The sequence below is a fragment of the Balaenoptera acutorostrata genome, chromosome 17, assembly GCF_949987535.1.
Source record: "Balaenoptera acutorostrata chromosome 17, mBalAcu1.1, whole genome shotgun sequence".
Lineage (NCBI taxonomy): Eukaryota > Metazoa > Chordata > Mammalia > Artiodactyla > Balaenopteridae > Balaenoptera > Balaenoptera acutorostrata.
In genome coordinates, this window is record NC_080080.1 from 16432957 (window position 1) to 16566048 (window position 133092).

Below are 133092 nucleotides of genomic sequence, written 5' to 3' on the forward strand. Positions count from 1 at the left end.
TGTGACCCAGTGTTGGTAGATTGGCTTAACTGCATGCAGGTGAGTGGACCCAAGTTTGGTTCAGTAACAGTGACTCAAGTCAGGTTTGGGGCCACCAGATCTTAAGATTTCCTGTTACATATATCAAGCAACATTTTAGTAGGCTGCCTACCTATTTCTTTCTTAGGGAAAACATAATCAATTACTGATAGCCAAGAATCCCTTAATACTTCTTCTCTGCTGCCCGCAGCTGTAAATGGTTGTCTTTGGTAGTTAAACCACTAACAGTTGGCCTCTGCTGCATGAAATCCCATCATCCCCACTGAAATCAGGAAGCATATTGACGGGCGTCTCTCGCCACAGAGTTTTTCAAATTTGCAGATACTCCCTTCACTCAATGCCTTAAGAAGGGAGTGTCTTTGGGGCTGAGCATGTAGCTGGGAAGAAAGTGAGAAGTTCATACATGATAAATCCACTCCTGCGTTCATACCTTCCCAAGCCTTCCTATGCCTTCATCTACATCACACCTGCGTCTACATCACATCAGGGATATCCTGGCATCTCTGTGTAATTAAACAGGCCAACATTGAGTCCACGTTTCTGCCAACCAACCAAGTAAACTGTTAGAGCCACTTTCAATTGCACAAGAGTGCCTGTGATCAATTTATGGCCCCTGAGCTCCAAATTCACTCTTCAGTGCCTGCTCTGCAAAAACAGGTGAGACCCTTCAAGCCTTTCTCCTTATGGTGTGCACGGTGTTAGGCTGTCAGTAGAGGGCGCAGGAGGACACTGCAGGAGGAATGGGGCTTCTCTTTCTAGCTCAGATGTGCTGTTTTCTTTATTCTATTGATAGTTCCTGCTTCGTGGTCCCTCAGTGGTCGGAGTGTGTGGGGACACCCAGTGGTGCTCTGTGCCAGCCGTGTGCCCAGAGCACACAACCTCTTAGTGACTTCACAGCCCAGCCTGAGGACCACTTCACTGTGGTCCTCCCAACATGGGCATGGCATGTTCACTTCTAATGCCAGCAGCAGCCCCGACACGCTCTGAGCGCCTGGCTTCTGGCCTTGGTTTGCCTGTGCCCCAGGGGGTGGTTCCGCGTTGTTACCGACCAGGGTTCTTGGCCTTCCTTAATAGAAATTGATAAGAGGCCAGACAAAAAATTCAGGCAAGCCTTTATTGGGGCCCCTGCTGCAGCAGGTGGGAGTGAAAACAAGTAACACGTTCCCTTGCTCACTCCCCAAGCTGGGGGAGGGAGCTCGTTCCTTATCTGGGTGAAGGTAGGGGTGGGTCCCGGGGCCAGACCAGAGGGGTGGCTTAGGTGTCTGCCCACCTCTCTGGTCGTGTTGAGTGCAGGGGACGTGCTCAGTATGCTGCTTTTTGCTCCTGACACCCTGCTTTTGCTTCTGGCTCTTTAGAAGTGGAAGTTGGGTGTTTTGGTCCTTTTGTATCTTGTCCATAATTTGCCCCAACTGCCCATGCACACAGTTATTTTTAGTCCCTTATAGTTTCTTTGTATTTTGTCGATCAAGGAGACATTTGCCTAGGTGCAAGCACTGCAGCGAAGGGTCCCAGGTCCCAGCCTGTCTCACCGTGACCCTCCCCTTCCCAACATGGCCCAACCGGGCCACACATGGCTATGGTAACACTCGGGGGCCTGACTTCCTAACGAGCTTTCACTTGGCAGCCTTGGATTGCCTGCACCCTGGCCACTTCCTTCCTGCTGCCTGTGCAGGTGGGCCAGCTCTGGCCTAGGCAGCCCACCAACCCCTCTGCTGGCCAGTGCGGTCTGAACCTGAGCCTTGAGGAGGGAGGGACCTCCTTCCGAGTTTGTCCTTCCTTGGGTACTCTCCCTCAGCCCTAGGCACCCTTTAGCATTTTTATAGTTACTGCCCTATCATAGTTTACTCTTTACATTAAACTTCTCTTGTTCAAATTACGTGGTTTATCTCCTGTTTGGACCCAGACTGATCTGAGATTAAACATAAAGAATCTGTGTTAAGTGCACCCACATTAATAGACGAACACTTTGGCAGTCCTTGTAGTCATCATTACTGCTGTAATGGTCGAGTGGAGTCACAGTGGGAAGGCCTTGAGCAAATATTCAAATCTTGCTTGACATCAGAGAATTCATACCAGAGAAAAACCTTGTGAATGTGTGAGAAGGCCTTTAACCAAGTCAGTAACTTATTCAACACCATTGAATTCATACTGGAGACTCTTTAAGTGGAGTCAATGTGGAGAGGGATTTAGCTGAAGCCCCACATTTATCCAACCAGAAAGAAACCTTATGAATGTGATAAATATGAAAAGGCATTTAGGAACTGCTCTTCTCCAACTAACTCAAGGGAGTACTGGAGAAAAGCTGTGTGAATGTAGTCACGGTGGGAAGAATTTTAGCCAAGCTCAACCTTCATTCAATTCCCAGAGGATTTATATTATAAAGAAATTGGGGGACTTCCTTGGTGGTCCAGTGGCTAAGACTCTGCGCTCCCAATGCAGGGGGCCCGGGTTTGATCCCTGGTTAGGAAACTAGATCCCACATGCCACAACTAAGACCCAGTGCAGCCAAATGAACAAATATTAAACAAAAAACAAACAAACAAAAAAAAGAAATTGGGGTCAGGTTGAGGATATACTGTCAAGAAGCAGGAAGAGATGATCAGAAATGTATTTCGCAGATTTCATTAAATGTGATAACCTCTGAAATGCCAAGCAATCCCACGTGACTTATGACACTCAGCCAACTGCCTCTCTGCTAAGCCAGTGACTTTATCAAGATTACTGCTGGGAGACTTGCAGGCTCAGGGAAAACTGGAGGGAAGAATGTAATAAAAAAGAACATGTGATTGAAAGTATGCATAACCCACTTTCACTGGATGGATGGAAACTTTTTTTTTTTTGGAAACTTTTTTAAAAAGTTTAAAATATTATACTACTATAAAAGAGAGTGTGTGTGTGTGCACACGTGCGTGCAGTTTGCAAAACCAATCTGAATGGATGTAAATTCTAGTAAAAGAGGACCTGAAGTAGAGGTCAAAAACGGGCAATATATAGCTGATTCTGGCTGGCAGAATCACAATATTTTAGAATTCAAATTTTTTTTTTTCATTTATTTATTTAGGCTGCACGGGATCTTCGTTGCAGCAGACGGGATCCTTTGTTGCAGCACATGGGATCTTTAGTTCTGGCACGTGGGCTTCTTAGTTGTGGCATGTGTGTGGGATCTAGTTCTCTGACCAGGGATTGAGCCTGGGCCCCGAGCATTGGGAGGGCAGTGTCTTACCCACTGGACCACAAGGGGAGTCCCTAGAATTCAAATACTTTAGGTGAGCAATTTCTAGCTCATCGAAGTGGCCATCACACGGGAAATATTTTATATCCTGTGACTTTCTGTTGCCACATACACACACCAGCCTGGCCCATGAAGGTATGCTTCTAACAAACTGACAAAGAAAATGAGGCTGATGAAAGTGCTCTTGGGAAACCAATGCCTTGCATAATGATGGGGTATTTTTTTTGTTTGTTTTTCCTGATGTAATCTGAGGTGTTTTTTTTTTTTTTTGGCTGCGTTGGGTCTTTGTAGCTGTGCGCGGGCTTTCTCTAGTTGTGGTGCGTGGGCTTCCCATGGCAGTGGCTTCTCTTGTTGCGGAGCACAGGCTCTAAGCACGCGGGCTCTAGAGCGCAGGCTCAGTAGCTGTGGTGCACGGGCTTAGCTGCTCCGCAGCATGTGGGATATTCCCGGACCAGGGATCGAACCCGTGTCCCCTGCATTGGCAGGCGGATTCTTAACCACTGCGCCACCAGGGAAGTCCTATAATGGGGTATTCTTTTAGGACTTTGGACAAAAGAGAGCATTTGGCTTACCATAAGGTTATGCTTTGTGCCAAAAAAAACAAAAAACAAAAAACTACAAAACACTCGTACGTACTCTGTGCTGTGTGTTAAGCACCATACCAGGAACTTTATATACATGATCTTATTTAATCTTTACATCAAAGACCATGTGCTGTTTCTACTCTCCCTTTAGAAATGGGTTCAGGGAAGTAATTTGGCAAGATGAGGAAGCTGGGAGCAGCCCTGTTGTGGAGCTGAGCCAGTGCCGTCAGGAGAAGAGGAGACAGTGGCCCGGGTGCTGTTGTTGGTACGGCGGATCGCTGACGAGGGGAGGACCAGCTGCTGGGGGCAGAGGGGCTGTCAGGTGGGCCTCTCCTCACTGCTTGTGCTCCGGCGCTGCCGCTGAGTTCAGGCTCAGTCCTGGCTGCACAGCTGTTGAGGTGGTGTCGTGTTATTTCTCCGTTCATCTTTAAAATAAAACCTCACCAACTAAAGTTCCTGAGGTTTATGCTGGTCCTTGCAACCTGATAGGGCCTAATACAAAGCTTTAAAAGCTTCAAATTTTTTTTTGTTGTGAAAAGTACAATAAGCCATTTACAAGTCACAAAGCACCAAAATTAAGGAGAACACATAATTTTTATACGCACATAATTTTCATACAAAAGGTTGATCTTTATAGGAATTTAAAATAAATAATCTGAAAATCAGTGTCACTGATTGCAAAATAGGCATCTCGCTCTTTGACCCTCTCAAGGTGACCAGCCTCCTAAGTAGCCAAAAGATGAGGCGTCTGACATCTGTTCCGAGCCTGGGTGGCGAGTCTCTGGCGGAGATTTCTCACTCTCTCCATAAGATCCCATTCCATGGTGTCCCAACGTGTTTTTCTTTGGTTTAATGAAACTTGAAAACAAAATTTTAAATTAACAACAGTTAATTTTAGCAATGGTATAGTGTTTAAAGGTAAATACGTTGCAAAAAATCAATAATGAAATGAATATTCTAAAAACCAAACTTCTTAAACAAAAAGCCTAACATATTACCTGCCCACGTGGTTCCATTGTACAAGTCAAATATTTATTCGTTGAATTGAACGAATGCTATCAGAGAACTTATCTGCTTTTGGTTAGCTTTTTTTTTTTGATTTGGGAATACAGATGACCTTTTAAATTAGGAAGAAAGCTTGTTTAAGGGAGAATTTGAGTTCTTTGCAATAGTAAGTTTCTTCACCACGGTGCTTATTGTAATGAGAAAATTCCAAGGTGCCAAAATTAATATTGTGAAATGTACACCATGACCACTTCTCCTAAAGCTTAAATAAATAAATCAAGTGCTTTTTATAGTGGCCAACACAGGGAGAGTCCAGAATCAAGATGAGAGCATTACGATGTGTCCAAGTGTAACAGTCATTTCACATTGATTTAGAGGGGCTAGTAAATACTGGAATTCAAAAAAGAAGCATCTTAAAAATATACTTCTCTGAAACTTAGTTACATATTCAAATAGCTTCAATTTCTGAAAACTGTTTTTCCCCCAAGGAATAAAACATTTATGCTTTTCTTATTTTGCTGCCAAATAAGAAACCTGCCAAATGTCCTCAACTGGATTTTGAAATTTAGAACTATCTAGTTAAAAAGTTCTGACGTGTCAGAATAGAGAACAGTTGAGAATCTCCTGTCCTTTCATTTGACTTACACATGACTTTTGGTTTAATTCACATCCTGAAACAGAATTTAGAGATGCACATAAGAGTATGAGTTAGCAAGGATATTTTATACAACACTGGAACTCATGACTTGTTATCAGGGATATTTCTTATAAAGCTGGTCTTTTGGGGACATTATATACAAATCTGTTCTTCTAAAAGAACTCAAAACACATTGTTAAATTCTGCTTCATTTATATGACAGTTTCACTGAAAAAGTTGGTTGAAATACAGTCTAACAGAGTTTCCAGTCCCCTCCCCTCCTTTTAAAAACAAATCAAGTACTTTACTGGGGAAACTGTTAGCTCCTTTATGGGCTTAATGCTGTGACTGCATTTCTGTAAGATGTTTCCATCCCATCTCTTCCAGAAATAAACAAAAACCTCCAGTTAATTAAGTCAAGGGATCAAAAGGCAACTAATCAACATGCAGCCACTTGCCCTCAGCAGTTCTGAGCGAGCTGGCCCCGCAGTCCGTCTCAGGGCCCAGAGCAGACACATGTTTCCAATGGTTGTTGGAGGGAACTCGGCCCAGAATAAGAGTTGAGAAAATTCAAATATGTAATAGCTTTGAAAACTAATCCTGAGATTTTCTTTTCACGAGGATGTAAAAAAATAGTCATGAATATCATTAATTTAGTGAGTGACGGACTTCTATTGGAGCCTCCAACTCTGTTTTGGGCAGCAGTGCTGGTGCTAGAGAAATAGTCGCACTAATGATATTTGGCAAGCTTTCTTTACTTGGGGTTCGAACTGACCCAGTTTTTCTCCCCAGCTGGAAACTTGAGAATCTTGCTGACTCCACTTTAGGATTTCCATGATCAATGCCCTGGGAAAATGGTCTCAACATGCTACAAATATAACTTAAGCCACAATCTTGCTTAAATATTGCTAAATCGAACATGACAGAAGACATCTTTCTTGTTTGTTGACTTACTCTGTGTCAAGGACTCCATTTCAGAAATGTCTTTTAACTGTGAGGTTCTGGGCAAACAGCTTGAGGCGACCCATTCATCTTGGCACCTGGGCACTATGTTATAAAAGTGAAAAAATAGAATGTTTGGGAGTGGATAGAAAGCCATTATTAATTCCAGACGGTCCCTAGTGAATTAGAATTGCCAAGGATAAAAAGTCCCTTACTTTTCTCTTCTGGGAAGAATGCTGTCACCAGTCAATAGGCAAGGGAAGTACAGTTAGAATTAAGAGCTGAGCTGAAGGTTTGGTGAAGTACTTTAAAAACACCTTTAGCTACAACAAAAAGCCAACAAACAACTGAAAAATACAGGTGTTAGTATAGAGATCCCAAACATCTGTTGGGAGAGACTATGAAATGTGATTAGCAAACCTTCCTTGAGAACAACTGTGAGCTGATCACTACCAGCTTTAACCAGGCAAGGCCTGATCACAATATACAGCGGACCAGAAGCAGCGATAGGCAAGTTCTGTTTTTTTAAAAAATATTTTTATTTTCATTATTTATTTTGGCTGGGCTGGGTCTTAGCTGCGCCACATGGCATCTTTAGTTGCAGCATGCGGGATCTTTAGTTGCGGCATGCAGAGTCTTAGTTGCAGCATGCGGGATCTAGTTCCTGACCAGGGATGAAACCCTGCATTGGGAGCATGGAGTCTCACCCACTGGACTACCAGGGACGTCCCAAGCGATAGGCGAGTTTTACCTGGACTTACTAGAGTAGGAAGCATGGCAGTGTTCCACACCTAACCGGTGCCGCCTCCTATTTTTTTTAACATCACTCCCCTCACTTCAAAATTTATACTCACCCCTCAGCTGTGATTGTACTGTTTCCTAACTCCTACAGCTTTACATCCAATAAGACATCAGAGTCTTTCTGATTTTTTCATCCTAATGTCACTTAGGATGTCCCTTCCTTTCTACTCCCATCACCAGGATCCAAGCCTCCATGAGTCAGGTCCAGACTGCTCGGGTCACACTGACTCATGAAGATGATGCCTGCCTTTCACCTGGGCTCAAGAGCTTCAGCTAATGGTTTTTGTTTTGTGTGTGTTTTGTTTGTGTTTTTTAAAATTAATTAATTTATTTTTTAACATCTTTATTGGAGTATAATTGCTTTACAATGCTGTTAGTTCCTGCTTTATAACAAAATGAATCAGCTATACATATACATATATTCCCCTATCTCCTCCCTCTTGCGTCTCCCTCCCTCCCACCCTCCCTATCCCACCCCTCTAGGTGGTCACAAAGCACCGAGCTGATCTTCCTGTGCTATGTGGTTGCTTCCCACTAGCTATCTATTTTACGTTTGGTAGTGTATATATGTCCATGCCACTCTCTCACTTCATCCCAGCTTACCCTTCCCCCTCCCTGTGTCCTCAAGTCCATTCTCTACATCTGCATCTTTATTCCTATCCTGCCCCTAGGTTTTTCAGAACCATTTTTTTTTTTTTTAGATTCCATACATATGTGTTCAGCTAATGGTTTTAACTCATCGTTTTAGCTCAATGAGTCATTAAGATAATGTGACTAATTACCAAATGATTAATTTGAACTGGTGTCAGGGAATGGAATATAAGAGTCATCTTAAAACATTTGAAGGGCTATCATGGTAGTAAGCGTAATCTGCATTGCTCCAGAGAATAGTTTTTTTTTAAAATTGTAGTTGATTTACAATGTTGTGTTAGTTTCAGGTGTATGGCAAAGTGATTCACTTATGTATTCTTTTTCAGATTCTTCTGTATTCTAGCTTATTACAAGATACTGAATATAGTTCTCTGTGCTATACAGTAAGTCCCTGTTGTTTATCTATTTTATATATAGTAGCGTGTATCTGTTAATCCCATACTCCTAATTTATCCCTCTCCCCCCTTTTCCCCTTTGGTAACCACAAGTTTGTTTTCTATGTCTGTGAGTCTGTTTGTTTCATAAATAAGTTAACTTGTATCATTTTTTAAGATTCTACATATAAGTGATATCATATGATTTATCTTTCTCTGTCTGGCTTACTTCACTTAGTATGATAATCTCTAGGTCCATCCATGTTGGAAATGGCATTATTATTTCATTCTTTTTTAAGGCTGAGTAGTATTCCATTGTATATATGTATTACATCTTCTTTATCCATTCATTAGTTGATGAACATTTAGGTTGTTTCCATGTCTTGGCTATTGTGAATAGTGCTGTAATGAACATTAGGGTGCACGTATTTTTTCGAATTAGAGTTTTCGTCTTTTCTGGATATATGCCCAGGAATGGAATTGCTGGGCCATATGGTAATTCTCTTTTTAGTTTTTTAAGGAACCTCCATACTGTTCTCCATAGTGGCTGCACCAATCTACATTCCCACCAACAGTGTAGGAAGGTTCCCTTTTCTCTACACCTCCAGCATTTATTTGTAGACTTTTTTGATGGCCATTCTGACCAGAGAACAGTTTTTAATGAGAGGGTTTACAAAAAGAAAAGCAGGTTCAGCTTTACATAAGGAAGAAGCAACTTTTAAATAAAATACTGGCAGAAAATGGAATGAGGTAACGAGCTCACCAGCTCTATTAGTGTTCTGGCATAGGCTGGATAAGCACTATTGCAATGTTGCAGAGATGACTCACATATCAAATCCTTCCAAATCTGAGATCTCACAGTTCCTTGTCTCTCATCTGTCCTCTTAAATCCATCCTGCCCACGGCTGTTAGGGAGGATGAATTAAATGCCGTCTTGTAAATATCAGACAGCCAATGGTTCCCCCCCCTTTGCTTATAGCAACGTTTCAAACACTGCTGAGCAGATTCACCTGTGAAACTTTAAAACAAAAATCTAGCTTTCCGGTTGTTTTTTTAAATTATTTATTTACTTTTGGCTGCATTGGGTCTTCGTTGCTGCACGTGGGCTTTCTCTAGTTGCGGCGAGCGGGGGCCACTCTTGGTTGCGGTGTGCGGGCTCCTCATTGCGGTGGCTTCTCTTGTTGTGGAGCACGGGCTCTGGAGCGCAGGCTCAGTAGTTGTGGCACATGGGCTTAGTTGTTCTGTGGCATGTGGGATCTTCCTGGACCAGGGCTCGAACCCATGTCCCCTGCATTGGCAGGCGGATTCTTAACCACTGCACCACCAGGGAAGCCCTTTCCCTTTGTTTTAAATCTACGGAATTAAATGTGAGGTCCTGACTATGCATTTTTTTTTAAATTTGTAATGTATCAAAAAATTGCCAGTCACTGGCTAACTGTAACAAATTTGAACATATAAATAGTACAGTAAAAAGTGAAAGTTCTTTTTTCTATACTTTTTTGCACTGCAACTTGCTTTTTTCCTTCATTTAATGTATTTATTTTAAAGCCCCAAAAGTGATTCTTATTATTTAAAATTAGTATTTATTTACTGAAGTGGTATTACCTGGACCTCACAAAATTCAAAAGGAACAAAAAGGTACAAACTAAATTTCCTTCCTTTCCCTAACCACGTTCGTTGCCCAGGAGGCACGCCGGGCACTCCGTCTTCTGCAGGCCATTCTGCTCTGCAGCCAGGCTCGTGAACAGGATGAAGCCACTGCTCAGCCTGGCACTGAAGGGCCCCATCACCTACCTCCTTCAGTGGTATCTTTAACCATCCTTGTACAGAAGCTCTCTGCTCCAGCCGGCCCAACCTGAATCACCACGACAGGCAAGTCTCTGCCACTGATTAATTACTTTTAACAAGTTCTGTCTCATGCAAGGAGTTCATGGAGGCGTTTGGTTGGGGAATCCACAAAAATGATTATGGGAAAGTGCTGTGTGTGTGTGTACGTGTATGTGCATGTTTCTGGGAGAGATCCTCAGAGAGACCCACAGACTGTAAGTGGTTAGAAAATGGTGTAATATAACGTTAGAACTGTAACAAAATTTAAAATCGCCTAGTCTATAATCTTCTCATTTTACAAATGAGGAAATTGAAGACCAGTAAACATTTCTTAATAGGCACAAATGAAACACAAGTGGGTAAATAAACTAACCAGAGGTACACAGCTTACCGACTCTGGCTAAGATTATTTAAACTCTGTCTTCGTTTACCCTGAGGCTGGGACTAGAACCCGGTGTTCCTGACGTCCAGCCCGGGCTCCTGCGCCGTGAAATCCTCCCTCCCTGAAATGTCCTCCAGTTGCTCTAAGCTCTTCCCTTTCTTCAAGGCCCAGTCACTTTAAAACCTGGTCCAGTGGCCCTACCTGGCAACCAGCATTTACGAATGTCATTAAAAAAATAAGTTTCACTGAGATAATTCACATACCACAAAATTCACCCCTTTAAAGGGTACAGTTCAGTGTTTTTAGTATACTTAGAGTTGTATCATCATCACCACTAATTCTAGAACATTTTCATCATCCCCCAAATAAACGTCTTACCCACCAGTGGCCCACTCCCCTACCCCTCCCACCCACAAACCACTAACCCCCTTCTGCCTCTACAGGTTTGCCTATTCTGGACATTTCATGAATAGAATCATATAACATGTGGCCTTTTGGTCTAGCTTCTTTAACTTAGCATAAGGTTTTCAAGGTTCATCCATTGTGTAGCATGAATCAGTAGTTAATTCCTTTTTATCGCTAAAATTCCATTGTATGGATATACCATATTTTGTTTATCCATTCCTCATTTGATGGATATTTGGGTTGTTTCTACTTTTTGGCTATTATGAATAATGATGCTGTGAGCATTCAATGTACAAGTTTTTGTAGGGATATGTTTTCAGTTCTCTTGGGTATATACCTAGGAGTGGAACTGCTGGGTCATACAGTCTCTCTACATTTAACCTTTTGAGGAACTGCCAGACTGTTTCCCAAAGTGGCTGCACCATGTCACATTCCCACCAGCACTGTTCCAATTCCTCTGATTCTCGCCCACACTTGTTAGTGGATTACATCCATGCTACTGATCGTGAAGTTGTCTCTCACTGTATATATATTTTTAATTTTAATGTTTTCCCATGTGGTTTTGATTTGTCTTTCCCTAATGATTAATTTAAGCTGAACATCTTTTCATATGTGTATTGGTCATGGTATATCTTCTTTGGAAGAACTGTCTGTTCAAATCCTTTGCCCATTAAAAATGTGGACTAATATAAGACATCACTCACTATTCAGCTTCAGTTTAAGTTTATGGGCCTGGGATTTTAGGGGCAGCGAGGGTCATTCAGATTGTCCAGAAGGTTCTATTTTCTGGGAAACAATAAGAATTCCTCCCCATTGTTAATAAAGATTGACATTAGGCACAAATTTAAATAAACGATCTGTCATTGGCACACTCATCTGTTTCCTACTTCCTGGTGCCTCGCTTCTAGGCTCTGAGTGACAAACCAATGCTGAGCACTTCCAATCAATATGCCATTTTCCTAATTATAGCTGATTATCCTCCAGTTTTAGGATTAAATGACATGGATTTAATTTATACACCCTGATTAAGGCAATGATCAAATCCTTACACATTTGCCTTTTGAAAAATGAATGATTATTAACCAAACTATCTCTCATTGGTGAAATTTAGGAACGTTGAAAAAACGTAGATGGCATGGGAGGAAGACACCATGGAGGCGGAAGGGCCAACATGTAGGAAGACTACGGATGCGGGGAGCTTTTTGCAGTTTCTTTCCTTTTTCAATTTCTAAATTTGTAGGTTCTCCAAAAGTCTCAAATTTCTTTTCTTTCTAATGTTGGGGTAAGTGTGACAGGGTAGGGAGAAGTGGCAGCTCCAGTGGTTTGTGTCTTCTGTAAGCAGGTTTTAAACGTTTAATTTGTGACATTCTGCTCCCCACTTCCCCCAAGGGCTCCGGGCGCTATTTGGGACCTAAACCCAAAAGCGTGAGAGGTAATGAGGGGTTTCAAAAGCAGCCTAATTAAATGATGATAGCACCTAACCTCTATTTTTGCTTTTCAATTTGTGCACTACAAAAGTAATTACAAAGGTAATGCACAGAGCATTAGTCATAAAAGCCCAAAAGCGGACACAACCCAAATGTCTATCAATTGATGAACGGATAAATAAAATGTGGAATACTCATACAATGGAATATTATCCTGCATTAAAAAGGAGTGAAGTACTGATATATGCTACAACATGGTTGAACCTCAAAACATTATGCTAGTGAAAGAAGTCAGACACAAAGGACCATGTAGCATATGATTCCATTTATATGAAATTTCCTGAATAGGCAAATCTACAGAAACAGGGGTAGATTAGTGGTCGCCAAGGTCTGGGGGGAGTGACAGGAAATGAGGAATGACTGCAAATGGACATGGGGTTTATTTGGGGGTGTGAAAATGTTCTAAAATCGATCGTGGTGATGGCTGCACAACTCTGAATACATTTTAAAATATATGGTAATATAATACTATTGAATTGTATATTTTTAATAGGTGAACGGTATGGCATGTGAATTACATATTAGTAAGGCTGTTATTTTAAAAAGTAATACATACATTTTATAAAAGACTGAAACAATACAAGATATAGTAAAACAGAAGTTCCCTGTATCTGTACTCTATTTTAGAATTTTAAATTATTATTATTATTTTGGCTGTGCCATGGGGCTTGTGGGATCTTAGTTCCCCAACCAGGGATTGAACCCGGGCCACGGCAGTGAAAGCACTGAGTCCTAACCACTGGACTGCCAGGGAATTCCCAAGAATTTTAAATTAAAATTTTGATTTTTCATTGAATGCCACTGTAAGCCTTGCACCAAAACCTAATGTTTGATTAGATCCTATAATAAGTTTCCTTGTGTTACTTTAATAAACTGTTGTTCTGAGGACCAGCTATTGGCAAAGCACACATTTTTACTAAAATTAACTAGAAATAGCACTTTGGGAACAAATCATAGTCTAGTACATTAAGGGGATGCCAAGGACCATGGAATAAAACAATTCTACAGGATGGTTGAGAAATTTTTCTTGGAGTTTTTTTTTTTTTAAACAGCCCCACCTCCTCATCCCACTCTTCCTGACCAAAAAGTGGTAACTAGTGATTACCTTTTAGCTGAGCAATAATTTGGCTAAAAGTGCCAAAATACATCTCAAGGATTTATCCATGCTAAGAGACCACAGTTAATGAATCAATGTGTAACACCATGAAGGGAGAGAGAAGCATTCACGATGCTCACCTTTATGGTACGGATGTTGAGCATTTTCTAAAGCATCATGTGTCTCATTCTCTAGCAACCACCTTCTAGATGCATCTGAAAGAGCAGCAGCTTTCTTTTCTGATTTCAAATGAAAGTCTTCTTCTTCAGCTTCCTCCCACTAAATTCAAATAAATGAAAAAAAAATCACATAAAAATTGTGCTAATGCAAGTTCCTATAGTGAAGTAGCCCCTTTTGTTTCCTCTACTTTATATTTCCAAGGCACGTAGGATTTATTTGGTATTAGGGAATTTGGGTGCCTGTCTTGGCTCAAGGCTGTTGAAGAACCTTGAAAGCAGAGGCACTTCTGATGTCCCTACCACTCAATTCCTCAGAGTGCCATACAGGTCCCAACTGTCACTGAAATGACAATTCATTTCAATACATTTCAGATCTCAAATCTTATGGGATTGAGTTTTTAAAATTAATGGATGGTAAGATATCCTTGAGAATGAAAGACATACTCCAGGAAATAGTGCAGAAAGGTTGAAGGGGGCAGTTTTTCTGATGACCTTGGAGCCAGGATACCAACCGTGGACTGCCCATCTCCAGACTTTTCACGTGAAAAAGAAAAATACTTCTATCTTGCTTATAGTTACTGTTATTTTGGTTTTTGTTACTAGTAGCTACATATAATTCCTAACTGTTCAGTCTTTTACGTTGCTAGTATAAAAAATTAGGTAAATTAAAGTAGTAATACTATACAATCAGCTAGAACAAATCCACGAGGTTGGGAAGTTGAGACACTAATGTAACTGAGAAAGACACTTAGTCATTCTTAGGTGGCATCAACATTGGACTTCTCTGAGCACTACCTATTAAAATTAGATCATCTTTAAGATCTTTTCAAACACAAATTATGTGGTTTGATGCTATTGCCATTTGATTATGTACTATTTCAAGATTTAAATGATTAATAACAAGAAGTTTGTAACACCATTCTTACCTTTTTAGCTTCCCCCTCCATCACTGCATTTAATACTTCCATTTCTTTCTTTCTGTTTTTCCGAAGCAGTTTGGCTACTTCCTGGTAACATTCATTTCGGTGTAGATCATCGCATCTTTGTTTATGTAAAGCTTGAATTCGCCAGTCAGTATTTAGACATGCTTGTTCAGCTTTTGCCAAATTTTCTTCAATTAACTAAGAAAAATTCGTAAATTTCAGAAACAAGATTAGACTACATAAAATATGGTATGTCCATTCAATGTATCCAAGTGTCCAGGACAGATGTTCACAACCCTGGTTGCATATTAGAATCACCTCAGTGTTTAAAACAAACTGATGTCCAGGCTCCACCACAAACCAACTAAATCAATCTCTTTATCAGCTGGATATTGGTACTTCTAGAAAGCTCTTCAAGTGGTTCTAATGTATAGCCAAGGTTGAGAACTTCTAGGCTAAGGGATGGGTGGAATTAAACAATTCCCATGTTTCAGTCCTTTGAAAAGGAGTCAGAAGAACCTATTCTTACAGACTGGACAAAAGCCTATAAGGAAAAAAAAGGGGGGAGGGGATATTCTGAGGGGGGAAGCCAAGGGACAGAACAGAAGGTAGGGAAATCTTACACTATTCCTGGCTTTTGGAACTGGGCCAGGCCCTGCCACAGACCCATTTAACATTTCGTTAAAGGGATAATAGACAAAGTTCTGTCCTGAAGCCCCCAAATTCTATTTCCATTCATTTAAACCAGCATTTCTGAAAGGATACTCCACAAGAAATTCTATAAAATAAGTTTAAGAAAATTTCTTAAAGATTCACAATGTGCCACATCCTCAAATCTGGCATGGAAAAAACCTAACTTTAAGACAGCATTTTCAATACTTGTCATCCCCATTTTACTTAATACTAGTTATTGATATTCTACAGAATACACTTTGGAAATGCTGGCTTTTATACCAGGCAGAGACATGATGTTTTGCAACTAATCCACTCAGGGATAATTTCGGAGACTTAACAATGTAGGGCACTAAAATTTATAAAGTTATTTCCTTTGTATTTTCTTCCAAGTCTTGAAATTCTCAGAGTATAAAAGACACATGTATATGGCTGTCAGTGAAGTAAGTAACCTCTAAATAAAATAATGTGAGTTTCTAGGAACTGTGATAACTGAAGCAAAGAAACAAATTAACTTTACAGAGTTCAATATTAAATTCCTCCTTTTAAAAGAATGGCAGATGGTAATTCCTCCTTCTGTAGATACACTAAATTTATCATATTTTTACCTTCTGAGTTTTTTGGTTCTGAGTTTGATCTGTTCCTATCGGTCTATGAAACATGTGTTCTTCAAGATCCACTTTTCGTTTATAGGCATCTGCATCTTCTCTCATTTCTTTTGCAATAGCTTCTTGATTTCTAGAGAGATTCTGTTAAAGAAATCATTTGTAAAAAAAAAAAAAAAAAAAAAATCACCAATCCATATAATAATGATGCTGGAACACAAAAACGTCTTTGCTCTTTTTCAGGATACCAAAACTGTAATCATCTAATTTTCAAAGTAAAAAGCAAACAGTGGTGACATCAATGGAAATAAGAGTAAGGACCTCTGAAAATTCATCTATAAAAGCACTGAGATCACTGGCAAAACAAACTTCTTCAGAACTCTGGAAATTAACTGAAGGCTTACAGCAATCTGGGGAGCATTTATTCATGAAAATGGCTGAATCTTAGTAAGAAAGACGAACTTTATGGCATTTTAAACTTGCATTATTCCTATTCCATGCCACCCCTAAGCTCTGCCATTAGCTTTGAAAATCATTAGCCTGGCAGCTGATAGAGGGGACAAAATGGAGTTGAGGTCCTTCTAACTCCCATTCCCAGAGAACTGTCATCATCTGACTTGGAAGACCCCACTTTCAAGGCTGTTTTCATTTGACCTGACTCATAACTCACCTATAGCCTTCTCCCTGGGGATGTCTGCTGGAAACAATCAGGGGAAACTGTTGAACATTGTGACTGTCCAAGGCAGTGGATCACAGAGCAAACAACGGGCCAATCAAAAAGCTTTGTAGGAAAAGCTGGGGAATCAGATACCTATAGGGGGCTTTGAAATGCTCCAACAGATTCCTGGGACTTTAGAAGGCCGTGTGCATGTGTAAAAATGTGCACGTGCCAAGGGCTGTGTGAATGCTCAGACCTGAGGAGGTCCTAAGCGCTCAGCTCTGGTGAACTGAGGTTTTGCAAAATTAGGAAGTGAAATCTAAGAGAGTTGTAAACTATCTAACTGAGCTTTGAAAGTGTGCCCGAACATGATGCACACGGTGCCTCTCGGCAAAGACTAGAGGTTTTTACTGGTTCAAGGGATCTAAGGAAATCTCTGTCTAGTCACCAGGCTACCTGAGTAGAGACTTCAGTGGCTATGCATGACAAAGAATACTTTACAGAATAATTCAGATAAGTCACTAAGCAAAGAAACAACAAGAAACCCTGGGGAGAGAAGAGAATGTGGTTTCCAGAAATGTCCTATTACTTAAAATAGCTAGTTTTCAACAAAAAATTACACGATATAACAAAAAACAAGAAAGTATGGCCCTACATGCTTTAAACAGACATTAACCACATGATCTCCAAAGAAGATATAAAAATGGACAATGAACATATGAAAAGATGCTTGATATTAGTCATCAGGTAAACAACAAATGCTAATTGAGGAACATTCTACAATATATCTGGCCTATACACTTCAAAAGTATAAATGTCATAAAATATAAAGACAAGACTCAGGAATGGTTCCAACTTAAAGGAGAATGAGGAGACATGACAACTAAAACAAATGGATTAGCTTAGATTTTCTTTTGCTATAAAACACATTTTTAGGAGAACTGATAAAATGTGAATACGGTTCATACAACAGAGAATAATATATTAATTTGCTGATTTTGATAATTGTACTGTGATTATGTAATAAGGATTCCTTGTAGAAAATATACAATGAAGTATTCAGGGGTAAAAGAGCATCATGTCTGCAACTTACTCGAACAGCTCAGGAAAAAAATGTGTGTGTGTATAGACAGAAAGAGAAGGATAATGCAAATTTAGCAAAATGTTAGTATTTGAGAATCTGAGAGAAAAACACTTTGAAATTTTTAGTATTTTTCTTGCCAATTTTCTGTTAATTCTGAAATCATGCCCCCAGGGCCACCACTCCACCTCCCCCGCAGAAAAGATAGTAAAAAATAACCTCAAGCTTAGTTCAAATGAATGAATTCTAATTCAAAATCATAGGAGACTTAGTGTAAATTCCTGGGGCTCAGATTTAGAAAAAGTTCAGTGTAGAAACTTAAAGTGTTGTAGTTATGAATGGATGCTATGTTTTAAATCTTATTTAATGTGAGCAACAAACAATCATATGCATGTTACCTGTTACATATTTGTAATTATCACTAATTTCAAACTCAGTCTGACTTTAAGAGGGCTGAAGGAAGTGAAAACATGGTTTCAACATTAAATAAATGAGTAACATAATGCTTTTCCCCAACAAAAGATATCTACAGCAGTAACAAAGTTTCCTTTTCCAGTGTCTTGGAAACTGAATTATACATGCTAAAGTAGGTACTTACTGATTTGATTCCAGAAGATTTAAATTTAGAGTGCTATACAGTTCTTATCTGACTTAACCTTGTAGGATCTTTGTGAAGTACTGGGTTAATTTTGCAGTCACTATTACACAGATACAAGAAAACTTAGTAAGTTAGTAAAAGATCCTGAGGCAAAATCTGGGGCTTACATCTGGTGCTTCAGACACTAGACTAAGTTGTTAAGAGAAACATGAATTAAAGAATTACAACAAACTGTGCATTCAGACATTCTGGCTACCTTACAATCCTGGATAACACTATACTCTTCTTGAAAAAAAACAAATAAAATGAACATTAAAAAACCTTGAATAAATTGTCTAAAAAGAGTTCGTACAAACTCTGCTTTTCTTATATTGGCAATTGTTGATTTATACCTTCTCATAAAGTCTTTTTTGTGGTTCGAGTTCCAGACGTCTCATTTCTAGGTCTTTGGCTGTGGCAGCAATTTCTCGATCTCTCATATGTACCTACGGCCAAATAACAAACTATGAATACCAAAAATAATTTACAAAAATATTTTTTGTTTAATAGATTTAGTAATCTTGTAATATGAACAACCCGCTAAATGCATTTAAAATAATAGGTATTGGGTTTTTGAAACCAGAGTAATTGCCAATCTATTAACATTCACTGTGGAATCTAGAAATAATGTCTGAGTTAAAGTTAAGCATAATTTTCTAAAAAAGAAAACACAATTACCATATGCTCATCTGCCCAGACTGGGAGAACAGATGGCAGTTCTTTCCATATTACATTAGCCATATTATGAGTTAGAAAAACTTGAGCAATTTAAATTCACAGTGGATAAAAATATAAAATGTTTTATCTTATTCGACATAACATTTATTTAATGTTCTTTTTGATTAAACTTCTATACTTTTCTAAATTCGGTTTGGCAACTAGTAATTTCAAGTTAAAATTTACTGTGGACTGTTCAACCTGTATGTGCCCTGCTTGGATTTAGCCAATTTAAAGTTCACCTTTCTCAAAATTTGATTACTTGGGAGCTTTTCACTCCTATACACTAGAGGATTTGGATCAGGAACTCTTTAGATAGAGACTCCGGGGAACTGTCTTAAATACTTGGCTGCCTAAAATGCTCATTCTTTAGGAGTGAGAATAACATGATATGTGTTTCAGAACAAAACAAAACAAACTATAACCCATGAGGCATCTAACCTAATCATTTCATCCAACCAGTAAACGGTTAATGATTGCATTACTACTTACATGCCTAAGGCAAAATGTTAGATATTGTAGACAAACTATCAAATACATATAATCAGAGAAACAAACAGTAAAAATGAGAATATAGTGGAATGTGCAAGGACATGCATCCAAGGAGTAAAAAAACCACGGACTGAAAACCAGTTCAACTTAAAGAGGTTCCTGAGAAAGCAGTTAGCTCAAAGGTGGGGACACTTGAGTTGATGAAGCAAGAGTAGTTATAATGCTAAGAGGTGAAGGAGACGTTTGGCATAGCAAATAATGCTTTTTAGGAATTTCAATTACAGAAGCTCTTTTGCTCATGAATTTTCAGAGATACAAACAGCTATGTACCAGAGCAAAACAGATCAACTTTGCTTGCTACTAACAGATGTCTGTGTCACTTGTACATGTCACTTTGGACTCAAGCAGTCTTTCCTGCTGGGGCCTGAACGGTGAGTAGAGAAGCTTCTGCTATTTAGCAGGGTCAGAGCTCATGATCAGACCAGGGAGATGGAAGGGCAGGAGGCTGGAAGGGGAGGCAGAGGCCAGATCGTGCCACTGAAAGGACTTGGCAGGATTCTTTCACCAAAAAACTACCTTCCACTATCTCAGAGGGGTTTGGAATAAAGAGATAGAGTTCTGGGCTTCCTTGGTGGTGCAGTGGTTGAGAATCTGCCTGCTAATGCAGGGGACACGGGTTCAAGCCCTGGTCTGGGAAGATCCCACATGCCACGGAGCAACTAGGCCCGTGAGCCACAACTACTGAGCCTGCGCGTCTGGAGCCTGTGCTCCGCAACAAGAGAGGCCGTGATAGTGAGAGGTCCGCGCACCGCGATGAAGAGTGGCCCCCGCTTGCCGCAACTCGAGAAAGCCCTAGCACAGAAACGAAGACCCAACATAGCAATCAATCAGCTAATCAATAAATAAATCTTAAAAAAAAAAAAAAAAAGAGTTCTAAGCCTGAATTACTTTTGGAGAAGAACATAGATTTTCTAGAATAATGAATTATCAACCTCATTTACTAGATGAGATAGTTAAAAGAAATCATGGATTTAAAAAATCAATTTAAAATTAATTGGCTTTAAACAAAACAAAGTATTATCTCATGCTATAAAAGAGATAATAGATTATTAATATAGATGAATGAAAATCTTAAGAAAAATTTAAATATTTACTACTTTATCAAAAGCAAGTTTGAAACTCCTTAATTAGTTTACAAATTCAATGCAATCCTAAAAAAAATTCCAACAGGATGGGGGGATTCAGAGAGAGAGAGGGAGAGAGAAAATTTTCAGTCTATTTGAAATGATAAACATTTGAGAATACTGAAGAAAACTCTTTAAAAGGCACACTAATTGTGGTAATTAGGCCTACTAATTAGTAAAACATTACACAGGTGTTATTCAAACAGTGTGGTACTGGCTTAGGAATAGACAGCAAAGGAGATCAAGTTTATAAGGGAACTGAACATTTAATAACCATCAGCTGGCAAAATGACTGCTAATATTCAACAAATGCTGCTGGGAAAATTGACTTGCCTTTGGAAAGAAGTAAGCTTGGTTCCTAACTCATTCCTTACATTCAATTTTCAGACACATCAGGGGCTGGCAAACTTTTCCTGTAAAGGGTCTCAGAGTTAAATACTTTAGGCTTTGTGGGACGTAGTTTGTGTCAGCTATTCACCTCTGCCATTGTAGTGTGAAAGCAGCCAAAGAAATATGTAAACAAATAAGTGTGACCGTTTTCCAATAAAACTGTATTTATGGTCACTGAAATTTGAATTTCATATGTTTTAAAAAATTTAATTTTCATGTCATGTATTATTATTCTTTGATTCCGATTTTTTTTTAACCACTGAAAACGTTAAAACCATTGTAACTCACGAGCCTTACAAAACAGGTGGTGGGTCAGATTTGCTGGCACACAACAATCTGCTGACCCTTAGGGACTTCCCTGTGGCACAGTGGTTAAGAATCCGCCTGCCAATGCAGGGGACACGGGTTCGAGCCCTGGTCCGGGAAGATCCCACATGCCGTGGAGCAACTAAGCCTGTGTGCCGCAACTACTGAGCCCAAGCTCTAGAGCCCGCGAGCCACAACTACTGAGCTCGCATGCCACAACTACTGAAGCCTGCGCGCCTAGAGCCCATGCTCCACAACAAGAGAAGCCACCGCAATGAGAAGCCTGCGCACCGCAATGAAGAGTAGCCCCCGCTCGCCACAACTAGAGAAAGCCCGTGCGCAGGAACGAAGACCCAACGCAGCCATAAATAAATAAATAATTAAAAAGATAAAGATTAAAAAAACAACAGAAAACTACAGAACTAGAAGAAAATAGGCATAAGTGGTAATATAACCTTAAATGGGAAGGTTAATAAATATGACAGAAAACCTAGAAGTCATAAAAAACTAATGAAGCTGGTTATCCAAAAATTAAAATATTTTACATGATGAAAAAAAGACACTGCAAACATTCTTAGAGTCAAACACAGACTGAGCAAAACATTCTCAACAGACAAAAGGATTAATGCCCTGACCCTATGCTGTGAGGCAACCACTATAGCCACATATAACTGTTGGGTCACTTAAAATGTGATTAGTCCTAATTGAGGTGTGCTACAAGTACAAACTGATTACTAGATTTCAAAGACTTAGTACAAACAAAAGGTAAAACATCTCAATGACAATGTATACTAATTACATACTGCAAAGATAATTTCAAATATACTGAGTTAAATATTATTAATTTCACCTGTTTCTTCTTACTTTTTAACGTGGCATTAGAAAACTTAAAATTACCCATGTGGCTCACATCATATTTCTATTGGACACTGCTGCCCCAAATGATAAAAGAGCCTGTGTAAATTGGTAAGAAAAAGAGTAACTTGGTAGAAAAATGGAGAAACGATTTAGATATGCAATTTTTAGTTCTACAAATGAAGATAAATAAATGAAGAGACAGTTAACATCACTAGCAAAAAAACAAAAAAAAACCAGAAAACAAAACCATTTTTCACCTATCACCTATCAGACTGGCAAATATTAAGACTGATGCACTCCAAATTGACTAGGGTATCGGTACTCTTATATTCTTTTTTTTTTTTTAAAGGTTTTTAATTTTTATTTATTTATTTATGGCTGTGTTGGGTCTTCGTTTCTGTGCGAGGGCTTTCTCTAGTTGTGGCAAGTGGGGGCCACTCTTCATCGCGGTGCGCGGGCCTCTCGCTATCGCGGCCTCTCTTGTTGCGGAGCACAGGCTCCAGACGCGCAGGCTCAGTAGTTGTGGCTCACGGGCCCAGTTGCTCCGCGGCATGTGGGATCCTCCCAGACCAGGGCTCGAACCCGTGTCGCCTGCACTGGCAGGCAGATTCTCAACCACTGCGCCACCAGGGAAGCCCGGTACTCTTTTTTTTTTTTTTTAAAGGATTTTCTTATTTATTTATTTATTTATTTATTTATTTATTTTTGGCTATGTTGGGTCTTCAGTTCGTGCGAGGGCTTTCTCCAGTTGCGGCAAGCGGGGGCCACTCTTCATCGCGGTGCGGGGACCGCTCTTCATCGCGGTGCGCGGGCCTTTCTCTATCATGGCCCCTCCCGTCGCGGGGCACAGGCTCCAGACGCGCAGGCTCAGCAATTGTGGCTCACGGGCCCAGCTGCTCCGTGGCATGTGGGATCTTCCCAGACCAGGGCTCGAACCCGTGTCCCCTGCATTAGCAGGCAGATTCTCAACCACTGCGCCACCAGGGAAGCCCCAAGCCCGGTACTCTTATATTCTTAAAATACCTAAGTGGATTCATTTTTGGAGGACAATCTGGCATACCTTGGAATTTATTCAACAAAAATATGTGTGCAACTACTCAAAGATTTGTACCGAGAATGTACAATCTAGCAGTGTTTCGTACAGCAGAATACTGCAAACAACCTAAATGTCCAACAGCAAAGGATTAGTTAAGTAAACTATGACATGTCCATATAATGGAATATTATGCAACCATAAAAAAAGAGAAAGATATATAACCATTTTAAAATAATTTATCTCTGGGGATGAAATGAGAGAAGAGTGGAGAAGGTCCATTTTAACTCCATATATTTTATAATGGAAATCTTTTTAGACTGGCGATGTGTAAATTTTTATATTAAAAAGGAGCATTTCCCTTCACAATTAACTTCATGGTCAATTGATACTTCTCTAAAAGAAAGTCATCAAGGACACTCGTCAACTTTACTCATTTTCCTGGCATTTCTAAAATATTTAACCATTAATGAAATATAAAAGAGAATAAGAATAGCTGGGGGTGGTGGTGGGGGGGAATTACATGACACTAAAGGGACTATTTAGTATCCCTTGTGAACTCTAGGAATAATATTTAACTTGAAGGTGTTCGTTACATTTAAATGAGAGTTAATGGAGATAATGTATGAGAACTAAGAATAATAAACCTTTCTCTCAATTTCATCATCCAGTCTTCTTAGCTCCATTTCACGCTGATCTTGCTGAGACTGCAGAAGACGCCTTCTTGCAGCATCTTGTAAGTGCACTTCCTTTACTTTCAACTCTCTTTTCACAGCAGCTAGTCTTAAACACAAAATACATCAAGAAGAATAAATAAAATCATTTCCCAATATATATTTAAATGGAAAAATACTATGTTTCACAACAATGAAAGGCCTGCCCCCGATTTTGGTCCGCTTTCCCAATTCAGCTGGTGACATCATAACATGGGTTTTTATAATATAGAAATGAAAATGCTCAACTACAAAACAAGCCTGCATTCATGAAAAGGACAAGTCCACACGCAACTGGCTATTTCTTCATACTCAGAAATTCTCTTTAACAGGTCTACTACTCAGATCACCTCAGTACAATTAATATCCTTTATCTGAGAAAAGAAGGCCCCAAAATACTCCGATGTTACCAAAGATTATGTATGCTTATTCTTCTCGAATTTTAGAAGGCTAATGGCTCAGTTCAGTAATTTTTTTTTAACTCACACCAGAAATCTGTTTCATAAAGTCCTATCCAAAAATATGAATCAACAAACACTTACAGAAGTGATTTTCCCAACAATCAGCCTTAGTCTCAATGCTTATCCCATAATCTTAACTAATTTAAACATTTTGCCTTATTAACGTATTATTCAATAAGCATTTAATACTTCTTTCCCTGTCCTCCAAAGTATGAAATGCGCAATGAGAATCATTTTATGTTTCATTTTCAGGTCACACAGATACGTTTAAAACACAATTTAAAAAATTATACTCCACTAAAGACAATTTACCCAGCACTGTGTTGCAAGGCACTTCTGCCCACTGTAAAAGGTACCTTAGATCTTGTATTACTTCTGAATAATCAGAGCACGTTATATTATACTCAGTATAGCTTTAGAATTACATTTTACTATATGCCAATTTTTTAAAAAATGTATTATAATTTCTTTTTATTAGCTTAAACATTTGCGTAATGGAAATAGCAGAGCTGGGTAATACTATATAAAGTGCAACTATATAATTATATATAATTTCACAATAATGAAAGAAATAAAAATTATTAAAATAACTCAGATGTCCAGCTTTTTTCAAAGTGTTAAACATACTTCTGTCTTTGCTGTATCATCTTCTCCTCCTCTTGTAAGAGCATTTCTCTCCTTGTTTCTTCAGCTTTACGAAGCAGTTCCTGTGTTTGGTACCAACCTTCATCTTCAACTCTTTGCTGGTCTACTTCAGCTTGCATGTCTTCAACTACCTGCCTAGAGTACATAATATTTATTATTATAACAAAACGCAAATGAGAAAACTGAGTACTTTAAGTCCAAGAACAACCAAAACTCAAAATGTATATACCTGATTAACATGTAATTGTTTTACTTCCATATGCAAGAATATCTTTAAAGATATTTCCATCCTTCAAACTCTAATTTTATACAACTTAATAATTTACATGTCTTTTTCATAAAAATTTTGTTTATATTTATAATAGATTTTGTTTTTATCAAAGAACAACCATTCCATGATTACCTCTCTCTTAAGGAATCCAATTGATCATTCCTTATTCTTTCTCGTTCCTGTGTCTGATAGTCCGCAATAAACTTTGGATATTGATTAAATACTGGGTATTGCCCTTTTGTCAGTGCCACAAAAACATCAAGCATGCTGTCTGGATGAATATCAGCGGGCGTGGTATCCATGAGACGATAAACTTCTCTAATTACAGCACTTATATCCAGGTTATTCCGATGGTGAAAAAAAAACTGTAAGAAAACTTCGTGTTTAAATTGAGATTTACCTAGTAAAGCAATTAAGGCAGAACTAAAACGAGTTTAAACATGTAAATGTGAATTTATCTTTAAGAGGATTTTTTTTTTGCCAATTCACTGAAGCGTTTCGTAACCCAAGTTTTAAAATGAAGATCCAGTTTCATATTTTAAAAAATAAATTTATACAACCATATTATGAAATTTTGAAAGAAAACTTTTAAAATTTTAACTCAAAATGAAGGCTTCCTTTATAATAGAAGACTGCTTCGACAATGAAATAAATTCTTCTACTGGAATTTTTTTTCTTCAAAATCCAAAATAAGTAAATTCAAAACTAAATTAGTGGGCTTCCCTGGTGGCGCAGTGGTTGAGAATCTGCCTGATAATGCGGGGGACACGGGTTCGAGCCCTGGTCTGGGAAGATCCCACGTGCCGTGGAGCAGCTGGGCCCGTGAGCCACAGTTGCTGAGCTTGTGCGTCTGAAGCCTGTGCTCCGCAACGAGGGAGGCCGCGATGGTGAGAGGCCCCCACTTGCCGCAACTAGAGAAAGCCCTCGCACAGAAACGAAGACCCACAGCCATAAATAAATAAATAAATAAATAAATAAATAAATAAAGGAGGCGACTGTTGTAATGACTTAAAAATTCTAAAAAAAAAACAAAAAAAACTAAATTAGCCTTTGAAAATAACCTTGGTTTTTAAAAAATATCTGACATGTTTCCACATTATCTTGTTCTGCTGGCAGATCCAAATTCTAATATATATACACACATACATACGTATATGTACGCATCTTGTGATCATGAAGTAAAAATGAAGTTTAATTTGATAGGAACCACAGAATAAGTAACAAACAAACAAAATCAACTTAATTCATCCTGTTACCAAAAGAACCTCTCCCTTTAAAAACTACCTCTAGGGGCTTCCCTGGTGGCGCAGTTGTTGAGAATCTGCCTGCCAATGCAGGGGACATGGGTTCGAGCCCTGGTCTGGGAAGATCCCACATGCCGTGGAGCAACTGGGCCCGTGAGCCACAATTACTGAGCCTGCGCGTCTGGAGCCTGTGCTCCGCAACGGGAGAGGCCACGATGGTGAGAGGCCCGCGCACCGCGATGAAGAGTGGCCCCCACTTGCCGCAACTAGAGAAAGCCCTCGCACAGAAACGAAGACCCAACACAGCCAAAAATGAATAAATAAATAAAATTAAAAAAAAAAAACGACCTCTAATGCTTTCTTTCAGTCACTGTCCTCAAAATTCTCATAGCTACCATTCTGCATGTGTAATAAGCATCCAGATTATCACAGACCAGTTGGGTCACTGATAAGATCATGCACAGAATAAACAACTACCCAATTGTTAAACATCCTTTAAATAGGCAAAAAGCACACAACTCCAATATTATGATTCTTCTCTGAAGCTATGATTTTAGGACTACCAGTCAAGCTATAACTGACTACAGCTACGTGAGGGCCAGGACGCAGTGGTATAACTTATTCTCTGCTATATTCTTACCACCTGGCACCAGTACCTGACATATAGTAGGTACTCAATAAATAAATGGATTCTTAATGGAAATAAATGAAATTTGAGAACCACTACTTAAGAACAAGGATATGTACCTCAAAATCATCTTTAAGATTACAGTTGAGCAAAGGAGCTCTAGAACATATGTTGTAGGCCACAACAGTCATCAGGAGGAACGAAGGATGGTTGGAAAAGACATTATCGAATAATTTTAGCCACTCCTCTCTTGTCAGTACTTCCGAGAACACAGTTTCAAGAAGAGGCCATGCATACAGCTAAAATAAATAGGAAAAAATGTATTAGTTCTTGAGGGAAAAGTCATAACAGCCATTGCTAATATGCTCGTTTGGTTTAGATACTAAAATTATTATATTAAGAACATAATTATGAAAAGAACTACCCTAATTTGGGCTCTTCTTTACAGACTTTCAGGAAAGCAGTTTAATGAAGAAAAAAAATGGAATACTATTAAAAGTATAACAGTAGTATGTTTATTATATTCTTTCAAGAAAATACTGTCTTATTTATACCAGAACCAACGTTAGCTTCCAAAATAAGTTGTTATTCTAAAAACCTTACATTTCTTACCTGGGAAGTTATATCATGATTTATGAAGTGTTGCAGGAGTTCCTTGTCATGAAATGCCAAAACATTTTCTATCATACTAAGAATATTGATAGGAGGATTAGGAAAATATTCAAACCAGTGTTGACACCAATTGACTATGAAGAAAAAAATTGAAAATTTACCTTTACCTTTCTATATCATCAAAGAGCTTTGCAGTTCTTAAATGTATCCACTCTTTATATCCTCAACATGCCCATTAATAAAGAAAACATAACTCTTTAAATTCTAGAACAATAGATTTTAAAACTCCATCATGTTACCGTAGTATTTTAGGTTTACAGAAATATCCCCGTTTCTTCAGAGCAGTCAATGAGAAAGTATCAACTAAAACAAACAAACCTTCCCAAAGTATTCCTGATGGTAGCTATAAGGCTCTGGTTCCTGCTGGCTTGTGTGCTGCATGTATTTAGATTTCTCCTGGTTAACAAAATGACCCTCCTAAAAAAGGTCCCTATTTAAGTCTTTGATAAAATGTGATCAATGTTAAATGGCAATCTCCTCAAATCTACTAGAATTCATACCTAATTAAAGAGTCCCATTTCTAGGAAAAGAGTGTTCTATAGCCATGGTAACAGGCAGTCACCAGGACTGGTTTTAAATCTAACTGATGAATGACAACTTGTTTCAGTAAACTTGACTTTGAAAACCAACCAATCAGTGACAGCCGCAGCAGTGTCCTCTGAAAGTCAGCCAATAGAAAGCAGAATCCAGTCCACTGAAGAGGCTTCTAAGGCTGACTTTAACTCACTCTCCCTTAGTAACCAGCACAACCCCCAAAACATTCTTTTCCAAAAACCCTAGTAAAAGATGATCAGTTTCATTGCTCAGTGAACCTATGTCTAACCACCACAACTTTCCGTAATTATTAAATTCAGATTTTTTATTTTAAATACTGAGCTGGGGTTTCATGTTTTGACGATAAGCTCTTTCTCAAATTAGCAAATGGTCTGATCAGAATATTGGATTACATATGGTTTATTCCATTATTTCATTTATTAGTTAAGTATTTAGATTTGAGTTAATAATTAAGTCATAAATAAAATCTTGCAAAGACTAAGCTTTAAAGAAACATTTCAGCTTCTTTAACTGCAGCTCTTACTAAGTTAACTTTAACAGAAAAATCCAACCTCTCCTAAGTAAGTACCTATGATGTCCCAGACACTGCTAGTTTTGGGAATTTTAAAACACCACACACATACACAAAGCCCTCTTATATTTAATCTTCATCAGTAGAACAACTGTCTTCAATTAAGCAAGAGGGAAACCCTGTTTTATACAGTAAATGTCTCCTCTTGTATTCTGCTAGGTGCCACCACACAGAAGTATGGGTAGAGGACCTAGAGACAGAATTGACTGAGAGCAGAATAAAGAGAAATGATCATCGTGTGGAGGTCCTTCACTAAACCTGAAGAATTTCCTCCTGGTTATAAGAGGAACTCTAAAGAGTGCTTAAAAATGACTTTTATAAACGTATTCCAAATTATACATAGAAGTAACTATATTCCTTCACAATTTCTTCTTGGCCCTAACTAGACTGTAACCTGAAAGCCAAAACAATGGCTTATCCCAAAGCAGGGCTAACACTTAGTTGAAGCTCAGTTTACTGAATAAAACTAGTTTGAGACCCTTGATGAAAATGCATAGCTACTCATGCTGACTGTCATGGATCTTTTAGATTTAGATCTCAGTTTTAGAAGAGAAAAATCAATTTCCTTAGTATATAACCATACGTAGCTATGTAACAAGATTTTACTGGAAGTAAAAGATATAGTTGTGCATGCCTACTCTAAATTAGATATAATCTGCTTTTTTTTCTTTCTTGTGGTAAAATATAATTTGCCATTTTAACCATTTTTAAGTGTACCATTCAGTGACATTAATTCTATTCACAATGTTGTGCAACCATCACTATTTCCAAAATCCTTTCCCAAACAGAAACTCTGCACCTATTCAGCATTAACTTCCCATTTCTACTTCCCCAGCCCTGGTAACCTCTAATCTACTTTCTGTGCCTATTTGAGAAATTTCACATAAATCTGTCCTTCTGTGTCTAGCTTATTTCACTGAACATGTTTCCAAGGTTCATCCATGTTGTAGCAGGCGTCAGAATGTCATTGCTTTTTATGGCTGAATAATATTCCACTGTATATATATACAGATATGGTTTCTCCATTCATCTGTTAATGGATATTTGAGTTGTTTCCATCTTTTGCCTATTGGGAATAATGCTCCACAAACATATTTGTATACAAGTATCTATTTGAGTCTCTGTTTTCAATTTTTGGGGGGATATCCCTAGGAGTACAACTGTGGGGTTATATGGTAATTCTATGTTTAAGTTTTTGAGGAACCACCAAATTGTTTTCCACAGTGACTGCACCATTTTACATTTCTCTCAGCAATGTACAAAGGTTACAATTTTTCCACATCCTTGCCAACACTTATTTTCTTTTAAATTATAGCCATCCTAGTAGGTATGAAGTGGTGTCTCGCTGTGGTTTTGATCTGCGTTTCCCTAATGACTAACGATCCTGAACATCTTTTCATGGGCTCAGTAGCTCATTTGTACATCTTCTTTGGAGAAACATCCATTCAAGCCCTTGCCCATTTTTAAATTGGATTGTTCATCTTTTGTTCTTGTTTCTTTTCCTTTTAAAACTCTTAGTGTTATTGACAGGGTAAACTGGTACAACCCTTTAGTGGAATCAATTAGAATATTCATATTTTATGACCTAATGATACCAATTCTGGGACTCTAACCAAAAGAAATTACTAGAAATTTATGAATGTGAAGCTAGTCACAACATTGTTACTTTTAATACATAAAAATTAGGAACAACCTTATACTCTGGTTTCTCTTCAAAACGCATAAATCTTTCGCCTTTTACTAAAAAATTAGGAACAACCTAAATGTCCAACAATAAAACATTAAACTAGACCACGTACATTATAGATTACAATAAATAAAATGTTTACAAAGTGTATACAAATAAGATAAATGTATATATCATATGAAGTAAAAGTAGTATAATTATAAAAATAAAAAACCCTAGAAGTCTAACAGTTGGGGGATACATTATGGTATAACTATAAGATGAAATTTATATAGGCAATAAATTATATTTTTTAAGATATTTAATGATTTAGGGAAATGCTCTTATAAGAAATTCATTAATATATTATCAAAATTGTTTCTGAGGAAGAGGAGTATTCATGAATTTTCTTTTCTTTTGTATATTTTCCTATATTTTCTCCAATGATTGGTAAAAACGTATTAAAGCAAATACAGCATAATAAAATGAACAAAAATCTGTAAAGAGAAGTAAACTAAAATATTCACAATATGTATGCTGGGATCTTTTTATTTCTGCTTTTCAGAATTTTATTGTTATAGTTAAGTGCTTATCTCCTTTGTACAAGAAAAATACATACAAAAATGGTTATTTTTGTTAAACCAGTGTTGGTTTAATTTGGATCCAGTTTATTAACCATTTAGCTGATTTTACTAATATAAAAAAAAATGACTCACTTTTTAGTGTAGATGATAATGATGAAGCAGTAACACAATGGGTTCTGTGTTATAGGTTCTATAGGGAGTACAGCTATAGGTTCTGAGTGCCTGGGTTCAAATCCTTATTCTGTCATTAACCTAATCATGGAACTTAAGCTCTCTGTGCCTCAGTTTCCTCAACTATAAAAAGGGAATAATAATATATAACACCTAACTCACAGGATTGCTGTAAGGTTAAATGAGTTAATAAAGGCAAAACACTTAGGATGGTACCTGGTACACAGGAAGTTCTCATTAAATGTTAGCTATGGGTGATGAGAATGGGGGTAACCGCCAACACCTGCCACATTAGGCATCGTGTGCTAAATGCTTTACATACATACTGCAGTCTTATGAATAATAACTGACTTTCAATAAGTGAAACATCTGCTTCCTTCTTACTAACAAAATGTAGCCTGTAACAGTACCTTCTAAAATGCAACCATCCAAACTTCATTGTAAGTAAAAAGTTTTATTTATGTATAAATGTCCAAACTCTCCATTTTATGTTCTATGTCTGACTGTCTCACACTAGAATTGTTAAATGTTGCAAAGGTATCAGGAAACTGTATAAGTATCTACTCTTGGTTTCATTATTTACTTATTTACTTACTTAAAAGAGTAGCAACAACTTCAAAACAGATGAGCTGGTTGTTCTGGAATAATTTTACAAATGGAAATGCCAGAAGTGGAAGATACGGTGTGTCACTAAAGATGGCGGACCAGTGAGCTAATGCGGAGAGGGTTCTGTGAATAAAATAAGGAAAGACCAGAAAAGCTTGTTAAAATTTATTTGAATAAATACATTCACATGATGAAAAATGATACAGAAGGTAAATTTGGTGAAATTTGGGTGTGTCTATTTTCCCATGATTAGACTGAGGTTGTAAGTTTTTGGCAAGAATACCACAAAAGTGATGTGCAACACACTGATAGGATTTATTACTGGTGATTTTAAATTTGATTACTTGGTTAAGGAGGTGTCTGCTAAGTTTCTCTACTATGAAATCACTATTTTCCCATTTGTAATTAATAAATATCTTGGGGGAGATACACATTGCTGCAAAATACTGAACATACATACCTCTGTAATACTCTGAGTAGTTTCCTACTTTTGATGGGGTATTTCTTCTGAAGGTTGAGAAATGCCACATGAATACCTTTATCTATAAGGTTACTAAATGCAGTATGATTTTCAGGCAGCTGTAGCAGAGAGCGCCAAATGAACATTCTGAAATTAAAACATAATTTTAACCAAGAAAAATTGGGGGAATAAGATTGATTTAACATGCAAGAATTTAAATTTTACCTGTATTTTGTTGGATATTCACCATAGCCTTTTAATAGGATTTGTAAACGCTTTTTGTTTAATCCATCTGAAAACTCATTCTGTAAAGAAAAAAAATAGTATCAATAAGTGACATAATCTTAAAACTGAAAAGGTGGGGCTTCCCTCGTGGCGCAGTGGTTAAGAATCTGCCTGCTAATGCAGGGGACGCGGGTTCGGGCCCTGGTCTGGGAAGATCCCACATGCTGCAGAGCAACTAGGCCCATGAGCCACAACTACTGAGCCTGCGCGTCTGGAGCCTGTGCTCCGCAACAAGAGAGGCCACGATTGCGCACTGCGATGAGGAGTGGCCCCTGCTTGCCGCAACTAGAGAAAGCCCTAGCACAGAAACGAAGACCCAACATAGCAATCAATCAATCAATCAATCAATAAATCTTAAAAAAAAAAAAAAAAAAAACTGAAAAGGTAATCTAGTCCACAGTGGCTTTCCAACTTCGGAACACAATACACAGTAAAAAATATTTTATATCATGGGACTCTCCACACACACACACACACACTCAATATCTTTCTCTCTCTTGAGTATGCATATACACAGCAGATAAAGTTTATGACATATTTTTTTACCCTGTAATAGGGTTTGACAAACTTTTGCTGTCAAAGGTCAGAGAGTAAATATTTTAGGCTTTGTGGGTCAAGAGGCAGAATCAAGCATATTATGCAGGTACTTATATAACCATTTAAAATGCAATCATTTAAAAATATAAAAATCATCCTTAGCTTGAGTAGCCAGATTGGGCCCATGGGCTGTCATTTGTCAATCCCTGTAGCAAGAGCAATGCATTTGGATATTTTCTTCCTCTCTTGCTCCTTCCATCTCTTTTTTTTTTTTTTGCACTTTTAACTTTTAAGTCAATTTTTATCTTAATGGAAAAACATTTTATAGATTTTAGGATCATAAAGCCATTTTCATAGATTATCTCGTTTAAGCCTAACAACTGTATGAAACAGATGAGACGTTTTGTCTTCCTTTGAGAAAATGGGAAGGTCAGAGAAGTTCAGCAACTTGCTCAAGATCACAAATCTGTTGAGTCTTTGCTCAAGACTCAAAGCCACATTTTCTGACTTAGTTCAGTGCTCTTTTCACCACATAAGAAACAGGTAATCAAAGTGTAAGAGGGAGGTGAGGGACAGCCCAAGATGATGGTGAATGAAGATCCCTGTTTGAGAGCCAAATACCAGACATCAAGGGCAACTAGCCCAGACTGGAGCAATGCGATCCATAAAAGAGACACGTTCACTGCTGTCGTCACCAAGACACCCGCTGCCATTGAAGCCTCTTTAAACAAAGGTCAGAATGCCCAGGCGGATTGGCCTGAGTTTCATCTGCTTTTGTCTTCACCATGAGCTGATGAAGTTCCTACTTCCCTTTCCATGTCCTGATGCCGCGATTAGCTGAGGACAGGCATTTCACCCACACAAGTGCTCTACTTTGACCTACTCCTTAGAACTGGCTACGGGTTTTTAGAAGCCGCCCACTCCCGGACATATTTCTGTAGGGCTTCCAACTTTGATCCAGACCAAGGGCTGCCAGATGCCCTGACCGTGGTGTCACTTTTATTTCCCAGAAGTCAATCATCACCATGCCCACTAGTTTTCCCAGAAAAGGCTCCTGTGAACTCTCAGGAAAGCTGAAGCCAGACCATGTCTCAGAAACAGATTCAACTAATAGGGTCAATACCGCCCAATCTTTACACAGCTAGGTTTGTGCCTGCTACTTAGTTTTTTAAAACTAAACAGTATTTTGTTTAGGGTTACATTGTAGAGGTGATAAAACTATAAGGAAAGCCAAGGACATAATGCAAAAGTGAGGACAATGGTTACATCTATGGGACAGGGAGAGAAATGCGATTGGGGACAAGCACACAGGGGACTTCAGAGCTACTGGTAATACTCTGTTTCTTCATGTGGATATGAACATGTCCAGAAAAGAGTTAACATGGCAGGTCTGCGACTGCTACCCTTAGAAAGGCCCACTAGAAGGCTGGCCCTTGTCCGGTGTCCAGATATCTGGATTTCGAGGAAGTTCCCACCATCTCCAGAACCAACAGGAGAGGCTCACTGTGCCTAAACTGTACACTGTGGTTTATGCTAAGCACCTGCTTTCCTTGTGGAGTCTGGAATTTTGAAAGGGTGCCTATAACCAGCCTCCAGTAAAAACCCTAGGCACTGAGTTTCTAATGAACTTCCCTGGTAGACAACACTTTCACATTCTTTTGAGGGAAGTTTCACATTTTAAAATTGCTTATAGAAGAAAAGAGGTTGTTAAAATTAATGTGAAAAATACCAACAGTTGGTAAGAATATGAAGCAACTAGAACCCTCAAATACCTCTTGGTGGGAATATGGATTGTTTAAATCAACCACCTGGGAAACTATTTGACAGTATTTACTAAAGCTGAACATATGCATAGCCCGTATGCCAGTAATTCCATTCCTAGGTTTATACCCAACAGAAACATGTCCTTATGTTCATCAAAGATGCCTTAGAATGTTCAGAGCAGCACCGTTTCTAATAGCAAAAAAACTAGAAAACTACCCAAATGCCTACCAATAGCAGAATGGATAAAGCATGGTTTATTCACACACGGAATTCTATACAGCTGTGAGTGAATGGTTTACGACCACATGGATCTCTCCAACACACTGTTAAATGAAAGAAGCCAGAAACAAATGAGTACCAACTGAATGATCCAATGAACATAAGTACAAAAAAGGCAGAACTAATCTACGGTGTTAAAAGGGAGGAGAGTAGTTATCCTTGGGGTAAGGGGGAAAGTGTCTGGAAGGGAGCAGCAGAGGGGCTTCTAGGGTGCTGGGAATGGTCCATTTTTTGATCTGGGTGCTGATAACACAGGTGTATTCAGTCTGTAAAAATTTACTGAGCTGTGCATTTTTATGCATGTGATTAACTGTCAATAAAAAGTTTTGAAAGTCCTTGAAAGTGTTAGCAGGTTGTCTATTAATGTTGATATTTTCTTTCAATTCCAAAGCAATATATGCTCTTTGCAGAAAATTAATACAAAAAATACATATAAAGAAGAGAATAAAACTGACTGAAATAGGTAATTCTACTATCAAAATTTTTATGCACATGCTCTGACTTAAAAATTCTACTTCTACAGATACGTTTGTTCAAATGTTCTAGGAATATCCACTGCATCACAGATTGTATTAACAGAAGCCTGACGATACAACCTAAATGCCAGTCAGCAGAGTCCTAGTGAGATAAATTAAGGTATATCCATAAATGCAATACTATGCAAATATTTTTAAACTGTTGTAGCACTACATGCACTAATATAAACAGATATTCAATCTGTTAAGTGATAAGAGCAAGTTATAAAACAGTGCTATAGTATGATTCCATTTATGTAAAAAAATTTTAAAACGGTAACAGACGCAGATATACATATGTTTATACACAGAAAACTTCTGAAAGGATATCAACAATTATCTTTTCTTTATATTTTATTTTATTGTTTTATTTTTGGCTGCGTTGGGTCTTTGTTGCTGTGCGTGGGCTTTCTCTAGTTGCGGCGAACGGGGGCTACTCTTTGTTGCGGTGCGCGGGCTTCTTGTTGTGGTGGCTTTTCTTATCATGGAGCACAGGCTTTAGGTGCACGGGCTTCAGTAGTTGTGGCACGTGGGCTCAGTAGTTGTGGTGCACGGGCTTAGTTGCTCCGCAGCATGTGGGATATTCCCAGACCAGGGCTCGAACCCGTGTCCCCTGCATTGGCAGGCAGACTCTCAACCACTGCGCCACCAGGGAAGTCCCATCAACAACTATTAACAATGGTCACCTCTGGGGAGTGAAATGAAGAGTGGGCTAGGGCACAGGGAGGAAGAAAAGTATGCTTTTGTTCTTTTCCCTTTACAACCTTCTATACTAGCATTGTCTAACAGATAAGCAAGAGACAAATGTAATTTAAGTTTTCTTAAAAAATATAATTTAAGTTTCATGTTAAAAAAAGTCAAAAGCAGCAGGTAAAAATCAAATTTAATACATTTATTTAACCCAAGGTAATAAAAATATTATCATTTCACCATATAATTAGCATAAAATTATTAATTAATATGATATTGTACATTCTTTAGGGGTAGGAGATTAAGGGGTACAAACTACTATGTATAAAATAAAGAAGCTATAGGGATATATGGCACTGGGAATATAGCCAATATTTTATAATAACTTTAAGTGGAGTATCATCTATAAAAATACTGAATCACTATTTTGTACTAATATAATACTGTAAATCAACTACACTTCAATATTAAAAAAGATATTTTACATTCTTTTGTTCATAATAAAATCTCAATATCTGATGTGTATTTCACACATATACCACATCTCAAATCAGATTAGCCACATGTGACTAGTGGCTAGCATGTTGGACAGTGCAATTCTATACTGTTTTGACTTTTAAAAAAAACCCATAAACATGTATTAATTTTATATTAAAAAGTTTTAAAAGCATGTTATAATTTCAGTTGCAACTTACTTCTTTTCTATAATTTTCCTTTAATTCCTAAGAGAAGGAAGAATGATGATGGTTTAGAAATCATAAGACTTGTCTACAGCAGAGCCATGACAAACAAAAGTTTAATATAGTCTTACCTCTTTATTTTCAAAATTACCAGTCAGGTCTTGTTTTAATATTCTAGCTTGTATTTTGTTTTCCCTTGATTTTGCTGGCCGCTGTACTCTTCCTGATGTTACTTTCATCTTAAGATCACCAGAATTCACTTTCCTCTTAGGCAAATCTTCAATCACTTTCACTAAAGGGGGAGGTGGCTAAAAGGGGGGGGAAATCCAGTGGTTATCCTTGGAAAATAGACCTGTTAACATATAATTTACGAAATGTATTTTGCTCAATTTAGTAATATGCCTTAATAGATATAATTATCCTTCAGGCAAAAAGTGTAAATAAAATGTCCAAGAATGTTTCCTTGTTGACTAATGAATCAAAGCAAATTTCTGCCAAATTCCTTTGAGGAACGTAATAAAGATCATGATTAACAACAATAAACAGAATTAGTTATTCCTTGAAAGCTGGCCTTAATCATACAGTATCAATCCATTTTCTACGCCTGTATGATAAAGTGAGTAGTAAGGTGGTAATCTGCTGCAGAGAAGGCCCAGTTACACACAGGGCCCTCTAGAATGCTGAAAGAAGCACCCTAATATTCTTTGGGCTCAAGTGAAATTTCTTTGAGGGAAACTGTCACATGACTTTCCTCTGCAAGCACGGGACCCCTGCCTTGTCCTTGGTTACATTTTCTAATCTACGTGGAGATGGCTGTCAGTCTCTGACTGCATCAGCAGCTTCAGAGGCAGGGCAGAAAGCGCGACTTAGGTGCCAAACCCTCATTTTTGTGGGGCTCATCAAACAGGAAAATAAGCCCCCAACAACTTCAATTTACTTAAGGTAAAATGATTCACTAAGACATTTTCTCTGTGAATAACACTCTCTTTGAAATAAAAAGATCTTCCTGGGCTTCCCTGGTGGCACAGTGGTTGGGAATCCGCCTGCCAGTGCAGGGGACATGGGTTCAAGCCCTGGTCCGGGAAGATCCCACATGCCACGGAGCGGCTAAGCCCGTGAGCCACAGCTGCTGAGCCTGCACTCTGGAGCCCGCGAGCCACAACTACTGAGGCCCGCACGCCTAGAGCCCGTGCTCTGCAACAAGAGAAGCCACTGCAATGAGAAGCCCACGCACCACAGCGAAGAGTAGCCCTCATTCGCTGCAACTAGAGAAAGCCAGCACGCAGCAATGAAGACCCAACACAGCCAAAGATAAATAAAAAAAAAAAAAAAAAAAAAAAAAAGATCTTCCTTGTTCAAAGAAAATAAGCAGATAAAATAGCTCAGGCTTTCTGAGTTCTAAATATGGTTCAAGTACAATGACTTTCACAGGGCGTTTTAAATGTTTGAGACCATTATTGCTGAATGTTCCCTTAGTAATTAGACCAGATCCAGATCAAAGACAAGGTGGATTTGTGATTTTTAAATAATTTTTCTTGAAGCCAAAGTGCCAATTCCTTGCATATGAAAACAAGAACACAATATACCCCAAATGTCCAAATGAACATTAGATTTCAGAAAAACAAATATTACACACATCACCCTGAATTCAAGCTGTCATGAAAGCCAGAACAGTGTGCTTCCATGATGATGTACAATGGAAATGAATCACCACTCTTCGGGAAAGCTCTTTGAAGCAGAAACCAAACTTTTCTGACCTCCTCCCCCTTCGTCCCCAAAAGAAATAAACAGAACAAAGCAAACATCTTGACTCTTTTTAAATAACAGACTATAAAAAGACTACTTTGAGGTTTCAAACAGAGATTTTTCTCACGTTGCCTTCAAAAGTTCAGGACTTCTGCTTTTGAAACCTGAAGCCTATTATAGTAGACCAAGAAAATATTCCCTATTGTCAACTGCAGTATGTATGACACATAACACTGTAAAATGTAAACAGCAGGTAATATACATGGCATTGATATTGCATTTTTATTTGTTTTAAAATTATTTTGAAAAGTATTTGAAGTTTTAACTGCATCTATAAGGGTTTTTTAATAGTGTTTTTCTAGGATACATTGGTATTTATTCACATCTAGAAAGAGTACAGGAAAATACAAAATATAATAACAATAACTCTGACAAAGAAAAGTACAATGACCACTTACTCTATGATTTAATTCTTTACCTATGAAATGTAATTAATAGTGGTCTGATTTCTGAATATTGCCCATCTTTAATATCCCTGAACTATCTTCTAACCTCAGTCCATTCTTCTATATCTTTATTATAATATTTATTCTAGTGTCACATTTTTCATGGTTCTTCCATGAAGGAATCTCCCAGAAGTTGGAGCCTGAGATATGACCTGAATTGCCACACCTTAGGAGTGTTAAAACTTCAACACAGAAATAGGAATTAGCTTACTTATTATTAGCACAATACCAGAAATTCTCCAATGGCAAGAAAATAGGACTTGAAGGAATGAGACACGGGTAGTAAGTTTTGCATAAACCTGGGCATTTTGTAGGCCTGGAATAGCACTGGTGGTGCTGGTAATCTGTCCAAAAAAAAAAAAATTTATCCTTCTTCTGTTATAAGCTAGATTTTCTGGTCAATATGACCTCAATTTGCTTAACAAATAACAGAGAGGAAGCCAATGACTCATGCTTACCTTGGTTTTTCTCAGATGTTTGTTTCTATTAATAACATTTATCTAGCTCTTATAAAATTCAGCTAGGCTAACAACTCTCATTAAGAATGAATAATGTGGGGCTTCCCTGGTGGCGCAGTGGTTGAGAATCTGCCTGCTAATGCAGGGGACACGGGTTCGAGCCCTGGTCTGGGAGGATCCCACATGCCGCGGAGCAGCTGGGCCCGTGAGCCACAACTACTGAGCCTGCGCGTCTGGAGCCTGTGCCCCGCAACGGGAGGGGCTGCGATAGTGAAAGGCCCGCGCACCGCGATGAAGAGCGGTCCCTGCACCGCGATGAAGAGTGGCCCCCACTTGCCGTAACTAGAGAAAGCCCTCGCACGAACCGAAGACCCAACACAGCCAAAAATAAATAAATAAATAAATAAAGTAGCTATAAAAACGTTGTCACCCCTTTAAAAAAAAAAAAAAAAAAAAAAAAAGAATGAATAATGTGGGCTTCCCTGGTGGCACAGTGGTTAAGAATCCACCTGCCAATGCAGGGGACACAGGTTCGAGCGCTGGTCGGGGAAGATCCCACATGCCGCAGAGCAACTAAGCCCGTGCACCGCAACTACTGAGCCTGTGCTCTAGAGGCCGCAAGCCACAACTACTGAAGCCCGTGCGCCTAGAGCCCGTGCTCCACAACAAGAGAAGCCAATGCACTGCAATGAAGAGTAGCCCCCGCTCACCGCAACTAGAGAAAGCCCACATGCAGCAACAAAGACCCAATGCCGCCAAAAATAAATAAATAAAAATAAATTTAAAAAGTAAAAATAAAGACGCTCATTGACTGTACAGTGTTGATTCATTAGCATTGAACTCATGCCAACAGCACTGTAGCTCATTCCTGAATGAAGCTTATCTAACACACGTATGTTCTCCCTGAGACACCTCCCAGCCCTCTTGTGCTTAGGACACCAGACAGCACGTCAGCACTGTGCTTAGGGGACATTTTAAACAGCAAAATCACCAACAAAGGACTTCCCTGGTGGTGCAGTGGTTAAGAATCAGCCTGCCAATGCAGGGGACACGGGTTCAAGCCCTGGTCCGGGAAGATCCCACATGCCGTGGAGCAACTAAGCCCGTGCGCCACAACTAATGAGCCTGTGCTCTAGAACCCATGAGCGTAGAGGCCGTGCTCCACAACAAGAGAAGCCACCGCAGTGAGAAGCCCGTGCACTGCAACAAAGAGTAGCCCCCGCTCGCCGCAACTAGAGAAAGCCTGGGTAGCAACAAAGACCCAACGCAGTCAAAAAATAAATAATAAAAATAAAATAAATAATTAAAAAAAAAATTGCCAACAAAAATCACAAGAATGTGAAAAATGTGGCACTAAGTAGACCATGAGAAGGACACTTGTTCCCATGGAGAGCTGAAATAAGAAGGCCGAGTGCTGCCTTGTCTGACCTCAGGGGGAACCTGCATGAAGGCAACTCCAATTTCTTGCTGCTCTGCGCATGCAAATGTCTGTGAATGTACGGTGAGGACTGATTTTAGAGTTGCAGATAAATTTTCATCAACAGACAAACTCACAATTATAGAATCCGTGAATCATGTAGACGGACTGTATACATTTACACACACAGAACAAAAGACTGAGTAGGCATACATTTCAAAATCATCTAAGAATGGTGAGACTCACTGATCTATTTGCTTATCTGTATCTTGATTTTTCTCTGTAATAAGAACTTCTTATCTGTCTAATTGGAAAAAAAAGGTAAAAAGGAGCAGGCACATAGCAACAAGATTATCGTATTACGAATAGAACACTTGGGCCTGCTAAGGACTAGCTGTGTGATTAGGTTGGGGCATGAGCTGCTCCCCACTGTAAAACGAAATGGTTAGACTAGGTGATCACCGAAGTCCCTCTCAGGGCTACTGTGATACAATTCCAGACCTGGAAAGGCTCCCACAGAACAAATGGACTCGACAACGAGCTGGGGGAGTTTTAGATAACCATAAGAGAAGTGGGAAGTATATTTTAGATGAGGTGAGTAGTGTAATAACAGATGTAGAAATGAGCATGGTGTCTACGGGGGACAATGAGGGAAGCTGAAAGTATGGGGAAACACATTAGGGAGAGAAGACAAGATTAGAGAGGACTTTGAGAGCCAGGCAGAAGAGTCTGGGCTCAATGCAACAGGCAAAAGGAAGAAAGCCACTAAAATAGCATTATTTTAGAAACGATGATGAAAGTATTATTTTAGAAAACTGTTATATTGGGACTTCCCTGGTGGTGCAGCGGTTAAGAGTCCGCCTGCCAATGCAGGGGACATGGGTTCGAGCCCTGGTCTGGGAAGATCCCACACGCCAAGGAACAACTAAGCCAATGCGCCACAACTACTGAGCCTGCGCTCTAGAGCCTGTGAGCCACAACTACTGAACCCGTGTGCCACAACTATTGAAGCCCGCACACCTAGAGCCCGTGCTCCATGACAAGAGAAGCCACCTAAAGGAGAAGTCCGCACACTGCAAGGAAGAGTAGCCTCAGCTACTACTAGCTCTAGCCACAACTAGAGAAAGCCCGTGCACAGCAACAAAGACCCAATGCAGCCAAAAATAAACAAATAAAATTAATTAATTAATTAAAAAAGAAAAATGTTATATAAAAATGATTGAGAAAAACAAAAGAATAAAAAAAAAGAAAAAAAGAATTAAAAAAAAACATAATAGATGATTGATGGGCAGGAGCAGGCACTGAGGGCTCTGAGTTTTGGTATATTTGTTTAAATTACTGTCATTCGAGAGCAGCAAATGAGCACCGGTACCAGGATGGCCAATATGGAGACAGAACAGGCGGCACATACATAGACATCTCAGATTCAAGGACTACATGACTTAGTATTGACTAGATTTGGGAAATACAGGAATAGGAACAGTCATAGTGCTCCAAGGTGTCTAGCCTACAACCATGGGAAGAAAGAGACAGAAATGACGAGACTGGAACTGAAGACCTCTTTTGGGAAGCAGATCAGAGGGGCACCTTGAATGGGACAAGGACTCCAAACAGATGCCTTTTGTGAAGACAGCAATTTAGGGATGGAGCATGGGTGAGAAAAATCTGGAGATGTGGCGCTGGAGCTAAGAGCAGAAACCATATCCAGAAAAATGGATAAGGTGCAAGGAGGTTAGAAACTTGTAACACAGAGTTTTTATTTTTGATGATACAGCATTTAAATCTTAAAAAAGATATTGTTTACTTGATAACATACCTTATTTATTTCTTTTGTTAAAGTCTGAACTGAATATATGTTCAGACTTCCATTTTCCAAAATAGATGCAATGTACCGTCCATGGGGGCTAATTGCTGATGAACTAATTCCTTCGTCAAGGCTCCCAATTTCAAAGAGAAGTTTACAAGTCTGTATATTAACAAATCTCATAATGCCATCCTGACTGAGCACTCCAAGAACCTAAGAGTAGAGAGAAACAACATATGAGTTCCTAAAACACATTTAAGAGTCAAGTCTCAGATGTTAACCAGACTTATTACGCTGATCATTTCGCAAGGTATACAAATACTGAATGATGTTGTACACCTGAAACTAATATAATGTTCTATGTCAATTATACCTCAATTAAAAAAAGTCAAATGTCTGCAAGTCAAACTACAGACATACACACGTGTATATTTACCTATGTTTTCTTTTCTTTGGTGGGGGAGGGAGGACAGTCAGAGGAGATTACACTCGCAGAGAGCCGTCATGTATTTTAAAATCCCTAATTATGGCTCACGTAGATTTGCCCTGTTCAGGTCCAGATAAGCCTGGCTCTACACAGAACCAGTCAGGAGCCCATCCTGGGAGACTAGAGAAACGTCACCTAAGAATCAGCCCTCCCCACAGGCAGGCACGTCTCCACCAACCCCTCCAGAGGGAGTATAGATGATGGCAGTCCTTCACCTTGACTCCACACTGGCCGTCAGAAGCAAGGAAGGTGGAGGGCTTGTTTCTCTTCTCCATCCCCAGCTTGACCAGAGCTAACACCTGTCCTGCTGCCCCACACAAACCTGTGACTCCCGCGGTTGTAACTAGCATTTGGGTTGTGGAGAGAGAAGGTCCGTGAGCTGCAAGGGCAGTCGGGGTGCGGGTCGGAGGGAAGCTAGTCTTTCAAGGGGAAAAAAAATTAGCTGTAACTCATACAACTTAGAAATTAAAAACACGTACTAAAAAAGCTGCAACACATGAAACAATAAACCCCTCTGCTGCCTTGTCCACATACAGGTTCTTTCTCCCAGGGCCACCACGTGATCTCGTGAAACGCCGATGTCCCCTGTTACATGAAAGACTATAGTCTGGAGGTGGTTGGAGGCAGTTTGAATGTGACAACCTAGAAAGCATGTTCTGGGGCTTCCCTGGTGGCGCAGTGGTTAGAATCTGCCTGCCAATGCAGGGGACACGGGTTCGAGCCCTGGTCTGGGAAGATCCCACATGCCGCGGAGCAACTAGGTCCATGCGCCACAACTACTGAGTCTGAGCTCTAGAGCCCGCCGAGCCACAACTACTGAGCCTGTGTGCCACAACTACTGAAGCCCACGTACCTAGATCCCGTGCTCCACAACAAGAGAAGCCACCGCAATGAGAAGCGTGTGCACCACAACAAAGAGTAGCCCCCGTTCACTACAACTAGAGAAAGCCCACGCACAGCAACGAAGATCCAACGCAGCCAAAAATAAATTTATTAAGAAAAATAAAAAATAAATAAATAAACAGCATGTTCTTCTCTGGGTCAGATGGTAGGAAACCCTCTTATTCACAGTTGACGCAACCTCTCTGGAAGGCAATTTGGCAAGATCTATCAAAATTACAGATGCATCTAACCCTGGTACCACTATTTTAACTCTGGGATTTTAACCTACAGACAGGATGTGTAAAATGACATGTGCAAAAGTTATGTATATTGGGAGATTAACCAAGATGGCGGAGTAGAAGGACGTGCTCTCACTCCCTCTTGCGAGAGCACCAGAATCACAACTGGCTGCTGGACAATCATTGACAGGAAGACCCTGGACTTCACCAAGGAGGATACCCCACGTCCAAGAACAGAGGAGAAGCCACAGTGAGACGGTAGGAGGGGCGCAATCAGAGTAAAATCAAATCCCATAACTGCTGGGTGGGTGACTCACAGACTGGCGAACACTTATACCACAGAAGTCCACCCACTGGAGTGAAGTTTCTGAGCCCCACGTCAGGCTTCCCAACCTGGGGGTCCGGCAAAGGGAGGAGGAATTCCTAGAGAATCAGACTTTGAAGTCTAGTGGGAATTGATTGCAGGACTGTGACAGGACTGGGGGAAACAGAGACCCCACTCTTGGAGGGCACACACAAAGTAATGTGTGCATCGGGACCCAGGGGAAGGAGCAGTGACCCTGGGGGAGACTGAACCAGACGTACCTGCTGGTGTTGGGGGGTCTCCTGCAGAGGCAAGTGGTGGCTCTGTTTCACCGTGGGGATAAGGACACTGGCAGCAGAGGTCCTGGGAAGTTCTCCTTGGCGTGAGCCCTCCCAGAGTCTGCCATTAACCCCACCAAAGAGCACGGGTAGGCTCCAGCGTTGGGTTGCCTCAGGCAAAACATCCAACAGAGAGGGAACCCAGCCCCACCCATCAACAGTCAAGTGGATTAAGGTTTTACTGAGCTCTGACGCCACAGCAACAGGGAGGGAACCCAGCCCCACCCATCAAGTCAAGTGGATTAAGGTTTTACTGAGCTCTGACCGCCACAGCAACAGTCAGCTCTACCCACCACCAGAGCCTCCCATCAAGCCTCTTAGATAGCCTCAACCACCAGAGGGCAGACAACAGAAGCAAGAAAAACTACAATCCTGCAGCCTGTGGACCAAAAACCATAGTTACAGAAAGACAGAGAAGATGAAAAGGCAGAGGGCTATGTACCAGATGAAGGAACAAGAAAAAACCCCAGAAAAACAACTAAATGAAGTGGAGATAGGCAACCTTCCAGAAAAAGAATTCAGAATAATGATAGTGAAGATGATCCAGGACCTCGGAATAAGAATGGAGGCAAAGATTGAGAAGATGCAAGAAATGATTAACAAAGACCTAGAAGAATTAAAGAACAAACAAACAGAGATGACCAATACAATAACTGAAATGAAAACTACACTAGAAGGAATCAATAGCAGAATAACTGAGGCAGAAGAACGGATAAGTGACCTGGAAGACAGAATGGTGGAATTCACTGCTGCGGAACAGACTAAAGAAAAAAGAATGAAAAGAAATGAAGACAGCCTAAGAGACCTCTGGGACAACATTAAACGCAACAACATTCGCATTATAGGGGTCCCAGAAGGAGAAGAGAGAGAGAAAGGACCAGAGAAAATATTTGAAGAGATTATAGTCGAAAACTTCCCTAACATGGGAAAGGAAATAGCCACCCAAGTCCAGGAAGCGCAGAGAGTCCCATACAGAATAAACCCAAGGAGAAACACGCCGAGACACATAGTAATCAAAGTGGCAAAAATTAAAGACAAAGAAAAATTACTGAAAGCAGCAAGGGAAAAACGACAAATAACATACAAGGGAACTCCCATAAGGTTAACAGCTGATTTCTCAGCAGAAACTCTGCAAGCCAGAAGGGAGTGGCATGATATACTTAAAGTGATGAAAGGGAAGAACCTACAACCAAGATTACTCTACCCAGCAAGGATCTCATTTAGATTTGATGGAGAAATCAAAAGCTTTACAGACAAGCAAAAGCTAAGAGAATTCAGCACCACCAAACCAGCTCTACAACAAATGCTAAAGGAACTTCTCTAAGTGGGAAACACAAGAGAAGAAAAGGACCTACAAAAACAAACCCAAAACAATTAAGAAAATGGTCATAGGAACATACATATCGATAATTACCTTAAACGTGAATGGATTAAATGCCCCAACCAAAAGACATAGACTGGCTGAATGGATACAAAAACAAGACCCATATATATGCTGTCTACAAGAGACCCACTTCAGACCTAGGGACACATACAGACTGAAAGTGAGGGGATGGAAAAAGATATTCCATGCAAATGGAAATCAAAAGAAAGCTGGAGTAGCTATACTCATATCAGATAAAATAGACTTTAAAATAAAGAATGTTACAAGAGATAAGGAAGGACACTACATAATGATCCAGGGATCAATCCAAGAAGAAGATATAACAATTATAAATATATATGCACCCAACATAGGAGCACCTCAATACATAAGGCAACTGCTAACAGCTATAAAAGAGGAAATCGACAGTAACACAATAATAGTGGGGGACTTTAACACCTCACTTACACCAATGGACAGATCATCCAAAATGAAAATAAATAAGGAAACAGAAGCTTTAAATGACACAATAGACCAGATAGATTTAATTGATATATATAGGACATTCCATCCAAAAGTTATGTATATTAAAAAAAAGGGACGTCCCTGCCGGTCTAGTGGTTAAGGCTCTGTGCTTCCAGTGCTTCCACTGCAGGGGGCGTGGGTTCGATCCCGGGTCGGGGAACTAAGAACCCACATGCTGCATGGCTCGGCCAAAAAATAAATTAAAAAAACAAAAAACCAGGGCTTCCCTGGTGGCACAGTGGTTGAGAGTCTGCCTGCAGATGCAGGGGACATGGGTTCGAACCCTGGTCCGGGAAGATCCCACATGCCGCGGAGCAACTGGGCCCGTGAGCCACAGCTACTGAGCCTGCGCGTCTGGAGCCTGTGCTCCGCAACGAGAGGCCGTGACAGTGAGAGGCCCGCGCACCGCGATGAAGAGTGGCCCCCGCTCGCCGCAACTGGAGAAAGCCCTCGCACAGAAACGAAGACCCAACACAGCCAAAAATAAATAAATAAATAAATAAATTTATAAAAAAAAAAACAAAAACAAACAAACAAACAAACAAAACCAACAAGCAAACAAAAATGTTATTCAGTGCAGCATCATTTGTAACAGAAAAGGACTGAAAACAGGTTAAGTGCCCAATAATAAAGGACTGGTTATAAAAACCTATACATCTGTAAAAAAGAATGAAGTTCTGTACTGATATAGGAAAATCGTCAAGGTAAACTAAGTTAAGAAAAAACAAGGTAAAAAAAAATGGGAAAAACATAAGATTATATAACAGCAGTGGGTTAAGGAGAGTGAATAACTGGGCAAATGGGAGAAAAGAGTAAGACTTCACTTTATGCCTTTTTATATTTTTTTATGTTTTCAACCATGTGAAAGCATTATCTACTCAAAAAACTTAAAATAGATATGATACACACATATATTATACATAAATACACAAAACACACAACACACACACACACACACACACAATTTGTTAATGTGCAAGACCCAGGATAATTTAAGATAAGAAAGTTAAGGTTCAACTACTTGACTATTAAAGAGAAAGAAGGCGTGTGGCGGGGGGAGCACTTTGTAAACGAAGGCAAGATAGAAAAGACGTCTCATAGGATTGAGGCAGCCAGCTATAGAACACAGTGTAGCAAAGTGAGAACAGTTCAGTGCTAGTCCTACCTTTAATCCTTATACTTAAAGGAGTGTTGACAAGTCACTTTGTGTTTCTAAGCTTCAGCGTCACAATCTGTATAATGGTGAGAATACCTTCCCTGCCTACACTCAATGAATTCTTTAAGGATCAAATAAAAAACAGCATGCTTAATCACCCTGTAAACCATAAAGTATGACATAAAGTATACTGATTTTAGAAAAAGGGCAAATTATCAGTAATATACAGAACCTAAGATTTTTCCAGTTTTTCAGTTTAGACTCTTTACAAGTTATCAGCAATTTCAAAACCTTGTAACAATCAGGCTACAAGTTAAATAAGAGAACTAACAGTGTGTGAAAATTGATAACGATCTTTCCAAAAAAGTACAATGTTACTAACATTTATGTTACTAACCTGATTAGAACCAGCATCAAAACTATCAGGAAGAAATTCTAGATGGCGAATGGCTCGAACTTTGGTGGGCATCTGGATAATTCTAAATAGCTGTTTGGCTTCCAAGCACCACAAATGAAGATGATTCGATTTGCCCCCAGCAGCCAGGATTCGGCCATCTCTATATTTTAAAAAGGTGAGAAAGTAAGACGAGATGAATTATTTATAGCAGCACTGTCCAATCTGATCCAATATGATGATAGAATTGTTCTGTATCTATGCCGTCCAATGTAGTCACTGCTAGCCACATGTGATTACTGAGAACTAAAATATGGCTAGCGCTTCTGAGGAAATTAATTCTTGATTTTATTTTTTATTAATCTAAATAGTCCCAGGTATCCAGTGGCTACCATATAGGAAAACTCAGGTTTATAGTAGTTGTTTTTTTTTTTTTTTAACCTATTGTGCTAAGATACCAGCTTAACAAATATCTGTTTGATGACCTGACTGGGAGTTTCTGAGTAACATTTATATTTTATAGCATAATCTCAAAGTCACTTACTACTAACCAACTTTCTGTATTTTACATACGACTGTACTGAATTGATAATAGCATTGCTATATGAAAAACCAGAAAGCCCAAACTATTTTCCTGCCGAAGAAAGCTACTTTATGTTTAAAAGGTACAAAAAGAATAAGCTGTACTGATTTGCAAGGCTGTTGCTCCTTCATTCACAAAGGATTATAAAGTGTCTACTATAAGCTAGGTTTCACTCCAGGTGCCAGGGACACAGTGGTGAACAAAAAGACAGGTAAGATCCCTGCTCTCAGGGGATTTTCAGTCTAGAGGAAGGTAAAGAAACAAATAAATGAACTTGATATCAGCTGTCAAGTTCTTTAAAGAACTCTAAAACGAGGTAATGTTACAGAGCTGGGAAAGGAGGAAGATCTACTACATGAATGATGTGAATGGGCCAGTCATAGGGTGACTTGGAGAAAGAATTCCATGCTGGTCAGTATTCCTGACTGGCCAGAACAAAAATGTTGAGATAGATGTAAATAACAAAGAGAAGCCACACTCAAGTGTGGCTGGAACACAGTAAGGGGAAATAAGATGAGAAAAGAGAGGGAGGCCTAGACCAGAGGACAAAAGATCTCAGGGACATGGCAGGGAGGTGGATTTTCTAAGAGCAGCGGAAAGCCTTTTACGGGAGTTCAATAGGGAAATGACATGATCTGACTTAATGATTTGAGAAGACCACTCTATCTGCTTTGTAGACACTGACTTTAGGAAATGAGACTGAAAACAGGTAGACCAAATAAGGGAGCTATTACCGTAGCCTGAAAAAGAGTACGAAAGCTTGGACTGGGGTAATAGCTGTAGCAATGGACAAAAGAAACTAGACCAATTCAAGATACAGTTTGGTAGAGTTGATGGGATTTACTGATAACTCAGAAGAAGAGGGTGAGAGAAAGAGAGGAAATAACATCCATTAATATCTGGAAACAATGACCAACCCAGCCACAGTGAGAACCTAGCATCCAGATTAAGTGTCAATATATCATTTCCCACAAAAATAAACCCACACCCTTTAGAGAAATGGCTGATTCCAGGTTTGGGACAGGAAATACACAAGATAAGACTGGAACATCCTGTTGGACCAGAAAGAATGAGAAATATCACAGACAACTGGGGTTGTATCAAAAGGGTTCGTTCAAAGCCGACCTGAAGAGGATCCCACCGGTCAAAGATGAGAGTACTGGAGCATTACTAAGAATAATAACTTTAATGGGTCAAATCATGTCAACTGTGTTTAAGTCCATGAGCTTACAAAGATTAAAGACAAAAAACTTCATCGGCCACCTTTGAAGATGCCAATAAACCAATCCATTATTTTGGTGAAAAAAATTTTTTTTTAAAAATAGGAAGAAATCCAGCATTTATCCTGCCTTTCCTTTACAAACTGTACAGTAAAGTAACCAAAGAGTTGAGAGGCAGTTTCTTCCTTTTTTTTTTTTTTTTTAATTTTTATTGGAGTATAGTTGATGAGAGGAAGCTTCTTTCTATAGAAGGTTTTGGTTAATAAGGGAGAAGGAAAGACAGAATTAGAATAGCACCATTTGCTAACCTCCAATGAAACACACGATATCTAGGTAATGATCATCAATGGCCACTAATATCATAAGAGAAAGAGTTCTGTGCTCCTCTTGATGAAGGTACACAAACCGCCTACAATGTCTTCTTGCCCCCAAATCAAACCAGATCAAGATCAAGCCTCCAATTTATAGGAAATATAGGTGTAACCAGTTTATAGTAAATATAGATGAGAGAAGATCATATTAAACAGCGTAACAGGGATGCAAAGAGCAAAATCCAGAATATAGAAAACTACAGGACAAATGACCAGTTCTTTAACAAATAAACTGCAAGGAAAATATAAAAAGAGAGATATACCAACTGAGGCAATGTGTGAACCTTATTTTGTTCCTGACTTGAACAAACCAACCATAAAAAACAATTATTAGACAAATCAGGGAAATATGAATAACTAGATATATGATAATATTAAATTATGAATTTTTTAAAGTCTGATGATACTACCATGGTTATGTTTCAAAAAGGGTCCTATCCTTTAGAGATACACGCTGAAATATTTATGCATGAAATGATACACTTGGGCTTTGCTTTATGACGGTGCAGTAGAGAAATGGTAGGTAGAGTAATAGACAAAATAGGACTGGCTATTAGTTAATGCTTATTATGGCTAATGAGAGTACTAGCCTTGAGATTTCATGTACTTTTATATTTTTGTGTACATTTTCCACAATAAGTAAAAAACGTATTACCATATCTTAGATCATATCTAAGTTTGAAGGAAACTTTTGCTCATAGGACAATAAAATACTGAATGAAAATTTATAAAATTTCCCTGGAAGTTAAATTTCATAAAAATCCTCAGTGTCTTAAAGAGGACATTACCTGGTCACAGCAAACACTTTGTATAATATACTAGAGCTTTCAGGTGGAGCTGGCAATTGATATTTGCAAGCAAGAGTATCACATTCCCAGGCGAAGATGGAATTATCTTTAAAACAGCTGAGGATGGTATTACTTAATGGTAGAAAGAAAACCTAAAGAGGGAGAAAAAAAGTTATTGTTCATATAAGGATCATATAGTCCTCTTTAAATTTAAAATTTACAAGTAGTTAATTTTTCTGTCTTAAAATTATTTTTTCTTAAACTGGAGAAAAATACATTTACAACATATGACAGGGGAGAAAACTGATATTTTTACATACTATTATAAACTAAAAAGAAAAGGTAAACTCCTTTAAACAAAAAACAGGTGACTATAATGCCTAGGCTATTCATAAAACACTAGGAAACAATTTATTTAACCTTATAAAAGATTCAAATGAAAAGAAGATACCATTTTATGTGTATCAAATTTATTTTAAAAGAATGCACACACATATACATATACACAAACTATACATATACTAACATATGTATTATATTTATAAGCTATATACTAATATAAATACTATATTGAGTACTAACTACAGATAAGTGTTAAAAAATATTAAATGTTGGTGAAAGTACAGATAAAGGCACTGTCATACACTGCTGCTGGTAGTAAAACTGGTTAAAGATATTGTCTAACAGCTCAACAACCTTAAAAATCTCTCTCTTCTGAACTAGTCAATCTGCTAAGAGTTAATCCTTTGGGGAAAAAATCAGCAAAATGCTTTAAGATAAGTGTGTATAAACGTTTGCTAAGCATTATTTGTAAAAGTAAAAAGTTGAAAACAAATACATGATATTTTATTCGATTCAATTTATTTAATGGATAGATGAGACTAAATTGGTAGTGAAGTTGAAAATACCATTTTATTCTCCTACTTTCTATTTTTCTGTTACATAAGCAGTAAGCAATGCTTACTTTTGATAATATAAAATTTTTATTAAAGTTGACCAATATTTTCTCATAAGAGTTTCAATGGCCTCAAATATAATTTTGTGTGTCATCTGTGTAAAACACACAAAGTGAGGTAGGAAAGGAAGCAAAGAAGGAAAGAAAATGAAAAAAATTCAGTGTCCTAAGGACAAATATTCCTTCCTATCCTCTCAAAATACTGGGTTGGCCAAAAAGTTGGTTCAGTTTTAAGTAAAAATAAAAGACACATTTTTCATTTTCATCAAGAACTTTATTGAACAACATATTCATTAACCAAACGAACTTTCTGGCCAACCCAATAAAACCCCAGAAAGAGCTTTGAGACATTTCACACGGTTTGATCATTAGTTACAGCTCTAGCTATTTATTCTTTTTTTCCCTTATTTTTTCCTCGATATAGCTTTGGTCTTATACTTCACTCCTCTTTTGAATTACAGAATAATTATAATTTCTTTATACATATGCCTGCCCAAAGGAAATCGACCCAGAGACTCTATGCATGGGACCCCAAACACTGTGGACAAAACTAAACAAGAGATGTGTCATCCTTCACAGCTGCCTTGGGATGAAGACCCTTGGTTGGTTTCTGAGAGGGCAGAGGTCTTGTCTATCTTGTTTATTTTTGTGTAGTCAGTGCTGAGCACAATGACAAGAATGTAGTAAAGGTGCTCAACAGTATTTGTTGAATAAATGAATGAATGAACCTTTTTCTGAGTTGTACAGTATATGTATGTCCATCTTTAACAGTTAATGCTGAGTTCCAGGTATTTATTCTTTCCCATCCAGACCAGCCTTCTTAACTGCATTATACCTTATTGCAACACTTTACATTTGAACGTATCTTGTTGTTTCTACTGGTGTGTCTTTACAAGCTTTATTATTTTTAAAATATGTGATTTTCTGTGTTGGCGAGAGAGAGGGGCAGGGACTCACAAGGAGGCAGGGCACCTTTAAGGATTTGTTACCTCTTATTCCGACCCCTGATCTATCACACACCTTCACAATTTTACTGGCGTCAGAGGGAGTGCTACATTCCTTGGGGATGAAGTGTTCAGCGTCTATAGCACTGGATTGGAGTGTCTCTGAGTATTCAGAATCTGGATATAACCGTCGTCACAGTAATGAGAGAGAGCTGTCCTGGGGAAAAGCAGCATCGACACCGCATCTACCATGGCTTTCCCCAGTGTTACAAAAATAACGGGTCAATAAGGTATCTACATGAAATACCGTAGCCTTGCAACAAATTTGTGTTATTGTCACCCAGTCTATTTCATACATATAATTAGGAAATGATTCTGATAGTTAACGACATTATTGTAAGAATTTTAGGGAATTGTAAATATATATATATTTACATATATACTAGTATCTGTTTTTTGATAAAAGTGCTAAAAAAACATACATACACACATATAAAATATACTATGGAACATACTGGGTAATTAGAACAATCTACTAAGGACTAAAGCTAGTAAGACAGTAAAAAATGGTAACTCAACTACATCAGGTGCTGATGCCCTTGCCTCATCCAACTCCTCCTCGCTTTTGTCCTGAGCTCACTCTGTCAAAGACAATCTGGTAGGTCTTTTGCCAGTTTCATTATGTTAAGAAGATTTGTAATATGAAGGTCTTACAGAAAGAATTTGCAGTGAATAATTATAATCTATAATGAATGCCCTAAAACACTGTTTCAAATCTGATGTCAAAAAAAGTGACTTGAAATTTTTATTATAATTAGCAATATTTTTCTAGAAAAGTAATAAAGTTTATTCCTACTGGGAGAAGCAAAAGCTTAAAAGTAAATGGGGCTTCCCTGGTGGCGCAGTGGTTGAGAGTCTGCCTGCCAATGCAGGGGACACGGGTTCGAGCCCTGGTCTGGGAGGATCCCACATGCCGCAGAGCAGCTGGGCCCGTGAGCCACAGTTACTGAGCCTGCGCGTCTGGAGCCTGTGGTGCGCAACAAGTGAGGTCGCGGTGGTGAGAGGCCCACGCGCTGCGATGAAGAGTGGCCCCCACTTGCCACAACTAGAGAAAGCCCTCACACAGAAACGAGGACCCAACACAGCCATAAATAAATAAATAAAATAAATTAAAAAAAAAAAAAAAGTAAATGAACATCAGCTGCTATTTTGAGGCATAGCTGTGATAGATTGTTGCCGACATGATTATTCATTACTAGATTTGTGATTTTAATTGCCAGATTTTAATGATTATAAAATTGTTCCTAATGAATCATGTCATTATTTATATAGTGTCATCTCCTGACAAACATAAAATGCTTAGAAAAAACTTCAAAAGCACTAACAAAATATACTCTTTGGAGGGTTGGCTGCAGTTTTTCCTTACAAAATATGAAAATACTAGCCTTCCCAATTCACTTTTGAGAGGTATGTGAGTTCTTTCCAAAGTTTAAAGAGTTCAGAATAGTAATAAGAGAAAGTTAAGGTCAAATGTACAATTCAGCAAAAATTTAGTGAGTGCCCAGTGTATACAGAGACTGAGTAAATTCAGTAACACACTATTCAATGTTTTCTGATACCCATCACAAAACCTTTTCTGATACATACTGAACGACAGTAATTAGAAATCTCAGGATTTGTTCCAAAATCTTTAACTAAAGAGCTAAATATCTTACCTCCAAGTATCAAAAAAAAAATCAAAATTTCCTAATTTGAAGAAATGTAATTGGTCTACCTGAGAGGCAGTATGGCGTAATGGAATGACTTCAGAGTGAAACAAGCTTCGGTTCAAAACTGCAACCCTTTCATAAACTATGTGACACTTTCTGAAGTGCAGTTTCCCCAATTGTAAAATGAGAATAATAGTATCTACCTTTTAGGATTATTTAAGCTTAAAAATAACAAAACAAAGTGTTAAGTACATAGTAAGGACTCAACAATTGGTATCTATTACTATTAGTGTTAATTACCGCTATTGCTAGGTACAAAAATCAGTGGAAAGAGGATGGAGTGGTAAGTTCTTTAAAAACATTTTGAAATCAAAGGTCTGTAGTTCCTTATCTGAAACCTTTAGGGACAGATGTGTTCCAGAATTCAGAATTACTTCCAATTTGAGAAAGGTAATATAATGCATATTCTGTAATATTATGTAGAACCCCCAGTGACCTGGAGCAATACTCCATACTCAAACATATTAATATTTCAGCCTCATGTCAATTTAGTTCAGATTTTGCTGCTAGATGAATTCCAATCAGATTTTGCCACAAAATGAGTCATTAAAAAACATCTGGGTTTCTGAGTTGCTAATAAGGGATTGTGCATCTATTTAATATAGTTCAAAAGAAAAAGAATACAGTTCCCTTATAGCTTTTTAAGAAGATATGTAATTGCACTGAGATAATCCCATAATAAAGCTACATAACAGATAACAATAATAAATAATAACATTAACGACAATATAGAAATAGCAGCTGCAGCTAACTTGTACTAAGCACTTACTATAAACAAGCATCGTGCTAAGTGCTTTGCATAGATTATCACATTCAGTCCTGAAACTAACCCTGAGGTAAGCACTATTACTATTTTCATCTTACACACAAGGTAAACAGCTTGTCAAAAAAGTTTAATGTGAATCTACTCAAGACTTTAGACCTAAATTCAAGTTTACAAGAAATACAGGTGAGAGAACAAGTTAAATGACATAATGAGGAAACAGTAAGACACATCCAGAATGTGGGGCATTTTTCAACACAACTAACTGGCCTGGTCTCTCAAAAAAAAATAAATTCATGTTATGGGAAAAAAAGAGAAAAGGTAGGAGACCGTTTTAGATGAAAAGAGCCATCATAAAATGAAACCCATAGCATCATGTGTCACCATGTGTCATCAAGGGGAAAAAAAATCACAAAACTTTTATTTAAAATATAAAATCAGGGACTTCCCTGGTGGCACAGTGGTTAAGAATCCATCTGCCAATGCAGGGGACATGGGTTCAATCTCTAGTCCAGGAAGATCCCACATGCCACGGAGCAACTAAGCCCGTGTATCACAACTACTGAGCCCACGTGCCACAACTATTGAAGCCCGCTTGCCTAGAGCCCGTGCTCCACAACAAGAGAAGCCACCACAATGAGAAGTCTGTGCACCGCAGTGAAAGAGTAGCCCTCGCTCGCAGCAACAAAGACCCAGCACAGCCAAAAATAAATAAGATGAATAAATTTATATTAAAAAAAAAAGTATAAAAGCAGAAACTGCAATAAAAATATAAGTTTAATAAAAACTTGATAAGAATAAAACTTTTACTTTAAGATTAGTTTATAACTATTTCCTATTTTCAACAGAATAAGCCAGGAGTGATAACCACCTGACTCATCTCCAGTCCTTGTATGGCCCAGGAGAGAATGGCTTTTACATTTTAAAATTATTTCATTTCAGATGGTTATGTAAGTACACACATAATATCCTCAATTTTTTTTTTTAATTTTTTAATTTATTATTTATTTATTATTTTTATTTTTGGCTGTGTTGGGTCTTCGTTTCTGTGTGAGGGCTTTCTCCAGTTGCGGCAAGTGGGGGCCACCCTTGATCGCGGTGTGCGGGCCTCTCACTATCGCGGCCTCTCTTGTTGCGGAGCACAGGCTCCAGACGCGCAGGCTCAGTAGTTGTGGCTCACGGGCCCAGTTGCTCCGCGGCATGTGGGATCTTCCCAGACCAGGGCTTGAACCCGTGTCCCCTGCATTGGCAGGCAGATTCTCAACCACTGCGCCACCAGGGAAGCCCAATATCCTCAATTTTGCTCTTGGCCAGCAAAACCAAAAATGTTTACTATCTGGTGTTTTGAGGAAAAGTTTGCTGGTAACTTAGAGACTATGATGTTCTATTATTTTCGAATATACTTAAATGTATACTGCATACTGTATTCACATTTACTACATTTAATTTTATTCTCTTATCACAAACATTTGGAATCCTATTTTTTAAACTAAAATGTCTGAATGACCAAGGCAAGGCTAAAATTGGCAACTATTCCATGTATACTAATTCTAATTTCATGGTAAAAAGAACAGATGGTTTTTGTGTCATTGTTTCATGACTGTTTCCACTGTGGGTTCAACTTTCAATGTTCTCTACCTTAGAATTTAAAATTCAATTTAAGTATTAAAGCAGTTAAAGAATAAAAGACCTACTAAGGCATTTGGCCTAAATACCTGATGAGTAAGCTGGCTATAGCTTTTATCTTTTTTTTTTTTTTTTTTTTTTAGGAGCCAATTGTGAATCCGTGTTGGATCTGTTTCTTTGATTTTTTTCTTTTTTTTAATTTATTTTTATTTATTTATTTTTGGCTGTGTTGAGTCTTTGTTTCTGTGCGAGGGCTTTCTCTAGTTGTGGCAAGCGGGGGCCACTCTTCATCGCGGTGTGCGGGCCTCTCACTATCGCGGCCTCTCTTGTTGCGGAGCACAGGCTCCAGACGCGCAGGCTCAGTAGTTGTGGCTCACGGGCGTAATTGCTCCGTGGCATGTGGGATCCTCCCAGACCAGGGCTCGAACCCGTGTCCCCTGCATTAGCAGGCAGATTCTCAACCACTGCGCCACCAGGGAAGCCAACTTTTATCTTTTTTAAATTATTAAGATCTCTGAGATTTCCGTGGAGACTACAAAATAAATTTTTGGTTGACATGCACTGCTAGCTGTTCATGTTAATAACCAAGAAATTAAAAGCAATACTGCATGTATAATATAACCTGAAGCAAAATAAGTAAATGGGAGATGCAGACAATCCTGAAAATAGCATTTACCTAATCAAATAGAAGAAAAAAAAAACCTGAAAAGCAAAAGAAATGGATATTTTAAAAAGTGATATATGTGTACAATGGAATACTGATCAGCAATAAAAGGAACAAACTACTGATACACACAACAGCACGGATGAATCTCAAAAACATGACGTTGAATGAGAAAAGCTTTTACACATACCATTACTGACCAGCTCTACTTATGTGAAATTTTAGAACAGATAAAACTAACCTATGGTGGAAAAACATCAGAGGAGTGCTTACCTGGGAAGGGATATAATGGAACTTCCTGGGATGATGGTAATAATAGGTCTGCACATGTTACAAAAGTGTATGTATTTGTCAAAACCTAATAAATGAATACTTAAAGATTTGTGCATTATACACAAATTTTACATTAACAAATACTGAACCCAATTAAATGTAGTTAATTAAATGCAGGCTTAAAGCATTGATGGGCAAGCACTGATGTCTGCAATTTACTTTAAAATGAAAAAAAAAAGAAAAGATGAGTTAATAAACAGAGGGACAGAAAGATGGATAGATCCATAATATAGTTTACTAACATGTAAGTGCAGTAAAGTATAGTATAGTAGGATCTAGACCACGGGTGTACATGTGTTTACTGTGAAATTCTTACAAATCTGCTATATATTTGAAATTTTTCATAATTGGGTTAAGAAATAAAACAAAATCAACCAGCTAAGTAAAAACTAACACCTAACTAAAGTTGAAGTTACACACTATAATAATAATTAAAAAAAAAAAAAAAAAGGTTTGCTTGTTGCTGAGTTATGAAGGCATAGCTAAGTGGGACAGACTGAACCATTACTTACTATATCTATATTCTGCTGATCAAGAAACTAGCCTGAGAAGCACAACAGACCAAGATGTGTCCCGCTTCACTGACCTTTTGTATACCCACAGACTGGAGAATATTCAGCTTTCTTTTTCTTTGGAAGGTATCCAAGTCCCATAGCTGTGCTGTATCAGAAGAAGTAGTGATGGCGTATCTCCCGGATGCGTGCACAGAGATCGAGAACACTGATGATTCATGTCCTCTCATCCAGCTAACTAGCTCCCTGGTGACTGGGGGAAAAAGGAAAACAGTTATACAGGTCAAACCCTGTATTTCATCCGAGAACTGATTCAGTGGATGGCTAGGGATTATATGAGGTCCCTCCAGCTCCGTTAACATCTAAAAAAGAATGGATGCCGGTGGCTGGTTGATGAAGTGCACCGTAGGACATGTTAGTAACATGTGTAACACCGAGGTTGGAGGGGAGGAGGCCGAAAGGGGGTTTAAGAACAGCCTTGAATGTGACGTGATGGAGTCTGGGCTTTCTCTTGAAATAGTTTTACGCAGAAGAATACCATATCTGGTCTGTTTCAGAAAGGACTTTGAAGATATGGTGGATATACTAGAAAGGAGGAAGAGATTACAAAATGACTAGTTTATCTGTTGCTGTAATAACCCAGTCAGGAGATAAGGAGGGTCTATACTAAGAATGTGGCAATGGAGAAAGGAACAAACTCAAGAGCTACAAAAGAAATATCAAAGGACTCAGTGATTAAATGGATGTGTTGAGACAAAAGAGGAGTTGAGACTCCAGTGGCTCCGGTTTAGTTCCATAAGCAGGTGGTGATTCTACTACCTGACATAAATACACAAGGAGGGACAGACTTAGCAGTGTGAGAAGAGGTAACAAATTTGATTTTTAAAATTGATTTGGTGTGTGTACGTGTGTGTGTGACACACAAGCAGAGAAAACAGTCTGGTAGAGAAAACAACAAAACTCTTCATAATAATTATCAATGGGTAATAAAATTACAGTGATTTTTACTTTCTCTTTACGTTTTTCTGTGTCTCCAAGTTTTCTATAATAGGCATGGTATACTTTTGTGGTCAGATTTTTTTCCTCCAGAAAGATGGAAGTGGGGAGAACAGTCAGAAAGCAAGATGTAAATCTGGGAAACATTAAGACACAGAGTAGGTCAAAACTGAAGATAGAGGAACAGATAAACCCTTGGGAAGGGAGGAGTGGTTTCCAAACACCAGTCTGAAGTCTGGCATTACTCAATGATCAATTTTTCATTGGCCTTCAGTGAAATGAGAAAAGGATAACGTAATGAGTTTTTCATAAAGTTAAGTTTAAAGTACTACCTTTTAATCTATTGTATCCTTCTATGTTTAAAAAAAAATCCCTTGTTTTATGAAATGAAGTTATATTGTTTTTTTTCCAATGTCAATCAGCAAAATTAAAAGTTGACAACCTATGTTGGTTCCTCTACTTTTTCTTTTTAATTGGGTCAAATGCCCAAAAGTCTAGGAACCACTAAAAGAACCCAGAAAAGAAAGAGTTGGAAAAGTAGAACCAAGAGAGGTAACAGTAGAAAACTAAGACTCTTGAAGTAACCCAAAGTGTTAAAAGCTATGGAGAAACAAAATGAAAAGGATAAAGAGGATTTACACAATCAGAGGTTACTAAAGACCTTGGAGACAGCAGTCTTGGAAGCCTGGATGGGGGGACTAAGCGTCAGAATCCATCACTGGATGCTGTGAAGAAGCAGGATTTGGCAGCAAAGAAAGGGAGGTAGTTGGGGAAGCAGAGACGGCATCTGAGGAAGGGGCTTGGCTAACAGGGGTTTCCATAAGACAGAAGACACTATAAAAAGATAAAACTAAGACGAGAGGAGAGAATGGATAAAATCCGAGGAAACCAATCACACAGGAGTTTAAAGACTTAGTTTTTCAGAACTTCAGTGACAGCAGTGTTTGTAATATCAAAAATTGGAAACAGTTTAAAGTCCATCAATAGGTAATAGGCTAAATAATTATGGTATTGCAAACATTTATAGAGTATGATTACTAAGTACTGATCTTAAATATATAAAATTTTCATGTGGTAAGGAAGTGATTCCACCAAACAATAGGATGATCATATATTTGTTAGAGTGTAAAAAAGGTATATGCATAGAAAACAGATTGGAAAGATCAGTCCCTGTTATAAAAACACTGACTGTGTCTCTGGGCATTACCGCAGGATGACTGCCTTTTCTTCCTGCATGTGTGGTGAGAGGGTACTAGTGATTAAGACCAGGGACCCTGAAGCTTGACTCCGAGATTAGGAATCCTGGCTCCACCGCTTACCAAGCTGTGGGCACTTAGTCAAGTTACTTTTGTGCCTCAATTTCCTCATCTGCAAAATGGGCATAACAAGAGTATCCATCTTTGTCGGTTAGTATGATGAGTAAAATTAATTAATATGTATAAAATCATAGAACAGTACCTGGCAAGGAGTAAACACTATATAAGTGTTAGCTATCACTATTACTACCATTCTTATTATTATTTATAATTTTTCTAAATATTATAATACATAGGTTACATTAATAACAAGAAAAAACAATGCAGTTGAGATTTTTTTTTCTTAATAATAAGTTCAGTTTACAGAACTCTAAGTTCTCTATTAAAAAATATAATGTGGAATAGGGCTTCCGTGGTGGCGCGGTGGTTGAGAGTCTGCCTGCCAATGCAGGGGACACGGGTTCGAGCCCTGGTCTGGGAAGATCCCACATGCCGCGGAGCAACTAGGCCCGTGAGCCACAATTACTGAGCCTGCGCGTCTGGAGCCTGTGCTCCGCAACGAGAGAGGCCACGATAGTGAGAGGCCTGCGCACCGCGATGAAGAGTGGCCCCCGCTTGCCGCAACGAGAGAAAGCCCTCGCACAGAAACGAAGACCCAACACAGCCATAAGTAAATAAATAAAAAAATAAAATTAAAAAATATATATATATATAATGTGGTATAAAATACATAGGTTATATTTAAAAAGTGTTTATTCTTGTACCTGTGTAGTAAGGAATTTGGCCTTCAAAGAGAGGTATGGCCTTTTGTCCAGGCTCCAAGGAGGCAACCTCTAAACCCTTGGAATTACTCCAGTGGTAGGAGTGTCTTTGTTATTTGTGGTAGGTCCCTGGACAACAGCAGATGGCTTATGCTAAGGAGAGAACCTCAGAGTGGGGACTGGCCACACCAGAAAGACCAACCATGCGAGTGACTGGAAGGTTGGGGCTTTCGGCCACATGATGTCAGCCCAACCTCCAGAGAAGAGGAGGGCTGGACATGGAGTTTAATCAAGTGGGCAATAATCCAATCATGCCTATGTTATGGAGCGTCAATAAAAACTCTGGAAGTCAGAGCCTGGGTGAACTTCCCGGTGTGGCAATACTCGGTGCGGATGCCCACACATTGATGCCGGGAGGGTAATGTGTCTCTGGGGACAATGGAAGCTTCTCTTTTGTGAGCCTCCCAGATTCCACCCTATGCGTCTCTTCCTTTGGCTAGTTTTAATTTGTATCCTTTCACTACATCAAAACTATAACCATCAGCATAGTGCTTCCCTGAATTCTGTGAGTCATTCTAGTGAACTCCCAAACCTGAGGGTAGTTGTGGGGAACCCTGAGTTTGTAGTCTGTTGATCTGATGTGAGGATGGCCCTGGGACCCCCAAACCTGTGGCTAGTGTCTGAAGTGAGGGTCATCGGGTGGGGTCTGGTCCCTCAGACTACACAGATCAGCCAACTCCTTGCAGTATTTCTGTCTACATTTCACTCTGCTTCAAAAGAGAAACAGGACTTCTTACCTGTATCGAAACATTTAATAGAATAATCAGCTAACGCCACAAGGAATTCAGACTTCCTATGAAGATTAAAGGCCAGAGCTGTGCAAGCTTGCGATGTTCGCTGAACAAGATTAAACCTATGAAGAGATGACTGCGTTAGTATCAGAAACTCTTCCAATAATTGTAAAAATTTCACAATGGAGGAGTCCTTAGAGATGAAGAAAATGAAACCCAGAAAAATGAGCTCCCATTTTGGCAGAACAAAAACAGATTACGAAGAGTGCTACCTGCTGTGTAAAGGAGTTTGGATTTTACTTACACAGAATGGGAAGCCATCAAGAATTTTTGAGCACAGCAGAATCATGGTCAGGCATGCCTTTCAGGAAGAGGATCCTGGCAGAGATGGCAAATGGACAGGGGGACAAGAAGAGATGACTAAGAAAGCTACTACAGAGACTCTCAACCAGAGTTACGGGTATAAAATGGAAATGACGAACAGGAGAGGTGTCAGAAGTCAAGTGGAGAAAGGCCTGGTGATGCATGGAACGCGGGGTGAAGAGGGAGGAATCAGGAATTCCTCACACGTGAAATGAAGATAATTAAAGATGTCTCATAAGGTTGTTGCGGCAGTTAAATGAAATAATATCTGATGATTAAATGAAATAATGTATGTTAAGTGCTTAGCAGAGTACTTGGCACCTAGCCAGAGTTTCATTTACCAAAAAATGAAGTTTTCAAGCTTAGGCAAAAGAGGAACACACGTGGGGGTAGGAAATAATCATTCTGGTTTTAAACATGTAGCGTTTAAGGCCCTTGAAAAGCATTTAGAGCCGTGCCGTCCAAAAGAAATGGAATGCAGGCCACAGGCATAATTTAAAATTTTCTAGGAGCCACAGAAAAAGAGTAAAAAGAAACATATGAAATTAATCTTAACATATTTAACTTAATTCACTGTGTATCTAAAATATTATCGTTTTTAACATTTCATTAATAAAAAACTGTTAGAGATATTTTACATTTTTTTTTTTCATAGTAAGTCTTCAAAACCCATCTCAGTTTGGACTAGCCACCTCTCAGGGGCTAAAGAGCTCCGTGCAGCTAGTAGCCACTGCATTAGACAGGCCAACCTAGAAGCTCCTCAGTGGGTGGCAGAAGCAGGTCTGAGTTAACAATGTTACGTGGCAGCTGAAGTCTGAGGCTTGATGGTGATCAGATTATTAAAGAGAACACCTAGAATATGGAGGGAAGCAGGCCAGGGACAGATGCCCAAACAGAACTGAAAAGAGACCACTGGATTAGGCGATTAGGAAGACGGAGCCCACTGCGGTGGGCTTTAGGATCAGACAGGCCTGACTTCAAGTCACAGCTACGCCACTTACACCTCTGCCCAGATGTGAATATTTACAGAGAGAAAAGGGACAGTGGACAGAATAAAAGAGAGGAATACTCATGGTGCAAAGCCCTAAGGGCAGCCATAGAAGATAGAGATTAGCGCTGGAAGACATTAGGATCACCTATTTCTACAAATGAAGTGGCAAGGAGTTACGGATGGTTGAACTTACAGATATATTTGAGGTTGTGATGGGGGAGAAGAAAGGGAAGCTTGAGGGCGTCTATTTTCTCATGAATTAGGAGGCTAGGCAGTCAGAATCAGAGTAGAGTCTGAACATACGGAATCATGGAAATTGGTAAAAGTTTGGAATATTCAGAGAAGAATGGGAAAAGTAAATGACAATAGATATAAGCAAATGAAGTACTAGCATCACTGATGCTGAAGTTCATTACTCTGTAATGGAGTCAATCAACAATTATTTTTATTTTGTTTAGTCTGTTATTTTCTTTAGCGGGAGCAAAGAAGAGACAGGTGTATTGATTTAAGATTGGGAACTGGCTGGGTAGGTTAGCGAGAATAAAGGGTGGGAAAACCGTGACCATTATTTTTTTGGTAAGGAGTAGAAACAATGATTAACAGATTTCTACCTAGAAAATCACAGATAGATAAATCATATATGACCTCTTCTTTCCCTGAACTATTTGAGAATAAGTTACTGAGATCATGTTTCCTACAGACAAGGAAATTCTCCTATATAATCATAATATAACCATCAAAATTAGAAAATTACATTTATATATTACTACCATCTAATCCCCAGACCCCAGTTTTGCCCATTGTCCTAATAATGTCCTTTACAGCAAAGGGACCAGTCCAGGTCCAAGCCTTGACTTGCCACGTGTCTAGGCTCCCTCCGTCTGGAATAGTCTTGTCTTTCCACAACTTTCATGACCTTGACCCTTATGAAGATCACAGGCCAGTCTTGTTCTACAATGCCCTTCATTCAGCTTTGCCTGCTGATTCTACTGATTAGACTCAGGTTGCCTGTCTTTGGTAGGCAGGACTATCAGAGAAGCAACACTGTGTTCTTATCACTGCACCCTATAAGGTGGCACACAAACTTTTATTTGTCCCACTACTGGTTAATTTAATTTTAATCATTTGATAAGGTGGTGTTTGCCAGGTTTCTTCACTGTAAAATTACTCTCTTTTTCCTCTTTAATTAATAAATATTTTGTGGGGAGGTACTTTGTAACTATGCAAATATCTATTCTCATTAAACTAATTGTTTGTTGATTACAGCATGAATTCACGAATTTCTATTTTATTCAGTGGGTTATGACCCATCACTATCATTTATTCTGAAACGCAAATTGTCTCCAATCTGCCCAGAGAGAGCTCCTTCAAGCTGACGTTTATGTCTTTTTGACACATCCCCATCATTCTCAGAAAAAGTCCTTCTTTCTGGCTACAAAGTGTTCCAGGCTCATCTTGTACTCTCCCTGCCTCCATCCTGAAACTGGCTATTTCTGCAAGGATCCCTGATTTCTTGTAACAGAGAGTGATATTTAGAAAAGAACTGGGCACTAGGTATATTCATTACTACTGTGGTGTTATTGCTCCCAGGTCCTATGAGTGGACAAAGCTAGGAAATACATGTACATATAATTCATTCACTTTCTCATACACACACCTCTGTTCATTTCTATTTCTGTCTATGTATGCTCAAAACCAGGAGTTCACACAGATATACCCAATTACAATCCAGTTCCACAGGGTTCAGTCGAGTTTCCTCCATTTCCATGTTTGTAACTCCCCTTTCCAATAGTGAGGAATCTGGCCCCCATCATCCTCAGTCTATTTATTCATTTGACCAAACCTCCCCTCTTTCCCATGACTGCCCTGCCCCCAGGCAGACAGGTTCTGACTCTGGCTGGGCTAACACAGTTTTCCCTCCCACCCACTCACTCTCACTGCACAGATGCCTGCCTTAATCAATCCCACCTAATTGCTTTTTCACTAATTGTTCAGCAAAGGAAGAGAAGACGAGGAAGAGTGAAGATCAATTCTTTAAAACTCCTAGATCTAGTATACTGACAATAATGTACAAAGAAAACTGTGTTCTTTCTAAACAACTGACAGACATTAACTGATAAATTAGCAATAATAAAATTTTAAATTTAAGGGAAAAAAAGCTACTAGAGATGCTGTTAAAACCAGAACTTTAATTCTCTGAAAAAAAAAATCTAACCATTTTATCTTTCTATTCTTTCTCACGTTACTCTACCAACACTTAGGACAGAGTTTTACAAAGTGCCTGAAATACAGTAAGAACTTAATAAATCTTTCTGAATGAATAATTAATAGCAGGTACTAAAATAGTCAAGGAATTAATTACTTGGTAAATATCCAAAGTATCTGCTCACCTGTTTCCATACAAGTCAAAAACATAGATATTTCCTTGATGGTCCCCAGCAATTAAAGAATCACCTGAGCTATCAAAAGCCACATTCAAAAACCGTAAAACTTTGGGCAGGTAGTCAGAAGTGTTGTGAATGATGTTCACTATAATTCTGTCAAAAAAACAAAAACAAAACCCATTAAATTCTATGTCAAGCATTACTTGTTGTCATGAAAACTATGGATTTTGTAGTAGGCCGCACTAATGTTGAAGTTTTCTGCCTACCCCATCTTCCCTCTCCTCCTGCTGCTGTTCCTCTGCCTCTCCTAGAAGCAACCCTACAAGGATTTCTGAAAACTGTCCAGGAAGCTATTGTCAAAGTAGCTACCATTCATTTATTTATCAGATACCTGAAAACCCAGGGTGTCAGACACTGAACAAGCCAGGAGCTAAAAGTAGTTGATAGACAGGGGCCCTGCCCTCAGGAAGCTTTCAGTTTAGCAGTAAAGACAGACACTAAAAAATATAAACACACACATGAAGAGATTTATAAACTGTGATTAAGTCATAGACAACCGGATATGATAAGAAAATGTATTTTTGATTGAGTAGTTGAATTGTTACATCAAGCAACAGACCCATGATAAAAACAATGAAGTAATTAGTGAAAAGTAGTGAGTTTTATATAAATCACAAGCTACCATATGTAAGAAAAATTTCAATTCAATATCCTAATTTTAAGATATCCTAATGAGATTTTTTTTGTGTGATTACAGAATGTTCCAAGTGTACATGAGTTTTATTTTCAGGTACATTTGTCTAAAGCGATTATTTTTTGAGAGGAAGATCATGTACCATGTATCTGCTGAAAAGAAAACTGTTATAAAACTTGTAGCACAAATTAACTAACTCTTTAAAATAATATATGTGTTTATATTTGGGTCATGAAGACCAGAAAAATCCCATTCTCTCCTGCAACAAGTTTTCAAATCATGAAATTTTTTATCTTAATTGACTTTCTACAAATTTGAATTTTAACATTAGAAACATCTGCCTCATTATCACTTCATTTAAAAAACACTACATTGAATTAAGTATATCAAACATTTTCTATAGTTTATCTAAAAATAAGGCTTTCAGACTCATTGGGTGAAAACAGTAATTATTTTTATCTAGTCCCTGACAAAGATTCTTGGCTTGACCAAACTTTAGTCAGGCTACCAAACCTTCTCCTAGGCCCTTCTGTGCACTCCCTTGTAAAATCTAATTTTAGCAAGAATGCTGCTTAGTCAGTTTAATCAGAATCCCCTACCCTCAATACTACTGTCCTTGACATCTGATGGGTTCCTCATCCTCCCCCATCTCCCAAGTGATGTCTGATCACCTGGGCCTGTCTTCAGCAGGAATCCTGAGGTAGATTTAGCCAGAACTCCCTTAACCCCAGATGTTTTCTCTTAGTAATCTTCCATCCACCGGCCCCCACCCTTCTCCTTGGCTATAGCTTCCCACTTGCCCAGGCTGTATTCAGAACTGAGCCCAGTTCTACCCTGAGGTCTTGTTTCCTCTATTGCAACAGTCCTGAATGCAGTCTGTGTTTACTTTAACTACTGTCCAGCTCTGGTTTTTGTTTGACATTCCCAAAGGGAAATGGGGGGAATAAATGTATTGAAATACTAAGTAACAACATCAAAATGTTCCCTGGCAATTAAACTTAGACCAAGCAAATGACTTTTCCCTCCAGTCTTTTTTCTGTAACATTTATTATGTATCTGGATTGCAAAATTACATGATCACTGTTCAAAATACGGAAAATACAGAAAAACACTAATAATTTGATTATAACCCTATCATCATGATATAATCACATTTAATAGTAAAATTCTGTCCTTCTGATTTTTCATATAAATCACACATGCAAATATTTATTTTAGAACGGCTTTTCAATTGCTCACAATTTGCCTGACAGAGTTCCTCAGTCCCTAAACATAGTAAAAACATCAAATATTTACTGAACACCAAGATGCATGAGACACTAATTCCCTAAGACACTCTTGCTGTTAAGTATGATTATCTTCACTTACAGCCTAAGAGATTAACTTGCCCAAGGTCACAGAGCTAGTGAGTGGACATTTACTTCAACTAAAGTCCATCTGACTCCACAGTCAGTGCTCCTTGCTCCTCTCAACACCGTAACAACGGGTTTTATTGAACAGAAAGAAAGCTATGTTTTAGTGGAAGAAACAAATGAGGATATTTGCACACAAACTCGTTTCTTTCATTTTTTGAATCTTGCATGTATATCTAGATATTTTATAACAGCAGGAAAGAGAATTATTGTGGGTTGGCTTAACTTTTACAACATTTAGAGAACATGAGAAGTAGGGGTGCTATTTACATAAACTCCAAATTTGGAAATGAAAATCTCTACTGAAGTACCCCTATTCTATATAAAATGTTTATTCAATGGAGTTGATGGGACGGCAGTATTGTTAGGGGACTGATAGCAACCAGAAACCAAAGAAACTAACGGTACGGTGTGTAGCAGTGTGCTTTGGGGATGTGTAGTTGGCACTCAAAGTCTACTGATTTGTTGAGGAGCAAGCAAAGGATCAACAGAAAAATTACGAGAACAAGAAACACACTGAAATATGAGTGCAAGTGAGGCAGCAAAGTCCACGGAATCCTAAGGAATTAGAAGCAATAAGATTAATCTGTGCGCAGCAACCGGAACCAAGATGGCGCCACTTTGGGACAAAGGCTTCCATTAAAGTCACACAGGAGCCTCAAACAGGACAGACACCTGGGAACTGAATGAAAAGAAGAGTTGGGGAGGGAGGGATGAATGGGCAGGGCAACAGCAACTTTTACGGCAGTCACAATACTTTGTACGAGACCGTAATGGTGGACGAGTCATTATACATTTGTCCAAACCTACAGAATGTAGAACACCAAGACTGAATCTTAATGTTAACTGTGGAATTTGGGTAATAATGATGTCTTCATGCAGGTTCATCAACTGCAACAGATATCTGGTGAGGAATATTAATAAAGGGGAGGCTAGGCACGTGTGGGGACAGGGGGTATATGGGAAATCTCTGTACCTTCCTCTCAATTTTGCTGTGAACCTAAAACTGTCCTCAAGAAATAAAGTTTATGAAAAAAAAAAAAAAAAAAGCAGCAGCAACGCTAGCCTTACTAGAAAGAGTGCCCTACCTTGTAAACCGTAACCCCTTCCTCCACCACTATCACCACCATACACGTCAATACGTAAACTCCAAGAGAACCAGAAGTTTGTTTTGGTCCACAGCTGTCCCTCAGCGCTTACAAGCTTGGCACATAGTAAATGCTCATCAAATAGTCGATGAGCGAATGCTTGCCTGAATACAAACAATGATTCAAGGATGGATAAACTGCGGCATTTGGAAGGGGGAGAAGTGCATTGCTCTCCTCCTCCCGCATCAGTTCCTCCTCCTGAGTTCTTTCCCAGCTGGAATAACTAACGAATATTTACTGAGCATCTACTGCGTGCCAGGAATACTACAGGGATTCTGTGTTAATTATGGCAGGCAGTCCTGGTACTCATCAGAAACTCAAATTCCCTGGCATAAATCAGGACCTCCCGCTCCACGTTGACCTAATGAGACCCCGTCCCCAGTACAGGGAGGGGGGTCTCTAAAGATCATGAAACTCAGGGCACCTGGGTTTCTGGAGGTCACCCAACCCAGGTATCCGGGGCAGGATCAGAGCCAGGACCCGAATCTCCATCCGGCGCCCCGCACCCCTTCCCGAGATCCTCCCCAACAGCCCCTCAAACGCCTCGCCAAAGCCGCGGACCCGCCCCTCGCCGGCGGCCATCCCCCTCCACAGCGCGCGCCTCCCGCCGCAGCCTTTACCCGTCCCGAGTGGCCGGGGATGGTTTGCGGTGCCATATCTTGCCGCTCTCCTTGTTGCCCAGGTTTATGCTCTGCATGTCGCAGTCCACGCGAGACCGCCGCCGGTCCAGCGGACAACGGTCCCGGCGCCTTTCCGGCAGGCCCCGCGCTTCCTGCCCGGGAAACTTGAGCGCCGGCCGCGGCCGCCCGGATCCCCGCGGACCGTACCAAGCGCGCGCAGGCCGCCGATCGGACGGCGCTAAACCCCGCCCAGGCGACCCCTCCCGCTCTGGACAATGGAATCGGCCTACGACTGTCTCCCTTAGACTCCGCCCCCTTTCGCGGTGCGTTCTCCCCACCCAACCCCCCAAAACCTTCTGGGAATCGTAGTTTTCTGCAGGTGTAACCTGGCGCGCGGAATCGGCTTGGGAATTCTGCTTTCTGGGGGCCTCGCTGGGTTTTAGGCTTTCAACGGAAGCAATAAAAGTGACTTTTCCCCAGGGCCCCCAGATCCCGTTTCACGTTGCGTTTAGGGATTGAGGAGTTGTGAGACAACTAATAGAGAAGCAAGGACCCAAATGCGTTGAGAATTGAAGGGTTCCTTTTATAGAACATTCGGGTTCAAAAAGAACCTTGATGGAGTCCACTCTTCTTGACCTTTTCATCATCGTCATGAATGTTGTTTTAATTCCGTAGTCTAACAAGAAGCTCCAGTATTATGGCGTCGGATCCACCAGTCCTGCACCAGTAAAGCAATGTCATCAACAACCAGTTGAGTTGACGCCAGAGAAATTCTTTTTGGTAAATATTTACTTAGAACTTGTATAGTGCTTACTAGGTATCAAACACTCTTCTAAGTGCTTTAGGACTATTAACTCATTTAAGTTGTTTAATCCTCATAGCAAACCTACAATATTGCTAATACTGTCATCTTCATCTTTAGTGCTTTATGAGGTAGTGTATTGGTTTGCTGAGGCTTTGTGCCACAAACTTGGTGGCTAAAACACCAGAAATTTATTCTCTCACAGTTCTGGAGGCCAGAGTCTGAATCAAAGTGTTGGCAGGTCACTCCCTCCAGAGGCCCTAGGGAAGATTACTTTGCCTCTTCCAGCTTCTGGTGGTTGCTGGCTTCCTTGGCATAGGACCACATCACTCCATTCTCTGCCTGCATCTTCACCAAGCCTTGTCTTTTCCTATAATCTCTGTCTCAAATCTCCCTTTGCTTTTCTCTTATAAGAACACCTGTCCTTGGATTTAGGGCCCACCTGGATAATCTAGGATAATCTCCTCATTTCAAGATCCTTAACTTACTTACACCTGCAAAGACCCATTTTCCAAATAAGGTAACATTCACACATTCTGGGCAATACGCCCTGGGTATATATTTCCGGGGTCCACCATTCAACCCACTACAGGTAGAAAAATGACTTTTTACAAAATTATATGACCATGATGTTTAAAAAGCGCAAACTCTAGCAGAAATACAAAACGCTCACAAGAATTTAGCAGTGTGGATTTTTTTTTCTAATATTTATTTATTTATTTGTTTATTTATGGCTGTGTTGGGTCTTCGTTTCTGTGCGAGGGCTTTCTCTAGTTGCGGCAAGCGGGGGCCACTCTTCATCGCGGTGCGTGGGCCTCTCACTATCGCGGCCTCCCTTGTTGCGGAGCACAGGCTCCAGACGTGCAGGCTCAGTAGTTGTGGCTCACGGGCCTAGTTGCTGCGCAGCATGTGGGATCTTCCCAGACCAGGGCTCGAACCCGTGTCCCCTGCATTGGCAGGCAGATTCTCAACGACTGCGCCACCAGGGAAGCCCAGCAGTGTGGATTTTTAAACTTTTTATATTGTTATCAAGGGGTGGCCCTGAGAGACAACTCTTAGTAACCCTTTGCAGAGGAGATTTTTATTTTTTTAATTTATTTTTATTTTTTTATATTTTTATTTATTGGACTTGAGATGGTACTAAACTGTATGTATGAATGTTTGCATTATTAGTCAGGATATTTAAGGTGTTAAGCTTAAGGGCACCTAACTTGAAACAGGTTATTTCCCATATTTGTGTCTCACACAGGTAACCATACAACTTTTTACCAGTAGCGGAGACAAATCTGCTGAATGATTTCCTTAACTACTCTGGTTTAACCTGCCTGCAGCTCAGCTTGTGTGGGTTGTCACAGCCTATGTGACCATCCTATCCAATTTCAGATACACTGGTAAAGGTCCATGTTACAGATCTTCTGGACACCCACTTTTCACTTACCTTTGGATTTAGTTGGACCAGATCTGAAGGTCAGGCTGGCAACTGAAGAGATGTGCACCCATGGCTGCCAACCTCCCAATTTTTTCTCTTTTCTTTTTTTTTTTTTTGGCCGCACCACGTGGCATGTGGGATCTTAGTTCCCTGACCAGCGATCGAATCTGCACCCCCTGCATTTGAAGCGCAGAGTCTTAACCACTGGACCACCAGGGAAGTCCCTAATCTCCCAATTTAGTAACCCAAGTTGGTAGACCATTTTCTAGTTCCTTCTTGGATCATTACGTAGTCAATAACTGATGCATACTATACACAGATATTTTTCAGCTTTATTGAGGTATAATTCGCATTTAATAAACTGTACATATTTAAAGTGTATAATTTTATAAGTTTTGACATAAATATATTCCTGTGAAACCATGACCATGATCAAGATAATGAATATATCCATCACCTCCAAAATTTTCCTTCTGCCTCTCTGCAATCTCTTTTTATCCCTACCCCACCTTGTCCATGGGCAACCACTGATCCTCTTTCTGCCTTTCAGATTAGTTAGTATTTTCTAGAAATTTATACAAATGGGTGTTAAACTAGGTAATCTTTTTTTTTTTATCCAGTTTCTTTCATTCAGCATAATTATTTTGAGAGTCAACTATGTTGTTGGGTATATCAGTGGTGCATATGTTTTTATTGCTGAGTAGTATTCCATGGTATTGATATACAACAATTAGTGGTATATTCAGCTGTTGATGAACATTGGGATTGTTTCCAGTGTTTGGCTATTACAAAGAAAGCTGTTATGGACATTCCTGTTCAAGTCTTTGTATAAATATATGTTTTCATTTCTGGTGAGTAAATTCCTAGATGTGGAAGGCTGGACCATATGGTAAGTGTAGGTTTAACTTTTTAAGAAAGTATCAGTCATTTTCAAAGTAATTGTCATTTTACATACCACCGATACTGGATAGTGTAGGATAGTTTCAGATACTCCACATCTATGATGAGTCTTTGTCATTACAGCCGTTCTAGGAGTGTTGTGGTACTTCATGGTGAGTTTATTTTGTGTGGGATCCTAGTTCCCCGACCAGGGATTGAACCCACACCCCCTGCAGTGGAAGCTCGGAGTCTTAACCACTGGACCACCAGGGAAGTCCCTTTCATGGTGATTTTTTTTTAAAGGAATTCCTTTATTTTTATTTTTTATTTATTTATTTATTTATTTATTTATTTATTTTTGGCTGTGTTGGGTCTTCGTTTCTGTGCAAGGGCTTTCTCTAGTTGCGGGGGCCACTCTTCATCGCGGTGCACGGGCCTCTCACTATCGCGGCCTCTCCCGCCGCGGAGCACAGGCTCCAGACGCGCAGGCTCAGTAATTGTGGCTCACGGACCCAGTTGCTCCGCGGCATGTGGGATCCTCCCAGACCAGGGCTCGAACCCGTGTGCCCCGCATTGGCAGGCAGATTCTCAACCACTGCGCCACCAGGGAAGCCCTTTCATGGTGATTTTAATTTCCATTTCTGGAATGACGAATGATGTTCAGTATCTTTTCATGGGATTATTTGCCTTCTGCATATATGGGCTCAAATCTTTTGCCCGATTTATAATTGGGTTGTTTTCTTATTATTGAGTTTTGAGGATTCTGTATATGTTCTGGATATAGGCCTTTTATCATGTTTATGTTTTGCAAATATTTTCTTCTAGTCTTTGTCTTGTTTTTTCATTCTCTTGAACATGTCTTTGAATGCATAGAAACTATTAATATGGATGAAGGGTTGACCAAGTCAGTCACCGTGGCAGGAATCCAAACAGGCAACAGTTGGATGACAAGGGTCCGTTGACATATTGTGTAGGAAAGCTGACATTGCACAGGAAAGAGTTCTGTTTTCATCAGTAAAACAGAAATGTGTGTCATGCTGCTAACTGACACAAACCCAGGCAGTGTTTTCCGTTTCCTAGACAACTATTTGGCTCTGTAAGGAAAGGGGTGAGGAGGCCAAAGCCATTACAGGTGAACTATGACATAGTGCACGTCCCCCACCCTTTAAACATGAATCAGAACAGAAAAGGAAAAGCAACGGGTTGTTCTCCAAATTGCTTAAATAAATATTCATGCCTAGGGGTTCTCATAAAACATACATGAAAGCAACCAAGGGTAGTATTTCATGTGGAATCAAAAGGATTTGGCACCTACAGTTGAAATGGTACAGTATCAAAGTAGAGGGGAAAATGTGATGTTGATCTTGACAGGCAGCAAGATCAGTCCCACATACAGTGAGAAACAACTCACATAAACTAGGGTTTCTAAAAGACCTCCTCCAGACTAAAGGAAGGAGGAGACCAGAGGGTGAAGCTCCCTCTTCCATGGCAGAGTGGGCAGTGGTTGCAAGTTTCTCATCTTTACAGCCCTTACGCGTGGCCAGGAGAGGAGGAGGACTTAGAATTCTTGATCTCTATCTAGTCCAAAGCTGTCCTAAGAAGCAAGGACAACCTAGAGCCACCTCTGCCTTAGCTGCAACTGCATAATATACCATCTTATGGATGCAGCATAATTTAATAATTCCCCTATTTTTGGCAGTTGGGTTTTAAAAAATTATATGCAAACATTATGCCAGAGATTAATAGCTAAGTGTGTCATTGTAGGCACTGGTATAAGCCAGCTCAGGAAGCTTCTATAGGGAAGCTTAAACCTTCCAAATTATGCTCTGCAGGTAGTGGCCTATTCCAAAGGCCTCCCTGGGCAAAGGGCTGTGGAGTCAGAGAATGCTGGGAATATCTCCCATAGGACTGAATAACTATTCTTGATTCACAGGCTCCTAATAACATTTGTGGGCTCCGAGGACAGACGATCAATCACGTGTGACAGGATGCCAGTAAACCATGAGTAAAATGCCTCTAATTGCTGTAAGGGAGGAAGGCAAACTGATTGGGCTAAGCATTTATTGTCCACTAAAGTATTCTAGGGCAGCGTGGCATCCTTCCTGCCCGCTCTGGGCAGTGTGTGGAGAGAGGCCACAGAGCCGAGTGAGGATGACCACTTTCATGGCAGAGCAAAATCTTTGGAGATGGTTTTTGGGGGACACCAAGTCCACCGTCTCCCCAGATTGCCAGCATTCTGATTAAAGGCAACTTTCCTTTCTACCAAATTCTGCGAGTATTGATTTTTTCAAGCAGCAAGCAGCCCCACCTGACTTGGTAACATTTTCATTGCCCTAAAAATCCTATGTGCTCCACCTGTTCATCCCTCTCCTCTCCCTAAGTATTTTTGTTACTTTCATTATATAGATGGCTTTGAAAACTACTGCAAGCAACTATCCACGGGAGGAAAGAGAAAGGTAAGATAGAGATGCACAGTGGGGCGGGCTCTTTCACCTATAGACCTTAGAAGGGTGTTGTCTTTGTTGGTGAAGTAGTGGCCTGGAAGCTGGTTCTATCTGCTTGACCCTTCAGAGAATTCTGTGCGAGGAAGCAGATGTGGACAGGTGCGGGTTGGCATAGGTAACCACTTTTCACTTCGTTATTACACAGTTTCTTCTTTGGTCTTGCTTGCTTTTATTTTTTAATCCTATAGAAGCTCCTATTTGAATTTTGCATAAAATTAAAATTTTGCATAAAATTAAAACCTGTAAGTCATAAGTACTGTGAACATAGAGTCCTAATTTGAAATATTCTGCCCTGTATTCCCCCCAAGTACATTGCACTTATTAGATCTTGTACCCTCACTAGTGGTTTGGAAAATGTGGGCAGTCTATGTATAAAGGCATGGTACCCAGAATGCCTAAGTACATTGGCTCTAAAGCTTACTAGTACTATAATCTTGGGCAAAGTATTTAACTTCTCTGTGCCTTGATTTCTTCATCTGTAAAATCAGGACAATAATAGTGCCAACCCCATAGAGTTGTGAAGAATTTAGAACAGCAGCTGACATATAGAAGTCGTCTCCTAGCTATTATTATTGCTATTATTTAAGCCCTTCTAGGGAGAGTACCAGTGATATGCAGATACATTTAACGACTGGCTGTCTGGACAGAAAACTCTGGTTTGTAGAATTTGGCAATTTCTGTGGTATAAATACTCCTACTATGGCCAATTTCAAGCTATGAATGTGATGTCATTGAATGCAGAGTTGGAGAGAGATGAGCAGTAGCACACTATTATATAGTATGGTCACCAGACAGATAAAATAGACACAACCTCAAGAGCATGGATAATAGTAAAATGGATTAAAATAATTTAAAAAATGATATGTTTTGAGTATTACCCTTTAAAAAATATAATTTATTTCTACCTAAGTTAATATAATTTAATATTTAATAATTGACTCAGAAAATTCCTGAAAATTGAACAGTTTGCTCTTGTGAGCTAACATCAGCCTGCTCCATCTCTGCACTGTTTCTTACTTTCATCAACTTAGACATTTGCTAATGTTTCAGTTGACTTGCTATGTAACACAGTACCTCAAAACTTATTGGCTTAAAACAAAACTGGTTTCCCGTTTTCCAGTCCTGTGAGTTGACTGGGCTCAGCTGAACGGTTCTTCTGTTCCACATGGTGTAGCCAAGATCACTCATGGTTGCATTCAGCCCAAGTTCATCTTGAACTGGAACATCCAGGATGGCTTCTCATCTACCAGTGCTTCTCTCCATGTGGCCTGTGGGCCTTCAGGAGTCTAACCTGATCTTCTTTACATGGTACTGGCTCCCAAGAAAGGAATGTTCCAATAGGGCAAGCCTGAATGTGTCAGTGTTTAACAAGCCTGCTTGTATCACCATGCCCGCTAATGTCCCATTGGCTAAAGGAGGTCACATGGTCAAGTCTAGACTCAATGTAGATGGGAATTACATATGTGCAGGAATCCCGAGAGATGCATTTTGTTAGACGCTACTAATATAATGGTTGACCACAGATGACATCAGGAAATCCCAGGGCACATTCGGAGGCAGTACACATAGGAATAAAGCTTCCTTTGAGGGGAGTTGAGAGTGTTGTCCTACCGTACATGTGGTGTGTGTGTGTGTGTGTAGGATGTATGGGGAGTTGCAAATGGAGGAGGGGGAGTGGACAAGCACCACATATAACTCAGTGGTTCTCAACCGGGGTGAGTTTGCCCCCAGAACCCCAGAGGACATTTGGCCACATCTGCAGACATTCTTGGTTTTCATAACTGGTGAGGTTGTCATTTGCTGCCAATCACCCTTTGCACAGGGAAGCCCTTCACCAACAAATAACTGTCTAACCCAAAGTGTCAACAGGCCGAGGCTAAGAAACCCTGTGTGTAACCTCACGCACGAATTTGGCTGTTTAGTATGTGCTCTCTCTTCCCAACACGTTTTCCCTACTGCCTCTGACAGCACGTGCAAGATATAAAATTCTTTCACAGCTCTCCAAATGCATGTTTAGCCTGCTTGGATTGGCTTCAAACAAATGTGACAGATGTAGCCTTTCTGGATCCAGTGCCTTGCCAGGCAAGCATATGCGTGTTTGCACATCACGTCTGCAAAATTCCGTGACTGAAAGAGGTCACACCTCCAACTTCCAGGAAAATATCTCAAATGACTTTTCCCCCGAGTCTTCCGGCTCTCAGAAGCTCTTGATACCTCTCTTTGCTCAGTTCTCCAGGGAAGCTATTCTGTCCTATTCCTCATTATGCCAAGGTTACATTTGCCCTATCTGCGCAAAGGAATCCTTACTCATTAGTTCAGTAAATGTCAATGGAACGTGCATTGCTGGCCAGGGCTGTCCTGGGTGCTGGGGTGCGGCAGGGAATGAGACACAGTTGCCTTTGCATGGAGCTTGCCGTTCTAGCTGGGGAGACAGACAACAACTAAGGGAATAAATAAATGATATCATGTTAGGTAATGAAAAGTGAAGAAATGTTAAGCAGGGTAAAGGGACGAGAACAATGGGGGTGGGGTGATACTTTGATTAAGGGGTTTAAGGAAGGCACTGTTGAGGGATGCTGTCTGAGCAGGGAACTGGACGCTGAGCAGGAGGGAGACACAATGACAGGTTCCCCACAGTGTACTCATTGCACTGCGTGGGAGCTTAGTATTTGGTTCCCAGGGCTGCTGTCACCAAGTATCACAAACTGGGTGGCTTAAAACAACCCAAATGTATCCTCTTACATCTCTAGAGGCCAGAGGTCTGAAATCAAGGTACTGGCAGGGTTGGTTCCTTCTGGAGGCTCTAAGGAGCATCTGTTCCCTGCTTCTCTCCTAGCTCCTGGGCACCTTTAGTCAGACCCTAAATCTAAAAAGATGAAGGTACCTACTCCCGTTTGTAATTCAAAATCAGAAACAACATATTATCTGATTGGGAGATTCTATCGATAGATAAGTCCGCTGAGGCCCTGCTTTGCTGGTGTCCTAAACCTGTTCATCATTTACCAGTGGATGGTGAAGAGGATTGGCCATCTGGGTTGTGGATAGGCTGAGAGCCAGAGCCTGTCCCTACATGGAAACAGGAATTTGATTAGGAACTCAGCTGGAGGTGCTGGGGATCTGATTCTTCAATGCTATGCAGATTGCTCTGAACTTGAATTAGGGTCTAAGGGCTAAGGGCTGTGAGCTAAGGGCTCTATGCAGAAGAGCTCTACCTAAGGACAAGGACAAAACCCCTGCGAACACCAGACCAGGCAAATCTCATTAAGCCTTAACAATTGCTAATTGGGTTTCAGCCCAATTTTAAGAGCTCAAGGGAAATGACCCTGTAGCCTAACTAAGCTTTCTATGGGTGAAAAGCAGCATGACAATATGAAGTAAGTGGGCAGATCCAGGTTTTGTTGGGCCTGAAGATTATACAATTTGAGGGGCCCTCTTTAAGAAAAAAAAGTAAAATTATGAGTACAAAATTAAGCGAAAGCCTTGGAAGAGCCGTGTAAGTGAGGGGTCCAGTAGCCTAACGTTGATTAGCTTTACAATCAGGTGATCTCCGGGAATAATAGTCATAAGGATGTTTGTATCCTTTCATCTCAGAATCCCACTCCTAGAAATCTGTTCCATAGAATTATTGAGAGGCAGTGTGGTACAGTAGTTAAGAGCAAGATAAAATGCAAGGTCCTTTCAATAAACTACAAAGTCTTGTCTGATTCTTCCTTTCTCTCTCTGAACTTCTGCCCAACTCCCTCTCCGCTCGGCCACACTGGTCTTCGTGCTGTACCGCCTCCGTTCCAGGCACCATCCCACTTCTGGGCCTTTGCTGGTCCCTTTACCTGAACTGCTGTTCCCCCAGATATCCGCATTGTTTGCTCTTTCACCTCCTTAAGACCTTTACTCAAATATCTCCTGAGGTCACAGTGAGGCCTTTCCTGACCAACCCAAATCTCCTTCTCTTTATTTTTTTTTCCTAGCATTTATCAACAGTTTTCTACTAAACTTCTTACTTTTACCCTTTTCAACTGTCTTTCTACATCCTGTAGGATGTAACCTCTAAGAGGACAGAAGTATTTGTCAATTTGGTTTACAGCCGGATCCTCAATGCCTACAAGAGTAGCCGGTACAATAACAAGCTCCTGTGGTCTGATTGTTGGTGTTTTTCCCAAATTCTCCCCGAAGTGCTGAAATCCTACTGCCCAGTGTGATGGTATTAGGAGGTGGGGCCTTTTGTAGGCTCCACCCTCATGATGAGGTTAACGCCCTTATGAAAGAGACCTGGGAGAGCTCCCTTGCCCCTTCCACCAAGGTGAGGATGTGACGGAGAAGTCTGCAACGTGAAGAGGGCCTTCACCAGAACCTGGCCCTGCTGGCACCCTGGTCTTGGACTTCCAGCCTCCAGAACTGTGGGAAATAAATTTCTGTTGCTTATAAGCCACCCAATCTATGGAACTTTGTTATAGCAGCTGGATCAGAGGAAGACACAAGTATTTGACAAAAACCTTGTTGAAGGGCTGAATTAAAGAGCACCACCTTTGAATTCAGATGGACCTGGGTTTAAATCTTACCTATGCGCCTGCTGGCAAGTGGCAAGTGACGTCACTTTTCTGAGGCGGTTTCTTCATTTATTTATTTATTTAAAAAATATGTTTTCCCTTCTATTCTTTATTTTTTTAAAGGTTTTTTATTATTATTATTATTTTTGGCTGCGTTGGGTCTTTGTTGCTGCGTGCGGGCTTTCTCTAGTTGCGGCGAGCAGGGGCTACTCTTCGTTGCGGTGCACGGCCTTCTCATTGTGGTGGCTTCTCTTGTTGCGGAGCACGGGCTCTAGGCATGCAAGCTTCAGTCGTTGTGGCACGTGGGCTCAGTAGTTGTGGCATGTGGGCTCAGTAGTTGTGGTGCACGGGCTTAGTTGCTCCGCGGCATGTGGGATCTTCCCGGAGGGATCGAACCTGTGTCCCCTGCATTGGCAGGCGGATTCTTAACCAATGCACCACCAGGGAAGTCCCTTGTTTCTTTGTTTATAAATGGAAATAAAAGTGCCTCATAGGGTGATGTGTTCTTGCAAAGACTAATGGATAAAGTGCCAATCAAACTGTTAACGCTCAGTAAATGTTAGCTATTAGTGAAAAAAACAGTTAGCTATTTTATACAAAGACGTATATGCATAAAGATTTTCAAATTGTCAACACACAAAATTAATCAATAGTCAATCTAAGAAAGAAAGGAAAATTTTATTTGAGCCAACCTGAGGATTAGAACCCGGCAGTCTTTCAGAAAGGTCTGAGGACTGTTCTGCCCATTAGAGGTCAAAGCACACATATAAGTTTTTGAGACAAAGTGTTATACGTCAAATGCCATATTATTGACAGCTAGTGAGTCATGAGTCATCATGGCCGTTACACGATTAAGATAGGGAATTCCCTAGCAGTCCAGTGGTTAGGACTCCATGCTTTCACTGCCGAGGGCCTGGGTTCGATCCCTGGTTTGGGAACTAAGACCCCACAAGCCATGCAGCGCAGGCAAAACAGAAAGATTAAGATGGACTGTTATCTCCTAAGGAGGTCTGGTTAATGCAGATGCACAATACACACTAAAGGGGAGGGAGGAGGCCCAAAAGGGCAGAGAGAAATTTTACATTTAAATTCTCATCTTGTCACAAAATAAGAATTTTATTTTATCAAAGTTATATTTAGTATTGAAAAACAAATAGGAAAATAGTCAAAAGATTATACTACATCACTAGCAGAATATTATTTAGTCATCAAAATGATAATTATGAAGACTTTGTAGAAAGAGGGAAAGCTTTTTTTATATAAAGTTAAATGAAAAGACCAGACAACAGTTTGATATGGACAAAAACTAGGAGATAGTAAAATATTTTTATCACCTCTTCAAAAAGCATCCTCCCTCCTCCAAATCCTCCTCTAATTACTCTATTCCTTCCCAGAAAACAATCTACCTGTAAAGTTTTTTTTTTATGGATTTTTTTTTTTTTTTTTTTTATTTATTATTTTTGTCTGTATTGGGTCTTCGGTTCGTGCGAGGGCTTTCTCCAGTTGCGGCAAGCGGGGGCCACTCTTCATCGCGGTGCGGGGACCGCTCTTCATCGCGGTGCGCGGGCCTTTCTCTATCGCGGCCCCTCCCGTCGCGGGGCACAGGCTCCAGACGCGCAGGCTCAGCAATTGTGGCTCACGGGCCCAGCTGCTCCGTGGCATGTGGGATCTTCCCAGACCAGGGCTTGAACCCGTGTCCCCTGCATTGGCAGGCAGATTCTCAACCACTGCGCCACCAGGGAAGCCCCAACCTGTAAAGTTTTTAACTACAAAACCCACAGTTTTGTGATATTGTGACATAATAAGAAATATGTACCTGGTCTTTGGCCCGGGTTCCTGGCACAGAGCTTCTAAAACCCTTGTCATTTCCTGAGTGATGGGGAGGAGAGGAGCGTCTTTTGTTATTCATAAGCCCCTTTCTACCACACCTGAGTTCATGTTAAGGCGGCGACTCTTGGAGATTGGGGGCTGGTACCAGAGGCACCAAACCTGTGATGAGAGGGTTGGAACTTTCAGCACCACCTCCCAACCTCCAGCGAGGGGAGAGAGACTGGGAATCAAGTTCAGTCACAAGGGCTGATGATTTAATCAATCATGCCTGCGTAATGAGACCTCCATAAAAACCCTAAATGAAGGGGTTCAGAGACTTTCCAGGTTGGTGAACACATCGAGGACCTGGAAGGCTGGTGTGCCCGGAGAAGGCATGGAAGCTCGAGTACCTTCCCCGTACCTTGTCCTATGCATCTCTTCTATTTGGCTTTTCCCGAGTTGTATCCTTTAATAAACCAGTAATAAGTTGTTTCCTGTTATGGGAACAGGCTCCGTGCCTTTGCAATGGCTCAAGGCCCTGGTTAATGTGCCTTTCACCAGATGTATCACCAATTGAAGGCCTTTGAGAGTTCTTCCTGTGCTTCAATTCTAGTGGAATGTCTATATCATCGGTGATGACTTTGGTCCAAGATCAACTGATAAGAATCTGTATTTAAATACACGTCACAGCCTAACACTGACAATAGCTTGAGCAGCTTTTTCTTCCATTTAGAGGGAAGGCATTTCAGATCCTTGCAGGACTTCCTCAAGGCATATCTTGAATATCATTCACTACTGTTCTGATTATGAATACAAATCATGAGTATATGAATATATATATTGAATGTATATTATGAACAGCAATAATTATTGTTGGATTATTGTTATTCTGATGATTTTAGTTTGCAGAATTGTTAGTCAAGAGAAGTTTGATATTAAAGGGATTCTTTTTTCCCCAGATACTTTTACATAAACTCTGGTCCAGCCAGCCTGGTTTAATCATCTATGAAACACTGAGCGAGTCCCATGGGCTGGTCCTTTGTGTTGGCTACTAGAATGAAACTAGTACCTATGAGATGCTTTTGAGTTTATAAAAAGCCTTCATTATTTTCACAGAGGTACAGCAGAGTGGTTAAAAGATTGACTCAAGTCAGATAGACCTAGATTTGAATCACCACTTACAGTTATGTGACTTTGGATAAATTAATCTCTGTTTCTGTAATAATAGTACCTGCCTATGGGGGTTAGTGTAACCAAGCAGGACTCTATGAAGGCTTCCCAGAATAGACCTCCACCCATGTCCTCTGCCTACATTTTGTCTGTAGAAATACTTCAGTCAAAGAATAAATTTAATCAGAGAAGCGAGAAAATGCAGAAAGGAAAACTGTCAAGCAAGATAAAATAATAATACTTTAGCCATTAAACAAAGTCAAGGACCTTTAGTTCTTCCTCAAGAACTATAGATAATATTCTGAGCCATGGCCTTTGAGCTGTTTTGCAGGTACTGAAACCCCCAACCAGGTGGAAGAAGTTATCTGTATGCTGCCCACAGACACGTAGACCCCAGACCCATTGGAACCAGAAGGTTGATGATGCTGACTCCTGATTACCTCCCCACCAACCAATCAGAAAAATGTCCACGAGCTGACCACTCCCTGCTCCTTGAACACTATAAAACTCACTACCGCCTCCAGGGTGGGACACACAGTTCTGAGGGCAATAGCCTGCTGTGGTCCCCTTTGCCTGAAAGCAATAAAGCTGTTCTTTTCTACTTCACCCAAAACTCTGTCTCCGCGTTTCTAGTGGCATCGGTGAACAGAGGCCGAGTTTCAGCAACATTAGTGTGAACGTGAAGAGAGATGATGCCCAGGGACTTCCCTGGTGGCGGAGAGGTAAAGAATCCGCCTGCCAGTGCAGGGGACACGGGTTCGAGCCCTGGTCCAGGAAGATCCCACATGCCGCGGAGCGTCTAAGCCCATGCGCCACAGCTACTGAGCCTGCGCTCTAGAGCCTGCAAGCCACAACTACTGAGCCCATGTGCCACAACTACCGAAGCCCACGCGCCTAGAGCCCGTGCTCTGCAACAAGAGAAGCCACCGCACTGAGAAGCCCGCGCACCGCACTGAAGAATAGCCCCCGCTCACTGCAACTAGAAAAAGCCCATGTGCAGCAACGAAGACCCAACGCAGTGAAAAATAAATAAATAAATTTATTTATTAAAAAAAAAAAAAGAGAGAGAGAGAGAGATGATGCCCAGAAAGCACAAGCACAGAGCTTGGTAAACAGCAGGCTCTCAATTAAAACAAGCAAACAACAACCTTGATGTAGGTGGCAGGTAATACTATTTTCCCGTTTGGATGAGTCAGCTAAGGGGCTGGTTACTTGCCCATGGTCACACAATCAGCAGAGGACAGAGGCAGGACTGGAATCCAGGTTGATTCCTTTACAGTGTGTAGAAGGCTCTTTATTTACTACACACACACACACACACACGCACACACACACACGTGCACTAATCAGAATAACAAATGGGAAATGCTTTATATGCTATTTACTAATTCTCTTCTTTCCCAGTCCGGTGTGCCAAAATAAAAAAAATTTCCCAGGCTTAGGACTACAAATATAGGACTGGTTCTGCCAGGCATAACAGAGAGAAATTATTATTCTTGCCATAGCTTCTTCATCTGCAAGATGGGGCTAACAAAACCGCCTACTAGTTAACATAAAGATTAATTACATCTTTGCAATGTGCTTTGGATTTCTTGAAGATAGAAGGCACTAACGTGGCAGGCATCCCACTAGGATGGTGTTCCTATGTAACTGTTGTGACAGAAAGGTATTTAAATCATCAGTTCCCTGTCTGTCAGCATCACTCAGCAGCTGAGTGCTGAGCTTTATCACCAGGCAGTAATGTGTACTCCGTTGTTGGTCTCCCTCCAGTTTTTTTAAGTTCTTTCTTTTAGAGAAACAATAGGAAATATATTTCAATTATAGCAGGAGAGACACTGTTGAGGTTATCTTTTCTATTTCTCAGTCTTTCTGAAGATGTTGACATTGAACCTGTTCCTTTCTGAACAAACCTCCTTTCTACATATTTTTAAAGTTAACTTAAAAACACATATATAATTATAGTACGTATAATTGGGATAAAATTTAAAAGGCACAAAAGGATATGCAATGAAACGCCTCCTTTCCACTCCTGTCTCCCAGCCTCTGAGTTTCCCTTCCCAAAGGTAACCACTGTTTCAAGCAAATACTGTGTGTATATTTTTGTGTGTGCCTTCTGTACAATTCATCTGTGTAATGGTGTAGCATGTGTGTTGTACTATTACTCTTGTATTAATGCTGTATGTTATTAGAGATTATTCCATGTGGGGGGCATACAAAATTATTTTTTTCTAATAAAATTTGTATAGTATTCAATTATATGGATAAAGTGTAGTTTATTTAATCAGTTTCTTATTGACAGATATTCAGCTATTTCCAGTCTTTTGCTGTTTCAGAAAATGCAGCAATGATTATCCCTGCACATTAAAAAAAACTTCGAGTGTACCTAAAATTTAAATTCCTAGAAATGAATTTAAATATTGCCAAACTGCTTGCTGGAGGGGTACCAATATATATTCTCATCAATAATTCATGAGAGCGCCTGTTTCCCTCACACCTCCACATTTTTTCCTAGAACGTAGCCTGGTATCATTACCTGCATGTTCTTAAATGATGACTTGTGTTGATGAACAGGAACTTTCTTACAAGCTAAGCGATTGAATTCTAGAGCAAGCTATCTGGAGCACTGGGGAAGTCCTCTATTTAAGATAGCTAAGAATTAAACACCTTTGTGTTTTATGCCCAGAATAGTTTATCACAATATAGAGTGATTTTATAATAAAGAGAAATGGGAAAATCCTGAATGTCCATCTAGTCTGATGGTTCTCAAAGAATGGTCTGCAGATAACTTGCATCAGAATCATATGGTGGGAGGGGGAAGGGCTTTTGAAAATGCCGATTTCTAGGACCACCTCAAGCTTATGAAACTTGAAATCTCTGGGGGATGGGCCAAGTTCTCACTGGTGACCCTTATACTCGCTCTCATTTGGAAACACTGCTCTGTCATTAAGGTAGGACAATTTGAAGGCAGACAAGCACTCTTACCGATTAACTTGTTTAAATTACAAAAGTGATAGATACATTTTCATTTTAAACATTTCAAAAGGAGAAATAAGCACAAAGAGAATTGTAATAAGTATACTGCTTCAAGCACTAGACATGAATTTGTCTCTTGTACATCTTCACAACAATCCTATGAGTTACCTTCCCCCCACCCATTTTACAGATGAAGAGACTGAGACACAGAGAGATTATTTTATTTTATTTTTGGCTGCATCATGCAGCGTGCGGGATCTTAGTTCCCCATCCAGGGATCGAACCCATACACCCTGCAGTGGGGGACGTGGAGTCTTAATCACTGGACCTCCGGGAAGTCCTGAGGTTTCAATTTAAAAACATGATATTGCTAATAAGTGGCATAGCCACAATTTAAACTTGTGTTTCTAAACCCTGAAGTTGAATTCCAGAGCACACATTCAGTGAATTCTAGAGCACAACCCAGAAATAAATACTGACAAACACTGGATGTGTGTTGTTTTATCCTTGTTTTTTTTTCTCACGCACCTTACTTATGATTGATTTCATCAGAGAAACCTTATTTAGCCCTCCACCTAAGGTAGATAACCCATTTTTTTCTCACTGTACCTTGAATACAATGGGTAGTAGGTAAAAGAAAATGGTGGAGATGTAGAGAAGGAACCTTAGGCGAGATTTTTAAATATCTATTTATACAACGTACTAGCTTTTCTTTTATATCAAAATTATCTTATAAGGTTGTACCAATTTACATTCCCACCAGCTTTGTATGGGTGAGACGTTTCTTCATATATTTACTATGCTTGATATTCCTTAGGTCCCCGAATATTGTATGGTCTCATTAGACTATGGAATATTTAGTGCCTTTCTGTTCTGTAAAAAATGCTTTTGTTAATTAACATCAAGGACACGGTGCTAAGAAATGTTCTCTAAAATAACAGATTGGCAGAAACTTTGCTGTTTGAAATCAGTGTGGATGGAACACCCCATTCTTGCTGAAGGACCTGAGGCATACGGGTCATTTTGACACAGGATTTTAAATCCAGGTGCAAAGCTTTAGATAAGGAGTTTTCAGACCCAACACTTAACTTTTTTTTTTTTTTAATCATAGGAGTACTGTATTTTTTTTTAAATTTTATTTTTACTTATTTTTTATTTTTGGCTGCTTTTGGGTGTTCGTTGCTGCACGCGGGCTTTTCTCTGGTTGCGACGAGCAGGGGCTACTCTTCGTTGTAGTGTGCAGGCTTCTCATTGCAGTGGCTTCTCTTGTTGTGGAGCACGGGCTCTAGGCACGCGGGCTTCCGTAGTTGTGGCACCCAGGCTTCAGTAGTTGTGGCTCGTGGGCTCTAGAGCGCAGGCTCAGTAGTTGTGGCGCACGGGCTTAGTTGTTCCGCGGCATGTGGGATCTTCTGGGACCAGGGCTCGAACCCATGCCTCCTGCATTGGCAGGCAGATTCTTAACCACTGCGCCACCAGGGAAGCCCCACACTTATCTTAATTTTGAGATTTCTAAGGAAAGAGGACCCTGGGTCTGCTTTTCAGCTCAGGCTTAGGCCTGATGTTAACACTTTTACAGACAGCTCTGCTCTGTTTTGAGCCTATCAAAACACTGCTTCATTTAAATTATACCACAACTCGGGGCTTCCCTGGTGGTGCAGTGGTTGAGAGTCTGCCTGCCAGTGCAGGGGACACGGGTTCGAGCCCTGGTCTGGGAAGATCCCACATGCTGCGGAGCAACTAGGCCCGTGAGCCACAACTACTGAGCCTGCGCATCTGGAGCCTGTGCTCCGCAACAAGAGAGGCCGCGATAATGAGAGGCCCGCGCACCGCGATGAAGAGTGGCCCCCACTTGCTGCAACTAGAGAAAGCCCTCGCACAGAAACGAAGACCCAACACAGCCATAAAAAAAAAAAAATTATACCACAACTCAACCCTTCCTTATAATCCAATAATGACCCTATTTTCTTTAGTTTGGTGAGATGGTTCAGTTTCCTCTGGAGTGCAGTCTCCCTCCCAGAAAGTTAAGAAATCTAACCTTCTGGACTATAGGTGTGTTCCTAGTGGTCTCTACTGGATGGCCTCATCAGTCTTAAACTGTAGGTCCTTATATGATCAGGCCAATCAAGATGACTGTTCTCTTGTCTCTGTACATCCCCTGCTGGACCAGTATGTGCTTCACCTACACCCTACTTACATGACTGACCTTCCTACCCCATAACCCAGCTAGTGATTGTTCTAATCTTTAGATCAGAACATTTCCCCCAGGATAGTTTATCAAAGGGGCGGTGAGGGGCATGCTCCTCCAATAGTTTCCCTGGTAACCGATAACCCAACCTGACGTCAATTCCCCCTATAACTGGTAACCTGTCTCTCCCCCAGGTAGCAAAGACTGCTGCCAAATCCTGCCCACTGTCTGCCTCACATGGTGAGGTGTCGCTCCAGGACCTTGCTTCAGATGTGTAAGCTCCCCCTATCCATGAAACCTTTGATGTCTCTGTGGCTGACTCTGGGCTCTTTCTTTGGTCTTGAAGCTGGGCAAGTACAGGGCTTGCAGGCCTGCAGGGTGCAGCCCAACAGTCCTATATCTAAAGACAACAGGAAAAGTTCTACTCTGTATCCTCTGATAGGTTCTTTTAAAAACAAGAGGGATTTTCGTCTACTTGTAATTTAGGTCCTACCCAACAAACTAGATTAAGAGTCATGATCATTTCTGCTTTCAGTTCCTCCAAATTGCAAGCCAGTTGGAGTTGTTGACTGAAGAAAAACCACACAGGCTAAAAGTTGTGAGCTAAATTTTATTCGAGGAATTTACTGAGGACTATAGCCCAGGACATAGCCTCTCAGATAGCTCTGAGGAACTGCTCCAAAGAGGTAAGGAGAAGCCAAGATATATAGGAGTTTTTGCTGAAACAAACAAAAAAACCATGTAGTCAAATGTCAAAAGATTACTGCTAATTGCAAAAAACAGACATCTCAAGGTAATGATTTTAGTGCTTTTCTATGTATGGGAAGGTGCAATAATCTGGCTCATTGAAATTATTCCTTAGCTATGCACCTTAACTACTTAGGGCCAGAATCCTGTTTTTCTCCACCCTGAATTCTCCTCAGGGCACACCATCTGGGTGGCTGCAGTGGCTAAGGGCTTGATGGCAGGCAACATTCACTGTTTACTGGAATAGAAGTCAACATTCTTTGTTTACTGAAATGGCAGGCAACATTTTGTGTGTGCAGAGTGGCTGTTTTCTCTGTGTGGAAAACTCCCCAGATCTGTGTGTGTGTGGGGGGGGGGGGCTCAGCTCAAAGATCACCTCCTCCAGCTTCTCCCTGACCTTTCTCATGTAAAGCGGCCATCTCTCCCCACACTTCTGCACTCCCACCCCATCACTCTATCCCACTATCCTAACTTATCTTCCTTATTTTTCTTACCACTCGCTTGAAATTATCTTATTCAATTATTTGTTCATTACCTCCCTATCTTTGTATGGAAGCTCCAGGAGAGAAGGTACCACAATAGCTCTGATAGCTGCAGTACCTGCAGAGTCTAAAACCCTATCTCGCACTTACTAAACCCTCAATAAACATTTGTGGAAAGAATGGACAATTGAGGGGCTACCTTGTACTTTATTTTCCTCCTTCCCCTTTAAACACCCTCCAAGAAGTGGACCCACCTGGACTATAAATCCAGCAGGAACTGAGTAGAGGGCGTTCAGCCTCGCTATTGGCTGGAGTATCTGTCGTTGCTCCTGGCAACCACTGTTCCCCACCAGTCGTGTTGTCGGCCCCACCTGGACCCGCCCCTCTCCCTCCCGCCTCCGAACCACCGAGCTTCTGCCCAGTGGTAAAAACGGTGCTCGCCCTTTAAGCGGCGGGACTTCTGGTCAACGTCATCGGCGGCCGCCGGAAGGGGAAGTTTCGCTTCCGAATTCTCCCTCGCTCGTCCGAATTCGGTGGCGCCACGTCCGCCGGTCTCCGCGTTCCGCAACGGGGCTGGGGCGGCTTCCGCCTCGACACCTTCCACTCGCCCAGCGGGCCGCGTCGTGAGGGGGCCGGGACGGGAGTCGGGCGGCTTTGCACATCCCGGCCACCGAAGAGGCGAAGATGTCGGACATCGGGGACTGGTTCAGGAGCATCCCGGCCATCACGCGCTATTGGTTCGCCGCCACCGTCGCGGTGCCCTTAGTCGGCAAACTCGGTCTCATCAGCCCGGCCTATTTCTTCCTCTGGCCCGAAGCCTTCCTCTATCGCTTCCAGGTACTGACCGGCGACTGGGGAAGTGGAGACTACAGGCCCCAGGTGGCCCCTCAGCGGCGGAGCGTAGACCGGCCGGTTGCGGACGCGCGGTGCCTGGTGGGACTTGTAGTGCGGTGGCTCCAGCGGTTTAGGGCGGGGTCCTGTGGCCAGAGGGTGGGGTGGAGGCCGAGGGGTTTGAGCGTGGGCCTGGGTAGCTGGAGACGTGGAGGGAGACAACACGGGTTGGCCCGGTGGGAAGGGATTGATTTCGTCCTTCCATTAAAATTGTGCTCCCCGCTCTCTGTACTCAGAGAAGGCGGCAGTGGGAAGGTAAGTCTGATAGTTGTCAATGTATTGGACGCCAGTGAGTAGCAACCTGGGGCCACCTGGAGCAGCTGCCCTCTGACCTCCCTCTGCCACCCAAGTGGATGGCATGTGGACGTCGCCTTGCTCAACTACCAGCTGAGTTCTTTTTATGTTAATGGAGTTTCTTCCCAGTAGGAGTGATTTGAAGCCCGAAGTGCAAAGAGTGAGTTTATTTATGTGCATCCCAGATCCTGATCTAGTATCTGGCAGGTAGTAGTTGCATTTATGAAGGAGTGAGTAAAGAGTAAATTGCTCCTGAAATGGAAGTCCTTATTTTTTGAAGCATGAAGGAAACAGCCCAGAGTAACATTTCTGGCAAGAGAATATTAGTTTTGTGGAGGTTATCTTTATTCACCGGATTCTGTGATTTAAATCTTTAATCAGTGGCAGGTCGGATACTAAGATCTGACATTAATTTCAACACGTTGTTTGGACTGTGGGTAACACACTCTTGTCTTCCCTCTCCTCACTGGCTGTTTCTTAGTTTTCTTTGCTGGTTCCCCATCTTCCTGATCCTTAAATATTGTGATGTACCCCAGGACCTCTTTTCCATATTCTCCCTAGCTGTAGGTGATCTCATGTAGCTTCATGGCTTTATATAATTTCTACAAACTGAAGATTCTCAAATACAAATATACATATTTTCAGTCCAGATCTCTCTCACTTCCAGACTTGTACATCCAACCCTATACTTGAAATTACCACTTAGATGACTAACAGACATCTCAGACGTAGTGTGTCCAAAACAATACCCTTTTCCCTAGAAGTAAATAGCAACTCCATTATTACAGGAGCTCAACCTAAAAGTCATGGACTCATCCTTGACTTCTTCTCTCACATCCCACAGTCTGTTAGTAAATTCTATTTACTTTAGACAAATATCCAGAATGCAATCCCTTTTCATTCTCTATTGCAAGCCATTATCTTAGCAGCCTTGTTCCTTTCAATCTTTTCTCTAGACAGCTAGAGTGATCCTTTTAAAACATAAATCACATCCTGTCAGTCTTCTGCCCAGAACCTTTTAATGTCTTCTCAACTGGATGAGTAAAGCTCAAGTCCTTTCAGTGGCCTGCAAGGCCCCTACTGCCTCTCTGACCTCATCTCCTACTACTTTCCGCCTTGTATATTAGGCTCCACAGTGGAATCCTTTCTGTTTCTTCAGCACCTAACTCCATCCCTGCTCAGGCCCTTTGCACATGTTATTTCTCTGCTTGAGGGCGATAACCGTGGTTTATCTCATTACCTCCTTCAAGTCTGCCCAAATGCCACCTTATTGGCAAGGCCTTATTTGATTGCCTTACGTAAAATAGTACCCCTCCTTCACTCTGTCTCCCTTATCCTTAATTTTTGTTGGTTACATATCACTCCTTGATGTTTGTTAGCCTGCTTCCCTTCAGAGAATAAAGCTCCATGAGAGCCACTTGTCTGTTTACCACTGTCTTTGTTACCTAGATTCGTGTTTGGCATATAGCAGGTGCTTATATGGGTTGAATGCATGGAAATAATTGGGTACTTGCCAGTGCTGGGCACTAGGGGTACAATAGTGAATAGTACAGAAAAAGTCCCAGCTCACATGAAGAAAATAAGAGAGGGGTGTGTGACGGAGAGTGACTTTGATGGAGTGTTCCAGAAAGGCCTCAGAGAAGATATTTGAACTGAAATCTGAATGATGAGGAGCCAGCTTTGGGAAGATCTGGCTCTGGGGACAATCTTCCAAGAAGAAGGAATAATAAGTGAAAGGCTTAGAGGCAGGAATTAGAAAGAAGACTGGATAGTTAGTACAGAGTCAGCTGTAGGGATGAGGATTGGTAGTTGCGGACAGAGAGATAACCAGGGGTGAGTGCAGTAAAGTGAAAGTGGAAATTTAGGCTGGGGCTAGATTGTACAGGGCTTTGTAGTTTGAACTTTAATTTGAAGGCACTAGAAAGGCTTCAGAGCCTTTTGAACAAAGGACTGAAAAATTGCCTTGGCTACTCTGTGGCATGGACTTGGTATGTGAATGGGGGAAAGGGTGGGCTAGGTAACAGGATCAGAGAGATGAGTCAAGTTAGAGGGCAAGAGAGATGGTGGTTTGGACCAGAGTGGCTGTGAAGATAGAAGTGGATAGATGGGGGAGTTGGAGTGGACTCCAGTGCAGCTTAATGGATGTGAAGGGTGAATGTGTGAAGGAGCAGGACTTGAAGATGTCACTGTTTTCACAGGAGCCCCTGAGTGCCTGGTGGAACTCTTTTCTGAGATTGGGAATGTTTAGGGAGGCTTAGGTTTGGGGGTGGAGAAAGGGATCAATAAAGAGTTATATTTTGACCACGTTAAGTCTAGAGAGGCTTTTTAGGCATCCAGGTGGAGAAGTTAAGTAGGCAGTTGGGTATTAGAATATGATCTGGGTGTGCAGCCAGAATTGCATACTCTTTTCTCTTTGCTTTGGTAAAATATTTGTTGCAGTGAATGTTGTGCACTTTGTGCCCGGTGGCATGTTAGGTAATGCGGTGCCTGAGGAGCAGTGGTCGTAAATGATTGTACATCGTAAATGGTCGTAAATGAGAAGGTCCTGGTCAAAACTGGCTCTTTGGCCCTCCTTGCAAAATCTTGCTTGTTTCTGTAGTCAGCTTAGTAAAAATAAGTCTTTCCAATAGCCTACATGTGTATAATATTAAAAGTGGTGAACTGATTAGAAAGGTCATCATTCATGTCCCACCTTCCATAATTTTCCCATCTTCCTTGCATTGTTTCTTGTGGGCTTGTTATCTTGAAACGAGGGAGAAGCTGCTGGTAGAAGGCAGGAGAGTGTGCTCACTGCCCAGGTGTGGAGAGACCAGTATCTATACTTTCTTTCTGCTACTCTGACTCCTACTCTTTCTGGACAGGTTTAGCTTTCAGACCCACCTGGAAGAACTCATTTGCAAATGAAGCAGTTAAAGGAAAAACTGCATCTGAGAGGCTGATGGGTGAGGACACACAGCCTGTGGTGTGCTTTCTGCTAGAGGCTCCTCTTTTCCTTAAAAGCTGCATCTTTGGACAACTTGGAGATGATCAATTTAGAATTGTGGATTCATGCTGGAAGTGACAAAAGTTACTTTTCCTCCTTATCTGTGGGTTTCCTCTGAGTGGCTTGTAGGTTTGGAACTCTAAAGCTTAAAATGTTATTTCCTTAGTTTGGGTAGGTGTATGTTAAGACTCACTCCACTGTTGCCTAAAGTTCCTCATCCCTCACATTTAAGAGTCATTGATCAGTTAGTTAGTCCACAGTGATGAAATGTCTCCATATTGGTCCCTGATTAACTAGAAGAGAGGCTGCACTTTGCTGCTGCCCTCGTGGTTTCTGAGGTTATGTCTCCCAGGGCTGCCTGCACGGGAGATTTCGTTTCTTCGGACAAAATAACATCACTGCCTTACATCTGTGTTGGGCTTCTCCATATGATACCTCACTTAACCCCCATAAACATCCTGAGGTCAGCGTTACCCCAGTTGATAGCTGTAGTTTCAGTTTCTATTTTGGTGAGTTCAAGATAGTTCTGAGCGCTCTTATTTAACTCCTTTGCATACTATCTACCAAAACACATAGTTAAGTGTTTAACAAAACATTCTTGAGGGTGATTTCTTTCAAACCAGCCGTAGCAAATTATTGTTCCTTTTCTATTAGAGTAGAAAGATTGTGGGATTTCAAGTAGTTGAGTCATGGTCTCCAGGCCTGGCTTAGCCCCCTTGCAAGCTGTATGCCCTCAGGAAAGCTGTTTATCCTTCCTGAGCCTCAATCTCTCCACCTAAAAGTGGGGATAATTTAATACCATATTAACTCTGTTCTAAGAGTTAACTCTGTTGTAACTCCATTGGTTATAAGATGCTCCTTTAATTTAATACAATTTTTTGGAAGGGGAGGAAAGTACAAATTACATTAAATGAATATATTGACTGTAAGGCACACTCTAATTTCAGGAACACAAAAATGAGTATCTTCAAATTGAGGAAAAATGTTATCTACTTCATGCCTCTATTATATAAAAACATAAAAGATGTTTGTAAAGTGCCCAGTAAGTAATCTGGTAGATAATCTATTAAAAAAATAGTGCCTATTTTTACTTATTAGTCAATAATAATTCCTGCCATTGCTGCCTTCTCTCCTTGGGCAGTAATACTCTAATTTTAATTTGTAATAGAAATTAAAACGTAAGTGCTGGATTATCGTCCTTCTTTTTGTCCCACTAAAGGCGTCCTGACTAGAAATGGGAAGATATGAACTCTCAGTTTCTCTGATTGGTTTCCAGGAACGAAAAGAAACGGCACCAACCAAGTCTGTGATCGGGCCTGGTGCTTATATTTGCCAAGCTTTTGCTCATGTTATCACATTTAGCCTGATGACAGCAGCCCTAGGAGACTGATCTGAGTGTGTTGGGAAAGGGAGTCATACAGACACATAACTGGAAGGGGAATGAACTTGGTCTGTGGGCTGAGCATAGAAGTAGCCTCAGGGTTTGGATTTAGAACTTTATGGCAAGTGTTCTGGTATGTACAGCTTTAAAATCTTTCCTCTGCAATCCTGTCCACATAAGACAGTTCTGCTGTGGTCTGTAGCTAAGGTTGCCCATGAGCTCATAGCTTCATTTTTAAACTTTTTGTTGCGCTGCAGTATACAGGCGGGAAAGTGTATGTATTATATATTTATAGCTTGTTGAATTTTCAAAAACTGAACATCAGTATATAACCAGCCACCAGATCAGGACACAGCCAGCATCCCCAAAACCTTCCCACTGCTCCCTTCTGGTCACTACCCACTGCAAGGGTAACTACTATCTTGACTTTTAATACCATCGATGGTTTTTGCCAGTTTTCTTACTTTTCTATAAATGAAATTATACAACATGTATTTTTTGTGTCTAGCCTCTTTTCAACAGTTTGAGAGTCACCCACATTGTTGCATGTGGTTATAGAATGCTCATCCTTATATTGTTCCCTTGTGTGAACAGACCACCATTTATTTACCCTTTCTGCTGGTAACGGGCTTTTTGGGTAGTTCTGGCTTTGGCTAGAATGCGTAGTGCTGCTGTGAACATTCTGGAACACGTCTTGGTGAACATAGGTATGCATACATGCCTAGGAGTAGAATTGATGGCTCCTAATAGCTGGTTTAACGTCCTCGGTTGAGACTGAGTGCCTTTCATTTGATTTTCTTGCCTGTCTAGTGTCCCCCCCAGCCCCACCCCCCGGCTCCTCTCCCCCAGACCGCCACCCCCTGCCAAAAAAAAAAAAAAAAAAAAAGAGAGAAAAGCCAGAGTTTGCTAACATCAGCGTTTGGCACGTGGGTGCTCTTCTTTCTTACTTGCTTGATGACCCAGGCAGACTTTCTTTAACTCCGAATCAACTGGTCTGTATTGTTGCAGAAAAATCTTTGTTTTTGATAGTTAGAAAAACCTGCCCTAGACTCTGGGTGGCATTTGTAATGATTTCAGTAGCACATTGTTTGGGAGGTTTTCGTGCAAGGATGGTTGAACTGAACACTCAGCAGTAGTTGTTGGACTGGCAGCTGGCGAGCAGTGTCTGGTGCTTCTCTGAGGGCGTCTACGCCAGGGAGCACGTGGGCCTCGTGCCCTCGTTACGTGAGGAACTCCGGGCCGGTTACCTGAGCTCTAATGAGGGCCCAGCTTTCCTTGTGAAAAGGTGGGTGATTGTGCTTCCGGCCTTGAGATTGCTGTGGGGTTACAGTGAGATGCTTGCCTGCAAGTCCCAGGCTCTTTGCACTGCCCCTGGCTGCTTCTTAGGGATCAGTGCAGGCTTTCTAGGCTCGAAAAGGTGCCTTCACCACTCCCAGCCCTGAAAATAAAGCCATTTCCTTATCCTAACTATCTACGTATCAGAGGAGAGGAGGGGATTTAGTTGGTTACCTTCAAGGGGGATTTCAGAAATATATTACTGTGTCCCTCTGAAGAGATGAGCTGTCTCCTGGTGTTTTCAGATTATAATTTTAAAGTGATGTAAAAATAATACTAAGTCCCTTAGATCAGTGAGAGCAAGTATAACTCAAGGGTAAGCTTAATGAACTGGGAAAAGAAGTGTGCGGTATTTTGACAGACACTGATTTCCAAAGCACAGGTGCACACAGTGGCTAAAAATAGCATCGCGGCGTCAAGTGTTAGTGAAAAATGTAGTCAGAAAACCCCCGAGGTTTCTTTTCCAAAATCAGGCCTGGAGTAACTTAGAGGAATCTGCGGGGAGTTTAAAATGTGAATTTGTAAAAACCAGGTCAGCACGTGTTTCCTAAAAGATTGCAATAATTGTATGCCCACACAAATTTTTTTACAAAGCACCTTTTTGATTTGCTTTCTTAATTCCAACCTTTTACAAAATCTGTGAGATAAGGAAGGCGGGAGTCAAAGGACAGATGTTACTGGGTAGATGAAGACGCAAACTCAAAGGTCCAGACTTTTCCAAGGCCCCGAGCCAAGGCCATGGTTTGCTTGCTTCTGGTCTTTTACCCCCAGTGCTTTTGAAGAGTGAATTTGTGAGCTTACTCTCAGTTCATTTCAGGATTATACAAGTAGTATAGTAGTACTGAAAATTTTTACTAATTTTAATTATATCTCATAGTAATGATGTCACTTGTGAGAGGCATTGTAAAAATAGGGGCTTATTAGTATTATAAACTCCGGAGTCAGGCTGTCTGGGACAAAATTCTAGCTCAGCCACTTACTGGCTATTATTTAGCCTTTTCTCATTTTGCTTCCTCATCTATACAGTCTACCCCCTGAGTTAGGACATGTAAATGAGCATAATAGTACACTTTTTTTTTTTTTAAACCATTAACCAAAATGGAGCAAGTATTAGTATATCATTCCTCTTTTACAAATGGAAATTGAGACTCAGGAGTGATGACTTGTAAGCCCCTACTGAAATCTCTGTCTTCTCAAATCCTTTCCAGCGCTCTTTCCATCAGACTCAACTGTTTCTGAGATAAAATTGTGAATAAACCAAAATGAATTTTAACCTATTTTGTTTTACTGGTTTAGTTCAAGGTTGTTGGAAAGTGACTTTTGGGGTATGTGAAGTGCATTCTCCTCCACAGGGAATTAAGCTCTGAGGGTTACAGTTCTATACTTGGAGAACCTGACTTGCCAGCTGTGTCTGGCCAGCCCCACAACTAATGGCCTCCATTCTAGCCACACCCAAATCATTAGCAATACCCATTCATTGTTGTGCTCTTGCAGTTCTTTGGGACTCTGTACTCATTTTTCCAAGACCAAAAGTTCCCCTTCCTTGTGCCTACTCTTGCTTCTTTGGACAGACTCCCCATTATCGAGACCTCCTTGATGTAGGGACCATGTCTTTCACAGTCATGCGATAAGACACACAGCTCTCAAGACAAAAGCCAGCATTATGTGGGCATTTCCAAGTCTGGGAAGGCCATCTTCTTCAACCTCTATAACTTAACATTATTCTGGAGGTGTTAGCCAGTAAATTAGGCAAGAAGAAGATGCAAAATTTTATTTACAGATAGAGTTGTATACTTGGAAAGTGCAAGAGGCTCAGTTTTCAAATATTACAAGCAATTAGATAATTCAGCTTTGGTGGTTGGGTATAAAAAAGATAGAATTCGAAAGCTCTATAGAAAGGTATGAAAGACTTCTTTCTGGCCAGAAACTGTGTCTTTATCACATTGAAATAAGAAAGGTGTTGGTTCTTGTTCATTTAGAAAAGTAATATGGAGACTAGCCAAGAAGATTGTGACATATGTGGAAGAAAAACAGGAGGGGGATTATTTAATTATATAACTTTACCAGATAAGAAAACACATTATAAAACTAGAAATTAAAATAGCTTGGTATTGGTATTGGAATTCGATTCCAAACAGAATAGTCTAAAAGTAGACTTTCCTATAAAAGGGAATCAATATATGATGAAAGTAGTTTTTCAAATCAATGGAGAGAAGATGGGTCACTTTGTAAATAAGATTGGGAAAACTAGTGACCGTCTAGAAAAATAAGTTGACTCTCTTTCTCACTCCTTACATAAACCACAGTACAGCTGGGAGCACTGTTATATTCTTGGAGGGGAGAAGTACTTGTAAACGTGATACATGATGGATACATTTGCCTATATAAAAATTAAACTTTTACATTTCATTTTATATGGCAAAAATGCCACAAAAGCATAAGACTAATGACAGACCAGAAAATAATTGCAACAATGAGAAAGGGCAATTTCCGTAATGTGTAAAGAAATGCAAATCGAGTAGAAAAATGAAGAAAGAAAATGCTAAAGTTTTAGAAACATGATTGGTGACTGTGAAATACACTAAGTGGTGAGGCTGTGGAGAGAAGACAGACATTAATCTCCATCTTAGGAGGAAGTATAAATCGGTTAAACATTTTTGTAGGCATTTGGCAATATCTGCTGAAATTAAATGCAAATGTTTGATCTAGCAGGTTGACTCACAGGAATTTATCCTATATGTACATGTATAAAGAGGATGTTCAAGAATATTCATTGTAGCATTGTAACAGTTTCAGTGAAGTTTGGGCATCCACACAAAAGGAATATTATGAAGCCTATAAAAATATTTTTTCAAGGGAGTGAAACAAGGTATAGAACAGTGCAAGGTAAGTTAAGATGAAAAGGGAGGAATGATAGTAATAGAAATGATTGTTTCTCGAAAGAAATACAATAAATGGATCCGTTCTTGCTGGAAAAGGAGCTGGGAGACTGAGGGTCAGGAGGGAGGCTTACTTCTCACTGTAGACCTTTCTGTAGTTTTTTGGGGGGAAGGTAATATATTTTTTTTTTTTTCCCCTTGGTTAATTCTGCATTTAATCATCTCTTTTTATCAATGTCTTACATGCAGCTTTATAGAAATATTCATTTAGATTAATGGATATTTCATTCCTCCAATTAGTCTGTTTATTCTGAGCTTCTAAATGCCTCAAATTCCAGCTCTTTCATTTGCAGCAAACTTCAGTTGTATTATTATTATTATTATTATTATTTTTCCACACACACACACTGTATTTTATTTTTACAAGAGATAAATAGACTGACACCAAGCATTGTACATGGATGACCACAACAAAAGCAACAATGATTGCAATTACCAAACATGAAACACACTTATACTATGTCATAATATTGACATTCAGTCCAGTAATCCTCCACTGTAACAGCTCCTTTACTTTGCAGTGAAAATTGATTTGTATATTCTTTTCCTCTGAGGAAGGTAATATTTTAAAGTTATGTATCCATATTGCCTAAATAGCACATTGATTTGAATGGAAAGTTCCTATTTTACTTGTACCTTTTGAATATGACATTTTTTTGACAAGGTTTGTCATCCCAGTGTATTCTTTTCCTAAATAGAGATAATTACTATACTGTTGGAAATTATCTTTATAAATCTTTTCTCTTTTTCTTTTTTCTTTTTTCCACTGTAGTTGATTTACAATGTTTCAGGTGTACAGCAAAGTGATTCAGTTATACTGTAATTCATTTTTGATAGGCATAACTATAAGCCTGATCCCAGTAAAGATTAACCATATATGTCTTTAGTATTGATTTTTTTCAACTTGTTTAGAAATATTTTTTGTTTATTTTATGATGCCATCTCATTCCATTGTCTTGCACACTGAAGTCATTGTAGCTAATGTGAACTTTTCTTCAGTTTTCTTGAATTATATTGGTGATGTCCATTTGGTAGCTCTCGTCACTGAGGGGAATGTTTTGCAAGGGTTAATTTTGTTTAGTTAAAAGGAAAAAAAAAAAACCACCCAGCTTAGAGAAACTAACAGCAGTGTTTGTTTTGATCTGGACAGATTTGGAGGCCGATTACTGCCACCTTTTATTTCCCTGTGGGTCCAGGAACTGGATTTCTTTATTTGGTCAATTTATATTTCTTATATCAGTACTCTACACGACTCGAAACAGGTATGTTATCTGTGGTTGTTTTAAGTATTGTTTCTGTCTAATTTACTAATCCGTGTATTTACTTATTGGAGGAATTCTGAGGGCAGATGGCATATATAAAGAAATGACATAACGGTGTAAATGCTCAGTAAGTAGTGGCTGTGCCAGGGCTCTACTAGGCGCTTAGATTGTTCGGTTTTTAATCCTCACAGCGTCATCATGAGGTGTAAGCAGCAGTGTCACCATTTTATAGGTGCAAAAAATACAAGAGCAGAGGTTTACACATCTTGTCCATATCCCGTGTGTGCCTCTCACTTCATGTGACGTCTCCCTCATTTCTGTCACACAGCAGTCCCTGTTTTTTAAAGCACAATTGGGCTGAAGTGTATATATCTCCTAAATTGGGGTTGAAAAACACTACTTTATGCAAGTAAAAGCCTAGACTTCGTCTCTGTAATTGAAACATGCAACTTTAAAAAAATTTAAAAAAAAATTTTATTTATTTATTTATTTATTTTTGGCTGCCTTGGGTCTTGGTTGCTGCGCGCGGGCTTTCTCTAGTTGCGGCGAGCGGGGGCTACTCTTCGTTGAGGTGCGCGGGCTTCTCATTGCAGCGGCTTCTCTTGTTGCGGAGCACGGGCTCTAGGTGCGCGGGCTTCAGTAGTTGTGGCACACAGGCTCAGTAGTTGTGGCTCACAGGCTCTAGAGCACAGCCTCAGTAGTTGTGGTGCACAGGCTTAGTTGCTCCTCAGCCTGTGGGATCTTCCCGGACCAGGGCTCGAACCTGTGTCCCCTGCATTGGCAGGCAGATTCTTAACCACTGCGCCACCAGGGAAGTTGCGAGAGGCATTTTTTAAAACAGCTTTAGGGACTTCCCTGGTGGTCCAGTAGGTAAGACCCCGTGCTCCCAAGGCAGTGGGCCCGGGTTCGATCCCTGGTCGGGGAACCAGGTCCCGCATGCATGCTGCAACTAGTAGTCTGCATGCTGCGACTAAGAAGCCCGCATGCCCCAACTAAAAGATCCTGCATGCTGCAACCAAGACCCTGGGCAGCCAAAATGAATAAATAAATATTAAAAAAAACACAGCTTTATTGATATATAATTCATACACAATACAATTCCACCCATTTAAAGTATTTAATTTGGGACTTCCCTGGCGGTCCAGTGGTTAAGACTCCGTACTTCCACTGCAGGGGGCACGGGTTTGATCCCTAGTTGGGGAACTAAGATCCCGCATGCGCAGCGCAGCCAAAAAGAAAAAAGTCTATAATTTAGTGGATAGTCACAGAGTTGTGCAATCGTTACTATAATCAGTTTTAGAACATTTCATCACTGCAGCCATTCCCCATTTCTATTCAATCCCATCTCCCCCGACCCCCTGCAGTCCTTGGGCAACCACTAACCTATGTTCTGCCTCTTTAGATTGCCTATTCTGGAATTTCTTACAAATGGAATCATACAATATGTGCTCTTTTGTGACTGGCTTCTTTCACTTAACATAGTGTTTTCAAGGTTCTTCCATGTAGCGTGTATGTATTAGTACTTCATTCCTTTTTATTGCCAAACAAGATTCTGTTGTATGGATTCACCACATGTTGTTGGTCCATTCATCAGTTGATGGACATTTGACATTTGACTTGTTTTCTTTTTTTGGCTGTTAAGAATAATGCTACTACAAACATTCATATGTTTGTCATATGTCAAAAGAGAGGAACTTTTGAGATCTTTCAATTGAACCGTCTTATTTCATAGACAAGAAAACAACGGTCTGGAGAGGTGGTGACGTGCCCCAAAGGTCACAAAGCTATTTGACAAGCACAGCTAGGACTGAAACCCAGTTTACTGACCCCCATCTGCTCTCCACCATACAGCTTCAAGATAACATTTTGACAAAATGTTTGCCACCTGTGTATTTTCCCGCTTGGCTATTTTAAGTATCTAGCAGTGTTGGCTTATTTATAAGGACTCTGATGTGAACTGGAAGACTGCAGTTTGAGACCAGTTAATTTGTAAATTCCCAGTTGCAAGCTTGCCAAGTAATATAGTACTGTAGTTCATGTAATTACAATATTTTAAGTACTCAATCTAAAGAATCCTTAGAAATCGCAAAGCCAAAACCATAGCAAAAGAAGCACAACCGTTACTAAAGTTGAGAAATGTTGTTAGAATTTCAGCTCTGATGCATCGTAGTGATCCCCTCCTGCTAAGCATCCTTAACACTGTGGCTAGAGTGTGCCTTTGAAGTACTGGGCGGGGGTGGTGGTGGGGGGAGAGAAATAAGGAAAAGAGGAGGAGAGACTTTGCTGGAAATCTATTTTCCTTTAGATAGATTTTCTTTCTGCCTTTCTGATACTTGTTAGGATTATTACTTTATTTTATTTTTTAGTTAAACAATTTTACACAATTTTTAAAGGTTACTTCCCATTTACAGCTACTGCGAAATATTGGCTGTATTTCCCATGTTGTTCCATACATCCTTGAGCCTATTTTACACCCAGTAGTTTGTACCTCCTGCTCCCGGACTCTACATTGCCCCTCCCTCCCCCAACTGGTAACCACTGGTTTGTTCTCTATATCTGTGAGTCTGCTTCTCTTTTGTTATGTTCACTAGTTTCTTGTATTTTTTAGATTGTTAGGATTAGTTTTTTTAAATGAACTATATATATCATGTAATTGTGATGGGGTGTGGAGGGGGGGAAGTAACCGTTTGAGATAGAGGGACTTACAGTCATCTGTGCTTTTCTCCGCCCCTCTCCTAGTCTTGCAGCTGGAGGCATGAGGATCATCCTTAGAAGGGGGAGCTGGGCCAATGTTGATTGTTCTGCCCAGTAATAAGACAAAGCCCAGTATGTGGCGTAGCAGAAAGAACACTGAACTAGAAATTAGACTTCACTCTGCTTCTAAAAGCCATGTGACTTTGGTCATGTAACTGTACTTCCTCATCTGCAAAAGGAGGGTGTAGGTCTTTCCATTGTCCCTCACAGATATGGTAGGAAGAGTAAGAGTCAAGGCCATGGAAAGGTGTGGCTGTCCCCTACTCCCCCACCGTTGTTTTCCTTTGCTAGAATGTGAGCTCCTGGAAGACGGAGACTGAATCCTCTTGGTAAGCCCAGTGCTGGACTGAGTGGTAGTGCATGCGCGCGTGTGTGTGCGTGTGCGTGCATGCGTGCGTGTGTGTGCGTATGCGTGCATGCGCGCGTGTGTGTGCGTGTGCGTGCGTGTGCGTGTGTGTGCGTATGCGTGCATGCGCGCGTGTGCGTGCATGTGCGCGTGTGTGTGCGTGTGCGTGCATGTGCGCGTGTGTGCGCGTGTGCGTGCATGTGCGCGTGTGTGTGCGTGTGCGTGCATGTGCGCGTGTGTGTGCGTGTGCGTGCGTGTGCGCGTGTGTGTGCGTGTGCGTGCGCGTGTGTGTGCGTGTGCGTGCGTGTGCGCGTGTGTGCATGTGCGCGTGTGTGTGCGTGTGCGTGCGTGTGCGCGTGTGTGTGCGTGTGCGTGCGTGTGCGCGTGTGTGTGCGTGTGCGTGTGCGTGCGTGTGCGCGTGTGTGTGCGTGTGTCTCCAGTCATAACAACAGTACGTGCTTCCCAGCCTAGTTGTGTAGAGGAGCCACAGTGGTAGGCGAAACGGACGTGGTTCCTCCCCTGACCGAGCTTATGGTCTAGTGGAGGGAGAAGGAATTAACCAGGTAATCACGAATAGGCCTCCATCTCATGATGAGGGCCATGAAGGAAAGGCCAGCAGGCTGTGAGGGGCTTCAGGGGGTGGGGTCTCAGTAGCTGTGGACCTGACTGTCCTCCCTTTGGGTTTCTTTTGGCTGGCGCTAGTTGAGCAGAGCATGTTATGGACTGGAATTCAGTCAGGAGAACACAGATTAGCCTTGATACCCGGGCAACTTTACTTTAGGGCTTAATTGTGGACACGGTTTTATATATTAAAAAAGTTTTCTTTTACCTCCGAGGAGTGGTTTTAAAATATTCTCATTTATTGTTTTCTCTACAATTTTTTGAAGTATTTCTCAACATAGAAGTTTCTTTGTTCCGAAATTCTGAACCATGACATTTGGCTTATTTTTGTTTCCAGGAGCTTTTGATGGGAGGCCAGCAGACTATTTATTCATGCTCCTCTTTAACTGGATTTGCATCGTGGTATCCTTCCGTCTGTCATTTTGGGCCGGAAATAACCAGTTTTTTTTTCAGGTTTGGGGAAATGGGCAGTAATCTGCATAACGTTTTAAATGATAGTATTTGCATCTTTGTTTACTATAGTTAATAGTTAAGAATCATGAAAGTTCTTGTCAAAAGCGGTAGTAAATCACACAGCCGTGGAGTGATGCGTTCCCTTACCATTGCCTTTGTGGGGTTTTTCCACATTTGGTTGAGTTTTATTACTGTTCCCTCTTCTTGTTCCCAGTTCTCTGTGTTCTCGTGTGTGGCAGCTTGTTGACTGCAGCACAGAGAGATTCGTGCCATGAGACAGCTTTTGAAAGCTGTGGTCCTTATCAGAAAATTAATTTACAACCAGCATCCTTTCTGACTTTAGTGCTGTCTTTGTCTTGAGGTCCTAAATGGTAATTCGGTCCCTTTGTAAGTGCCCGGCTCTGGGAAAGGACACAGCATGCCTCTCTGCTTGCTCTGTGTCAACCACAGCTGTCAGCAGCCTTGCGGCTGCAGACCCTTACAGATAGAGCAGCAGAAGGGGCTTGGTGGCTCAAGTCCTGTGCACAGTTGGTGAGCTCAGAATGGCTTTGGGGTTTAGTGTCCATTGAAACTTGGCCAAGAGCCAGAAAATTGTGGCACTCTGGATGCCCTTTCCCTCCTTTAAGGGAAGATAAAAAGATCGTTTTGGACTTCACCTGTGCTGTGGAGCCCTGAATGTGAGCAGACGCATTATTTGTTTCAGAGGCATGTTTCACATGCCCCTCCATCTCCTAATTGAAGGAGAGATGCTAAAATACAGTGGCAGGGTGCGGAGGACACAGGCAACCAAACTGAGTCATGTGCCAAAGCAGTTAATTTCTACTATTTCCTCGTCATCGGATAGTTTAATAGCATGTTCACAGTGAAGATTATTAGATACCTTTGTGGTCTGGGGTGTTTTAAGCAACCTGAACTATAGAAAAGTGTTTTCCTTCGGAAAACTGGAATGAAATGAACTTATATTAGGTGTGGAATGCTTTATTTGTGTCTGATCTTTAACTTTACAAACCAAGATTACTGGCTTAGCAATGGATATGCAGGTAAGTGTCCCTTGAAACTATTTGGCCTTTCATGTGTTTCAAATTTACTGTTAATGACCTTTGACAGAAGTTTAAATTGCATTAACTGCGTGGTTAATTATATGCTATTTTGAAGCTCTTTTGTGAGTTACCTAAATCATTACTGTCCTTGCTCATTTCTGGCTTCTTTATTATGTGTGAACGTTGAGAACGATGGTTATCCAGTATTTTCTGTGCATGTATGTGGATATGTATTTTTAAAAAATTGAGAATACATGGTAAGTAAAGCTTTATTGCATACTTTTTCCAAGTAACAGAGCTTGACCCTGATATTTCTGAATCCATCCCAAGTAATATAATTGTGTTGTATTTTATTAGAGGATTTTAAAGCATGCATTGTATGATTAAGTAATTCTGATGAGTTGAATTTCTTTCTGCTTTCTGAATAACCATGGGAGAGTTTATTTGGAGGGGAGAGGTTAAAAGGCAAAACAAGGTGGGTTTACGCTAAGCCTCTGCTTTAAGTGCCTCCGGAGCCTTTACGTGTTCGTTTCTTTTGCAGTTGCTGATGATTCCTCTGATCATGTCAGTACTTTATGTCTGGGCCCAGCTGAACAGAGACATGATTGTATCATTTTGGTTTGGAACACGATTTAAGGTACTCCAACCTAGCTGGGAAAATTTCCTTTTCATTTGTCTTTGCAGAAATCCCTCTCTTCAGCCCAGAGATGTACTTTCTGACACGTGCAGAAGAGGTCACTGCAGAGCAGTAAACCGTAGGCAAGCCCCTTCTCCCCTCCTCAGCCCCCCTGGATTTCTTTAGCCAGCCCTGAGTCCTTTGCTGACTGTTACTTCTCACTCCCTCTGGAGCTCAGGCCCTTTAGGCATGTGTCCTGAGTGATCTCATGCATGTGTGTGTGGTAGGGGGAGGGGAGGAAGGACACTCATGTGGAACCCTCTCTTTCAGTCTCTTCTTATCATTGCCTGTTATGTATTTTACACTTAAGCTGAAACAGATTGGTTTTCCCCCCCAAACGCTTCCCTTTGTGCCTTCTCTCACAACTTTCCACCTGTAACATCTTACTTTCTTTCTCATGTAAATCCTGCCCATTCTTAATTTGAGTGGGGGACTAAACGTATTTCCTGCTTCTCCTCCCTGGAATTGGTCTTGCCTTTGGGTTCTGCAATACTTTGTGTTCTTCTTATAGTACTCACCACATTCTGCCTTCAAGTTATTGATGTGTAATCCTTTCTTTACCAGTTTGCGATTTTTTTTGCAACGCCCTTAGCTCTTAGTATGATGTCTTGAAACTGGTAAGGGGTGTTGACCTCAAGTAAATAGACTGCCAGATATTTCTGCAGCAAAGATGGGTTTACTTGGGATCAGTAGAGAACTGCATTTCGAGGTCTGCAACCATGGTGAGCCACGAGCAAGTCCCTACATGCAAAGGGAAGGAGAGCGCTTTTATGTAAAGAGGAAAAGGAAGCCAAGAGGTGTGGTAAACAAAGCTTTTCATTGGCTGAGTCCTTGCAGGGAAAGAAGTCTGTCTTCTTCCTCTTGGGCTCTACTGTTGAAACAGGGCGTGAGAGCTCCCCCTTCTGGTCTCCCAACCCTACTTAATGGAGGGTTCTGTTTACTAATTTTTTTTAACAGGGGCTCAAATGTTGAATTCATCTGGAGAGCTGTCTTACTTGGGAGAGTGTTAGTTCAAGAGATCGATGTGTAATGTGATAAAGATTCAAAGTAATTTTGTGAAATATGTAAAAGGAGAACCTAAAAAGATGGGGTGTTTTATAGCTGATTGGTAACAATTTGCTGGCAGGAGTCTTAGTGTGACTCTGTTATGGACCATGTTTTTATTAGCATCCATAGGACACTTATCTGCTTTCTTTCTTTTTTTTTTAGTATTTATTTATTTATTTGGTTGCACCAGGTCTTAGTTGCAGCAGGTGGGCTCCTTAGTTGCGGCATGTGGGTTTCTTAGTTGTGGCGTGCATGTGGGATCTAGTTCCCTGACCAGAGATCAAACCTGGGCCCCCTGCATTGGGAGCACGGAGTCTTAACCACTGTGCCACCAGGGAAGTCCCAGACACTCATCTCCTTTCTAAAGCTATTTGTTATAATTTAGCAGGATATGTATTGGATCTGAAAACTATGGGCAAAGTACTCTGTCTCCAATTGTTAATATATGAATAAGTATGATGCTAGGGACTTCTCTGGTGGCGCAGTGGTTGGGAGTCTGCCTGCCAGTTTAGGGGCAGGGGTTTGAGCCCCGGTCCGGGAAGATCCCACATGCTGCGGAGCAACTAAGCCCGTGCGCCACAACTACTGAGCCTGCGCTCTAGAGCCTGCGAGCCAGAACTACTGAGCCTGCATGCCACAACTACTGAAGCCCGTGTGCCTAGAGCCCATGCTCTGCAGCAAAAGAAGCCACGACAATGAGAAGCCCTCACACCGCAGCGAAGAGTGGCCTCTGCTCGCCACAACTAAAGTACGAAGACCCAATGCAGCCAAAAATAAATAAATAAATAAATAAATAAATAAATAAATAAAAGAAGGCTTGAAACAGTAGGAATGATGCTAGATTGATAAAAGGAACTTTTGCAGTGACTTTCCAAAGGATTTATTTATTTATTTTTTAAAAATCTTTATTGGAGTATAATTGCTTTACAATGGTGTGTTATAAAAGCCCTTCTCAATAGAACCTTCCCCATTTCAGCCCCCTAGCAGCTGTATCCTCTGTAGGTATATTCATGTTTGTGTATATTCTTTCCTAGGCCTGTTATTTACCTTGGGTTATCCTTGGATTCAACTATATCATCGGAGGCTCGTAAGTGATGTTAGATTTATTTAATTGCAAACTAACCCTTGGAAGACTTCCATTATTCTTTGTCTTCCTTCTCTAATCTTTATAACACTTCAAAGAATCTCAACGTTGATACCTTGCTTGGTACCTTATACTTTTGAAATAATTTCATTTGGATGTAATTGATTAGAATTGCAGGGCTTTAAGCACATTTAGCACTGAATGGGTTTTTGTTGTTGTTATAGTATGCTTCCATATATGTGTTTTTGAATAAATATTTATTTCTGGATTCACTGTCCAGATTGAGCAAATATAGACCTAATTTTATCCAAGCTGACTCTGTGCATAAAATTCCTGTTTTTTTAATTCTTTTTTTTTTTTTTTTAATTAACTTAGTCCCTTGATAGATTCTTTCTTTCTTTCTTTATTTATTATTTTTGGCTGTGTTGGGTCTTCGTTTCTGTGCGAGGGCTTTCCCTAGTTGTGGCAAGTGGGGGCCACTCTTCATCGCGGTGCACAGGCCTCTCACTATCGTGGCCTCTCTTGTTGCGGAGCACAGGCTCCAGACGCGCAGGCTCAGCAGTTGTGGCTCACGGGCCTAGTTGCTCCGTGGCATGTGGGATCTTCCCAGACCAGGGCTTGAACCCGTGTCCCCTGCATTAGCAGGCAGATTCTCAACCACTGTTCCACCAGGGAAGCCCCCTGTTTTTTTAATTCTTAAGGCATTTCCAGAATGCCTTGGAAACTGCTCACCAGTCACAGAAATGCACAGATTCTCAGATGGGAAGTTTTGTCAGTGGTTCGATAGTTTAGAAGTTTGGGCCAAACAGGTCAAATTTCTAGTCTGGAATTAGACCTGAGACTTAGGAAAATCTTGAATGCATCCAGTCAGAATTTTGGAAGGAGGATTTCAAGATGCAGTTATTCTAAGAACTCCTGTTTCTTACACTGCAAAATATTTTTAACGTTTTTAAACAGATTTTGATAGTGCTAGTTCTTAATACGATGACATCTTTGCTCTATATGGTCCTAACTTCTGCTGCATATCCATAGGGAGAAGGGAATGAATCGAGTAAACAGATTCTGTTTAGACTAGAGCAAGTCCGGGGCTTGGTAAAACTGCCCTGCCGCCCAGAAGGGCAGAATCTGGGAGCAGTTGTAGATGGTGATTTGCCGCTAACAGGAATCATGTTGCAGGCGGAGATGGAGAAGGATATGTAACAGTAAGAATTGATCTGTAAAACCTTGAAGTGGCCTATGTGTCAGCCATGGGAAAATTGAAGAAGGGCAGTGTTTATTTTAGGATTACAAGGTGAAGGTCAGCTTTCCAGAGTGATCTCTGTGATGTCTTACAGTCAGGGACCCAAGAGGTGAGGGAGATGTGATCCATGGTTCCAGGAATGGGGGAGTGGACATTTTTCATCCCTCCTTTCCTTACTCCCATGCTTCTCTCTTGCCAACTTTAAATTTTACCCATGTTTTGCAAATATGGAATTTGTGACTGAAAGCGTTCAAAAGCTTGCTTTGCAGCTTGCCCCAACTCCTGAGGCAGGAAGTAGCAAAAACAATATGTTGAGGATGGGCAGGGGCTTGAAAGAGATGTCAGAGGGGCAGCTGGCCTTGAAAAGCACAGGCCCCATTGGTCCAGCAGGACGGATTTTGCTTCTCATTCAGAATACGTGTGCCTCTCAGACTTTATAAAAGGGCTCACTGTCAAGCTGTCACAGACTCCCAGCGACCAGAAACAGGCTGCCACGAAGGATCTCTTCCCTCTGCTATTAGTTAAAACTTGCTGCGTCTCACTTTACTGCTTGAATGTCTTTAAACTCATTTGGCTCTCTGTTTGCAGGGTCATCAATGAGCTAATTGGAAATCTTGTTGGACATCTTTATTTCTTCCTCATGTTCAGATACCCAATGGACTTGGGAGGAAGGAATTTTCTATCCACGCCTCAGTTTTTGTAAGTGTTTCTTCCCCGTCTCGTTTGAGAATCATCTTATTGTCCGTGTTTGTCAGCATCCTGATAAAAACTCCGTGAGGGGTAAGGTTTCCCTCTCAGTCTGATGGAGAAATGTGAGCCAACCAGGGACTTGCCCAGGTCACTCCAGGGCGAGGCTTGGTCTTCTCCTGGAGCCCTCGTAGCCAGGGGCCGCTGAGCCTAGATTCAGGCATCCCAGGGAGCCGTGGGCCCCGCAGAGCGGGCGGCGCGCCTGTGTGTCTCCAGCGTGGGCAGCGGGGGCCAGGGTGCAGGGTTATCAGTTTTACCCAAGGTTTTGGCTGAGGAAGGGGTAGGAGGGTAAGTAGTCTCATTGGTTAGCAGTTTAAAACATTTTTATATTCAATACCATAGGCCAGAATGTTTAAAGGACTCTTCAGCGTTAAAGTGAGAGACCGGAGGCTTGTATAGTCCCGCCCCTGGGAGGGTGTGCGTGTTCTTTCTCTGTTTGCAGGGTTTACTCAAGTGAGCAGGCCAAGCGCACAGCTTTGGTTTCGAGACAGACTTGGGTTGGGATCCCATTCCCGTCGTCTACCAGTTCCGATATTGGGAAAGTGACTTAGTACATCCCCCGAGCTTTAGTTTGCGAGTCTGTGTGTTGGGGGGAGGCCCTGTCTCACGGGTCTGCAGGAGGTGGGGTTTACCGTTAGCAGCACAGTAGTGGATGCTCAGTAAATACAAGCTCTCAGCCTTGCTCCTGAAGTTGGGGGCGGGGGGCGGGATTCTGATGAGCCCCCAGAGATGCTGACACACTTAGGCGTTCAAGTAGTGTGACCATTCTGTCAGTGAAGCAAAAGGCTGTCGAAGAAGGGACAAGTGAAATCACCATCTGGGTGTCACAGCCGGCCTGACAATCACGCTTAATCTCCAGTCGGGCGTATGCAATAATAGCTTGCACTTAGAAGCTTAAAAAAAAAAAAAAGAACAGAAAAAAACCCTTTTCACATCTTGCTCGTTTTAATGTTTTGCACTTTGTCATTCTTCCAGGGGGTCAGTGAGGGCAGCAAACTTGAGTAGGCACCCCTTCCCCCCACTTTTATAGGTTGGAGGAAGGTTTTTTATGGTGAAATACAATATACAAACAGAGACGTATACTAGTGTTGTATTTTTTTTGTTTTGTTTTGTTTTTTTCGTTAAGAGCATAAGGAGAAACTTGTTTCTCTTGTGAGCCTTGAGTTGCCTTCAAGCTAAAAAAAAAACAAATGACCAATCTGCTTTCTAATTATCAAAGGACGCAATAACAGCAGGTTTGGATTTTTGATCTAGGTTTATCAAGTCGGATGGCAGATGCATCATTAAAAAAAAAAACTTGTTGCTTTGGGGGGCAGCCAAGAACTATTTTACTTTAAACGGCCATATTCTGACTTAATGGCTTGGAGAGATTTCTCAATTGTGGGCAACAACATGTATGGGATTCTAGTGGCAAAATCGACAGCCCACTGGAGCCTGCCTTCCGCTTGAGCTTTCCCTGTTGGTGGAAGCCCTTCTGTTAAATTTTGCATAAAGATCAGATGACAAAATGTAGCTCCTTGCAAAAGCAGTAACTGCTTTGAAATTACCATAAATCTTTGTTGATTATGTATAATTGGGTATCTTTTTATACTAATTACTTGCATTTAATTTCACTATCTGTTTAAGCAGTGGCGATGGCTTCCATATTGTCTCAGAGTAGGAAGCAAAGCAAGACAGCCTTGGTGTTGCCTTTTTTAAGTCTTCCAATTTATTACATACTTTGGAGGAATGTTATTGTGCCAGAACGTCATGAATGTTGGGAAACCAGCGCTTGGAAATACATGTTGATGTAATGATAAAACTGTATTTGTTTAAAAGGGAGGATGCGAGTTATAGAATTCTAAGTCGTATCACTATTTTGCATTCCACTTAGAAAAGTAGACAGATCCTCTTCTGTGCACAGTTATTTTTCTGTTTACAAGGGGTTTAATTGTCTTTTTGGGGAGGGAGCGTGCAGCTATCTGGGTTGATGTAAACACATGAGGACTCCGGACACTAACTGTTGTCACCTTAATCTCATGCTGTGTGTCCTGCGGAAGTGTGAGGTGTCGGAAGTGGTGTGGGGCACGAGCTCCAGAGTCAGGCTGCCTGGGTTTGAATTCTGTCTGTCACTGTAGAAGAGCTTTGCTCAATTCTGTCTCAGTTTTCCCATCTATAAAATGGGGTAATAGTAGTGCCAACCTCATAGGGCAGTCGTGAAGATGAGAGGCATTTATAAACATGCAGCACCCGGTGTAAGGGAGATGCTTTATGATAAGGTTGAACTCTGCAGGCTTCCTGCTGTGGGCAAGTCACCCCTCGTGGTTTGCTCTTGGTGCCATGAGGGGTTTAAAAAGAGGTATCAGATCACGGTCTCTGCCTTCAAGACAAAAATTGAACCATCAGGATCTGATTAGTGGAATAGGTTAAAATACATTTTCAGTTTACTAATAGTCAAGGAAGGGAAGTAGTTAGAAGAACTATTGTGAACATAGAGTCCTGGGTTTACATTTTCTTAGCTGTTCTGTGACTTAATTTATTAATTTGTAAGGTGAGAAATCAGCTAACCTTTTCGGGCCTCAGCTTTCCCACCATCTATGAGAGAAAGATTGCAGTTGGAGGGCAGACTATGAATCAAGTTTAAAACACGCCCAAATTCCAAGACAGAAAGCTGTCTTCTCCGCTGTCCCTTGATGGACACCGAAGAACCCAGCAGCATCATGGTGATGCGGGGCGGTGCTCAGACATGCCGGCTGCAGATTTGTCCTTTGGAACTGAATTTATTTTGTATCCTTTGAGCCAGTTAGAGCCATAGTTACATAAACTAAAATGCTATATAGATGGTTCTTTCTGGTTGTTGGGCTCGTGGGTGTAATATTTTTGTTTCCATACTGTTCCTGCATGAATTGCTTTTATAATCAGGGGAAAAAAAAGTTAGAGTGTGAAGTTAGCGCGAAAGCTTAGTAAATTAAAAAGGAAACATAAAAAGTGCATGCCTTCTGTGGTCAGGACATTGAGCTAAGTGCTGAAAAGGCAAAGTTCAATAAGACATTGTCCTCAGCCTCTCCGTGGCCACAGATGAACGTAATTCAACGTGACAGGTGCCGTGGGAACCCCAGGAAGGGAGACGGGATGGACAACTGCGTGGAAGTGACTGTGCTTTTCTCTCCTTTTGTTTCTCCCCCTTCTGCTCCAGGTACCGCTGGCTGCCCAGCAGGAGAGGAGGGGTGTCAGGGTTTGGTGTGCCCCCCGCTAGCATGAGGCGAGCCGCCGACCAGAACGGCGGAGGCGGGAGACACAACTGGGGACAGGGCTTTAGGCTCGGGGACCAGTGACGGAGTGGCCTCTGGCCTGCCCACCAGCCCTCCACTCAGATGACGTTTCCTCCCAGTGCCGGGTGACCTTTACCACCGAGTTCTAGCTAACGCTGTTGGACCTGACCCACACTGAATGTAGTCTTTCAGTACAAGACAACAGTTTTTTAAATCCTGAAGAAAAAATATATGTTCCTCGAGTTTCATGATTCTCATTCAAGTCCTTAATGCTAAGAAGAACAAATATCAACTGGGCAGATTTCGGAACTGACCTTAGTTTTTGGTGTCTTCTCTTCCTTTTCCATCTGAATCATGGGTTTCGGCAGGTCCCGCTCTGCTGGCACCAAGCTGGGTATCTGGTGTTGGGTCACCAGACCCCTGTCCCGGGGGCTCTTAGCTCTTTCTCGCACCTATGCCTCCCTCCTCCTTCCCCATCCTCACACTCCCAACTAGAGGAGATAGCCCGTGAAATGGTTCTGCCTCTGACAAGCTCGCTTTATTTGTTGACTTTTGCCAAGGCTTGGCCACAGAGGCCTCGTTCCCAGCGTTTTACGGTGGCAGAACCGTAACTGTAGGGCAGAAGGCGGACAGCGGATGAAGAGCTTCCTCAGCTTTTGGGATTGCCGTGGCCTGGTATCAGTTGCCACCGTTTGCCACCTCTTCAGCTGTTCTGATAAAAAAAGCACCGCTGAGTCAGTGAGGACCACAGATCGGTATTAATGAGGCCTGAAGGTCCTTGCTAGGCATTTTTTTATCCTAAGTGATCAAAACTCTAGTGGAGTTGCATCATACACAGGGACTGGGTTTAAGCCATGGTGGGCATACTGGCTCTGTGTGTACCCAGAATAGTGGATTTGTATTGTGCTAGAAAGTTCCAAAGCGCATTGGCCACAGGGAGAAGCTCTTTTTGAGAGGTGCCTGGGCATTGATTCGACTTCATTCTCCTTCTGGGTGTATGTTTATTGAGTAGAGTGGAGGGAGAACCTTAAACCCTCTTTAAGTTGTCTTTTTTTTTTTTTTTTTAAACCAAGCCCCCATTCCCCACCCCCATGGCCATATGCTTCAGTTAATTGTGAGGAGGGTGCAGCTCCTCTGTATGTAGATCTTATTTTAGAAGCTATTGTAAGCACATCTAAGTGAATCACATAATTTTGGGTGTAATGGCTTTAGAATCATCTGTGTTCGAGGAGCTTTTTTCTTTCGAGTCATGAAGGTACATCAGACCATCTTCACCCACAGCTCTTTTTTTTACAGGTGGGCTTTTTCCATCAGAGCTAGGCTTGTCACCGGATAGGTTTTTGAAGGCTGCGACGTTTCACACAGGTTCTTATTTTATATTTTTATTCTGAAAGCAAACTGCTAGGAGCAGTGCTGAGTGGCTGCCATACTTTGAGTCAACTAGAGAAGGCTTTGAACATTTTGACCAGCGTTTCTGTGCAGGAAACGCTGTGTGCTAAGAGTATGACTCTTCGCCCCACTCTGAATCAGTGATGTGTGTTATTCTAGGAAGTGGGGATTTGAAATCCGCTCCACATTTTTCATGAAGTTTGTTCGAGGTTACCTCTTCATATTTAATTTATATGATAAAATAGGAGGCGGGGAGAATCTGAACCCTAACTGTCATATGTTTGCTGTTGACCTGTGGCCAGAATAAAATTTACTTGTAAAATTTTAGAAACCCTTCTTCCTGTTATGTCGTACTTGCACTCACTGTGCAGGAGTGGAGACTCATTGTATGTGTAAGAAGATTCTCACGGTAAGTGAGCTAGTCTCCTACACGCCGTCACAGCAGCTCAACTGCCTGAGAACAGTAGTCTTGCTGAAGGTTACAAGTATTCCTTAGAATTCTTCAGTTCAAGGCAAAATGTTCATTAAATTCTTCCTCTTAAACACATTTAAGAAGCTGATAATTTTATTAATTTTGTCTGGATTACCTATCTTTGGGGAATAATTTTAGCTAAGCAAGCTATTTGAGATTTGATTTGGCAAGGCAAGACATGACAGCGGATTCTCTTTGTGAAAGAAAATAAATCCTAATTTTGTATAGAGAAATTCCCTTTTTGTAACTAATCCTTTTTATTGCTAAGAATTGTAAATTAAAATGTACAACTTCATGGTTGTATGTCTTAAGTTTCTGTATCCCTACTCTGCTGCCTCTTTTAGATCTGACGTAATTTATGTAGCCAGTCATCTCTTGGTGGGCATTGAGGAGTGTCCAGTGTGTGTTACTATTATAGCCACACAGCAAACATTTTTCTTTTTTTTTTAAATTTTATTTATTTTTGGCTGCGTTGGGTCTTTGTTGCTGCGTGCAGGCTTTCTCTAGTTGCGGTGAGCGGGAGCTGCTCTTCCTAGCGGTGCGTGGGCTTCTCATTGCAGTGACTTCTCTTGTTGTGGAGCACAAGCTCTAGGCGCATGGGCTTCAGTAGTTGCAGCACGCGGGTTCAATAGTTGTGGCTCACGGGCTCTAGAGCGCAGGCTCAGTAGTTGTGGCACGTGGGCTCAGTAGTTGTGGCTCGTGGGCCCTAGAGCGCAGGCTCAGTAGTTGTGGCGCACGGGCTTAGTTGCTCTGTGGCATGTGGGATCTCCCCGGACCAGGGCTCGAACCCGTGTCCCCTGCATTGGCAGGCGGATTCTTAACCACTGTGCCACCAGGGAAGCCCCGGCAAACATTTTTGTACCTGCTTCTGTTCACGTGTTGGAAAATACCTGTAGGATTCATTCTTGGAAGCAGGGTTTTTAGGTTTTCATTATAATGAAGAGGATGCTTCAGAACATTGGGTTAGGGCTTATATCTGATTGTAGTATGCTGTATAGCATTTTTGTCACCTCCACCCATGGGTCTGAGTCTTGGAACTGGACAGAATTAGTTTAATCCCCTTTCTGCATTTTCTTTCTGAGGATCCGTGGACTGTGAAAAGCAGGTGCAGTGACACTCCTGAACCACCCACGTCCAGCCCAGGCCTTAGGCAGGCCCTCTTCCTTCATCACAAGTTGGGTGATGGGAAGGAGCAGGGCTGTGCACCCCTGTTCTGGTGCTGGAGAAACACCGAGAAAATAGGAACAGTCCTGCTTGTTGTGGAGGACAGCCCATTGCCAGTATCACTGTGTTCTGAGCTACCTTCTGAGTAACACTGATGTAATAGGTGATGCTGCAGCTGCCAACAGCTGCATCTGTTGCCAACTCTTTCTGAGGTCCCGGCCCCTTTGAAATTTTCAACATTAACTTAACAAACCTTAACCTTCGGAAAAATTTACCCCTGTCTGCTTGGACTTTTCACCGTTAGTATCTTGAAAGGCTGGGCTGAGAGAATATATGTCTCCTGGCAGTTTGTTTGCTTTCCAGAGTGGCTCTGGTGATTCTAATTGGAATTGAGGGGAATATCATGTCATGTAATTCCTTCCATGTATGATTTATGCCCAGAATACTTCCACGTGCTCCTCTTATTTTCCCACCTCTGTTCCTTAGGGTAGAATCCCATTTTCTACAGCACACCTGGGTATTGTTTTTTTTTTTTTTTTTTTTTTGATTAATCTCTCCCTTTTCTTTTTTCTTTTTAAATATTTGTTGATTTATTTTGGCTGCACCAGATCTTAGTTGCAGCACATGTAGGATCTTCGTTGTGGTGTGTGGGATTTTTGGTTGCAGCATGCGAACTCTTAGTTGCGGCATGCAAACTCTTTAGTTGTGGCATGCGTGTGGGATATAGTTCCCCGACCAGGGATGGAACCTGGGCCCCCTGCATTGGGAGCACAGAGTCTTACCCACTGGACCACCAGGGGAGTCCCCTCATCTGGGTGTTGAGCATTGATGTGACAGGTACTTCACGAATAATTTAAGCCTCCAATCTCTGGTTTCCAATCTGGCTATATGTGAAAATCACTTGGGGCTTTTGAAAAATGCAGATTTCTTGTTTCGTTTTCATTCTGCATCTTTTTAAAGTTCCCAGTGATTCTGATATTCAGCTGGGTTTGGGAATCAATGTTTAAACCCGCTTGTGAAATAAATAGTATTATCCCCATTTCCCAAGTAAGGAAACTGGAGAGATTAAGTCACTTAAGAGCAAGCAGCTAGAAGTTACCAAAGATAAGATATGAACTCAACTCTAAGTTAAGACCTCTGCTGCTGCAGTTCAGGAAGCCAACGTTGAGAATCTGGCATTAAGTGACGAAAAAGATTCTTTTCTTGCCAGGCTGAAGGCAGGCCAACATGTTTGGAAACATTAGTTGAAGGTATAAATTGCTATCATCCCTGGGGGAGAATTGCCTTGTAGCCTGGGAAGAAAAAAACATATTAATATGATATTAATAAATAATATAATGTAATAATATAATATAGTGTAATATAGTGTCTGTTGAGTAGTGCCTGGGCAGATGCAAATAGGACCTAATCTCTGTCTTCACAGCGTGTTCTCTCCACTAAGGCACACAGCTTGGCCCGTAGTAGGTACTCACGTATTTGTTGAATAGGTGAGCACAAATTATAATACAACTTGATAAGCTGCTAGAATGGAAATAAGTAAAAAATTGTATTGGATAGAGGGGTTAGGTCTTGAAAAATCGATGGGAAATTCCAGGCTGAGAAGGAGAACGAATGAGCAGTGGGAACCATTGAAAGATTTTCACATTTGTTCCTTAAGAAGTGACTGGCTGAAGCATTGGGAGGCGGGGAGGGGGCTGAGAGGAGCAGCTGAAGATCAGGTGACTGAGCTTTGAGTTTGTTGCTGTGGTGCAGATACAAGGTCGTGGGTAGGTATGAGGTTGGCCTTAACCAAGGCCGTGGGATTGGGGGCTGTGGGCTGGATTGGAGAGACCTCTGTGAGGGAACTGCTGGGAGTTAGTGAGGAAAAGGGGGCCTTGTGAGCACAGGACATCAAGACTCAGCATAAGTTTCCCATAGAAACGAGTTTGGTTAAAATGCTATGTATATGGTGCAGCACATTATAGATAATTGGGTGCCAGTGGACCAGCCTGGAAACCTAGCCACTATTTCTAAGTGTATTTCTGTGGAAAAATAAATTTTTATTATTATGAGCTCTAAACCCATGAATGTGAAAATAAACTTGTAGAACGTGACCTCTTCCTGAGTTGGGGACAGCTTTCCAGAAGGCCCCAAGTGAAAGAGAAACACTTCTCTTGATTCCTGTTGCCCACCGTGTCACCCTCCTTCAGGTCTCCCCATCTTGCACATCATTTCATCAAGGAGAGGCCTATCTAGGGTTGTAGGCGAGGTAGAATGTCTCCCCGTAGGGTCCACTGGCTCCCTGCTCTCTGATGAGACTCATCCGTCTCTGGTCATTTGCTTGATGGCTCTCTTCTGTGGTCTGTTACTAGCATCCTGGGAACAGTGAGTGCACCTGGTTCAAGGCTGCGTTCCCAGTCCATAGCACAGTGCCTGCCACAGACACGTGCTGCTGTGTTTGAGGCACTGAACTGAAATTTGGACCGGGTAAGAGGTTGGGTAGGAATTTGGCCTATTTAGGGAGAGAGCGAATGGCCTGGTCTCCTAGGAGCCTTAATGGATTGGAGGGTGTGGGGAGGTTGTCCTACAGGGGAATCAAGCCTCCTGAAAGAGGATATTGGAAGAGGTTGGAGATACTAGGAAGAATGGATTCAAAATTGAGAAACTTTTTAAAATGGCAGTCAATAGGTTTTGTTTGCAGTTGTGTAATTGTCTGCTAATGGGTGTGTATACTTGGGGTGATTTGGGGAAAAGGAGACTCAGTATAGACCGAAGGCAGGCAAAAACATTTGGGAAGATTAATCGAAGGTATAAATTTAGCTTCCTCTCCCTTGAGGACTTCTCCTGTGGCCTGTACAAATGTGTATGCGTTTAGCGAGAAGGAGAAACCCCTGCCATGGCATCTGGGCCAGAGATACCCCTGGGGAGTGCGGAATTGAATTCAGGTGCAGGCTGCAGGATCACTTAGGAAATGTTTACTAAGCACGATGTGTCATTTGAAGCCTCAACCTGACCCAGATGAACTTGATCCCTCTCTCTCATCAGTGTGTTGGCCTTTTCCTGAGGGCTGGCACTGATAGGGTGAGTATCCTTGTTAATGATGGGCATTCACTGTTAGCTTAAGGGAGACTTTGGATTTTGATGGAAACTGTCCTGATATAGAAGTTGTAAACCTGGTGCTTAGGATATAAGATGCATCTGTCCCCATAGCCAGGCCCTTGTTCCCTGGAGGTGCCCCCTTGCGGGGGGAGGAGGGACCGGGACTTTTCATGATCCTTTCCCTCAGTTAGGGTTCTTTGATTTCAGGTACCCAAAAAGGACTCTGGTTAACTTAAGCAAAAGGGAATTTATCGGAAGGGTATAAACTTATCTCAGAGATTCCAAGGGTCTGCTGAGAAACCTGACACGGAGAGCGTATCAGGGATCCAGGGCGCAGGAACCGATCTTACCTAAATCAGCTCCACCTTTTATTCTGTGCTTGCGTCTCTCCCTTTACGATTGAACTCCTGGGTCTTATTGACCTCACTTCGGCCTTAAGACTCCCTGTTAAGAGAGGAGAGGTAATTGTCCAAAAGCAAAGCAAAGCGCTGTTGCATCATAAGGGGGAAGTGGGTGCCGGATGCCTGAAAATCCCTGGCTGGCCCACTGGTGCATGTGAACCACACGTGTGACCTCCTGGAGGAGCCTCTGGCTTTCCCTCATCCCAGCCAGGAACAAGACAGTATCTCCTCCCACCTCCGGTCTCCAGCTTGTCTACAGAGCATGAGCAGTGTGGATTTTGCTGAAGATTTTTTTGGGGAGAGGCATGGAACATCTAGGGAAAGTGACTCCCCACATTCTTGAGAGCAGGGACTGTGTCGGTCTGTTCACCACCCCATCCCCAGTACCTAGTGCAAAGCTTGGCATGCAGAGCTTTCTTTTTTTTTAAATTAAATTATTTACTTATTTATTTTTGGCTGCGTTGGGTCTTCATTGCTGTGCGCGGGTTTTCTCTAGTTGTGGCGAGCAGGGGCTACTCTTCGTTGCGGTGCGCGACCTTCTCATTGCGTTGGCTTCTCTTGTTGTGGAGCACGGGCTCTAGGCACTCGGGCTCAGTAGTTGTGGCTCGAGGGCTCTAGAGCGCAGGCTCAGTAGTTGTGGCACACGGGCTTAGTTGCTCCGTGGCATATGGGATCTTCCCGGACCAGGGCTCGAACCCGTGTCCCCTGCGTTGGCAGGGGGATTCTTAACCACTGCGCCACCAGGGAAGCCCCAGGCTTCTTGACATAAATATTTGTTGAAGGAGTGAATCCATTTCATAACCTACATTCCCTTCAGCTGTCAACTGGCTCCCTGCCTTTCTCTTCATCCTCTCCTCATGTGGCTTTTCCAGTCCCCTCTAATTCTGTGGTCAGTTTAGCTCTGGCTCCAAAACGCTTTACTCAGCAAAATAAAAGCCTTGCAGTTAATCAGACCTACTCGCCTCAGAAAGGCTCATCAAAGTTATTCAATAGATAAAAAGTAAGACTCTTGGTCAGTGAAGCAGGGGAATTCTGCTGCTAAAAATTTAAGATCATTTCATTATGTACAAACTCCCCAAGTTCTGATAACGCACCCTGTAGTGCATTGAATGGTGGCCCCCAAAAGATATGTCCATAGACTAATTCCCAGACCCTCTGAATGTGAGCTTATTTGGAAAAAGGGTCTTTGCAGATGTAATTAAGGATCTTGATGAGGCGATCATCCTGGATTATCTGGATGAACCCTGAATCCCATGACAAGTGTCCAATAAGAGACGCACAGGGGATATTTAACAGACAAAGAAGAGAAGACACAGACACACAGAGGAGAAGGTGATGTGAAGACAGAGGCAGAGATGGGCGTGATGTGGCCAAAAGCCAAGGAACGCCTGAAGCTACCAGAAGCTGGAAGAGGCAAGGAACAGAATCCTTACAGATTTTGGAGTAAGTGTGGTCCTGCTGACACCTTGATTTTGGATTTCTGGCCTCCTGAACTGTGAGAAAATAAAGTTCTATTGTTTTACACTATCAAGTTTGTGGTGATTTGTTACAGTAGCCCTCGGAAATGAATACACCTCCTATAAAGTGCTGTAGTAAACTGCCAACTATCTTCTCTTAATTTCTTAAATGCAGTGTGCCTCTTTCTGCCTTTCACACCTGGAACACTCTCAGAATCTCTGACCTAGCAAGGTGTATTGGAAATCATATTTCATCCCTTCAGGTGAACCAATCAAGCACTGTCCAAGACAGAAAGTTTGACCACCAATGTCCCACCAGCTAAGGTCACCTGAATGCATCTCTTCGCTTCCTGAGAGAGCTTTAACTAATTTGGAAGCTGACCACGAGGCTTCTCTTGGCATCCCAGTGTCTGTCTGCGTTTGTCGTAGGCAAAAATCATTGGCAAAACATTGCAAAAATGCAATTTTGGATTTCTTATATAAGCTCAAAGATCCGTTAGGCTAGGGGTTCCTGAAAAGATTATCTAAATCAGATTTTTCCAGTGATTTTTAAGCATGGAACTCTGCCTTAATGAAATCTAAATCTTATATGTAAAAGACAAAGGTGAAGCTGATCTAAGTTGGGAAGGAAGAGAAGGGTCACAGCTAGTGCTGGCTCAAACCCACCCCCTATTTCAGTCCCTTTTTGTTCCTACTAAAAAATAAATAAATCCCTTGAAATATCCCTGACTTCTGGTGTTAAAAATGATTTTTCTAAATTGGTCTCATTTGTGAACCATGGTTACAGAGAACAGGTCCTTTCCTAGTCTTTGTTGGTTTTTTAGGGACCAGTAAATCTCTCTCCCCTTTTCCTTCTCAGTTTGGAATGACCAAGAGATAATTACAGTTATTAGATAGAGACAAAAATGTTAGCTTCATTATTGAGAAAAGCTAGATTGGAAGACATGGTAAAGGGGTGTAGTCATGTGGACATCCTAAAACAACCCCAGAATTTGAGAGTCCCTGGTCCCTGGCACAGCATGGCAGGGACAGGACAGCCTACTGCTGACCACGGGGAAGAACAGAGAAGGTGGCCTCCCGAGGCCTGATTGGCTTCACACAGGCTGAGGTCAGTTCCTACATCTGCTCACCAATAACAAAATTCTTCCCCTTGGGAGAAAAATTAAGGAGTTTCTCGTTTACTTTTCCTTCCTGGGAAATTCCCTCTCCTCTAGGGAAATGCCAGGAGGGAGGAATAAGTATTTCTCCTTGAGCATGTTCACTTCCATTCCCATTGACAAGACAAGAGAAGTTTCCACTTGGAAACCCAGGACCCAAATGGCATCTTTTAGGAAGACAAATTGTGTAGTAGTCAGAGAGTCAGGTTAGGCTAATAGCTGTAACAAACAATCCCCAAGTCTCCATCGCATATCACGACAGAGGTATATTTCTCGTTCACATCACAGCCCACTGTGGGTAGGCAGGTGGGATGGCAGGAATGAGGAGGGGTCTCTGCTCCATGCAGTTATTCAGGGACTCAGTCTCCTTTTGTTTAGTGCCATGGTGACAACTATCAGTACCTCCATGCCCTCCTGGGACCTCAGAGTCCTCCACTAAATTCTTTGCACTGGTGAACAGATTGAGAAACAGAGCAAGTGGAGGATCGTGCAGGAGATTTAGGGGCCAGGCTGGAAGTAGGATTCGTCATTTCTGCCCACGTTCCGTTGGTCAGCACTCAATCACATGGTCCCAACTAACTCCAAGGGAAGCTCAGAAACATCAATCTTCCTGGTGGCATAGAAGGTACATCAAAGAGGCTGAGAGAACACAAAGCATTGCCTCAGCACAGTATCACATTCACATAAACACAACCCAACCACCAAAGCAATTTCACAGTGATTCCAATCTTTGAGAAGTCCAAAGAACAGACCCGCTACAATGCTACTGCTTTTCAAAAAAATTTTACTGTATTTGGTACATTTAGAAAATCGCACACAGCCTAAGCATAGGGCTTGATTAGTTTTTACAAACTGAGCATACCTGTATAACCAGCACCTGGATCAGAATATGACACCACCAGCCCCCCAGAAGCCGCCTAGAGTTCCCTGCCAGTCAACGAGACCTCCAAGTGAGCCACTGTCCTGACTTGTAACCACGAAGATTACTTTTTGCCTGGTTTTGAATATTCTATAAATGGAATCATGAATTGTTTTGTGTCTGGCCTCTTTTATTTACCATTACGCTTGCGGGAGCCATTCACATTGTTGTGTCTAATTGTCCCACTTTCCTTCTTGTTGCTATAGAGTATTCTGTATAAACACACCATGATTTATTTATTCATGCTACTGTTGATGGGCATTTGGGTAATTTTAGGATAAAGCGAGCTGTGCTGCTGTGAACATTCTAGTGCACATCTTTTGGTGAACGCAGGGACACGTTATCTGCTGCGTAGGCACCTCCTATACCTTGTTCCTAGAAGTGAGAATCCTTGGATCACAGAGTATGTGCAAGTTCAGCTCTAGTAGAAACGACCAGTTTCCCAAATCGATTGTACCTCCTCTGTACCGTGGTGTGAGGTACGAGGGTGCCAATGTCTTTCTTTCCCCAGAGTTTCTTAAAACCCTCACTCTGCTTTGTTCCATTTGGACCCTTACACCTGCAGTAGAACCCCTGACTCCCCACCTCCAAGAAAACTGCTTCCCAAACCGGAATCTTTGAATCTCAACTTTTCTCCACCCACCCCGCTTTCACTTTCTTGCTTCTAGTTTGGTGCCTCTCAGCCATCATTCTCTGATTCTCTATCCCCCCAGACGTGGGAATAGGCCTGGCTCAAAGGAAGCGAAGCGGTGGTGGGACGGGGCTGGGGGAGGAACTGAAAATCTAAAGATAAAATTTCCTTTAGAGCTGGAGGGGGTGTGTGTGTGTGGGAGCTGGCAACACTCACACATTAATAATTTTTGTATCTGTCACACAGAGAAAGAATTAAAGAAAACCCTTTGAAATCATTGAGATGAACTATTTGGAGGAGTGCGGGCTCTTATTAATATTCACATCCACGTGGTATGTGATGGGCGGGGAGAGTCGGGTGCTAAAGTGAGGAAGTGAACTCCCCTAGATCCTCCCCCAGCCCAGCCCCTTAGGGTACAGCGGTGGCAGGGTGAGGCAGGGGGCAGGGGGGAGTAGGGTCTGCTGAAGAGGGTGTTGAGCAAAGGCCACTGGAACCTAAGAGCAGCCCTGTGCTGGGAAAGGTCACCGGTTGCGGCTCTAGCTTCTCGGTGGCCCTGATTTGTGTCAGGCGGGCGGGCATCGAGGCAGCTGAGCATCCCCCGCTCTCTGGAGAAATGCGTAATCATTCATCAGCATCACCGGGCTCCACTCAGACTAAGTGGCCTCTTGTGATTAGGAATGGGCCCTTGAAAAAGAAAAACGCAGCCTTTTAGCATTTTAAGTGTGTGCATTTGACAATGGCTTTCTTGATAGCGGTGGGGGGTTCGGAGGGGAGTCCAAGTGCAGGGCCCTGAGTGTGTCTGTGTGTGTGTGTGTGTGTGTGTGTGTGTGTTTACCGGGAGTGCAGGCCTGGCTTCGGGGCCTGAGGAACAAAGCCCATTGGAGGAGTTGTGGGCCTGGCCTTCGTGGTAGGAGACGAGACGGTCCACCCTGCAGGTTGAATTCTGATGGGACGCCTTTCTCTGGGTAAGAGCTGGAACTTCCAGGAATGGTGAGGGCAGCTGGGGACGGGCTTCCCTCTCGACTTCTGAGTCACGCGGTCGGTCCTGACACACCTGGAAGGCCCGAGCTAGAAGGAAATAATCCAACTCCCACCTTGGAGGGCTGTTAAATCAGGTAGGACGTGTACATCATTTAACTCTGCTCAGAAATGTTAGTTCTCCTTCCCTTCCCAACCATGAACTCATGTACTCCTCACGATTACCCTCTGAGGGTAGTACTGTCCTCGTGCTGCAAATGAGGAGGCTGGGGCTCAGAGGAAGCCAAAGACCACCGCCCCCTTCCCAGTCAGAGGCAGGATCCAGCCCCCGCCTTCTGTGTAGTCAGTGTAGGCTGGGGAGTCCAGCCGACCTGGGTACCGCTGACACTGCCCTTTACCAGCCCTAAAACCTCGAGCCAGTTATTAAACCTCCTTGAACCTCTGTTTCCTCAGCTTTCTGAAGGATGAGAATCAGGCTCGTGTGAGAATTCAGTGAGCGAATGTTCGGGGAGCATTTGGTGCGGAGACTGTCCACAGCAAACATTAGTTTCCCTGCCTTCAGATCAATCATCAATTTGACCCTCACAACAGCCCAATGAGGTTGATGCTGTTATAGATGTGGAAACTGAGGCTCAGAGAGGTGCTGGCCATCACTCTGCCATGTCCTGCAGTGAAGCAGCAGCAGTGGCACTTAGGACTGGCCTGCCACCAAGGGGGTGTTAATTACAGGGGAGACTGGGGGCCCAGGCAGTCACCTTAAATTCCACCTTTGGAAATGATTCTACTTGCTTTAAAGCCAGTTTGGGGAAACCTTTTTTCCAAAAAAATTACCCTTTTTTTTTCCTATAAAAATCTGAGTTGGCCCCAGTTCTGCCTTCCCTGGTATGACTGTCTGCACTGCAATGCACATGAAGGACAGGTGTGAAGAATGCTGAGAACAGCATTATTTATAATAAGCCTCAACTAGAAACCACCCAGTGTCCTCTGGCAATAGAATGGGTCAATTGTGCTCTACTCCTACAATGGAATACTATACAGCTAGGAACACGAACAGAGCACTGCCATAGGTAGCAACATGGGCCAATCTCAGAAACATAATATTAAGTGAAAAAAGGAAGGTGCAAAAGGATATATAAAATGATTCCACTCATATAAGATTCAAGAATATGCAAAGCGAATCCATGGTGTTAGAAATCAGTACATTTAGAGAGGAGGCAAGTTATTGGGAGGGGCCCTTGCGGGTGCACCTGGAGGTACGGGTAATATACTTATTGATAACGGGTGATGGTTCACTTTATAAAAATGTACTGAGCTGTATACTCATGATTGATATACTTTTTGTCAGGACATTATACCTTAGCTTTAATGCTTGTTTAAAAAGATTATTGGGTAACCGGAAGAACCACTGGCAAGGCTGGAGAAACAGGCTTGAGGCTGAGCTCCTGGCAATGACATTCATAACTCTGCTGCAGAATTGATGTGATAAGGAAACTGTCCCCGCTGGGCACCTGGTGTAGCAGTTGCACCACCACAGCCCCTTCCACACTAGGAACTCGGTCTGACTGTAGTGGGAACGCTGCCCCACTGCCAATGCCCCTCCTCCAGAGCATGGGTGCTGCGTGGTGCTTCTCCCTCACTTCCCTCTTGCTTCTGTTCTGTTAGCTCCCGCTGGCTGTACTTGATTTCTGGAGCAGATGCTTGCTTCCAGCTGCAGGGGAGGCTGGCAAAGTGAGATCATTAACTTCCATGTTGAGGTAGAAGCGAGGAACTCTGCAGATGTACGGAGACCGCCAAGAGGCGTGGGACGGCCACAAAGCAAGCAAATGTCCACTGTGCTCAAGGCCCGAGCCAGGGCCTTTTGGAGACAGCACCTTATTCTTGGATGACCCTAGTGATGTACAGGTTTTGTCTGTTGGTGTTCAGCTTGATACCTGCCCTTTGATACTTTTTCCTGTACTACTATGTCTGAGGGACTGTATTTTCCAGACTCCCTTGCTAGCTGGGTTTCAGTTAATTATTGCAATGAAAGGCACCTGTGTGAGATCAGAAGTTAGACGTTGCTTTTCCTCTGGCAGGGGCCTTGCAGTGCCTGGGCTCCTGGGCTCTGGGTAACACCACTTTCCTCCATGTGTGTCTTCAGCCCTCCCAACACTTGTTATGAATTCCCTGTAGTCACCCCAGCCCTGTGTTCCTGATGGACATGGACCTGTACCCACAGACACCTGAAGAGCCGTGAAGCTGGGGTTTAGATGTGTGTGGGAGGCTGGGGGAGAATCAAGCCTTTCCCACCACCCCAAGGGCCCCCCCGTGGAGTCGTGGAGTGGTTAACATGTCACTGGAGGGGCCTGAGCAGTGTCTGCTCGTCTGGATCTTAGGCTGGTGGGCTCCGCCCGGGGATGCCAGAGCCCAGGACGCGTGATGGGAGAACAAAGGTGCTGGGGACCAGTGCTGATCTGGAGTCAGATGGACCTGGGGGCCGGTCCTCTCGTCGCCACCTCCCAGTGTGCCTCTCAGGCAGCTCCTGTAGCTACTCTGGGCCTCAGGTTCCCCATCGATAAAGTGGGTAGACTAATACCTACCCGAGGGTGGTGGGGAAGCCATGTAGAAAAGTGCACGTGAAAGCCCTTTGCAAACCGAAAGAAGGGAGTGGCTTTTCATGCGGAGGGAGTACTCTCAGGCCCCAGAGAAGGACGCTTCAGCTGAGGAGAGACCTGGACCTTCTCGTTCTCCTGATGGGAGTCAGTGGCTCCCATGAGAGGGCGAACGTTCACGTGTCCATTTGATCCGGCACGTGCATAGGCCTGGCGCCGTGCTGTGCCGGGGTCATTAAGGTGGAAAAGACTTGTCTCCACCCTGAAGGAGCCCTAATGGGAGACCCACGCGACCCGGCGGATCACAAGCCAGCGTGAGAGATGCATTGAAGGGGTGAGTAGAGGATACAATGGGAGCTCGAAGCAGAGGTAGCTCCCCTGGACCTGGGGGTGGAATGACAGGAAAATTCTAGAAGGAGGACTTGCTGAGCTGAGACCTGAAGGAGGAGGGGTTAACCAGCTATAGGAGCAGGACTGGTTGGGGGGGGGGTCTCAGGTAGAGGGGCAGCGTGTGCAAAGGTCTGAAGGCAAGAAAAGTGGAGGATTGGGGAGCTGGAGGCCAGTGGAGGCAGAGGGTGAGAACTGGGGGATGATGGGGCTGGAGGGTGAGGCCGATCACATCCTGCTAAGTAAGGGGTTTGGATTTACTGGGCACATTCTCTGCTCCAGGAGAGACCCAGCTAGCCATAGGCCCAGCTCCAGGCTGATTTATCAGCTCTAAGTGCCAAGAGTGGGCATGTCACCTGTTCTGAAATCTGAGGCACGTAAGGCGCTGGGGCAAACGCTCTCTGTACTTTGTCCGGTGTTAACCTGAGCCGCCTCCGGGCCTCGTGGACTCTGGCTGCGGCTCTCAGCAGGAGAAAAGCTGCAGGAGTGGAAGCAATCTCTCCCAGGACCCGCGCCACCCTCTATTCACCTCTTGTCCCTGATCTTGATCAAATCTGAGATATTCTCTCTCCTCGGTTCGTCAAGCCAGGCAGGAAGGAGCATTGTGATTTCCCACCGGCCCTCCAGACAGGTGATGCTCATGTGGAGGAGACCAGATTGGCTCACACTGGTGTTTCTAGGTTGTCTTCCCATTGGAGAGTTAAAACCCCATCAGCTCTGCAAAGGGGAGGCAGATGGAAGCTAAGTAGGAGAGAAAGCGAGAAGCAGGAAAAGCTTGTTATCAGCGTGTTTCTGCCTAACCCTGTCTCCTCCCACCTACTTCTTCCTGTGTCTTATTCTTCTTTGTCTCTGAACTCAGCGTAGGTGGCACCTCCTCCAGGAAGCCCACCATGCTCCTGTTTGAATTGGTGCCCCTCCTCTGTTTTTCCAGCTCTCTCTGGAGGTGTCCAGCTGTGGTTGCTGTTGACTGGTCTGCCTCACCCATTAGACTGAGCTCCCTCAGTGCAACAGAAGTGAAATGAACACCTCCTCTGTGCTGGGCTTGGCCAGATCCTGGGTGGTCAAGGATGAACTCAAACTCCAGGACTGGACAAGGTCCTGCAGTGGCCTGTGATCTAGCGGCACAGACTAGTGGGGTTCATTTAGGGCAGGGGCCAGCATTTATTCAGCTTTGTTTCCCCAGCAAGTGCAGTGCTTGACACACAGTAAGCACACAATAAGTGAATACTGAATGAATGGTTTTGGTGTTGTGGAGGTATTTATGAAAGTTCTAAGAAAAGAAATACAAGAGCACTCTGGAAAGGAACTCATCAGTGAAGCTTTCACCTAGGGCACTTCTCCTAGCTGCCCTTCCCCAGCCATCTCCCTGCGTTCTTTCCTAACAACGGGCTCAGGTCCTTGGGCATTTGCTTGCATATTACCTGTAGGTACAGGTGCTGTGGGATGTGGCGTGGAACTGCACCTGGCTGGGAGGAAAATGAGCAAGTGGCTGGCGGTAGCTGGACATCACTAGTCTAGGGAACTGGGAAGGCTGAGACCAGAGAGTTGGGGTCCAGGACTGCAAAGCTCAATGGAAGAAACGTTATATTCCCACCAGTGGACAATGGCCAGATGACAGCTACTTACATTATCCGTCATCATACCCAGCATCGCTGGCTGTGACAAAGCACTATCATTTATATCAGTACATAATCTCGTATAATAACCACTAGATTTGTATGGTGGATATCACCGTCACTTTAGACTGAACCGAAGGTGGCCCAGAGGAGTTAGGGATTTATTTAAGTCAATACAGCTTCTAAGTGGCAGAACTGGGAGTAGAACCCGGGCCTGTTGACCCCAAGTTTTTTTTCCTACTACACTTTGCAACTATTATTATAACCTCTCTGTTAGTATGGCATTATTTTAGGAGATTATCAGGGTAGGTATTATTATTTTTTTTAAAAAAAATTTATTTATTTATTTGGTTGCACCGGGTCGTAGTGGCAGCAGGTGGGCTCCGTAGTTGTGGCATGTGAACTCTTAGTTGCGGCATGCGTACGGGATCTAGTTCCTTGACCAGGGATCGAACCCAGGCCTCCTGCTTTGGGAGCGCAGAGTCCCATCCACTGTGCCACCAGGGAAGTCCCCAGGGTAGGTATTGTTGTCCTAAAGCCACAAGGAATATAAATATCTTTTAAATTATTTATCCACCCATTCATCCACCAACTACTCACCCATCTACACAGCCACCCAACCATCATCACCTACCTATCCATTTATCTATTCATCCATCTCTCCACCCAACATCCAACCATCCATCCACCCAAACATCTATCTATCTATCTATCTATCTATCTATCTACTCATCTGCCTACCCATACACTCACTCACCTATAAATTCATATATTCGTAATTCATTCATTCATCAATTTATCCATTTACCATTCCATTAATCAATAAGTATGTATTAAGCACATACTACGTACTAGGCGCTAGAGTACTGAGCTGCAAAGATGCCTGGGTTTTGACTGTTGTCCTTGAGGGACTCTGATGGTGGAGACAGGGTGATACATGCTATAACAGAGGTATATATAAAGGGCCATGGGAAATCAGAGGAAGGGTCATGTCCCTGCCATGGCAGGACAAAGAAACACAGGCTTATCTCTGCAGGTGATAACTCTAAAAATACTTGGTGTGATGTAAACTCATGCCAGTGATCATGTTCTGGGACTGAGGAATGCTTTTGTCATCAATATCAACAATAGAAAGTTGTAAGAGTGTGTGTTGTGTGTGTGTGTGTGTGTGTGTGTGTGTGTACGTGTGTTGGGAGAGGGAGAATAAAGAAATAGGCAGATAACTGCTTTAAGGACAAGAATATTGTCTAATGTATCTTGATATCCCCAGCATATAGTACGGTGCTGAGTATATAGTAGGTGCTCATTAAATATTGAGAAACCTTGCTAGAATCTGCAGTGTGGGAATGAAATGAATGGATCAGTAATGAATCAACAACCAATCACTACCACCTCAGCTTCATTTCTTACCAAGCTTCGGTTTGAATTTGGACTGTTTTGAATTTGAATTTGGAGGAAGATTCGTCCTTAATTATTTCTTGAGAACTGAAGAATGTTTGTACTTCCTACTTTCTTGAGCCTATAAAAGAGGAGGTTACTCTGATTTCTCACAGTTTACAGGGGACAATGGACCTTTTATGGCTCAGAGACTTTAGGAATAAGTGCATTGATGGCTCTACCAAAGACAACTTCGGTGCATGGCTGTAATAATAATGCTTATAATAAAGGACAGAAAAAGCTGGTTCTGGAGTATAATATTTCGGTTCTGGTCCTGGATGTGTAACTAATTAGAAGATGACCTTAGGCAGATGACTCATGTTGGACTGCTCTTTCCCCATCTCTGAAACAAGGAGGCCTGGGCTAGATGAACTCCACCACCTTGCATCTTGGTGTCTCTGAATCGATGGCTTGTTTACCTGGATTCCTGGCCAGAATTCACTGGAGTCCATTTGAGCGTTCGCCTTTCTCAGTCTGGACCACCTCTGGGTCTCCTTCACCCCGAGTCCCTTGTCACTGGCTTCTGGTTGGGCTTGACCCTGGGAAGCAGTGGCAGGAGATTGGAGGGCTTGGGGGAGAGAGGGAACCTGGCATTTCTTCTTCATTTTTCTTTTCCTCTCTCTTTGGTGTTGTGTCACCAGCAGTGGCTGCAACTAGGACTCCAGCTAGTGTCCCCTTCTCCATGGCACTAACGATCACTGGCTTCTGGTAACACTCTTCTCCCGAGGTTTCTTCAGCCCTGCAGGTGGTAATGGCTTCCCACTGTGGCTAGACTCTGGGTGCCTTGCTT

General features: G+C 41.5%; 2 protein-coding genes across 9 annotated transcripts; one reads left to right on the plus strand and one right to left on the minus strand.

Annotated features, from left to right (window-relative positions):
• Nucleotides 1–3914: 3914 nt before the first annotated feature.
• TBC1D31 (TBC1 domain family member 31) lies at nt 3915–70987 on the minus strand. Of its 8 annotated transcripts, XM_007188847.3 has the most exons (22): nt 70758–70986; nt 66890–67036; nt 63152–63267; nt 59416–59594; nt 51776–51927; nt 48817–48976; nt 43138–43338; nt 37326–37502; nt 32670–32749; nt 32445–32591; nt 31974–32107; nt 27772–27905; nt 27279–27458; nt 25420–25652; nt 24999–25151; nt 23845–23980; nt 18571–18663; nt 15845–15985; nt 14568–14762; nt 13603–13741; nt 6452–6544; nt 3915–4713 (listed from the first exon to the last, which is right to left on the minus strand). In XM_007188847.3, exons 1-22 carry the CDS (start codon nt 70832–70834, stop codon nt 4580–4582), a joined length of 3201 nt encoding a protein of 1066 aa, XP_007188909.2. In that variant the 5' UTR covers nt 70835–70986; the 3' UTR covers nt 3915–4579. The 8 variants fall into 8 exon arrangements, with proteins under 8 accessions (XP_007188909.2, XP_057388280.1, XP_007188910.2 ...); XM_057532297.1 differs by lacking the exon at nt 6452–6544 and having other exon boundaries at nt 70758–70987; XM_007188848.3 differs by lacking the exon at nt 66890–67036.
• Nucleotides 70988–90747: 19760 nt separating this feature from the next.
• On the plus strand, nt 90748–116345 carry DERL1 (derlin 1). Its single transcript, XM_007188846.3, has 8 exons — nt 90748–91118; nt 101255–101366; nt 105425–105489; nt 106554–106580; nt 107122–107217; nt 109338–109390; nt 111216–111326; nt 114550–116345. Exons 1-8 carry the CDS (start codon nt 90966–90968, stop codon nt 114686–114688), a joined length of 756 nt encoding a protein of 251 aa, XP_007188908.1. The 5' UTR covers nt 90748–90965; the 3' UTR covers nt 114689–116345.
• Nucleotides 116346–133092: the final 16747 nt, after the last annotated feature.

Excerpts from the sequence above, each read along its gene's own strand:
- TBC1D31 (XM_007188847.3), bottom strand. The coding sequence starts at position 70,834 with ATGCAGAGCATAAACCTGGGCAACAAGGAGAGCGGCAAGATATGGCAC. Across the intron at positions 32,750-37,325 it reads GTAATTTTGAAAATAAAGAG|AATGAGTTTTCAGATGGATT; the intron begins GTAAGACTATAT and ends TTTTCTTTACAG. Across the intron at positions 13,742-14,567 it reads TGGAGGGGGAAGCTAAAAAG|TGGGAGGAAGCTGAAGAAGA; the intron begins GTAAGAATGGTG and ends ATTTGAATTTAG.
- DERL1 (XM_007188846.3), top strand. The coding sequence starts at position 90,966 with ATGTCGGACATCGGGGACTGGTTCAGGAGCATCCCGGCCATCACGCGC. Across the intron at positions 91,119-101,254 it reads CCTTCCTCTATCGCTTCCAG|ATTTGGAGGCCGATTACTGC; the intron begins GTACTGACCGGC and ends TGATCTGGACAG. Across the intron at positions 111,327-114,549 it reads CTATCCACGCCTCAGTTTTT|GTACCGCTGGCTGCCCAGCA; the intron begins GTAAGTGTTTCT and ends CTTCTGCTCCAG.